At 51.2% G+C, this 142,152-nt stretch overlaps 1 protein-coding gene, 1 long non-coding RNA gene and 1 other non-coding gene across 6 annotated transcripts; 1 reads left to right on the forward strand and 2 right to left on the reverse strand.

Annotated features, from left to right (window-relative positions):
* The first annotated feature begins 26,389 nt into the window (after positions 1-26,389).
* CD82 (CD82 molecule) lies at positions 26,390-80,738 on the forward strand. Of its 4 annotated transcripts, none has more exons than XM_081544841.1 (10): positions 26,390-26,515; positions 26,679-26,865; positions 56,724-56,806; positions 61,778-61,850; positions 66,809-66,933; positions 67,077-67,151; positions 76,040-76,141; positions 78,939-79,145; positions 79,449-79,532; positions 79,829-80,738. In XM_081544841.1, exons 3-10 carry the CDS (start codon positions 56,744-56,746, stop codon positions 79,904-79,906), a joined length of 807 nt encoding a protein of 268 aa, XP_081400967.1. In that variant the 5' UTR covers positions 26,390-26,515; positions 26,679-26,865; positions 56,724-56,743; the 3' UTR covers positions 79,907-80,738. The 4 variants fall into 4 exon arrangements, with proteins under 4 accessions (XP_081400967.1, XP_081400968.1, XP_081400966.1 ...); XM_081544842.1 differs by having other exon boundaries at positions 26,679-26,833; XM_081544840.1 differs by lacking the exon at positions 26,679-26,865.
* On the reverse strand, positions 29,101-29,226 carry LOC145528077 (small nucleolar RNA SNORA61). The gene has a single exon (XR_014070148.1). It is a non-coding gene; the product is annotated as a small nucleolar RNA SNORA61 (small nucleolar RNA).
* Positions 57,746-59,669, reverse strand: LOC145527228 (uncharacterized). The gene is made up of 4 exons (XR_014069582.1): positions 59,400-59,669; positions 59,094-59,254; positions 58,901-59,002; positions 57,746-58,751 (listed from the first exon to the last, which is right to left on the reverse strand). It is a non-coding gene; the product is annotated as an uncharacterized LOC145527228 (long non-coding RNA).
* Positions 80,739-142,152: the final 61,414 nt, after the last annotated feature.

The raw sequence follows: 142,152 nt of genomic DNA on the forward strand, positions 1-142,152 counted from the left end.
CTGGGCACTATCGGAAGAGTTTTACAAAGATGAACTCACTTAACAAGCGTTTGTGTTAAGAATAAACAGTACGCCCTCAGTAAATGCTGCCTGAGCCCTTGTTGATCAGACTGCTTGAAAGGGCTCAGGCTTGCAACGACTCTGGGATTTTCCTGTCTGGGACTCCAAGACCTCCACCCCCCAGCCTGGACTTCCTGGGCCCAGAAAGTGGGGACCCAGGCCCCCAGGCTCTGCTTGGCTGAGAGCAGGGAGGAAAGGCAGAGGATGTGGGCCCTGGAGACCCGAGCCCCACAGAGTCCCTCCATCTCTGCCCGGGGCTCCATGGGGAGCCGGCGCTCCCTTTCTGCGCCTGTCAGTCAAACCCGGCTGCTTGGAAGTTCAAGCGTGGCCAAAAGGAAGCAGATTTCAAAACACACCTCTGCTTGCCCCGCTTCCCTTCCCGCCCCCTCCTGGCTGTGGCTCAAGGCTCCCCAGGGGGCTCCCTTGCCCCTGGCCTGTCCCAGGCAGAGCCGAAACCAGAAGGATCCTGAGGCAGAGGCCGGGGTTGGGCTGTGGGGAGGGAGTAGGGGGCACCAGCCTCTGTCTCACGCCCACATGAAGGGGGAAGGGATCGAAGGAGGATCGGGTTTGGGGGGGGGCGGTTAAAGCTGCCTCTTCTTTAGTAAGGAAAGAGGTGGTAGGCAAGAGGGGGCCAGATGCTGAAATTCAAGAAGGATTGCTGTTTTCCTTTATGACTCTATCCCTACACTAGCACAAGCCTTGGCTTCTAGAAGATTCTCTGCAAGCATCTGTCACATAAATGAACGAATGAGTGGATTCTCACTAACGATAAGTTGGCTCAACTTTGAAGCTGAAGGTAAAGTCGGCTGTCAGGTTGGAGGCACCGCCCACCACCACCACCTCCACTGACCTCCAAGAACCAAAGTCTTCCTCTCAGCAAGGGCGTTTGGGTCCAAGCTCTTGGACATCCTCCTGATTCTGTCACCTTCGAGCTGTGTGACACGGAACAAGCCTCAGTTTCTGCACCTGTAAAATGGGCAGAGATGTCCTCTGCTCTTGAGCATGCTGCATGAAGTCACTTCAGTTGTGTCCGACATTTGCGACCCCGTGGACCATAGCCCACTAGGCTCTTCTGTCCATGGGATTTCCCAGTCAAGAATACTGGAGTGGGTTGCCATTATCTCCGTCAGGGGATCTTCCCGACCCAGGGGTCGAACCCATGTCTCCTGTAGCTCTTGCATTGGCAGGCAGGTGCTTTACCACTAGCGCCACCTGGGAAGCCCCCTGAGCATGCTGGGAGGCCTGAATTGAATGAGTCCCTGAAAATAAATCCTATCGCAGGCCTCTGTGTGCAATAAAAGACTTCACAGACACCAGAGGCCATTGGAAGTTAGAGAATGAGCTTGAATGTCCTCCTGCGAGGGTGACAACAGTGTTAATAGCATGGCCAAGGGCGCTAACATGGAGCCATGGCTTCTTGTAATTTCTTTGCTAGAGCAAACGGAAGTGAAGCGAAGCCATGCCCAATCACGGAGGCCGACTGCGGAATGAGCGCCTTGACGGGATGGTGGGAGTTTGCCTTTCCTGGTTGGTTTGTCAGGTTTTTTTCTCCCCCTCCGCACTCCCTCCCTGCTCAGAGCCCAACCATAAACGCAGCGCCAGCCCGGCCCACACTTCCCTTTATTGCCGTGTTGTTTTCCATTTGGAAGCTCTCTCTCCAGAATGTGCTTGAGATTTTGAAGAAGTGAGTTAATATATCGATGATGTCTTTATTGTCAGGACACTTCCTGAATTAGAAATAAAAGGCTCTGCTGAACTCAGTAAAGTAACATGGGGGAGAAAACGTTCTTTCCCAGCATGAAAGCCCTTCTGCTGCGGCTGCCTCGGGGTTGCGGGAGAGCGTGGGGAGGCCACGTTCGGAAGCTCGGAGCTTCGCGTGAAGATTCTTCTGGTAACTCGGCTTCTCCCAAAGGCAGAGGAGAAATCTCTGCCCTTCCAGGAGTAGCGAGCAGGACCTGTGTGTCTCCGAGGTCTGGGCCCGTCTCTGGCCCTCTTCTGGCCTTCCTGGCCGCCTGACAGCTCCGACCTGACCCTCCCCAGGACCCCCTGTTCCTGTAAGCCATGCAGCAGCTTGGGGCAGATCCTCCCCTCTGCAGAACTGGGAGGAGACAAACCCTGCCCTTGAACTCCCTTCTCTTTTCCAGACCTGGCCAGGCTATGCCCTCTGTCCCAAGACCCCAGTGCCCTGCCCGCACCTTCTTGATCTGTCCAGTCTGAAATCTGTCTATGATTCATTAGGAGAGGCAGACTTGAAAAGCAAAGCCTTGGGTTCCCACGGATCTGGACTTGAGTCTCCTTGGCCTCTTCATTACTGTGTGACCTTGAGCGAGTGATTTGACCACTCTGTGCTTCAGTTTCCCCTGCAGTGATGGAAACACCCAGAACAGGGCCTGGTAACTAAGACTGCTATTTATTCACTTGCCTATAATCTTGTTATCGCTGAGTAAGAAGTACCTGGGGGAGAAGGAGCCTATTATATAGTGTGTTGGCGATAGGAGGGGTGGAGCAGTGGAAGTTTCCTCTCAAAGGCAAACAGAAGAAGAGGGATGACGTTTTTAATGAGCACCTACTATGGGTCCCGCATACAGCAACCCTTATTCTACAAGGTTCAGAGAGGTTAAGTCATTCGTCTAAGGTCACACAGCAAACAAAAGAGACTCAGATTTGCCCCCGGGTCTGTCAGACTTCCAGTTCACGCTTAGCTTACTCTGTCCTTGAGAATACCTCCCCCAAAGCCACGTGTGCCTTCAAGGGTACAATGTGGGGACCCACGAGTGGGTGGAGTAGAGTCCTTGGGGGTAGAATCCTGCTGGGAAGGAGGGAGGGACCGGGCCCGCTGTCACCCTCCCTCTGGCAGCCCTTGCTGTGGGTGATGAGGGTGTCTGCGTTCACCTATGCAGGTCATGTCCTGGGCAGTGCCCCTTTGCCTTGAGAAGACAGCCGGTGGTCCTGGGAGTATTTTATTGACTCAGACACCTGAGTGGGCTCTGTCTCCCAGGGCCCAGCGCCTCTGATTTAATTTCTTGTTTCCTACTGGTGGGTGTGCCCTTCCATCCCAGTGCCTGCCACTTTGAGTCTCTGATGTCTTGCTTCCTGGCTGCCATCCTGGTCTCCATTAGGCCGAGTGTGAGGGGGCTCAGGGCCCAGGACCAGGAAGCTCGGGACAGTGGGCCATCTCCTCTGCACGGGTGGGGCTCCTGTGGTTTGGTACCCCAGCTGGGGAGGAGACAATGGCTGGATGGGTGGGACTCCAAGCACCCCTGGTCTGCCTAATCCTCGGAAGTGAAAGGCGCTCAGTCGTGTCCGACTCTTTGCGACCCCATGGACTATAGAGTCCATGAAATTCTCCAGGCCAGGGTACTGGAGTGGGTAGCCTTTCCCTTCTCCAGGACATCTTCCCAACCCAGGGATCGAACCCAGTTCTCCCGCATTGCAGGTGGATTCTTTACCAGCTGAGCCACTGGGAGAGCCCACCTAATCCTCAGGACCAGCCATGGGTCAGGCTGAGGGACCTCACCCAAGGATGAGGGAATGTTCCGGTCTCAGCGCTCAGCACTGCCTTCTCTCATCCCAGGCACCCTGGGCAGGGATCCAAGACCTCAAGTCCGTGTGCTATGAGTTCCCCCGAAGGTGGGGTCCCTTGAAGGAATGACTGGCCCTCTTGATGCCTTGTCGCCCCATCGATGCCACCTGCCTTGTACACGCCTTTGGGACTGTCGGATCCTCTGCAGCTTCGTGCTCCTAAACTTCAACCTAAACTACAGCTGCATCCCAACTCCTCTCCCCTCCAGCCACCCAGTTTTGTTTTCCAGAAACTTCCAGCTGATCTGAGGATGCCGGCCGATGGCGATGACCCCCCCACACTCCCGCCTTGTTCCCTGGGTTGTTTGGAATATGAACTCAAGCTCCCACGGGCTGAGTCACCCCTCTCCCCGCCCAGGCGTGCCCAGGGCCAACCAAGAGTCCAGAGACCAGCCTTGGCTTTCAGACCAGCTCACCAACTTGCTGTGTGGCCTCGGGGACGTGACCCTACCACATCTCTGTGCCTTGATTTCCCCATCTGAGCAATGAACGTGCCCCACTTCCCCAGTCTTCCCACCTCTCCCATTGTCCAGCTGCTCAAGGAGCCAGTGCCCGGAGGCTGTCAGTGGCTGGAACCTTGAGGGGAACAGCTCAGTGGGCCTGGTCTGGAAGCCCGGGGAAGGCAAGGAGGTGGGGTGAGGCCGCGGGGGCCGAGCTCCCCCCACCGCGGAACGCCCCCCATTCGCACATCTGCAACCCCATCTGGAACAGCCGGGCCCCACCCCCACACAAGGTCGGCAGCCAGACCTCCACCGCCGCCCCCCGCCCCTCACCTTGCCTCCCCGCCTGGCTGCCTTTCCAGCCACCCCCAGATTTGTACCCATAATCTGCATATTTAGCAGTTCACCAAACTGCTACGTTACGGGCCAAACCATAAATCCTTCTCTGGCAGGGCCCTGGGAAAGAGTCCCCATGCTTCCGCAGAGCCCCGAGGCCTGACCTCTGAGACCCTGCTCCTCCGAGTCTTCAGGCCCCGAGGGGCATCTGCTCTGTCCTTAGGTGTCCCCTGGCCTCCAGAGGCTGAGCCAGGCAGCTCGGAAATCAGAATAATCGAAATGATTGGAGGAGGAATCAAAGAGCAAGAAAAACACTTACATTTGACTTTCAGATCACCAAGGGAGATGGACTGGGCAGTACTTTTCTCCCCATCCTGCAGAGAAGTAAACTGAGGCTCGGTTCTGTCCTCAGTCATTCAGGGCCAGCTCAGCGACAATGCCAGGATGACATGCCATTTCTCAAAGGCCTGGCCAGTGCAAGTAAACTTCCATTTCTTAAGTCTGGAAGCTGCTAGGAACTGTGGGTAGAACACAGAGCATGGGACCCATGCACTTGGCCTCTAGTCCCCACTCAGTTATGTAGTCACGGCAATGTTCTTGGGTCCGCTGAGATTCTTTCCATCGCCGATTTAATCCTGAGCTCTCTCCAGCCTCCTGATGCAGCCTCCCCAGACTCTCCAGCCCCAAACTCAAAGGGGCAGTACCTTTTAGGGTCACTGATTCTCCTCAAAGAAATAGGAATGGACGGCTTTGGAAAGCTGTTACCAAGAAATATGCAGAGCAGACCTCGTGGTTCTCCTAACCCATCAATGTACCTGACCTCGCTATCCCCAAGTACCAGGCATTAGCATTTTCTGAGCTCCATCTATGGAACCGATGCTACAGCGAGCACTCTGGGAGGACTTTCTCATTCAATCCTGATGTCAGCCTTTTAGAGAGGGAGGAAGACGATGAAGATGATAAAGAAGACAGTGCTGGTGAGTGGCAAGGGCCATATTCCAGGCCAGAGCTGTCAGACGCAGGGCCTGAGCTTTCACTCCCACGCTAGAGCCCACGGCCACGGACGTCCTCAGGAGGAAGGAATCCACCCAGGCTCTGCGCTCTGCTGCCCTTGCAACCCGGCCTGCCCCACGCAGCCCACATCGTCTCTGGATCCCAAAGGGTGCACCCTCCTCCCCACTGCTCTGCCATGGTAGACTGGGGCATCTCCCATCAGAGATTTCTGCCAGCAGGAGCTCTCCACAGCCTGCCCCTGCCACCCTGGGTCTGGCCCCTCTCCCCGGCAGCACTGGGTGCTCATTAGGGAAGGATTTGGCGTTAAATGTGTTCTCTCTATTCATGCATCTAAAATGTACCTCCTGTCAGACACTGTTCTGGTGATGGAGACAAAGTCATTAAAAATGGTCCTCAGTTCTATTATCTTCAGCACAAGCTATTAATATCCCTGGGCACCCCTTAAGTGTCCACTGATGGATGGAACAAAGAATTTAGATGGGAAATGCAAAAAGCCAGGCCTGAAATTAGAAGACCAGGCTATACGTGTTCACCTTGCTGTTAACTTTCTCTGTGACCTTGAACGAGTAACTCAGGCTCTGGGCCTCAACCTCCCCATCTGTCAAAGGGGAGGCCTGGACTCCAGCATTCCCGCAGCCTCGCTCTCTCCTGTTCCCCCTTCCCAGCTTCTGCCACGTGTGTCTACCACCTGTAACTCTGTTAACTGAATATTATTCTTGAGATCAATGTACATTTTCTAATTCAGCAAATTTATTTTAAAAGGGAATTTTAAATCACTTCTATAAATGGAAAATTGCAGTATCGTTTGCCATAAGAAATAAAAGGTAACCAGAAAAATAAATACAATGAAGATAAAATAGTGTTGTTAGTTTCACTGGAACCTGTCTCCTGCCCAAGGCTGCGGTCCCATCGTCCTCCACTCTCTTCTGCCTATTCAGCTGGCAACTGTCCTGGGAGTTCCTTCCACATGCCAGCCACTGTTCTGGTGCTAGAATAAAGCAATTAGAATGAAATAGCAGATGAAGGAAGGGGTGCTACATTATTGAGTATTGGGAGTTGTGGTGGGAGGGTCTTGATGTGAATTTGAGCAAAGCTTTGAAGGGAATGACGACAGAGCCACGCGGGTCATTTTCTTTTATTTTTTAAAGAAAAGAGCATTCAGGTTAGAGAGAACAGCAAGTGCAAAGGCCGGGAGGCAGAGTGTTTTTGTGTGAGTCCTCGAGTGAGCTGGGGGAGGGGCCAGAGAGGTATGAATAGCAGGGAGGCTGCAGTTAGCAGGGGAGGTTGGGAATGTCCAAGGGGAGTTAAAGGTAGAGGAGCAGCAAACTGAGACCTCCTCCTGGGCTTAATCAGGAGGGAAAGTGTAAAGGGATGAACAGCGCTCTGGTCCTGTGACTCAATGCTGCGCACTGCTGGGCCTTTGTAGGCTTTTAAAGTCATCTTCTGGAACTACAGGGGCACACATCCTAACTGCCTGCCCATGGAACTTACCTCAGGGCAATTGGGATTCTTTACTCCTCACCTGGTCCATGATTTCTTGTGCTTCCAGGCTGGATACCAAGCTCAGGAGGTCATCTGAAGTGGCCTACAGACGCCCAGCAGTCTTCCCTTCCACCTGGTATTTCTGTGTTTGCACATCATATGTCCTCCCTTCCCGGTAAACCCTGAATATTCATTGGAAGGACTGATGCTGAAGCTGAAGCTGCAATACTTAGGCCACCTGATGCAAAGAGCATTAGAAAAGACCCTGATGCTGGGAAAGATTGAAGGCAAAAAGAGGGGGTGGCAGAGGATAAGATGGTTAGATAGCTTCACCAAACTCAATGGACATGGATTTGAGCAAACTCCAGGAGGTGGTGGAGGACAGGGAAGCCTTGAATGCTGCAGTCCATGGGGTCGCAAAGAACTGGACACAACTGAGCGGCTGAACAACAACAACCTTCCTAGACAGTCTAAATGCATGAGGCATGCATTCATTCATCCAATTAAGCCATACACATCCTTTCAGTGGTTAGAACTGCTCTAGATTCAGATCAGTGCAAGAAGGCAGACACAGTTCTGCCTCAGGGACATACATGTGGAAGGGGAGGTGAGAAACAGGGCAAAATGATTTTAGCTGGTAAGAGCTGTGAGGAAAAGACAGTGGAATGAGCCTTGGGGAGGGGCAGGGCCACCTTAGGGTCCTTAAAGGTGCCTCTTTGAGAAGCGACATTTGAGCTGAGCCCTGGATGATGTAGTTCTCTGGAGGAAGGGGAGTCCAGACAAGGGGAACAGCCAGTGCAAATGTCCTGGGGCAAGTGCAAATCTCTTACTAGAGAGAAGACTGGTGCAGCTGGAACTTGGTGAGTTGTGGGGGAAGGAGTAGTTGGCAGGGGGTGAGAAGAACAGGGCCCAGGGTGTGCAGGCTGAGGCTGGGTAAGGAGTTCGGCAGGCTGGAGCCGGATGGCATCTTCAGCTTCAACAGATGGCTCCGGATGCTGGCTTAGAACGGACTGGAGGAGAGCTAGAGGAAGCAGGCTGGCAACCACGGTTGTGTGGGTGAGATGGCCTGGTGTCTGGGCTGGAGGTAGAGGCAGATGGCACGGAGGCTCTCGTCAGGTATCTGTTTGGAGGGAGGGCTGACAGAAGTTTTGAGCAGACCTGCCTCTGTGCTCTGCGGGTAGATGACCTGAGGAGCAACTCGAGGGCATCCCTGCAAGGGGCCAGGTCTAGTGAGTGCGGTGAGCAACCAGCCTGTGAGCCCAGCAGGGCCTGGGTAATTCCTCGAATGTCCTCAAGGTGGCAGAGGGTGGCGAAAGAAAGCAGCAGGAGAAGCAAGGGCTGGATGGGGCTGGGCAGTGACCTTCGCAGGCTTGGAGGCAGGGCTCATCCCAGCTTCGGGAAGTCGGGAGCTGGCTGGAGTGAGGTCCCAGCTCGAGAGCATCCTGGGAGCTACGGCGAGCTGGGCCTGGAGCTGATTAGCCACCGGGAGGGGACTGTGAAGGTGGTGACCTTCGGAGACCGGCTGGCGTCCCACTGGCCCCCACACCAAGCGCAGCACCTACGGACATTCAGCCCCCTCTCCAGCAGCCTGGAAAAGGCTCTAGGGTGAGGGACAGAGGTGGGGTGCAGTTTGGTGGGCAGGACCCAGCGCAGGCCGGAAAGTCCGTGGACCTGGCTTCCAGCCCCAGCTCAGCCACCCCCCAGGCTCTGGAGACCTTGGACTAGTCCCTGATCGCCTCTTCATCACTTTCCCATCTACAGAAAGTGATGGATGAAGCTGGTGGCCCCTGCCAGGGGCTCCCTTCCAAGCCTCACATTCCCTGGGCCTGAGACTGCGAGGAAAGGCCAGAGGATGGGAAGTCCCAGGGGTGGGTGAGGACAGCGACATGACTGGGAGAGGAGGACCTGCAGAGTCATCGAACTGCACTTGGAGGGGCCCTTGGGGGATGCTCAGGGTCACTGCAGGGGAGGGGCGGTCAGAAGGCTCATAGCTCCTCTCCTGGCCCCTCCAGACCCTGGCAGTGTTGCTTTATCTGCTTCCACATATGACTCCACAGGGGATGTGGCTCAATGCAGTATCTACTGCTAAACATCAGCTTGTGAACTCCTGACCTTCGCCCATCCCATTTCAGGAGAGAACTTCCCAGAGAGGAGAAGGGATTTGCTTGAGTCACACAGCCAAAGAGGCTGAGGGGACAGAGGTGAGAGAGGACCATCCACTCCATACCCTTATCCCCTTAGCCCTAGCATGGTTGCCTCTCAAGAAAGATCTTCATTCTATCCAAGTGGGCTCAAACGAGTCACCCAAAAGTGTGTCCAGTGTGTCTGCAAATGCCCCCATCATCCCTCCAAATATAGGGGAAAGTTCAACTTAAAGAAAGACAAACGAGGAAACTAGAAAGCAGATCAAATCCTTTTCCACTATCCAAAAGGGCCTGCCAACCTACCTATGTCCAGTGGTAGCATTACTGCCCCCACTTGCCAGATGAGGAAAACTGAGGCTTAAAGGGGTGAAGAGACAGACTCTCCTGGTGTTCCCTGCAAGGACCAGAACCCAGGCCTGAGGACTCCACAGTGCATGAGGCTTGCTATGGTGAGATTTTTCATGCTTCTCCCAGTGCTTTCCCCTGGATATTGAAACACTCTCCTCCTGCCCATCCACTGAGCAAGCAGCATCTTCCCGTGTCCCTTCCTGTGCCCTTGCCTGAGCCTGGACCAGTGCACAAGGCCACGAAGTACCCCATTTCAGAGACAATGGCGACACCTGGTGGCAGCTCATAAGTATGACATACTGCTAAATGCTCTGAGCTGCTGCTACTGCTGCTAAGTCGCTTCAGTCGTGTCCGACTCTGTGCGACCCCATAGAGGGCAGCCCACCAGGCTCCCCCGTCCCTGGGATTCTCCAGGTAAGAACACTGGAGTGGGTTGCTATTTCCTTCTCCAATGCATGAACGTGAAAAATAAAAGTGAAGTTGCTCAGTCGTGTCCGACTCTTCGCGACCCCATGGACTGCAGCCTACCAGGCTCCTCCGTCCATGGGATTCTCCAGGACAGAGTACTGGAGTGGGTTGCCATTGCCTTCTCCAGCTCTGGGCATAGCCCTGGAAAATAACCAGGGCAGTTTCTCTCCTCTCCACCCTCCCCCAGTATGCATTTATGAAAGGCCTATTCTTTGCCAAGCACAGTTCAATGTGTCAGGGACACAAAGCTAAATGTGATCTTTGCCCTCAAAACACCTCCAGCATAAGAGAGAGAAGCTTCCCTCAAGAAACGTCAAGCATATAATATTCTTATATAAGAATGATTGCAATGTAAAATATGAAAACCAAATTTTCACAGCTTTTCCTTTTAGTCAGGGCAGACTAATCCAATACGGAAGTGCAATTTACAGTAATATCCGACACTTCCTGAACACTTACTACAGGCCAGACACTGTCTTTACGTGAAGAAACTCACTGAAGCTTCCCAACAGCCATAGGAGACAGACACTGTCATTAGCTCCATTTTCAGATAGTAAGAATATTACTAGCAACATGTGATATCATGTACATGCTGTCACTCTGTTGTGTCCGACTCTTTGCAACCCCATGGACCGTAGCCAGCCCGCCAGGCTCCTCTGTCCATGGGACTCTCCAGGCTAGAATACTGGAGTGGGTTGTCATTTTCTCCTCCAGGGGGTCTTATCAAACCCACATCTTCTGCATTGGCAGGCAGATTCTTCACCATCTGGGAAGACCCTGTGATATCAGGTACATGGTAAGAATATTAGCTTCATTTGCAAAATGAGTGATCAGAGAAGTCGAGCAACCTGGCCAAGGTCACACAGCTTGAGAGATGCAGAGTCAGAATTTGAACTCAGGACTTCCTTAGTGGCTCAGAGGTAAAGAATTTGCCTGAAATGCAAGAGACACAGGAGACACAAGTTCGGTCCCAAGGTTGGGAAGATCACCTGGAGAAGGAAAATGTAACCCACTCCAGTATTCTTGCTGGGAAAATCCCATGGACAGAGGAGCCTGGCAGGCTACAGTCCATAGGGTCACGCAGAGTCTACAGAGACAGACACGACTGAGCAGTCACGTACATACACAGGTTGGCTTTATAAGCCTTGCCCTTCATCTCAGTGTCACACTGCCTGTGGGGACAGCTTACACAAGTGAGGCTTCTCTGGCTGACAAGAAGGGGATCATCTTAGGAGTCATGCTTGTTCAGCCCATCCTACACCGCCTCTGGATACCCAAGGAGTCATCAACAGATGTTGACCTCAGTGTGGAAATCAGTGAACACCCGACATGGAGATGTTGACAGATTTTAAACAGAAGAGGAAAATTAAATTTGCACGTTGCAATGATTACTCCAAGGTGGGCTGTGGACAAAAAAGTACTACCTGCCATTCCATGAAACGACAAATCTTGCCTGCCATCAAGCCATCAGCCACTGCAGCTGCATCCAATGGCGCACCCTCAGGGGAATTCAGAGTGAAGAAAAACAGGATACTGGTCCTTGATAGTTAAGATGTATAACTAAGGAATAATTTCAATGAACTCAGACTCTTGCATTTTCCCATACATAGAAAATCACTAAGATTATTAACTTGAGATATCTTTTTATGATTAATGATTAGTAATCTTTTAATGTTTGATTACATTTTTTTTTTTTTCAGCAAAAACTCCTACATATACTGGATCCTCCCTTACCTCTTCAGAGCAGTTCCTCAAAGCTACCTGAGAGGCTGTCTCCCAGGTTGTAGTTCTCAGTAAGGTCCCTGATGAAACATAACCTGCAACTTAGGTTGTGCATTTTTCTTCAGCTGATGGGACCCAGGGGCTCAAGACTAGAGGCTGTGATCCGAGTGAAGGGGCTGAACTGGGCTGGTAGAGGACAGGAGGGCAGAGGGGGAAAAGTGACCGGCCTTCACCATGAAGATCATACGGCCACAAGCCTAGCCTGTAATTTACTTGGAGGTTGGGGATGAGGTATGATTCTAATTTGCCTCGGGAGCCAATCAATTCAGTGAAAAGTCTTTATTAATAACTGCTATGTGTCAGCCGTTGTTCTAGGTGCCGAGGCTATAGTGGGAAACCAGAATGCACTGTTAGCTTTTCATTTGCTTTCTAAGATTTGTGTGGATAATTTTTGCGTCTATGTTCATGAGAGATACTGGTCTGTAGTCTTCTTTTCTCATAATGCCATTGTCTGGTTTTGGTGTTAAGGTAATCCTAGCCTCCTAGACTGAGTTAGGAATTAGTCCCTCTACTTTTATCTTCTTTTATTTATGATGAAATAAAGGACGAAACAAGTGTACATGAGCATGTGTCTACTACAAAGACAAGGTTAAAATCAAACGTCCAATAACACTTTTATAAATATCTTTACTGTCTCATATATGAAAAAAAGTATGTTCAGTGGGTGGAGGCCTGCGTGTGGGCACATGAAGTCTCATCTCCTCCCTTACTGAGCTTTTCTACTAGTAGATTAGATATTTCAGGCCTCTGGACTCACCTTCTTTCTTCCCAGGCTTTTTTCCTTTCATAGAAAGGAAATTAGTACATTTAATGATGTGTATTATTATTATTAATAAGATGACAGTGGTGGCTCGTGGTCCATCACACGGTGTAGACACTGGATGTAGCTCTCTAGGGAGAATCACTGAGATGATGCTCCTGCTCACATGGTCTTTGCCCTGTATCCACCGGCAGTGCAAACATTCTCATGCCATCATCCACAGAATCAGGACACGGGGTTGGTTCATTAGAGAGTGAAGTTTGGGTAAATATGTTTTTCAGGTCATTTTAAGCGTGTGTGTGTGTGTGTGGCCCTTCTGAAGAAATCTTAATCTGATATATATGAAAAGTTGAGCACAGAGCTGCCGGAGGCAGCGAGTGTGGGGCCCAAACTCGTGGCACCACCCTAGGGGAACCCAGGGACGTCCGCAAAGCTATGAAGATGCTCATCACCGTAGAGCTTGCTTTGAAGAGCCTTGACCCGGATTATTTCCATGTTTCCAGCATTGCAGCAGCTCTGGTTTGGGCTCACTTGTTGGCGCTTTTCTCAACTGGGCTTTCTACAGGCGTACGTTCCCTTTCTCTATAGGACCTCCATCTTTTTGCATTGGTGATGTTTTCTGGGTTCCTCTCATTGTGACTGCCGGCTGCTCTTGGGGATGTATCTAAGCTGATGAATGTGCTTCTGAATGCTCGCGGGGCCACCTTGGTCCCAGGTCATCTCCCACCTGGATTATTGCAGGAGTGCCCTCCCCTCTTCTAGCCTTGCCTCCCCAAGGTCTGTTGTCAATCCAGCAGCCCGAGGGATCCCATTAAAACAGGAGTCAGATCATGCCGTTTTCCCTGCTCTGAGTAAAAGCCTAAGCCTGGAAGACCACCCAGCATCTGGCTCGGCCACCTCTCTGGCCTCGTTTTCTATTACTTGCCCAGCACGCATCCTATTCCAACCTAGCCTCAGCCCCAGGGCCTTGGCACGTGCACCTGCTCTGTCTGGGATGCTCTTCCTCCCTCACTTCATTCAGGGCTCTGCTCACATGTTACCTCCTCACGTGGGCTTCCTTGACCTGTTATATGAAATATCTTCCTTCATCCCGAAACTCCCTACCCTTTCCCCTGCTTCAGGAGTGTCCAATCGATACACACACACACACGTGTGTGTGTATGTGTGTGTGCTAAATCATTTCAGTTGTGTCTGATTATTTGTGATCCTACAGACTGTAGCCCACCAGGCTCCTCTGTCCATGGGATTCTATAGGCAAGAATACTGGAGTGGGTTGCCATACCTGCCTCCACATTGGAGGAGGACATGGCAACCCACTCCATACCCAACACCTGCCGTGTTATATATATTATTGTCTATCCATCAATGGATGGTAAGACGCTCCAAGAAGCTGTTGGAGCTTCTTTGACTGTCTTCTCAGTGCTAGAATATTGCCCACCCATAGTCTACACTCAAACATGTATGGAATGAAAGAATGAATGATCATTAAATGTGAATTAGTGTTAGGTGTGATTTTTGGCATTTGGTTGCTTTGCAACTGGTTCATATGTTAACTCTGCTACCCAGAATGCAGCTCTCAGTGCTAGGAGAGTTGGTGGTAGAGGGTACTTTTGTTCCCAATTATCCTTATTGAAAAATTCAGACTTAAATTGAAGAAAGTAGGGAAAACCACTAGGCCATTCAGGTAAGACCTAAATCATATCCCTTACGATTATACAGTGGAAGTGACAAATAGATTCAAGGGTTTAGATGTGATAGACAGTGTGCCTGAAAAACTATGGATGGAGGTTGGTGACATTGTACAGGAGACAGGGATCAAAACCATTCCTCAAAAAAAGAAATGGAAAAAGGAAAAATGGCTGTCTGAGGAGGCCTTACAAATAGCTGAGAAAAGAAGAAAAGTGAAAGGCAAAGGAGAAAAGGAAAGATATATCCATCTGAATGCAGAGTTTCAAAGAATAGCAGAAGAGAGATGAAAGCCTTCCTCAGTGATCAATGCAAAGAAATAGAGGAAAACGATAGAATGGGAAAGACTAGAGATGTCTTCAAGAAAATTAGAGATACCAAGGGAACATTTCATGCGAAGATGGGCTCAATAAAGGACAGAATGGTAGAGACCTAACAGAAGCAGAAGATATTAAGAAGAGGTGGCAAGAATACACAGAAGAACTGTACAAAAAAGATCTTCATGACCCAGATAACCAAGATGGTGTGATCACTCACCTAGAGCCAGACATCCTGCAGTGAGAAGTCAAGCGGGCCTTAGGAAGCATCACTACGAACAAAGTTAGTGTAGGTGATGGAATTCCAGTTAAGCAGTTTCAGATCGTAAGATGATTCTGTGAAAGTGCTGCACTTAATATGCCAGCAAATTTGGAAAACACAGCAGTGGCCACAGAACTGGAAAAGATCAGTTTTCATTCTAATCCCAAAGAAAGGCAATGCCAAAGAATGCTCAAACTACCACACAATTGCACTCATCTCACAAGCCAGTAAAGTAATGCTCAAAATTCTCCAAGCCAGGCTTTAGCAGTACGTGAACCAAGAACTTCCAGATGTTCAAGCTGGATTTAGAAAAGGCAGAGGAACCAGAGATTAAATTGCTGATATCCATTGGATCATAGAAAAAGTTAGAGAATTCCAGAAAAACATCTACTTCTGCTTCAGTGACTGTGCTAAAGCCTTTGACTGTGTGGATCACAACACACTGTGGAAAATTCTTCAAGAGATGAGAATATCAGACCACCTGACCTGCCTCCTGAGAAATCTGTATGCAGGTCAAGAAGCAACAGTTAGAACTGGACATTAAACAATGGGCTGGTTCAAAACTGGGAAAGGAGTACATCAAGGCTGTACATTGTCACTCTGTTTATTTAACTTATGCAGATATTGTAAAGTAATTAGCCCCCAACTAAAATAAATAAATTTATTAAAAAAAAAAAAAACTTATGCAGAGTACATCATGAGAGACACTGGACTGGATGAAGCACAAGCTAGAATCAAGATGGCCAGGAGAAATGTCAATAACCTCAGATATGCAGATGACGCTATCCTTATGGTAGAAAGCAAAGAGGAACTAAAGAGCCTCTTGATGAAGGTGAAAGAGGAGAGTGAAAAAACTGGCTTAAAATTCAACATTCAAAAAACTGAGATCATGGCATCTGGTCTCGTCACTTCACGGCTAATAGATGGGGAAACAATGGAAACAGTGACAAACTTTATTTTCTTGGGCTCCAAAATCACTGAAGATGGTGACTACAGACTAGACAGTGTATTAAAAAGCAGAGACATTACTTTGTAGGCAAAGATCCATACAGTCAAAGCTATGGTTTTACCAGCAGTCATGTTTGGATGTGAGAGTTGGACTATAAGGAAGGCTGAGTGTTGGGGAACTGATGCTTTTGAACTGTGGTGTTGGAGAAGACTCTTGAGAGTCCCTTGGACTGCAAGGAGATCCAGCCAGTCCATCCTAAAGGAGATCAGTCCTGAATATTCATTGGAAGGACTGATGCTGAAGCTGAAATTCCAATACTTTGGCCACCTGATGCGAAGAACTGACTCACTGGAAAAGACCCTGATGCTGGGCAAGATTGAAGGTGGGAGGAGAAGGGGATGACAGAGGATGAGATGGTTGGATGGCATCACTGACTCAACAATGTGAGTTTGAGCAAGCTCTGAGAGTTGGTGACGGACAGGGAAGCCTGGTGTGCTGCAGCCTATCGGGTCGCAAAGGGTCAGACAGGACTGAGCGACTCAACTGAGCTGAACTGATCTTGACTTGTTCCTGGCTTTGCCACTCCCCAGCTGCAAGATCTTATTCACTATATTTAATTAAACACATGAGACTTAGTTTCCATCTCCACAAAACAGGGGTGGTAATTGTCTCTACCTCCGAGGGTGAGTGTGAGGATAAGATGAGATAATGTCCGGAGCCTGGTGTGTGGTACACCCTTCATCAGCAGGAGCTGCAGAGGATGCTTGTCATATTCACAGCTACCCTGCATCTTTTGGATAATCTTTCTATACAGGAAGAAATTCCCACAAGTTCTGCCTCCCAGAGCGAGCATCAGAACTCTTAATTCCCAGCCTTCCTGGAAGCGTCCTCTGCAGCTCCTGCTGATGACTGTTTTTGCTGACTGTATAGAACTTCTCCATCTTTGGCTGCAAAGAATATAATCAATCTGGTTTTGGTAGTGACCATCTGGTGATGTCCATGTGTAGAGTCTTCTCTTGTGTTGTTGGAAGAGGGTGTTTGCTATGACCAGTCTGTTCTCTTGGCAAAACTTTATTAGCCTTTGCCCTGTTTCATTCTGCACTCCAAGGCTAAATTTGCCTGTTACTCCAGGTATTTCTTGACTTCCTACTTTTGCATTCCAGTCCCCTATGATGTAAAGGACAGCTTTTTTGGGTGTTAGTTCTAGAATGTGTTGTAGGTCTTCACAGAACCATTCAACTTCAGCTTCTTCAGCATTACTGGTCAGGGCATAGACTTGGATTACTGTGATATTGAATGGCTTGCCTTGGAAACAAACAGAGATCATTCTGAGGTTTTTGAGATTGCATCCAAGTACTGCATTTTGGACTCTTTTGTTGACCATGATGGCTGCTCCATTTCTTCTAAGGGATTCTTGCCCACAGTAGTAGATATAATGGTCATCTGAGTTAAATTCACCCATTCCAGTCCATTTTAGTTCGCTGATTCCTAAAATGTCAATGTTCACTCTTGCCATCTCCTGTTTGACCACTTCCAGTTTGCCGTAATTCATGGACCTAACATTCCAGGTTCCTATGAAATATTGCTCTTTACAGGATCGGACTTTACTTCCATCACCAGCCACATCCACAGCTGTTGTTTTTGCTTTGGCTCCTTCTCTTCACTCTTTTTGGAGTTATTTCTCCACTGATCTCAGTAGCACATTGGGCACCTACCGACCTGGGGGGTTCATCTTTCAGTGTCCTATCTTTTTGCCTTTCATACTGTTCATGGGGATCTCAAGGCAAGAATACTGAAGTGGTTTGCCATTCCCTTCTCCAGTGGACCACATTTTGTCAGAACTCTCCACCACAACCTGTCTGTCTTGGGTGGCCCTACACGGCATGGCTTATAGTTTCATTGAGTTAAACAAGGCTGTGGTCTATGTGATCAGATTGGTTAGTTTTCTGTGATTGTGGTTTTTAGTCTGTCTGCCCTCTGATGGAGAAGGGTAAGAGCCTTATGGAAGCTTCCTGATGGGCGAGACCGACTGAGCGGGAAACTGGGTCTTGTTCTGATGGGCGGGGCCGTGCTCAGTAAATCTTTAATCCAATTTTCTGTTGATGGGCGGGGCTGTGTTCCCTCCCTGTTTTTTGACCTGAGGCCAAACTATGGTGGAGGTAGTGAAGATAATGGCGACCTCCTTCAAAAGGTCCCATGCACACACTGCTACACTCAGTCCCCCCAACCCTGCAGCAGGCCACCGACGACCCACGCCTCCGCCAGGGACTCCTATACACTCCCAGGCAAATCTGGGTCAGTCTCTTGTGGGGTCGCTGCTCCTTTTTCCTGGGTCCTGGTGCCCAAGGTTCTGTTTGTGACCTCCCAGACTCTGTTTCCCCAGGCCTGTGTAGATTCTGGCAGCTCTGTGGTGGGGTTAATGATGAACTCCTCCAAGAGGGCTTATGCCATACCCAAGTCTGCTGCACCAGCGCCCCTGCCCCTGCGGCAGACCACCGCTGACCCGTACCTCCGCAGGAGACACTCAAATACAGTTCTGTTTCAGTCTCTGTGGGATCCCTGGGTCCTGGTGCGCACAAGGTTTGTTTGAGCCTCTGAGCATCTCTGGTGAGTATGAGGTTTGATTCTAGATGCAATTTCACCCCTCCTACTGTCTTGCTGGGGCTTCTCTGCCCTTGGACGTGGGGTATCTCCTCACGTCCTCATACAGTGTAATATTATTTCATTGCCTACTTAACATCATTTCAATGCCTACTAAATATTTTTTCATCACCATTATTAAACAAAAGTCACTGATCTCCAAGGCCTTCAGACACCCAAAGGTACTGCAGGCCAACTAACACTGGCTCCCACATCCCACGCCAAGTTTCTGTGTCGGGGCTGGGTGAGGGATCTGCAGTTGGAACCTCCTAAGGAGACCCAATTCCACATCCGCCCTTGCCTGGCCCTCATGTTGGGCCCCCACTCTGCTCCTGGGAGCCTGAACTGACTGGAGGCCCAGGGTGGATGCTGGGGACCCTTGCCTCTCCCCCCAGCCTTTTTTCTCCAAGCTTCTCTTGATTGGTTGCACTGAGAGCTATGGCCACCAGAGGGCGCTAAATGCTCATTTCAGAGGGAAGCCTGTGAAAAGTTTTTTTAATGTTTTGTTTTCGTTTTAATTTCTACATGTCTGCTAGTGAAAGCAATGACTTGGAGACAACTAACTAGTCCATCTTAACGCCCTAGTGTAGCAAATGTTGCATGTATGTCGTCTGCAGCTTACAGATGAGGGAACAGACCCAGACAAGGGAAGATGTAAGCTTAAGGTCATCTGGCCAGAAAGTTATCAGGACAGGGACTTGAGCTTGAACCATCTCTCACAGAGGAGAACTGTGCTAACACTGCAGCTTTCTTAGGGAGGGTCGCGGAGAGAAGGGAAGAAAGTCCGCGCTGTCTTCTGGCAGAGGTCTGTGAGGCAGTGCTGCTCCTCAGAGAGCTCTCGGTATGAGCGCCAACTCCACCAGCCTGTGTTCAGCCTAGGACTTGCAAGCTCAGCTGCCCACAGCAACCAGGCAGGTCCCACAGAAATGAGGAGAGCCAGTCAGGTAGGCAATAGGGAGAGGTGGGGACTGTGGTCAGCTGGGGGGGGTCTGTCATACTCAGGTCCACTAGCTATTGCCCTATCAGGGTGTTCCGGACTGTTCTGTTTCCTTCATCAGAAGTTGTACATCTAAGTATTGTGAAATCCCCAATGATGAAATATTCATGACAAACGCAGTATTTTCTTTCTCAACTCTCTGAGCTTTGGCATCCTCAACTTTACAATGGAGGAGACTCTCTACACCCTTGGCTCTTGGGGTCACGGGAGTGTTCTTCTTGGCCTTGCACTTACTTCAGGGAAGGATCGCACGCTGCTCCTGTGCAGCTCCACCCAGTGGCAGGTGTGAGAACTGCCATTTCTGGTCCCCTTTCGGTGGTAGTTCCCCATCCATCTCAGGGATGTAGGTGTATTTAAAGACACTGAAATAGGGTTGCCCAGAGGGGCCTTCTCTGTTTTCTGCTTTTCTGCTCTTCCCTGTGGGCACAGAGGCCGTGAGAGATGGTCTCCAACAGGATCTACTGTGGTTCCAGGAGAAAATAATAGGGTTGCCTATTTGTTGATTTTTATGTTTATGTATCTTGAATATTTTAAATGATTTTTTATCTTGTTTTTTAACATTTTGATTTTGCATACAGTTCAAAATATGCCAAATGGTAGCAAGGTGCTACCATCTATTTACTTAGAATATTTATAATCGAGACACCTACATCTTGATTTTTATTTATAACAGAAATGCTACCATTTATTTATAATATATATAATCAGGAAGCATACATCTCAATATTTACTTATTTATAATGAAGATGCATATATCACAATTATAACATACATTGGCATGTGGGTTCATGACTATTTGGGGTGCCCAACTCCTGCCATGGGGTTGACCTGATGCCCGAAATTGGAAAACAACAGATGTAACAGGGAATTGTGGATAGGGAAACGTCCTTTAACAGTTTCAAATAGTTGCCCAAGTGCCACAGGTGTTTTTAAAAAAGCTTCATAATATGTAAAGCAGTACACAAATGCTAGTTATCAAATTAGTTATATATACTTATAGTCATTTTTAAGTTGTCTGGTGCATGGTAAGAGCTCACTTTAAAAATGGAGGCTCTGTTGTTAATGTCATCTTCATTCTTGGTGCTGTCACGCTGTGGGGCACCCCTGCCCTGGATTCTGGGTCAGCTTCCCAAATGTACTGAAAGCCCCATGAGGCCAGGGCTGTATGGGATTAACCCTCAGACCTTCAAATGTAGTAGCGGGCAGGGTGGGATCCAAGCAGGGGTCTAAATGATCTTTGTTAAATGGCTGAGACAGAAAATTAAAAAAAGAAAAGAAAGCAACCAATGGCTCAGTCCATATGGTGGGAACTTGGGGCTTCCCTTGTGGCTCAGCTGGTAAAGAATCTGCCTGCAATGCAGGAGACCTGGGTTCGATCCCTGTGTTGGGACAATCCCCTGGTGAAGGGAAAGGCTACCCACTCCAGTATTCTGGCCTGGAGAATTCCATGGACTGTATAGGCCATGGGGTTGCAAAGAGTTGGATACGACTGAGTGACTTTCACTTTCACTTTGGGTCCTGTCCCAGCTCCAACCCAGCTATAAGGAGCTTAGAGTTTAGATCTTCATCCAGTCCTTCGGAGAAGAAAGTAAAGACCTTGGCCCTGCTGAGCCCATTCAAATGCAGGCATTACCTGCATATGCTCAACCATAGACTCAGGCTTGAGAATTGCTATTGATCACTTCCTGGCCCGAGACTGGAAAGAGGACATAGTAAGGAGCAGGTGTGTGTCAAACAAGGGTGGAGCCCAGCTCCCTGGAGACCAGCATTTTTTCTGCTTCTCAGGGAGGAAGGTGGGTGTTTTCAAGGCCCTGGGGGGAGCTCTTTGATTCAGTGTGAGCCTTCAGAGATAGACCTGGTGGTGCGGTGCTGGTGGTCACCATCTGGGTGTCTGTGTCCTGCCCAACCTGGGCCTTTCCCATTGGAGTCAGTTTCTTGCAACTGAAAACTGGGTTGGCTATAAACTCTCACTTCTCTTTCCTCTGTTACTTACTAATTATATGACCCTAAGCTGGTTACTTACCTTCTCAGTGCCTCTATTCCCCTATCTTAGAAATGGACATCATAATAGTATGTACCTCCCAGGATTGTTGTCACGAGGATCCAATGGTTGCTATTTGAGTTTAGAACTTTAAAGACGTGGTACAGGTCAAAATGAGTGAGGTGTTAACTCTGTTCTGAGCACTCTGAAGAAGGACAATCCTAAACAACCCAAACATTCAAGACCAAGTGTCCGTGGCCAGAGTTCTGATTCATTTGTTCATGAATGGTTGTGTGAGCAAATATTGGGCACCTTTTTCTTTAAATCAGCTTAATTAATTCGGACTCTCAGTTCCCACCAGAGGACTTTCTACTACAGTTATTCTGAGGTCCCGCTCGAAACAGATTGTATTTTTCAGATTGATTCTCCCGCCAATAGGAATATCTGCAACAGTATTTTCTGTCCTGCAAGCGCTTCTAGGTCATTGCAACCCCTCATAGAGAAAAGAAGACTATGTCCCCTTTCTTGAACCAAGTGGAACTTTGTGATTGCCTCTACTAATAGGAGGGCTTCCCAGGTGGCAGTAGCGGTAAAGAACTTGCCTGCCAATGCAGGAGACGCAAGAGACGGGGGTTCAATTCATGGATTGGGAAGATCCCCTGGAGGTGGGCATGGGCAACCCACTCTGGTATTCTTGCCTGGAGAATCCCATGGACAGAGGAGCGCGGCGGGCTACAGTCCATAGGGTCCAAAGAATTGGACCCGACTGAAGCAACCTAGCATGCACACACCACTAATAGAATACAAAGGAAGTGATGTGACATGATTTCTGAGGCTAGGTCGTTAAACACCATGAAATATATGCTTCTCCCTTGATCTCTGTTAGCTCTTGAAACCCAGCCATCTTGCTGTGAGGAGGCCCCAGCCGCCTGCCGGGCCTCATGGGGAGGAACAGGTCCCAAGCTCTAGCTGAGCTCCCAGCTGACAGCTAGTGCCAACTTGCTAGCCAGCTGGGTGAGTGTGCCATCTTGAAAATGGATCCTTAACTTCCAGTTGAATAGGTTGATATCGCCTAGAGCAGCGAGAAGCCTTCCCTATGGAACCAACCCCAAACGGCTGATTCGTGGGCTGAATAAATGATTGGTGGTTTGTTACACAACAATCAAAAACAGATGCACCTCTCGCCCTCCATTTCCCCCCCCAGAGCTGTAAAATGTCTTGGCCACTTACCTTGGCCCAGGCATCAGTGAGACCCTGACACCCATGCTCTTGTACCACACAAGGACCTTCAGATCTCCTGCCCTGCAGCTCCGGAGCCACCTCTGGAGTGGAGAATCTTTTAAGAGGCTGAAAACCCCACAACCACACCCTTTGGAGGTCTTGCCATAACCACCATCTCCCCTACCTCCAAGTTGTTCATCTGCAGGCTTGCCTCAAGTCTTTCTAGAGTAGTTCTTGCTGCTTTTCATGCCTCCAGAATGCCCAGCTTCACCTCTGAAATGGATTGGAGAATTTCCCAAAAGATTTCTATCTGTAATCTCTCACTACAGGTGGCTCAGCTCTCTGCCAGGAAAAATGCCCAAGGCAAGTTATGACAAAGGCTGACTCTGGCTGGAAGGGAGGCAATGCTGGAAAACCAACCTAACTTGCTATTTCATTAAATAACTGAGACACGCATATACTCAGTGACTGTCTCTTAAGCTTCCAGTGTGTGCCTGGCATTACGCTAGGTGCTGGGAAGACCAGGCTGAATGGCAGTACCACTCATCACCCTGGACAGGAGGCCACCAGTGTCTACCCAGAGCCTGCACCCCAACCCCTCCTCTACCATGCTTCAGGTATCTAAAAACCTAGATATCGCTGCCTAAATGGCCCAAGCATAGTACTAGGACTTACATGAGCAACTTCTCCCAGTCCATCCAGGGGGACAACACGCCCCCAGGCACCCCTAGAGGTGTGACTAGTGGTAGCTGTAGGCAAGTGGTGTAGACAAGAGTTTGGGCCTGGGGGCTGGGGTGTTCACAGGCCGGCATCCTAGGCTTCTTGTGACACAGGGCAGAGATGGCGCCAGGAAGAGAACTGAGGTGGGTGGCACCGAGGGCTGGGGTCAGAGCTGACTTACTCCACACCACCATGTTCCCGCATAGAATTCCACAGAGTACAAGAATTCTAAATTTCAACATGGCCTTCTTGGTCATTGTAAAGAATATTTCTCAAGGCAGAAGAACAGACATGTTTTATTTTCACCTCAGTTCAGTAGCTCAGTCATGTCTGACTCTTTGCGACCCCATGGACTGCAGCACGCCAGGCCTCCCTGTCCATCACCAACTCCTGAAGTTTGCTCAAACTCACGTCCATTGAGTCGGTGATGCCATCCAACCACCTCATCCTCTGTCATCCCCTTCTCCTCCTGCCTTCAATCTTTCCCAGCATCAGGGTCTTTTCAAATGAGTCAGCGCTTCGCATCAGGTGGCAAAGTATTGGAGTTTCAGGTTCAACATCAGTCCTTCCAATGAACATTCAGGATTGATTTCCTTTAGGATGGACTGGTTGGATCTCCTTGCAGTCCAAGGGACTCTTGAGAGTCTTCTCCAACACTACAGTCTGTTAAATGTTTAGATATAAGGTATATGGGCCTCGATTTTCACTATCAACATGTCAGGGTAGGTCTGTGGAATAGGACCAGTGCCCCTGGCCAGAGCTCCTATAGGAGCCCCTCTTCCATGGGCTGCAGAAGATGGTGAGGGGAGTCTGGGCAGAGATTCCAGAAGTTGCCTGCAGATTGGCCTCGATGTTGCCACCGCTGTCTCCATCTCTAATCTGGAGTGACAGAGACAGGAAGGGGTAGCAGATGGGACAAATGTGATCTCATGCCTGCCTGGAGGAAGGGGGTAGGGTGGGATGACGGAATCCAGCTGTTTAGCCACCTGCTAATCACCATCACCAACACCCCCAGCTTGAGGGATGGAGATCTGGAGCAGGGTAGGAAAGGAAGGTAGTTTATGCCCATTTTGCACTGATTGGTGAGGGTGGGGAGTGGGAATCCAGCCCAAGGCAGAATAGCACCATGGTTCTCAAAGTGCGGTCTGTGGACCATCAGCATCAATATCACCCAGGGCTTTTTAGGCTCTTGGCCCCCTGCAGGAAAGATGGTGTCCTTCTGTAGGAAGGACAACACTATGGGACATTTCTAGGCTTAGAGGACTCCCCAACCCCTCTCCTCCAGCTTGATGTCGAGATTCTATGAAGGAGACTTTTTACTAGAAAGAGAACAGTTATTTATCAAGCAGGCAGGGTATCTAAGAGTGGATAAACACTTCATGGGCATTACCACATTTAATCCTCAACAGCCACCCTCAAGATGGTTCCCATGATTTTCCCTTTCAAGGGCTCGGTCTAGAGAGGTTAATTAAGCAGCTTCCTTGCTTTGCCTTGGGTCACAAGGTTCCCAGGAGCCTCCCTGGTCTGTGTGATTCTCACATCACACTAACTTCACCTTTATGCTGAACAGTGGTTCTCAAGTGTGACTTAGAATCTCCCTGAAGCCTTGTTAAAGCAAACTTGCTAGGCTCACATCTCAGAGTTTCTTATTCAGTAGATCTGAGACGGGGCCCCCAAACACACGTTCCTAACAAGTTCCCAGATGCTACCGCTGCTGCTGCTGCTGGTCTAAGGATCGTGCTTCGGGAACCACCTTGCCGGGCAGGGATCCAGCTCCCCAGCCTACTCCACCCATGCAACACCAGCATAATCATACCCTCCCCACAATGGCGTCCTTGTGAGATGTCAGTGAGATAATGAGAGAGAAAGAGCTTTGTCAGCGGGACAGGTCAATGCCTCTAGTCATTACACAGGGACCCAAGGCTGGTGATGGGATGCAAGTGGGGGTACCATAGCCATCTGGAGATCTGCTGCTGCCCATCTCAACTCTGAGCCACTTCTCAAGAGAGAGAAAGCCACCTTATTTCTCTCTGCCCCTTCCTGCCACCCAGCTCATTAACCCACGCCTCCTCCCCTTACCTCCGGCAGCCTGCTAGAACTGTCTCAGTAGCTGGCTGGTCTGGGCTACTTCTCCAGGGGCCAGTCCAGACAAGCTGGTGCAGCATCAAGCCTTATGATTCACGGCCCTGGGGCTGGGTCCTGCGCACCACCCGTGTGAGACTCAGGAGGCCCGTGACTTCCCTTCTCTAAGCCTCAGGTTGCTCATCGGTAAAATGGGCGCAACATCTGGACAGAGTCCTGTGAATTCAACCGCCAGTCCTTGTAAAGTACTCTTCTAAGTCAGAGTTTGGCATAGAGCCTGGCCTATGGCGAGAGTTCTATCCTTGGTGGCTGTTAGAATTTTCAAATAGTGCCCGGGTGCAAGCTTCGTCCTGATAGAGGCCCGGACTTGGAACGCAAACCGCTCCCACGCCGCCGTTCCCCTGTTGCACCCGGATACACCCGCCCTGGAATGCCAAGTGTGGAGGGGCCCCCCCGGAGGCCTGCCTGTCCAGGGTAGGGTTGCCAAGGCAGGGCAGGATTAGAGAGGCGGTGAAGCGAGGGAAGGGGCGTTCCTGGGGAGTGGCCTCACCCTAGGAGGGCTGGTGGCAGGGGATATAGGCCCGGAGCCGAGGGAGTCAGAGGCAGGGATGCTGGGAGGACCTTCCAGCGGCCTGGGAGGAGCCTGGGAAGGTTGAGGAAGGCTGAGGAGGGGGCGGGACCCTTAGGTAGCGCTGAGACTGGGGGCTTCCCACCCAGCCCGGGCTGGAGCTCGGGGTCTGGGCCAGGGAGAGCTTTATCCAGGCAGGGCCCCGGGGGCTAGAAGTAGGGTGGGGTAGGCCTAGGGAGGGCCCCAGCCCCAGGGTGACCGTGGGGGCGGGGCCGACCGGGAGTGTTTTTGTGGGGAGCCGTAAGCGAGGCGAAGCAAGGGGCACAGCTCCACCCGCCACAGGGCCCGAGGCGGGGGGAAGGCCGAGGCGAGCGGAGCCGGGTCGGGATGCGAGCCCAGTCAAGTTCCTGCAGAGCCTGGGGGCGGGGGCTGGGGGCGGGGCTGGGGCGGGGCTGGGCCCCGTCCGGCGCCTGAGGGGCGTGTCCGGGGCGTGTCCTCCGAAGGGGCGGGGCCAGGCCGAGGCCGTTGAGTTCCCCGAAGACCGCCCGGAGGGGGACGGAAGATCGAGCTACTGAACCCGGCGCTGCGCAGTCGGACGCGGAGGACTGGGGCGCTAGCGGGCGACTCTTGGGCTTGCAGCGCCGAGCAAAAAAAAAAAAGAAACCAGAGGCGGCAGGTGAGAAGTGGGTGGGGGAGGCCCTCCGGCAAACCGCGAGCACGGTTAGTCTTCGCCCCCAACTTCAGAGCCCGCTCGGGGCAGCTTTCTCGGAACAAGTGACAGGTCGGGCGCGAAGGCAAGCTGGTTGTTCCCAAGTCCTGACCGCCACCCCCCCTCCCAGTTCTCCGGCTCCGCCGCTCACCAGCTGTGTGACCCCAGGCGCGTACCCCCCGCGATTAACCTGCTTTGGACCTCTCGGGTTCCACTACAAGGAGGGGCTGGACCCAAGTGGACTCCATGCTCCCACTGCCCTTTCTCGCTGGGAACCCTCGGAAGGTGAGGCCGGCAGCGAGAGCGGACTGCAACAGGTATTCAGATCGCGTCACCCAGACTACAGTCTGCTTCCCTGCAGAGTAGCACTGAGCAAAGCGAACTCTCGGCGAGCTAGAAGCGCATTGCTTTAAGGGTTACACTCGTTCCTCCGATGGGACTTGAACTCACAGGCCTGGGAAAGCTCGGGGGCAGAGGAGGCGTGGTGACCCAAGTCAGGGAGGTCTCAGCCTCCCCTTCCCCCAACTCTGAGAGCCCAGTAAGACGTGGGGTGGGAAACTCAGCGGGACTTTGCCCATCTCCTACCCGCCCTCAGGGCTTTTCCAGGTGAGCTGGCTTGGGAGGCCCCTGGCGGAAGCTAGGGGACAAATTCTTATCTGGGTGATTGGGGAAGACAAGGAAAAACCCCATCAAACATTGGGCCCAAAGTCAAGCCCAGAGCCTGGGGCTCTTGCTACATGCCAAGTTCCTTCTTGGGCTGGAGGCTTGGGTCCCTGGTGGCGTGGGTGTTGTTTTGGGCCATAGTAGCTAGTTCAGTGTCAAGGACTTGGGACCACATTGATTTGGGTTCCAGTCACTTTTCATGCGTCAGTTTCCTCATTTGTAAAATGGGCACAGTGATGATAATCAACAGTAGCGGTGGTTGTTGTTTAGCCGCTAAGTCGTGTTCGACTCTTTTGTGGACTGTAGCCCGCCAGGCTCCTCTGTCCACGGGATTTCCCAGGCAAGAATACTGGAATGGGTTGCCATTTCCTTCTCCAGGGGATCTTCCCGACGACCCAGGAATCGAACTAGCAACTCCTGCATTGGCAGGCGGATTCTTTACCACTGAGCCACCTGGTAGTGAGGACTTAATAGAATAATGTGTATACAGTACTTAGCAAGGCGCCAGGCACCCAGTGAGCCCTCCCTGTATGACAGCTGCTCTGATGTGGATGGGCAGGTGATAGACTGGCTTCCTGCCTGGGAATGAGACTGTTTTTGGAGGGCTGGCTGAAGCTCCTCCTGACCTTATGAGAGCCAAAACTCGCCACCTGCCACCAGCAACACTTTGTCCATTTTGGGGTTGGGGGGAGGTGTCATCTAGACCAAAGACTAGCTGAGTTTTGGGTAATACTCTCGCAGTCGTTAGGTATCTGGTTAAATAAACCCCCAAATGTTTACTTAACGTTATATATCAGATGGAGCTAGGTGATGTGATGTAGAAATGAACTAGCCTTTGGGTTCTGCACTCATTTTGAGTTGCTCCCAGTGAGGTCCCCATCCCCACCATGCCTCTGCTGGAGAAGATAACTGACACCCAGAGCTCAAGGCCAGATGAGATGTCATGGATATGGACTGCTCTGGTGGCCAGAATCCAGCTCTTCCATTGCATGCTGGGCTTGGGGTGGAGGTGAGGGGCAGTGTGTGCACCTTTTATCTGTTTGATCAGGGCTGGGCACTGAAGGTGACTGACTCCTCGCATCTCCTGGCAAGATGAGCCCTATACTTTGGAACCAGCTGGAAAGCACTACTGGAGAAGGAAATGGCAACCCACTCCAGTATTCCAGCCTGGAGAATCCCAGGGACAGAAGAGCCTCACAGGCTACAATCCGTGAGGTCACAAGAGTTGGACACAACTTAAACCACCGTGGGACAGAGTTTGATTGAGGGCTGTATTATTAATATGTGAAGGGGACAGCATGTGTGGGCATGGGAGGGGTGGTGCCCAAGAGAGGTGAGACACTAGAGAAATCAGGGCAGGGGGAGAAGGGGCTTCCTGGAGTTGCTGAGACTTGAACAGGACTTTCTGCCTGTGATCCCAAGTCCTGCTTGGGCTTAGATCAACTTGGGGCCCCAGACTCCCTCTCTAAGCTTTTGAGTGGCATAATATTAAGAGTTTGGCATGGTGGGGAGGAAGAGGGGTCAGTAGGTGTTGCCTGTGGGCGGGCGGCAGGGAAGAGATGTTCCTTTCCAACAGCGCTTAGTAAACATCTAGTGGAAAGTCCTCCCACCACCCCTCCGCCCCATGTGCTGAATGACGGATGATGACACACTGACCCCATCCTTAGTTGCTTACAATCTGGTAAGGAACTTGGACAAGGGGACTCTGATAGGAGATAGACGAAGAGTCAAAGGGATCTTCAGGGAAGTTTCTGGAGCAGGTGGAGTCTTGGGTGGGCCTTAACGATTTCGAAGGTTTCAGCTCCTACAGCTAAGGTAGTGTTTTGGGTAGAGGGGGATACCGAGAGGAAGGTAAGAGGGTCAGCGTGTTCAGGGGAAATTTTTTTCAACCTTGTTTGGAAGTAGCCCACATGCTATACAGCAGATGCTATAAGCACAGCTTCAGTACCACTATTCCTCCTTTTATGACCACCAAGACCAGGGTTCAGATTTGATGGAAAAGTGAACCAGAGGGTTCAGGGGATTTCAAAGAAACTGCTCGATTGATCAGTCTGGCTGAAGAATTGAGACTAGGCAGGAATGGGAAGGGGGAATGGTAGATTGCATCGACTCGTGGAGGACTTTGAATGCTAAGATGAGATGTTTGGATTTACTTTATAGACCTTGAGGGCTGCTAAAGGTTTTTGAGCAGGGGAGTGACCTCGTCAGAGTGGCACTTTAGGATGGACAGTCTGCCAGATGTGCTGGGGTTCAGGACCCAGCGGTCAAGGGAGAATGAGCCGATGGCAGTAGTGATGGGGAAGGAGGGGCCACAGGGGCTTTGGGGAGGTCTGGGGATGGGGCGGGGGGGGGCACAGTCGGAGGGGAGGCAGAAGCGAGTGTCCCAGGGTGTGCCCTGCGTTTCTTTCTATCCCCCACCCAGCCTAGACCGAAGAGCATGGCCAACACTCAGGAAGGTGGCTGGGTTGGATGGGTAGGGACGCTGGGGAGGGTGATGAGTGGTACAGAGTGATAGAGAGGGAGTCGCCCAAGAAGGCTCTGTGTTTGCCCATGCAGGACAGGCATCTGGGTGAGTGGAGGGAACGTGGGCCAGTTTTCAGGGGGCGGGGGCTGGAAAGCTGGGTGGCTGGAAAGAAGTGCCTGCAGCCCCTCCCCTCCTCGTCCAGCCCAGGGAGGGCCGAGGTGAAAGGTTAGCCAGTGGGAGCACACATTTCTCACGTGGTGGGGGGATTTTTTTGGTTCCACCAGGGCTCCTATGAAGTTTTGGCAGTGTGGGGCAGTCCCCTCTCTCTTGAGGCCTCAGAATTTTGAACCACTGCCTGGAAGCTCCTCCCCACTTGCTCACCCCCCAACCCTGGGGACCTAGCCCCTGTTTCCCTCTGAGATCCAGACAGCCCCTCCCAGCACAGAGGGGAGCAACCCCAAGCCCCAAGCATTCCTTTTGAGTTGTAGCATCTGGGGCCAGCTGGCACCCCGTGGTTTTGGCTTGGCCTTGACCCCTCGCTACAAATCTTTAAACCCACTTCTTCCCCCCCGCACGGGAAACTCAGGGGGCGGTTATGATCTCACCTAGAGCATCAAATGGTCAGGAGTTGGCTCTGTGAGAGGCAAGCAGGAGGGAAGAGCCTGGGCCCCTCCCTAGGACAGGCCAGGGCCAGGGGTGGGGGACTGGTTTAATCTCAGCAGGAACTGCCCTGCCCACCGGCTTCCCCTCCCATAAGCCTGGGTCTGAGGAGCCAGGAGGGAAGCCCAGAGGTAAACATGGGCTGAGTGTCCTGCTACGCTGGCTTCCCTCTTCCCCTTACCCCCTGATGCTGCCTGTGAGGAGGCGAACCACAGGCCCAGGGCCTCTGTGATGGGCCCACTGGGTGTCTGAGGGCTGCCTGGTTCCTGACTCATCCCCAGGGTTCCCCCAACACTGTGGTTTTCCTGTGAGCAGCAGATTCACTCTGGGCTGACATGGAGAGGCAGCTGAGGGGAGGCAAGAGGCCTGCAGTCTGGGTCTTAGACTTTGTCCTGGTTCCTCTGTGTGACTTCTCTGAAGTTCCTTCTCCTTTCTGGGCTATCCTTCCCTGCTCTGCTAATGACTTATTCTTTACTTGGCTCTCAGGAAGTTCTGTAACACCGGACACTTGTAAAGTAGGGTACATGTGAGTGTGTGCATGCACACACACACACACACACACACACACACACACACACACAACTCAGGGTCTGTACAGAGTGGAACTGGGTGACTTCTCTCAAACACACGGTAATCGATCCCACTTCCTAGCCATGCCTACCTCTTACCTGAAGCACCCTTGCTTCTTTCTGCCTGTCCACAGATTAGGAATATAGACCAGCGTGGCAGTGAAGAATTGGAGCCGAAGTTTTGGCCCTGCCCGTCCCTAGCTACGTGACCCTTTCTGAGCTTCAGTTTCTGAATCTGTACATTGGGGATAATAATGATTACTACTTCATAGGGTGATGTGAGGATAAAACAAAAAAACTGCACGTGAAGCGCTTAGCGATTTTCTGCCTGCACATGGTAAATGCTCCCTCAGCGAGAGCTGCCACTGTCCTTTTTTTCTACATCTGGCCAGTCTTTCAAGGCTGTACCAGGCTGCTTCTCAGGCCCCCGGAAACATTCCCCAGAGCCCCAGCCTTCCATACAGGCCCTCTGTGCCTCTCCAGCGTTCATGTGTGCGTGCCCCAAGACACCAGTCATTTCTGCCTGCGTGGTGTCCTTCCTGGGAGTTTCTGGGTTTCCCCAAGGTGACTCTAAGCTTCCTGAGGGGAAGTGGGTCTGAACATCAGTGGCAGATTTCCTTCGAAACCCTTCCTTTCCCTTCCCTTCTTCCCTCTGTGCTTGTCTACACGGAACCCTTGCCTCTCTGCTGCTGTTTGGCGGCACACGGAGTGTCCCTGGGAACCCTCCCAGTCACGGACTGCCCCGTCCATCTCTGTGTCCCGACTGCAGGCCCAAAGCCTGGCCCACAGCGGGCACTTGGGAAATGGCGGTTGAACAAGTGAGTGATTCTCCTCAGGGTGGCCCAGTGGGACCCAGTTTGAGCCAGATCCTCGGTGACTCCTGGGCAAGGGTGGGGCTGGGATGCGGGGTCTCACGCCCCTGAATTGCCCTTCACAACTGCCCACCCTGGGCCTGGAACTGGGGTCCAGGCAGGTGGGAACAGGGTGGCTGGATTGCTTCAGCCTGGGCTTCAGCTTCCCTTGTGAGGCCTGGCCTTTCCCCTCCTGAGAGGGGAAGAGCCCAACTTCCTCCAGCCCCAGCCTGGTGGGGGCATCTCCGGCCTTTAGTGAACCCTGACTCAGCCAGAAAAGCCACCTTCAAGTCAGCAGTTATTTGTGGCAGGTGCTCCTGTCCCGTGAGGCGCAGGCTCAGGGCTGGGGGTTGGGAAGATGCCCTCCCAGGCCCCCACTCCCCCCAACATTATCCCTGGAGACCACCCGGTGGGGAGCTCTGGGAGGCCTGTCCGCTCTCCCTTCTGGCTTCTTTCCTGGCTTCTTTCTTTGCCTTTCTCTGGGCCCACCCCTGACTTTCCCTGCTGTGTTGAGGGGTAATCCAGGATGGGAGTTGCTGAGGATTCCAGACCTGGGCTCGTAGGACCCGTGCAGAAAAGTGGATGAAGTGCTGGAAATGGGGCGTTAGGAAGCCTGGGTTTGGTTGCTGGCTCCGCTGTGAAGTGGCAGCGTGAGCTGGTCCAGGGGGCTGGTCCCCTAGGCCAGTTCTCTTGCTTCTCAGGCAGTAAATGCTCCAGAAGCCTGCCGGAGGTCCAGCTGGCCTCGGCCCAGGACAGTGGAGAAGGAACCATAGGCAACGTCGTGGACTCTGGAATCGGACTATCATTTGTGCTTCTGCTATTTACCTGCTGGGTGTGACCTTAGACATACCCTAAGGGTCTTAACCCCTCTGCCCATCCATTTCAGCATCTAAAATGCAGACAGTTATAGTATTTATCTCATAGGGTTGTTTCAGAGTGATACGAATCAATGTATATGAAGCCTGTGTGATACGTACCTGGCACACAGTGAGTGCTTTATGTTAATAGGTGTCAGCTGTTTGGGGTAGTATTGCTATTATTAATGTGCTTCCGCTCAGTCGCTTCAGTCGTGTCTGACTCTTTGTGACCCCAGGGACTGTAGCCCGCTAGGCTCCTCTGTCCATGGAGTTTTCCAGGCAAGAATACTGGAGTGAGTTGCCATGTCCTACTCTGGGGAATCTTCCTGACCCAGGAACTGAACCTGCGTCTCTTGCGTCTTCTGCCTAGGCAAGTGGATCCTTTACGACTGTGCCACCTGGTAAGCCCATAGGGAGCAGGATTTAAGTCTTTGGGGGCAGTCTTTGGTGAATGGCTTGAGTCTGGGAATCTGGAGACCTGGTTTCTGATCCCAGCTCATCCTTTACTTGCCATGTGATCTTGGGGAAGAGATAGCCCTTCTCTGGCTGCAAAACTCTTGTTATCGTACATCTGGCTGCACTTGGCTTTTGTAAGAGAAGCCCATGCGATATCACAGTGGGGAGTTGCAGGGTTTTATTCAGGGAAAGGACTTCTGGGTGCCCACCCTGCTCTCCTGCCCTGAGACAGTCACTGGAGGTGGCAGGTCCCCACAGTGTCATAGAGACACTGCAGAAACAGTGACTGGGTGCTCCCCCCATGACCGCATTCAACAAGGCTAGAAAGCGGATGAATACATTTATATACAACATAATAATGGGATTATCTAGATCAAATTACAGACTTTTTTTTTTAACTTTTCCCCATTTTCTGAATCTTCTGCAATAAACCCGCATTATTTTTATGCTCAAGAAAGAAAGAACACACTTACACGATAAAGCTATCAAAAAGCGTACTATACATATTTAAACAGAAATGCATTATGTGAACTTGGGATCACATTGAGGGTTTTGTTGCTGTTAATAAATCATATTTATTTCAAAAGGGGGTGGGGTGTTGGTTTGAAATGAATGTCAATTTGTCAAGCCTCAAAAGACTGAGGGAGTGTCTGTGGACGAAGCCAAGAGTCAGACATGTATGGGAGCCCACTCCAGCCTGCATCGTGGTGGATACGCCCCGAGTGCTGCCTGGTGTTGAGAAAGCATTTCCACAGTCCTTCACTCCAGACGGCTGACTTTCCTCACTTGTCAAATAGGGATGATAATACTAAACAGTTCAGAGGGATGCTGTGAAGGTTACAGGGGCTTCACTTTTAAAGGTTAAGTTTAGAGGGAAGCCCTCTCCTTCTGAATTTGGAACCAAGTGAAAAGTGCAGTTGACAAAGATGGAGCTGCAAAGGAAGGCAGGAAAACGTGCCTTTAGATCTGGTGCCCAGAGGGCTGGCTAACTCTCTTCCCTGGAACTGGCAGAGTTACGCATCCGGTCACAGGCAGCTCTGAACAGGAGCCAGCCTCTCCCCAAGAGCTGGTAGTACGCAAGGGAATTGCCCAGATGGAATACTCCCAGCAGGCAACCTGGTTCACTGAGAAGGGGAGACCCCCCACTGAGCGTATGGAGTGCATCTCCCAGACGAACCAATCAGACAAGCTGCTGCTGGGGGGTCCTGGCATGAAGTGAAGAAGTGGGTGGAGCCAGGCCTCGGGTGTTCGGCCAGCACAGGTGTTCAGGGAAACAAGTGGAGAGAAGAATATGTGTTCCGCCTCATACCGACAGGACGCTTCTAATGATACCTGGTAGGCAAACATTGATTAATGTTCATTTGACGTTGCTGACAATAATGTTAGCAATGAGTAATTCTACTACTGAGGCTGGAAAATCACTCTCCCACTCACTGTCTTAGGAGATGGAATATGAGAATGCTGTTGCAATGGGACACGATGAGACGTCCTTATATATAAAGGAAATAGAAACTCAGTGGGGGTGGATATGATGGCTTTGTCTGAGATCTCGCCGCAAGTGAGTGGGTAGCCAGGCCCTGGGTCACTGTTGGGCACGTAGGCAGAGAGGCCTCCGTGGCCTAACCCCTGGCCTCTCTGAACTCACAGCCGCAGGAGGCCATGTCAGAGGCTCTCCGATGCCCCTCTGATCCCTTCTCTCACGACTTTTGGTGAGGGTTAAATGAGATCATGGTTCTGGGTGGGCCCAGCACAGAGTGCACCCTCTATTCAAGCCAGAGGATGATGAAGGTGATAGTGATGAATGAAGGCTGCCCCTGCCACCCCTTTGGGGAAATAACAGAGTCCTCCTTCCCCAAGGACAGAGGTCCCTGACCTGGAGCGAAGGAGGTTCCTGGGTCTATTTGGAAATCTGGGGTCTGGAGGGCCTTAGGCCTCTGTGGGCTCAGTCTTCCATGAGACTGTCCTTGGAAATCTGGGGTCCGGAGGGCCTTAGGCCTCTGTGGGCTCAGTCTTCCGTGAGACTGTCCTTGGAAATCTGCGGTCCGGAGGGCCTTAGGCCTCTGTGGGCTCAGTCTTTCATGAGACTGTCCGAGCCCAGCCTCCACCTGCGTGTGCTTTTGGCTGAGAGTGAGGGCAAAGCTGGGGGCTTGTGACTAAATTCACAAGATCATATAATGCTGTTTTGTGAGCAGCATTATAGTTCCCTGAGTCAACCTATCTGCCCCATCTGATCCCTTGGACAACATTCAGCCTTTGCTTGCACACCTCAAGGCTTGGAGAGGTCACTGCCTTTCATCTCTGGATGGATCAGACTCTTAAAAAGTATCGTGTAGAATTTGAACAAACCTATCCCCCCTTCCATCTGTTGGTCCTGATCGTGGTCGTGGGGACCACTTGGGGACCATGTAGAGTATGAATACTCCCTGAGTGTGTGGGGGAGTGGTAACCAAGCCTCCCTTATAGCACTCTCCCCGTCTGCCCTCAGGTCAGTGATTCTGATGTAGGAAAGAGACATTACTGTCAACTTTTTTGTTGTTGTTTATTTTCACTAATTTTTGTTGGAGTGTTGTTGATTTACAATGTTAATTTCTGATGTACAGCAAAGTGAATCAGTTGTATATATAATCAAATATCCATTCTTCTTAGATTATTTTCCCATATAGGTCATTGCAGAGTATTGAGTAGAGTTCCCTGTGCTACACAGTAGGTTCTTATTAGTTATCTTTGTATATAGTAGTGTGTGTATGTCAATCCCAACCCATTTCTGTCAATTTTTTTTAAAAAAAACCCTTCATCTCTGCCTGAACTAATGGGCCCTTTAAAAAAAAAAACCACTTTCTGATTATTGAAAAAATAGTTTTGTGGAAACAGTTTGAGGGTGAATAACAAATGCAGAGGAGGAAATAACTGCTCAGAGATAAGTCCTGAGAAGGGTTTGGTGTTCACACATGCACACGCGCGTGCACACACACACACAAGATTGGAATCTCACATATGAACCACTTCCTGTGCTGTTGCTTTTAGGTTAACACTGTAGAAGGAGGATTTTTCCATGTTATTCAATATTCTTCCACAGCGTGTTTCCCAGCTCCATAGCATCACACCACATGGATCTGCTGGGACCCAGTAAAACAGTCCCCTGCTGTTGCACATTTAGGCACTTTTGAATTATTCATTCGTGCCCACATTGCCATAGTGAACACCTTGTTCATGTCTGTTTTGTTCTCAACTTGAGTGATCTTCACAGACTGAATTTTTCAAAGTGGCTTTCCTGTCAGCTGATTTTTAAACTCAAGGTCTGAGGAACAGATTCTCAGGGAAAACCCTCTCTGTGATATGTACCAGAGTGCATATCCCCCCACATTTAGCTCCAGGTCTCCTGAGGAGAGGCTTCCCTCGTAGCTCAGTCAGTAAAGAATCTGCCTGCAATGCAGGAGACCAGGGTTCGATCCCTGGGTCGGGAAGATCCCCTGGAGAAGGAAATGGCAACCTACTCCAGTATTCCTGCCTGGAGAATCCCATGGACAGAGGAGCCTGGCAGGCTTCAATCCATGGGGTCGCAGGAGTTGGCCACGACTTAGCGACTAAACCACCACCTCCTGAGGGGAGAGGCCCTGTCTGTCCCTTGGTGCTGAGCAGGCTCACAGAGGGGAGCAGGCAGGCTCTTGGGGCATGTATGTGGGACAGTCAGTCAGAGACAAAGAGAAAGACAGATATGAGGGAGCTTTTCCTCTTCAACTGTAGTCTGACTTTTGACCCTCCTGTTGGGGAGCCTGGCGTGTCATTAACTAATTATGGGATCTTTACTATTTAATGACCTCTCTCCATGGTGACTCCTTCCCAACAGCCTGCTGGGAGCCAGGGAATGGGAGATGAGTCTGTGGGAGGAAGTTTCTCTGGAATAGGAGGCAGGTCACGGGGTGTTGCAATGGTTCTCAAACCCTGACATACATCAGAGTCTCTTGGAGGGTTTGTTAAAACGCAGATCGTACAGTTTCTGGTTCCGTCGGTCTGGGGTGCAGCCTAGGAATGTGTGTCGCTAACGTGTTCCCGGGACGTGCCACTGCTCTTGGTGTGAGATCACAGTCTGAGAACAATGGAGTAGTGGGTTAGGGCAGAGAAGGCTCTGCAGTGAATTTCAGCTCCTGGGGTTGCTGCTGGTAGACACCTTGGCTTCTTTAACAAAGGCTCGTGTGAGATCTGAACTCAGCTTTCCCCTGCCCCCAGCTCATCACCCTTCTCCAGAATGCACTATTATATAACCGTGTGCAAGAGGAGAAAATAATCACCACCATTCCCACTTTATGGAAAGGAAAACTGAGGCTCTGACAGGTGACCTGATAGGTCCAAGGAGAGCCACCAGGAGCTCTAACATAGGACCCCAGACTTTGTCACCTTTCCATGCTCCTCCTGAATACCCACCCCCACCCCAAATGCTCATGCTGTCTCTGGGCTTCCCCCGCACAGGGGTCATGCAGGAGCAGAGATGCAGTCCTTGAGCCCTGTGCCTGCCCTGGGGGACTGACTCCACGTGAGGGGATGGGAAGCCAGGTTCCCCCTCATCATCTCTGAGCCAGCGTCTTGCTCCAGTTTTTACCCCCACTGACCATCCAGTAATGTGATCTCCTGCCGAGATCTTGTGTCCTCCAGCCAGTTTATGTTCCCAGTTATGGTTCTGGGCCGCTTTTCTGGCAGGCTGGAAACTTTTCTCTGGTTGAGCCCAGGCGCTGTCTGGCAGGCACAGCAGAGGAAGGGGAGAGAGCCCCATCTGTTGTGTGCCAAGCCTGGCCCTGGGCACTTTGCAGCTGTGATGTCAGGTTATCTTCCCACCAGCCCCCTCCCCCCAGTAGAGGTTATCATCACACACACACACACCCATTTACAGATGAGGAAACTGAAGCTCCCATGGCTGGAACGACTTGTCCAAGGTCACAGCTGGAGGCGGCAGAGCTGGGCTTTCATTTCCAAACCCCAAGGCTGGGCACCCTGGTCTGCAGCGGTAGTAGGTCCTGGAAGGAGCTGGGATGTGGGGGTCACAGCCTGTGCCCCACCCACCACCTGTGCAAAGAAGGTCAGCCCAAGCGACAGGGCTCCCTGGAGACTCGGGGTCTTGCAGTGAGAGGACTCGGGCCCAGCCACCAGGAGCCGCAGTTCAAATCGTGCTCAGTTGCCACCTGGTTGTATGACCGTGGCAAGTCACCCTCTGCCTTGGGGCACCCAAGTCTTCATTTCTCATAATGATACCTTATGCTTTATAGCGTTTAGCAGTGGATGTTTTCTCATGTGCTTACTCCTGCAAGCCTCCCAGCCCCTTATGAAATGGGCAGGGGGTGGTGATTACTGGGCCCATTTCACAGATCATGACAGAGGCTGTAAGTGAGATGCCCAGGATCCTATGGCTAAGGAGGGGCTCAAGCCAGAACTTGAACCCATGTTGTCTTTGCTTCCCATCTTGAGCCTGTCCAGCACCCTAACTGCCTCCTAAGTAAGAAGGGAGAACTCTGGGCTCCTTCTGTTCTCAGCTCAGGATCGGGGATCCCAAGGCTCTTAGTTGGGCTGGTGGCTCTTGGGTGCCAGGGGCCCAGGACTCCAGGAAAGGCTGGCCAGAGATCCTCGCTCTGGGCTGGGAACCATGGATAAGGAAGATAGGGTGGTCCAGGCTGTCCCTGTTACCAGTTCCTCCCCAGGCCCAGGCATCTGAGGTCCCTGGTGGACAGGGCGTGGTCTGGCCAAGGTCCTCCCACTTCAACCCTTGGTCCCCCTGAGGACTCTACTTGACCTCCAGGTACACAACCCAGAATTTTCCAGATCTCAGGACTCAGATCCCCTGCCCTCTGGTTCTGTCTGAATGCCTTCAGCTCCTCCTCTCCTGATCTGGGTTTTCCTCATTCCCTCCAGACCCAACTCCAACCACCTTCTTCCCTGTGGCCAAGCCAGCTCAGCTGTCTCAGGTTCTGTCCTGCGGGTGAGCTGGCTCACCGGATTAGTTGATGTTCCAAAGTGGCATTGAGGGCAGCAACTGGCTACTATGGGCCCGAGCCCGTGGGGGTCTGTGTGGGCTGGGGACAGCTGAGCCACTGGTGGTCAGCCTCAGACCTGCTTCTATCCTACTTTGCCACCATGAACAAGTCACTTCTCCTCTCTGACCACCGGCTTCTCTCTAAAAATAAGAACACTCTCTTCCTCACCAGTCACTGTGAGGCTGGTGTGAGATGCAATGGATAAAACACTGACCGCTGATGTCCAGTGGGTTTGAGGCTCGCAGGAAATGCTGGCCACTCCCCTTCCCTGCAATCAGCTTGGGTTTTATTCCTCCTCCACCACCCAGACCAGGGGCTGGGTGTCTGGTTAGGCCTTGGTGTCAGGCCTGAACTCCATCTGCTCAGGTTGGGGGGTGTTCTAGGCAGATAACGGGATGATTGGGCAGACAGACAGAATCAGCTCCCAACAGGCTCTGCCAGCCCCATATTGTGATCGTAGGCACGGTACCTCCTGAGCCTCAGTTTCCAGGTCTGCGGAAGGGGCACACGCCTATGACCTGAGTTCCTAGGGTCACACAGGGCCTCCTGGGAGAGCTGGAGGAGTAGGGGGGGTAGTTCAGGTGGCCTGAAGCGCTGTGTTCTCCCTCCCAGGAGCCTGGAGTCCGGCCAGTCACAGGTCATTTCCATGTCCACTTTCCTCCCGCGACACAAACAGTCCCTGTTCCCTCTGGCCCCCATGAGGCTCACTAGGCTGCTGTGTTCCTGGCTTTGGGCCTGGTGTGCGGGGTCGCCAGCCCTCTGGACTCCTTTCCTCCTGTGCAGCCCGGGGAGCCGGCCCAGGCCCGAAGCCCCATCTGACGGAAGGAAGGTCCCTGTGCTGAGAACTCTCGGAACCCCATGCCTGGTCCCTGGGGCTCACGGGGGGCACAGACCCTAGCAGCAAGACCCTTTCCTTTCCACTTCTGTCTGTCTGTCTGTCCGTATACCCTCCTCCTCCCAACTCCATGTGGCCTGGAACCTTCTCACGGTGATAATAATCGCCATACTTCCCTTGATTGTGTGAGAGCATTTTTATTCTCCAAGCCTGTCTCCTCCCTGTAAGGTAGGAGTGAGCCGCAGTTGTCCGAGACGGGGGAGGGGACTTTTCAAAGCCCGCTCTGGGGGCCTCATGGCCTGTCTACCCAGCCCCATTCCCCAGCCCTCAGGGGACATTCGTATCTTGGATGCATTTTGCCGCAGGCGTGCCCCTGCAGTCAGGAGTGGGAAGTGGGTTGCGAGAAGGTGAGTGTGGCAGAGTCGTAGATCTCCAGGGTGGGGGTGGCAGGTTCCCTGCTTTAGAGGCTAGTAGAGGGACTATCCCCATGGCCGAAGCAGGGGCAGTTGAGGTTTATGGAAGAGGAATGAGGGTGTGGAGCTGGCTGGGCTTTCGTCTTTCCTCCCCAGGGCCTGAGTTGGGGAGATTCCAGGGGGTTGTTTGGGGCCTGGGTGCTCATTTTGGTGCCTTAGGTGCTGCTGCATGAGGTCAAGTCCTTCATCTTGCTTCAGCTCCTTTAGGCCTGGGAGTGACTCTAGCACCTATCTGGTGATAAAGACCCAGGCTGCTCAGGAATCAGCATATGTGTGTGTGTGTGCCTGGGTCTCTGTGTCTGTGTGTGTGTGTGTGTACCTGTGTCTCTGTGTGTGTGTTTCTGTGTGTGTGTCTGTGTGTGTGTGTGTATGTGTGTAGGAAGAGGGGGTGTCTGTCCAGGCGCTGCTTGGCAATTCCTGAATCTGGGGGAGGCCGAGGCTGAGAAGAATGGGCTGAGGAGGGAAGGGGCCATCGTTGAAGGCCGGTGGGAGAAGGGTGGTGCAGGCTGGTCCATCCAGGAGGCCAAAGGGGGAGGCAGGGCTCTCGGCTACAGAGGCAGGGGAGGGGAGAGGGGTGGTCTGAGGGGCAGAGCTGAGCTGGCTCCCAGGGTGGCGTCCTGCCTGGACCAGCAAGGCCTGCAGTCTTGGTCAGGGGTCGCCTCAGGGCCCCCTGGGGTCTTCCCGTGGAGACCGAAGGGCCTGAGGTCTGGAACCCTGGCTGCCCTGGAGGCCCTCTCCACCGAAGGTCTGTCTGTCCTTCTCCGCCTATCATTCCCTCTCTCTCTTTCCTTATCCCTGCCTCTCTCCCTCTCCCACCTCTCTTTATACCTCCCCTGCAACCAATGCCCCCATCAGTCTCCTGTGCCTCTGAAGCCAGGGCATCTCTGGAGGGTCTAGCAGGGGCTGAGGGGCCACCCTGGCTGAGCCCAGAGTAGGGGAGCTGTCCTGGCCCTGCCCCTCTGCAGTCCCGGGGGGCCCTGGGTAGGGAGCCCCCGCAGGCTGCGCTGGTCTCCCCTGGGACCCGCTTTCCTGCCCCAAATGCCACGTGTCTGGGCTGGTTACACGCCCACTGCTCTGCCTGGGAACTGGGGGCCCGGGTTCTGCCCATCGTGTGGAGGTGCAGCCTCGGAGGGCCTGGACCCCTGCAGTTGACTGTGGAAATGGGTCCCCTGGGCCGTTCCTCCCTGGAGCCCATGCCCGCCATGGGGAGGACTGTCTGTGCTGGGGTCTGGGACCCGTGTCTGAGGTGAGTGCCCAGGACACTCTGGGTGTTCAGAGACCCTTGGGATGTGAGAAGAGAGACTTGAGATCTGGTCTCAGAAATAGGAAGAGGGGAAGGCTGGAGGAAGCCCCCTACAGACAGACGGACAGATACAGATGGGAAGAGACAGGTGAGGAGGAAGGGCTGCAGGACAGAGTAGGGAGGCCCCAGAGGCCCCCCCGGCCCCTCCTCCCCTGGCTGAGCGGGGTGGAAGACCCCCGCTCCATCCCGCCTTCCTACTCCAAATTCTTAAGAGTCACAGACCTGCCCTTACCCTCTTTCCCCTTCTCCATCTTTTCTGCGTTTCCCCCAGGACTCAGGAGAGAGAGTGCCCCTATGCCTGTGTGTGCAGCTCTTTGCCATTACTGTGTCTCACTCACCTCCCTCTCTGTCTGTGTCTCTCTGTCTATCAGATATCCCCAAGGCCAGAATAACTCTTAGACTGAGGAAGGTGCTGAGAACTACAGCTTGGGAAGTAAGAAGTATTAGTCCATTTTTCAGATGAGGAAACTGAGGCTCAGAAAAGTTAAGTGACACTGAGGAGTGGGCAGAGCCAGGGTTTGAACCCCTATCCACCCGATGCCCACCCCAACTACTCAGGCCGAGATGATCAGGGCTGCCGGATAGTGCCCCGTGTGCATCTGTGTAGGAGAATGTTCTGGAGGGGCTGCTTGGAGGAGGTGGCATCACAGTGGCCCCATCTCTTCCTGAGCCCAGGGTAGGGGGTGTGTGTGCTGTGACTGCTGCCATGTGAGGTCCCTGATTAGAGTTTCCCCTCCTTCTCCCTAATCACCTTGCTGAGGGTCCACACCCAGCTCCCCAGTCTCCATCTCCACAGCCCCGACTCAGAGGTTAACCCCTCTTTAAGCACCTGCCCCCAGCTGCCCAGGCCCCTGGATGGGTAGGGTATGCGAGCTGGGACCTTGTGCCTTGGCAGAATGTCTTCAGTTGGCTGGGTCCAGAGGCTGGGCTGTGAAACCCGATGAATGTAGGTTGGGCCTTGGCGAGGTTACTTTAGTTTTGTATCATGAATCACTTCATTTCTGCAGGCAGTACGGTTATGCTCAGGGCCTCTGGTCAGGCTTTGGGGTTCAACTCCCAGCCCTGTGGTCTGTGTAAACCATGGGCAAGTCCCTTTGCCACCCTGAGTCTCAGTTTCCTCAACTGTAAAATGGGGTTAAAAGCAGTGCTTGCCCCATAGGATTGTTGCAAGGATGTACTGAGCCATGTGAAGGACTGAGCACAACCTCTGGCAGATAGTAACTGAAAGGGCACTAGTTTTTGTGATTCTTGAATCCTGGGGGCTGTCTTCTAAAGAGCCCCACTGAGGGAGAGCTGGAGGCTGGGTGGAATCACCGGGCCAGTTTATGACGATGCTGGTGTCTAATTGCTCACTTTCCTATCTGTCCCCTCTCCAGACTGAGCACTCCCCGAGGGCAGGGTAGGTTTCTTCCATTCATTTCCTGTGTCCAGTCTGGGGCCGGAGTTGGGGGTTCAATGAACTGAATGGACTCAGGACGGAAACCTAGCAGAGATGGCCACTTGGGGGCCCTCTGGGAGGGCAGCCACTCAGGCTTTCTGACCTATGAGCCGCTCTGTTTTCTTCTTGGCTATACTGGGTCTTCATTGCTGCATGTGGGCTCAGGCTTCTCGTAGGGCTGGTTTCTCTTGCTGCAGAGCCCAGGCTCTAAGGCAAGCGGGCTCAGGAGCTGTGTGCATGGACTTAGTTCCCCACAGCCTGGGGAGTCTTCCTGGACCAGGGATCGACCAATGTTCCCTGCATTGTCAGGCGGATTGTTAAACTCTGGACCACGAGGAAGTCCCCATGAGCCATTCTGGAAGTCCCCTCTCATTCTGGGAGGAGGAGGTTTGCTGCCCTTTTTGAGGTCGCCTCTGAGGATTAGCCCTGGGTTTACTCACATCCTGGGGGTTCCACCCGGCCCTCTGCACCCATGGATGCTGCAGTTGCCTGGTGTAGGGTAAGAGTTCCACAATGCCTGTGTGCTTGTCAGACCTGCAGACACCTGGCCCGCCTCCTGGATACTCGGATTCTATGGGCTTTGATATTGGGCTTTTGTGACCCCACATGAGAAGGCTTGGCAGTGGGCAGCAGTGTCACAAAGCAGGTAGGACATTGGACTCCAGAGTTGGAGGGTCTGGGACACAGAGTTCAGCTGGGCCACTGTCCTCTATGTGACTGGAAAGGTGCCACTACCTTCCTGAGCCCCAGACACCCCACTTATAGAACAGAAGCTGTGCTCCGCACATGGCAGGGAGTTGTGGGGTTAAAGGAGATGAGATCAGTGAAGCACAGCTCAAGTAGGGATGCTTTCATAAATGTTCGTTTCATCAGCCATCCCTCTGCCTGGGATCTCTTTCAAGTTCTTGGGTAATAGTAACTTTCCAGGGGCAATTTGTCGGAATCTCTGCACCCCGCATCTCAAGGGACAATCTTTATGCATACCCTCCTCTTGCCATGTAAGGAGGGGATTCTGCCTAACACGACCTCTTCCCAGAGACTTCTACCTCTGTCATGCTTGCTTCCTAGGGTTTGGCAAGTTGATTCCACCATCTTCCTGAACAAACTTTGATATCCCCATTTTATAGACAAGGACACTGAGGTTCAGGGTGGGTGGGCAGGTTGCCAAAGGTTACATGTTGCTGTGAAATGGGATTGGAATTTAAGTCTCTCTCAATTCAGAGTTCATACTGTGAATGGATTTATTATTCTGCCTCCACACCTGGGGCTGGGTAAGGGTCCTCTGAAGCTGGTTGACTCCCTGAGAACCCACTTGGGAATCTGGGTCTTCTTGTTAGGGCCCCTAGACTCTGGGGCTCCTGGGCATCCTCTCACATAGTCTTAAAGATGGTTGGATGGCATCACTGGCTCGATGGACATGAGTCTGTGCAAGTTCCGGGAGTTGGTGATGGACAGGGAAGCCTGGCGTGCTGCAGTCCATGGGGTTGCAAAGAATTGGACACGACTGAGCGACTGGACTGAACTGATCCCTTTAACTTAGCATTTCCCAAGTGAGGTTCCCGAATGGCTGGTTATCTCCTCAGCTCCTGGGAACAGAGCCCTGGGACGGTCACCTCAGACCAGGCTCAGCCCTGTCTGTCCACCTCAGGGTGCTGAACAAATATGTGTACTTCTTCACATGTATCATGATGTGAAACAGGTTGGGAAGTACTGATGGCTGTAACCAATCCCCCTCCTGCTCTGTACACATATACTCCCCAGAAGAGTGGGGGTTCATGGTCCTCTTTGTGTCTCAGTCTCTTCCTTGTAGAAATGAAGACTGAAGTAGGTAACGTCAAAGGCCTTCCTAGCACTGTGAATCTGAGTGTGTTAGGAGGGAGCAGGGTTTGCATGGGGCCCAAGCAGCCTGCAAAAAACATAGGAAAGGGGGTCACGGAGAGGGAGAGGTCAGAGGCTATGGTTCAGCCTCAGCTTGAGTCTTTGGCTGCATTGGGCCTGGTGGGGAGGTTGCAAGTTTCAAAGGGTCTGCTCTTCGCCAAGCTGCACCCTCTGTCAGAGTGGCCCCTTCTTCATGCTGAAGGCCCTCTGGTCTCACTGCTTGGGCTTCAGAGAAAAGCAAGGAAGGGCCACATCTGTTGGCCTCATCAGCCCTTGAAGGAACAGCATGGCCAGGATTGGTGGGGCTGATCTTTTCCTTCCTGACAGGAAGCCAGGAGTCAGGTTTTGGAGCTGGGGTGGGATGAGGGGTCAGGCAAGCAGTACGGAAGGGTGGGATCGGCAGGCTTCACCATCGACCTCCTTCGCTTTGGCAGCAGGTGAAGAGAAAGGAGCTCCGGTCTCAAGTCAGACCTGGAGTTCAGTCAGGGCTTAGCCACTGACTTGTGTGGCCCGAGGCAAGTCACTGAACCTGAGGCTCAGTCTCTTTATCTGTTAAATAGGGATGATGATATCTCAAGGGGTTGTTACAGATTAAATGAGGGATGGTGGGTATGGGTTGATGCGAAGACACAGTGCTGTCCCTCTGCTACTGCAGTCTGGCCGGGTAAGACAAGCAGAAGGCTTTGAGCTCTGGTTTGGGCTCTAGGAGATCAAACCAGTCCATCCTAAAGAAAATCAGTCCTGAATATTCATTGGAAGGACTGATACTGAAGCTTCAGTACTTTGGCCACCTGATGTGAAGAACTGACTCCTTGGGAAAGACCCTGATGCTGGGAAAGATTGAAGGCAGAAGAAGAAGGGGACAACAGAGGATGAGATGGTTGGATGGCATCACCGACTCAATGGACATGAGTTTGAGCAAACTCTGGGAGTTGGTGATGGACAGGGAAGCCTGGTGTGCTACAGTTCATGGAATTGCAAAGAGTTGGACACGACTGAGCAACTGAACTGAACTTGGGCTCTAAAATCCTGGGATTCCTGGGAAGGTCTGATCTGGACCTGTTTCTTCCACCCCATGGTGGCGGTTGTGGGGTTTGCTCACTTGCGCTGTGAGCAGCTGATAGTGTCCCCAAGGCTCTTTACACACCTCATCTCATTCCTCCAGCAACCCTATGAGATGGGAGGCCCTGCTAGTATCCTCGTGTTAGAGCTGAGACGTTGGGCTCAGAGAGGTTGAGTAACTTCCTTGCTGGCAGTCACACAGTAGGAAGCAGAGCTGGGATTCACACCGAAGTCCTGAAGGAAGCTGAGATCCTAATCATGCTGTTGTTTAGTTGCTCAGTCATGTCCAACTCTTCATGACCCCATGGACTATAGCCCACCAGGCTCCTCTGTCCATGGAATTCCCAGGCCAGAATACTCGAGTGGGTTGCCATTTCCCCTGGAGAAGGAAATGGCAACCCACTCCGAGGGCCTCCTAATTTTCCAGTTGCCCAGGGTAATGGCTTTTCATTTTTCTGTTCTAACAGCAAGGGTAAAGGTAAGACCTGAGGTTGAAAAGGAGGATATAGGGAGGCCAAGAAGCCAGTCCCCTCCAGGGAGTCAGCATGGGTTTCAGGAAACACATCACCTGTCACAGATGAAAACAAACACAGCCACCTGTGACCCGTCTCTCTTCTCGGGCAATCGGGACAAAGTCCAGAGAACTGCAGAGCCGGGTGGCCGAGAACCAACTTGCAGGTGGTGTTATCTGTTGACAGGCGGGCTTCCAGAGCTGAGCAGCCAGGCCAGGTTTGCTCTCTCCTCTTTCTGTCCAAGCTGCCTGGGCTCCCACAGGATCAGTTGTCCAACTCACCCAACTGGCTGGACACCCAGGTCTCAGGCAGGCCGCTGAGACACTGCCCAGAGGCTCAGAGACAGAGGCCCTGCCCCCATGGAGGGCAGAGGCCTCCTTCCTCAGGTAGCCCAGCCCCGCCCTGCTTCACCCTGCCCCCCTGGCCTGAGAGCAGGGTAGTCACTCTCTGGCACTCCCCTGCACGTATCTAGAGGCTGGCTTGAGGCCCTGCAGAGGGCTTTGGACTGTTGGTCAGAAAATCAACAACTTCTGGATGATGATGATCATAATCATAATTGGTGGCATTTATGAGACACTTACTAGGTGCCAGGCACGTTACAGATACTAAATCATGTAAGCCTCACCGGAGTCCATTATTAAGTCCATTTTACAGGTGGGAAAGTTGAGGCACAGGGCTGAGGTGATTGTCCAAGGCCACACAGTTGGTAAGTATGGCAGATTTGGCATCTTTGGGCAGGGAGAGTGGGAGGAGGGGGCCAGGGGACCTGCATGGATTGAGCCCTACTATGCGGAGCCTGAGTCCAGTTCACCTTCACACCTGTAAGTGGTGAGTGGGTTTTGTCTCGCCGTTCACTGATAAGGAGGCAGCTCTGCAGATTGCGTGGCCCGGAGGTAGCAGATGCAGGGGTGAGAACCAAGGATGACTGTGTGACCCAGAGTCAGTTCTCCTTAAATCTCTATGAGGAAGGCCTGGGGAGCTGGGGCAGGGCAGCAGGTGGAAAGAGAAAAGCTCTGGACTGGGAATCTCCAAGTCCTCCGTGGTGTGCTCAGCCCTGAGTTTGCTATGGGATCTGTAGTCTCCTGCGTTCTCCGGCCCCTCTGAGAAAAGCAGTGATCTCAAAAGTCTCCTCCTGCACAGCAGATATTGCTCTGGGGTGAATCACCCCAGGAATGTGCCTCCAGGAAGTGGAGGACAGAGCAGAGGTCAGGAAGCTTCACGTGAGATTCTCCCGGGCCAGGACCTGCTGCCCCAGGATTCTCAGGCCCAAGGCATCCCCACTTAGAGCAGAGGGACCAGGCCATGCTGGGTCTCGATGCATGAGAATCCCTTGGGAAGCTTAAAAAAAATAAAACCCTAGTATCCAGGCGGAGAAGGCAATGGCACCCCACTCCAGTACTCTTGCTTGGAAAATCCCATGGACGGAGGAGTCTGGTGGGCTGCAGTCCATGGGGTCACTAAGAGTCGGACAGGACTGAGCGGCTTCACTTTCACTTTTCACTTTCATGCATTGGAGAAGGAAATGGCAACCCACTCCAGTATTCTTGCCTGGAGAATCCCAGCAACGGGGGCGCCTGATGGGCTGCCGTCTATGGGGTCGCACAGAGTCGGACACGACTGAAGTGACTTAGTAGCATCCAGGAGGAGAAGAGGCAGACGGGATGAGATGGTTGGATAGCATTGCTGACTTGATGGACTTGAGTTTGAGCAAGCTCCGGGAATTGATGATGGACAGGGAAGCCTGGCGTGCTGCAGTCCATGGGGTCGCAAAGAGTTGGACACAACTGAGCGACTGAACTGAACTGAGTGCCCAGGCTGCACCCCAGACCAATTAAATCAGGATTTCAGGGGCTTGGGGGCGGGGTTAGCAGGGCAGGCACCAGCAAGGTTTAGAGCTAATTCTAAGGTTTGGTCAAGATTGGGGGCCACTGCTTTAGCAATTGGGAGATGGGGGAAGTAAGACCCTGGCTTTCCAGGGTTAGTGACCCCCTAAAACCAGATGAAAGCGTGCGCCTGCCTGTCTTTGTGCATCTTTCTAGAGAGAGGGTTCATGGCTTCCGTCAGCCTTTTCTGACCCAGCAGAGATTAAAATTCAATCTCTGGGGAAGGGAAGTAACCCCCTCCCCACAAGCCAATGATGTTATTTTTAAGCACCAGAGACTTGCCTTTTCATACCGTTCATTCCAGTAGTCACGTCTTGATGTGAGAGTTGGACCAAAAAGAAGGCTGAGTGCTGCAGAATTGGTGTTTTTGAACTGTGGTGCTGGAGAAGACTCTTGAGAGTCCCTTGGACAGCAAGGAGATCAAACCAGTCAATTCTAAAGGAAATCAACCCTGAATATTCATTGGAAGGACTGATACTGAGGCTCCAATACTTTAGCCACCTGACGTGCTCAGTTGCTCAGTCGTGTCCATCTCTTTGCGACCCCAAGATCTTTGTAGCTCACCAGGCTCCTGTGTCCAGGGCGATTCTCCAGGCAAGAATACTGGAGTGGGTTGCCACCCCCTCCTCCAGGGGATCTTCCCAACCCAGAAAAGGAACCTAGGTCTCCTGCACTGCAGGCAGATTCTTTACCGTCTGAGCCACCAGGGAAGCCCTAGCCAGTTGATGCAAAGAGACAACTGACTGGAAAAGACCCTGATGCTGGGGAAGACTGAGGGCAGGAGGAGAAGGGAGCGACAGAGAATGAGATTGTTGGATGGCATCATTAATTGGATGGAAATGAGTTTGAGCAAGCTCCGGGAGTTGGTGATGGACAGGGAGGCCTGGCGTGCTGCAGTCCATGGGGTCGCAAAGAGTCGGACACAACTGAGTGATGGAACAACAGCAAGAGACCCGCAGTTGCAGGATCAAAGTTATCCCCTCTAAGGAACTGTTCCTGACTTCCCCAGACCTTCCTTTCCTTTCCTTCTTCCTGCAGATACACATGGAAGACTTACGGTGTTCCAGGCACTGTCCTGGACTCTGGGTTACCGGGTAAATGAGACGGATGCAGCCCCTCCCCTGAAGGAACCATATTCTATTAGAAGCATAGAACTAACAGAACCATATTCTATTCTAATGGGGCCTCCAGTCACGGTAGTGGAGCAGTAAGGTGACTGCAGTGAGCAGAGCCATGTGACAGGCTCAGGTGGCCAAGCTGCACCAGGGGACTCCCCGACCCCACACCCAAGAGTCCAGTGACCTGACTGGGGCAGGGACCAGGGGCTGCGTATTAGCATATTTTGATTCCCACCCGCACCTGGAGTTGTGGCCAGTCGGCCACCCAGCCATGTAGATCAGGTGTTCAGGGAAGGCCTCTGGAGGGAATACTTCGGCCTGCCTAGGCCTCCCAGGAGGGAGCCAGCCCGGGTCTTTGTGGGCAGAGTCCTCCTGGCAGAGGAACGGCAAGGGCAAAGGCGTTCAGGTGGGCAGGGGCCTGGCGTAGAGAACAACAGGAAGGAGCGGCCTTAGGAAGGAACGTGTGAAGGGGAGGACGGAGGAGGGGCGGGGCCAAGCAGGCGGGGATAAGAGTCTGGGTTTTAAAGCGAACGCCTGGGCTCCGTCACCATTGGAGGGTTGCAGGCCAGGGAGTGACAAGATCTAGTTTGGATTTTCCCAGAGCCCTCCCTGCAGTGGGGATGACGGCCTGACAAGGGCAGGAAGGGATCCCGTGAGCAGCCAGGGAGCTGCAGTGGTCCGGGTCGGAGGTGGGCGGGGGGCTGGGAGGGTCGAGGGTTGGAGGAGACCCATTCCGGCTGTGGGATGAAGCAATGAGCAGGAGACCCGAGCGGGGCTCTCGGGGGTCGTGTCTGAGCTAGCTGGCGGGCCGAAGGGCCGTTCATCTCCCCATCTCTGAATCCTGCAGCACTTAACAGGAGCCGCAGCCCCACGGGACCCTCAAGAGCCTTCGGCTTGGTGTTTCCTAAGATGTATTCCATGCGATGTTAGGCTGCTGAGTGATAGATGGTTTTCGGTCAGCGGTGTTTACTGCCCGGTGTCTTGGAGACGCTAATAGCCTAATGTGACCCTCGGGAAGAACCGACGCTCCGTAGACTTGGTGACAGGGGAGTCTCTAGTTCTGGATGGTGTGTCTTCTAGGGCTTGTATTCCGAAGAACTACCCTGGAAAGTGCCTCTGCTCTGGTCCCAGCCTGTCCCTTGACAGTTGAAGAGGCAGGTCCGGGGTGGGGGTGGGAAGGATAGTCACCTGTGCTGGGTCTCAAACAGAGTGTCCCTTCAGAGCAGGCACTGGGCTTGAACCCCCAGACTTGGGGCCTGGAGGGGCCATAGCACCCACCCCAACACTTGGTTTCCGCAGGGCTGTTCAGGGACATCCAGATTCCAGGGTCAGGCCGGGGGGGCTCCTCCTTCATCAGGTGAAGGATGAACCAACCTCCCACTCTACTGGGGTGCACTCACAGGGGCCTGGCACAGACGAGGGGTTCTCTTAAAGAAGGGGTTATTCCCCATGGGCTTCCCCCCCACCCTCGCCAGGGAAGGAGAGGAAGCCGTGACTGTGGGTCTTGGCCTGCAGAGCTGGCCCTGAGTGCCGCCCCTACACATCCCCAACCCCACCCCTTGCGACAAGACAGAAGAAGTCTGAAAAGGGAGTCTCAGCTGACTTGGGGCAATGGATCTTAGGCCCCCTTTGGGTGACTACGCATCTGAAAAGTCCTGGTTTTCTGTGTGGAAGTTCCTTCTCCTCCCCTTCACCTCTCTGTCCATCTCTCTATCCATCCGCCCGCCACCTCTCCACTCACCCCTCCCTCCACCCACTCATCTGTCCATCACCCACCTATGCCTTCATCCATGTACTCATCCCTCCCTGCATCCATCTAGTCTCTCATTCAACAAGTTTTGGATGAGCCTACATTAAACTCAAAGAATACATCACCTTTCCCCTCAAGATATCACAGTCCATAGGGGAGACGGACAAGTAAGTAGAAAATTACTGTACAGCTTCATGGTTATAATAGTAACCTCCATTTATTGAAAGCCTCCTTCGTGCCAGGCATTTTACCCACATTATCTAGTTTAAGCTCTAGGCAAATCTGCCAAACGGGTTATAGTTTTCTTCTTCTCACAGATGAGCAAGGTGAGGTTCAGAGAGGTTAAGTCACTTGTCCGAGGTCACACAGCCAGGAGGTGATAGAACAACGTTCAGACCCAGGTGGTCTGATGCCAGAGCCTGCTGTGGGAACCGCTCTAGTACCCCGTGCTGCTGGAAGGAAGCAGAGGGGGAGGGCTCCTAACCAGCCTGTGTTAGTGGGGAGCGGGTGGCAGTGACGGTGGTGACAAGGATGGCCAGAGCGGGTTTCCTGGAGGAGGTGGATGTCTGAAGTGAGTATTGAAGGATGAGCCAGAGTTAGTAAAAATACCAGTAGTATAATAATTTCATTGTACAAACTGATTTGGCATAGAATTTATCTATTTGTTCAATTTAAATTGAAGTTGCTTACAAATGGTCTGTTTACCTGCTCTAAAGTATTCCATGAAATCAGCAGCTCCTTCCTGCTGCTCACAGAGCTGTCAGTGACTGTTCCAGAATTTTCCAAAAGAGATGGGCTTGCATCTCCTTCCCTTGTTTAGTAACTGTCAAGACGTCCTCGCAGGAAAGCATGGGCAGACCATCTGGTGTTTACAGAAAGCGTATACAGGAAAGCCCGACATCGGGAGACTCTCTCTTTGTTTAATTTCACGTGCAGGTGAAATGCTCACCCTTCGCTTCTCGAGCAAGTGCTGATGAAGACGCTTCCCCAGCTCCGGCTCATCCAGCCCTTACTGTGCCAGGCGCTGACCTCATTTTTCTTTATAACACGGGCTTCCGTTGGGCAACGAGGCCCCGGAAGTCCCTTCTCTGGCCGTGCCTTGGCAGAAAGAGGATTTGAACCCTTATCTAGGGATCCTGCATCTTTTCCTTCCTGATTATTCAATTTCTGCCACCCAGCTTGCTCTCCTCCAAGATCCCAAGCTCTCAGCAGTCCTGATCCTTGCCATCTCTTCCAGACACTTGTGTGTGTACCATCTGCTCCCCTGCACCAGGAGCCTGCAGACTTCTTCCATAAAAGGCCAGGCAGGGAATGTTTCAGGCTTTGCAGGCCAGTGGTCTCTGTCACAACCAGTCCACTTTGCCATTGCTTGTGATAGCTACCATGGGCAAATACATAAAAGGGTGGGCCTGGCTGGGTGCCAGGACAGCTTTATTTATTTGAATTTCGTGTGTCACAAGATATTCTTTTTATTTTTTCCCACCTACTTAAAATGGTTCCCGGTTAGGGAAGGTATGATTTGGGGCTTCCCTTGTGGCTCAGCTGCTAAGGAATCCCCCTGCAACGTGGGAGACCTGGGTTTGATCCCTGGGTTGGGAAGATCCTCTGGAGAAGGGAAAGGCTACCCACTCCAGTATTCTGGCTTAGAGAATTCCAGGGGTCACAAAGAGTCAGACACGACTGAAAGACTTTTCTACTTTTCTAACTACTTAAAAATATAAAATTTGTTCTTAGCTTGTGAGCCGTACAGCATCTAGAGGGTGTGTTGGACTTGATCTACAGGCCCTAACTGGCCAATCCCTGCCTTACGCCAACCCTTATTCTCACATGAAGAGACTGAGGTTCAGGCCACTAGAGTGTGACCCCCGACCCTCGGATCCCGACTTTGGGGTCTCCTCAGGGCTTGGTGGTCGTTGTGACCTCACTGAGGTTGCTGTCACCCTGCATCAGGGGCGACCTGGGCGTGTCCCTAGCCTGAGCTGACTTCCTGCCCTTTGTGGGACCGCCCATCTTCTGCCCAGTATGGACGACGTGTTCATCTCCTGCTGCCTGTTTCTGTAAGGGGCAGTGTCAGCACTAGCATGGCAGAAACACTCTGTATCCTGGATCTCAGCCAACAGGTCCAGGAATCACCCATCACCCCAGACTCTAATTCTCAGCCCCTTCTCGTCCCTCAGATGAGTCTCAGGTAGTCTCTGGGCTTTCCCTGGTTGGCCAACCTACCTGTCAATCACGGGGCTGCCTGTCTCAGCATCTGAATCCACCCAGCTGTCTCCTGGAGAGGAGGAGGTGGCCTCAGGGGCCAGGAGGCCTGGGTTCTGTCCTTGCTGGTCCATGTACCCATGACCTTGGGCAAGCTCCCTCACCCTCCTGAGCTCCAGTTTGCTCATAGGATGCTGAAGGGCTTCCTTTTCTGAACTCCTAGTATAATTTGAGTGCGTGAAGAGAGATCACCAAGGTTTCCTGTAGTATCAGGGAATCCCAGCTGAGCAGCCTCTGCCTCCTTCTTGCCTGCAAACCAGAGCTTCTTTGGACAGTGGCCTTGGTGCTCACCACCTACTTAATGGAACCCCAGCCATTCCCAGAGACCCCTTTCTGCAGTCAGGGCCACTCCTGGAAGGCGGCACTTCACAGTCCTTGGGTCTGGAGCTATCGTGTGTGCTAAGTCGCTTCAGTTGTGTCCGACTCTGCAACCCCATGGACCATAGCCCACCAGGCTCCTCTGTCCATGGGATTCTCCAGGCAAGAATACTGGAGTGGGTTGCTGTGCCCTCCTCCAGGGGATCTTCCCGACTCAGGATTGAACCTGCATCTCTTACATCTCCGGCATTGGCAGGCGGGTTCTTTACCACTAGTGTTAGTTGCTCAGTCGTGTCCGACCCCATGGACTGTAGCCCACCAGTCTCCTCTGTCCATGGGATTCTCTAGGCAAGAATACTGGAGTGGGTTGCCATTTCCTTCTCCAGAGGATCTTCCCGACCCAGGGGTTGAAACTGGGTCTCCTGAATTGCAGGTAAACTCTTTACCATTTAAGCTACAAGGAAGATCAAAAGTGAAAGTGAAAGTTGCTCAGTCTGTCTGACTCTTTGTGACCCCAGGGACTATACAGTCCATGGAATTCTCCAGGCCAGAATACTGGAGTGGGTAGCCTTTCCCTTCTCCAGGGAATCTTCCCAATCCAGGGATTAAACCCAGGTCTCCCGCATTGCAGGCGGATTCTTTACCAGCTGAGCCCCCAGGGAAGCCCAAGAATACTGGAGTGGGTAGCCTAATCCTTCTCCAGTGGATCTTCCCAACCGAGGAATTGAACCAGGGTCTCCTGCGTTGCAGGCAGATTCTTTACCAACTGAGCTATCAGGGAAGCCCTTCTTTACCACTAGTGCCACTTTATAAAAATCAATAAAAAGCAATACCATGCTCATCAGATAGAGTGGAATATGGTAGTTCTATGGCTCAAATACCATACCACTGCTTAAGAATCTATGTGACTCGGACGAGTTACTTCCCTTACTTCCCCCTGCCCCCGACCCCCGCCGGAGAGGAAGACCCTACACACCTCTGGGCAGGTTGTGAGGACTAAAGGGATGACACACACTGACAGCTGCCCGGAGTCGGTACTGTACGTGGGGGAGGCCAGGTGTTTGTTTTTGTTTAGTCGCTCAGTCATGTCTGACTATTTGGTGACCCTATGGACTGCCCATGGAATTTCCGGGGCAAGAATACTGGCGTAGATTGCCCTTTCCTTCTCCAAAGGGATCTTCCCAACCCAGGGATCGAACCCGAGTCTCCTGCATTGGCAGTTGGATTCTTTAATGCTGAGCCACTGGGGAAGCCCCGGCCAGGTGGTTACTCTTGTCTAAAAATCACCCCTTTCTGAACACCTGCAACCCTGCAAGGCTGCCCTGGAGACCCAGCCTGAACGGAGGATGTGAAGCCGGAAAGGGTAGAAACTCCTTTCCCTGTGCAACAGCGCCGGCCGGCATTGATTGCCAAAGGACCGACCGTTTCCACACTTCTCCAGTTTCACAAGAATGCAGCCAGCATCCCCTCTCCCCTCCCCGAAGTGGTGGGGTTCTTGTCGGGAAGGGATGACTTAGCCATAGGCGGCTTGAGGCTGAGCCTGGGGCAGCCCCTCTGCCTTCACGGGGAGGAGACTCAAGCAGGAACGTGGTTGGCAAGAAAAGCATGCCTCCTTCGGCGAGAGGCTCTTTCTTCTCTTGCTGTTTTGTTCTGTGCCAGTTTACCAAGTGCCCGTGGTTGTCAGGCGCTGCACTGGGAGGGGAGAGAGAAGACAATAGCTCTCCTTCATGGGGAACACCCCCAGCAGGCCTTCCTGGGGCCAGGCCTGTGTTCAGGATCTCAGATCTCTGGATCTCTTGACACACGGGGAACCCTTGTTTTCTCCCTCTCTGGGCCTGGGGGAGGCCCCAGGTGGAGTTACCAAGGCTGGACTTCTTGGCTCTGAGTCACTGCTGTTCCCACATTTCTCAGACCCAGGCCTTGACCCTGGTAGCCTGGAGGAGTGCTCAGTCTAATCTTCCCCTGTAGCACTTGAATTCCCATAAGCTTTTATTCAGCTGTTGCTTGCATGCCGCTTGGGATAGGGCACTCACTACCACCCAGGTCATCTTTTCCTTCCTCGGATGGCTTTGTTTCATGTTGTGCCCTTATCTCCCCCTTAACTCCCCTACCCCGGTCCCTGGAGGTGTAGAAAATTGAAGCTGAGCTCCCATTTGGCAAAAATGATGGATGAGACCAGGGTGAGGGGGCCTCCATGTGGACGGGGGCAGTCACAAGGCTCAGGACGGCCTTTCACCCTTGCAGGAGGAAGAAGGCATGAAGTGCATGCCTTGGGCCCTCTGTTCCCTCTGCTCCGTGGCCTGCTTCTCCCCACCCTCCACGGGTGGTGGGAACAGGGTCTGGTGCCTACTTCCCCACCCCCAGGCCAGCTCGGCCCCTGCAGCTGTCCCAGGCCAGCTGTCTCATTCCCAGCTGCCTTTGCTGGCTCCCTTGGCCCTGTGGGGCCTGAAGACTGGCTGTTAGTCATTCCTGGTTGTGTCTGACCTCAGGGAGCCTGAGGGTATCGTCCATAACTTTCCTGTAGGCCCGAGCCCTGGTGGAGTGGCTGAGCCAGACCCTAAGTGCCTCCCACACCCTCACCCCACTGCAGCGTGGCTTTGGGTCAGTCATCTAAACTCTTGGCCTCAGGGTCCCCTGTAATAGGACCTGACGTCGTTAGCACCTACCTTGTGAGGTTGTGGCGAGAGTGTGGGGTGATTGAGGGTCAGTGGGTCTGGAGTGTCCCTCAGCATCGGTTCCCTCTCCTCCCCCCGGCCCAGGTCCTGTGCAGCACTGACCTCCCTGCCTTCTCTCTTCTCCCCAGGGAGCTCCAGGACCGACAGGATGGGGTCAGCCTGCATCAAAGTCACCAAGTACTTCCTCTTCCTCTTCAATTTGCTCTTCTTTGTAAGTATGACCTGTGCCACCCGAATGCCTAGGAAAGAGATTCTCTTCCTGGGGGCATCCCAGTCCAAGACCTTCCAGCCTGGGGCTGGCGGTGGGCTAGGGCCTTAGGCGGACTGTTGGAAATGAAAGCAGGTGGGGGTGGAAGGAGATTCCCAGCGTTCCCAGCTGGCGCGAAGGCAGAACACTGGGCCCTGCCCCAGCCGTTCCCTCTCCCAGAGCTCCGCCAAGGCCACGGGGGCAGCCCGGGCTGGAGGTGGGCATGGGGAGGGTGGCATCTTCCTTGTCCGGTCCCGACTCCCCATCCTCCTCCACCTGCTCTGAAGAATCTACCTGTGGCAGGTCTGGGTCTCAGCTGCCCCCACCACACCCCCACCCACACAGTGAGGGGCATCCCCCCAGCCCGGAGCTCCCAGACGATGGGCAAGAGGAGGCGGGGCTCTGGGCCAGAGTGAGGATGCCGACGCCCCTCCCCAGACCCACCCTGCAGGCCTCTGGGCCACGAGCCGCCCAGATGTTTGCTCCATGCACATCTGGAGCTGCTTTTCCCGGGGCCTTGATTTTCCTCTCTGGTCTGGCACAGGAGGACTCCTCCTGCCTCGGAGTTGCCAGGATGATGGAATGAGTGTGTGTATGTGTGTGTGTGTGTGTGTGTGTGTGTGCATGTGTGCACACGCTTATGGGTGAGTATATATATGTGTGAGTGTATGTGAGATTATGTGTGAGTGTTTGGGGGTATGTGAGCGTGTATATGTTTGTGGGTGTGTATGTGTGGGTATGTGGGTGTGTGTGTGAGTGTATGAGTAATGTGTGAGAGTGTGAGTGTGTGATGGCGGTCGGGATGGGTGGAGAGTGGACTAGAGAGACCGTTAAAGGAGTGGTGCTGGGGGCTGTGGCCTCTCATGCTATTGGTTCACCTGATACTATTAAAAAAAATCAAAATTTTTATAGGATGTTTATTATGACTCAATTTTATTTTTAAAAAGATATATATACATGAATATTTTTGAGAGGAACAGAAAATATCTCTGAATGTTCATGTTGGGATTCCTGAGATTTTTGGTTTCATTATTTTTGCTTCTCTGCATTTTTCAAATTTTCTACAATGAATTCCTTGTGGGAAAAAAAGGTTTTTTACATTACAAGTATAGAAAGTTTGGAAAATAAAGCATCATTCTAAACTCCCTCTCATAACTTTAACCCAACACATAGATGTTTACAGGTGCGTTCCTGGCACACATGCATGTACACACAGGTACCCACACATGCATGCACACACTTGCATGGACATGGACAGCCCTGGTGCTGCCTGCCCTGCAGCGGGTCCACCCTGGCTCCGGCCCACCTTCTCCCCCCAAGGATGGTGCTGAGGCCGCACTGCCACTCTGGCCCTCCACGGATGACCGCAGGGCCTGGGTACCTGAGTTTCCCAGCTTGGCCGTCAGGGCCTTCCTGGTGGGGCCAGGCTTCTGGAAATCAGCTGCCCACACAGCCAGAACCACGCCTTCCCTGGCAGGCACTGTGCTCCCGGGCTGCGGCCCAGCTTTAAGGGCCAGCCAGCCAGGGTGGAGGGGTGGAGTGTGGGAGCCAATGGTTCTGTCCCTGGGGCTCTTGGGGCCCGAGTGGGAGGTCTGGGCTACAGCCTAGGAGGTGGCAGGGCCTGGGGACACAGGGACACAGACATCCCCTCTCCCCTCACGCAGCGGGAGGGAGGGAGGTAGAGACTTCATGGAGGAAGGGAGAGGGGTTGAGGGTTTGGGGCCAAGGTGTCCCTTCCACTCCCAGGCTTCCCACGGAACCAGAGCCTAGGCGAGCTTCCCTCGGGCCGCGCTCTGAGGGTTGGTCTCGCTTCGTCTCCTCCCAGCGGCTCCAGGACACTGGCAGGAAGCAGGTGTTCCATCCCCGGGTGCTGCGGCCCAGGAGGGCTCATCAGGATATGGAGGGGGGGCTGTAGTGGGAGAGAGGGGGAGCTTTTTATCTCAGGAGGGTGAGAGAGAAACGAGAGAATGAAAGGAGACTGTGTGTGTGTTTGTCCATTTACCCACCACTCATCCCTCACCCACCAAAGGTACACTTGACAGCCCTGTGTATTCAGACCTCATCCTGGGTGCCAGGTAGACGTTCACTTGGTGGAAGAGCCATGGCTTCTGCACTTGCGCAGGGCTCGCGGTCCGAGGGGCGATGGGCTCCCATCAAATACTGGCTCAAGGGGACAGTAATACTGCAGTTGTGGGAGGTGCTGGGAATGAAGGACATGATCCCTAAGAGAGCAGATAACAAGGCAACTGACCTTGTCGGGGCAGTCTGCAAGAGCGCCCTGCAGTCATGCGTTCAGCTGGGGCGCTCGGTCCCGCAGCAGGACCGGAAGTCCAGCACCGGGGGAGTGGGTCCCAGCGAGCCTCTCTCAGCTGGGCGAGCAGCTCTTCCAGGAAGGATCCGGGTCTTTGTTTCCTGCACAGCGGGAAGCGGTTACGTGATTGAACTTGTGGTTTGGCAAAATCCCTCTGGCTGCCGTGTGTTCTCACGTATGCACACGAGTCCACATGTACACCCTTGCCTACCCTCCCTCATGACCCCAAACTCCCCAGAAAATTACCCCATCATCAGCTTTTCTCAGATCTAAAGAAACTTTGAGGCCGCGGGTGCCGTGGCCTTTCTGCAGGTAGGATGCTGGCTGTGAGGCACCTGGCTCCTGTCAGGAGGCTCTGGTGGGTCTGGGGAGGGGTGTTCATGTGGGGTGTGCCCCGTGGCCCCAGCCTGGATTCACAGAGAAACGGGGTGTCCTCGGCCCCCTGACCTGGCCTCGCTCCTGGCTGCCGGGTGGCCTGGTGCGGATCCAGCCACACCTGGTGGGCGGTCCCCAGACCTGCAGAGGAACCGAAAAGATCATGCCAGACGCTTCACTCCCTGGGCTCCTGGAGGCGAGCTGAGGAGCCCAGCTGGGCAGTCTGGGATTTTACTCTATTGAGGGTAAAATATTTGCCCGGAGGGAATTTTCCGCCCTGTCTTGCATTCTCTATTGGAGAGGGCAGTTCTTCCTGCAGCCCTGCCCCATGAGCGCAGGTGAGCAGACGGAGGCTCCTTCACGTGGGTGTGAGGTGGACAGGGCAGACCACGGGCCAGCCATGCTGAGGTGCTTGGTTGGGGTGGGGAGGGGTTCAGGAGTCTTTGGAAACCTAACTGCCAGGCCCTGTCAAGCCCACCTTCCTCCCAGCAAGCTGTGTGGTCTGAGGTGCCCCCCATTTACTGATGGACCCTCGCCCCCCCCACCCCACCCCCAGGGTCCCAGTAGTTTTCCTGTCTTCAGGGGCTGGCTTTCTGGGCCACGGCCCAGGACAGACCCCCAGAATCCCTAACCCTGGTTTGCCGCCACGTGAGTGACCAAACTATACAATCAGACGTGATGTTGAGCCCCTGATGGGTGAATTGGGTGACCTCGGGCAAAGTCAGGACCCCAGTTTCCCTGTCTGTAAAATGAGGACAATAACAGGGCCCATCTGACAGGGAGAGAGGAGGCAACAAGTGATGCTGGGGACAAATGTCAGGAGGTCATTGTTCTTTCCACTTCCTGGCCGCAGCTGCTGTTGTCTTTAAGGGATGTTGTCTTTAAGGGTGAGGCAAGCAAGGAACTTGCTTTGGGGTCAGAAAGAGCCCACCACATTGGGGCCCTGCACCTTTCCAAAAGGCAAAAGCAGTTAACACCAAGCCTGTCTTTATTTAAAAGATTGATATTTTGGTCATCATGAATTTTTTTCCCAATTAGGTTTTGTTTCTTAAAAATGATTGCTATAAACTCATTTATCTTGGTTACTGAGTGGTTTTGGTGTCCCCTGAGTTTTTACATGTGAAGCAAATGCCCTGTTCACTTTACCCAGGGCCCCGGCTCTGGTTTTTAATAACTGTAGAGCAAGACTGACGAAGGCCCTGGGGCCAAGGGGCCCATCCCAGGCTGAGGGCTTTAACAGTAGCTGCTGGCCTAGCCCCTGGGATTATGGGCTCTCTGCCGGAGCCCAGGGCTGGTGGTAAAGGGGCATGGTGACATGCTGGGACTCTGAAGGTGGGTTATCCCCAAGGTGGACTCAGGCCAGACCCCAGGGGAAAGCCAGTCTTATAGGGTGATGCAGGCCTCCCCACCTCCATCCCCATAAGGGAATCTGTGCTTTGGCCCAGACTGTGGGCCCTTCCTCACGCTTAGCTGGCTTGATGGGAGGGTGGATCTTGGTGGGGGTTCCACCTGGGGAGGTAGGCTCAGGTTGTGGGTCTGCCCGCTGGTGGAGGGAAGGGAGGCAGGAAATCCCCGGGTCTGGGCCTACACGACCACCCCCCACCACACACCCCATTCCTTTCCTTTTCTAATCTTGTATGTACACAGTGTGGTTCATGAACTTGGTCCCCTGCTGGGTCCTCCACACCTGGTACAGTAGGTGCCCAGGTCCACAGGCTGCATGCAACCCTCAGGGAGCTCACAGTCCAGCCAGAGAGACATGCAGCAGAGTTAAACCCAGTGGATTTAGCGGGTTTAAGAAGTGTCCAATGGTGGTTGCCCCACAGTTGAGGCCCCTTAGTTGGCTAGGGGTCAGGAATTGTCCCGTGACAATTGGTGGTCTCGGAGCCAAGAGATCTGAGGACAGGTTAGGCTTCGATGATCAAGTCCATGGAGAGTTCCAAGTGCCCCGGAGCCTGGCTTATCTGGGAAGCTCCCAGCCGCCAAGCTGGGAAAGGGCCAAGAGAGATGTAGGAGGGTCCCCCTGGCAGGAGGCAGCACCCCCAGAACTGGCACCCTTGGTTTGACCGCACACAACGAGGAGGGACTTCCCACTCATGGCCTGCTCTCTGGATTGCTGGAGTTGGTTGCAGTTGGGGTTCGGGGCCTGAGGCCATCCTGACATCCTGGGCTGGACAAAGATGGATGTGGCCCCCCCACCCCGGGGCAGCTGGGAGGGGACCCCATGAACTGCCCCTTTCTTCTTCCAGGTCCTGGGCGCGGTGATCCTGGGCTTCGGGATATGGATCCTGGTCGACAAGAACAGTTTCATCTCCATCTTACGTAAGGGCCCCTCTGCTCCGCCCTGGCCCAGCTGCCTCTGAACGAGGGGCGGGGCAGCAGGCACGGCTGCTTCCACAAGTCCTGGACCCTCAAAGCCCGTCCCTCCCTTTTTCAGCTGCCCTCGGGGCCTGCCTTGCCCAGGTCCCGCTGCTGACCACTCTGCCCCCGGGCCTCTCCACAGGGGTTTTCAGAAGGAATTTTCTCTCCCTCTCCAAACAAAGCTGCTGTTGTCTAGAGAACACTGGGGGATGAGAGAGACTTGTTCTCCATCCTGGCCCCTTCCCTCTGCCCTGACCTTGAGAAGGCCTCTTACCTCCTCCGTGCCTCCATTTGCCTGCTCAGCAACACATGGGCAGTAGTGCCTCCCCTTCCCAGTTCAGAAGAAAAGCCAGGAGTGGTAGATCTTCACATGTGCACGAAGAACCTACTATGAGCCTGGCCCCGGCCAGGCAGGCCAGGCAAGTGCAGTGATGAGGAGGCTCCAGGCCAGCACCTACCGTTTGTGGTCACAGTGTGCCAGGCATGGAGCCAAGCGTTTGGCATAGATAAACTGCCTTAACCTCACAGCAGCCTCGGGCAGTAGGAATTTCCTGCCTTTCAAATGAAGAAGGGAGGCTCAGAGAAGTAACATCCCCAGCTGAAGTTCACTCAACCTCGGAGTGATGGGTGTGGGACTCGAACCCCCAGAGCTTTGGTCCAGATGGTAGGGGAAGCCTCTTGTCTCCCTCTTGAAGCTGGAGGGGAAGAAGCCCAAGGCTCCCCTGCCAGGACGATAGGAGGCCTTTCTGGTCGTCTCACTGCCTCCTCCAGGAAGCCTGCCAGGCTTGCTGAGCTAGCCTCCAGTGGACGTCCTGGGGTGGGACGGAGGCAGACAGTGGAGTCCAGTGATGCCACGCCTCTCAGATAGTGAGTCCTTGGCTCACTTCCTCTCCCAGCAGCTGCCCAAGGCAGCAGGTTTGGACTCAGGCCCATGACAGCTGCTTGATTTGAATGAAATGGAACCAGGCTAGGATGGGTGATGGAGGGGGCCCTGGGAGCTGGGCCTCCCCTCAGACGTGAAGGGAAGGGAAGTAAGGGTGATTCCCCCCTCCACCATATCCGCTGCTCTCTGGGGCTGTCAGTCCTGACTTCTGCTGGGGGCAGGGCGCCGACTGCTCCCCATCCTGGGGCTAAGGTTTGGGTTTCTTGCCGCAGCCGGGTGCCCACACTCCCCACGCCCTCCCCGCAAGGAGGATGGGACACATTATCCCTGGCCCCGCTCCCTTGGTCCAGACTGCCCGCTTCCTGGGCCGTGGTGCACACCCAGCAGGCACTGCACCTCGGGGCAAAGTCTCAGGGCCCAGACCGCCCACCACATTTCTGCCCTCTGCACCCCACCCGTCCGGCGTTCCCGGGATCCTCCCTGTTCAGGGCTGAGAATCTCAAACCGGCCAGGCTTTGGAGGCCCCCTGGATGCACCTGAGTGATTTTACAGATACCAAGGCCTGACCCCACTCCCAAGGGATCTGACTCCAGGGGTGTGGGTGGAGCCCCAGAGCACTAGGTTTTTAAAAATCTTCCCAGGGGGTTCCCCGGGCAGCCAGAGTTCAGAAACACTAATTTGTTAGCCCAGTCACTATACCCTTGAGTAAACTGAGGCTCAGTGAAGGGGAGAAAAAGACTTGCTAAGAGCCTTGCAGCAAGTGAGAGTCAGAACCGGGAGCCGAGGGCCTCCTGTGTGCCAGGCCTGCGTGACACAGCTCTCCCCTTACCTCATCGAATCCTCACTGGGAGTCCCTGGGGCTGGGCATTACTAGCCCCATTTTACAATGGAGGAAATTGAGGGGAAAGGTAGTAACTTGTCCAAGGGCACAGCTAGAGGGTGGGGGAACAGGGATGGGAACCAGGGGGCATGGCTCCAGAGCCCCCACCCTCCAGCCCCCTACCACTGGGCCCTGCGGCCCGCCCCTCACTGACACCATCAGGAACAGAAGCCAGCACGGCAGTTCAGGACCCAGAGCCCTGAGCCCGATCCCAGGGTTCCAGTCCTAGCTCCGCTATCTACCACTTGTGCGATCCCGGGCAAGCTACTCCACCCTCTGTACCTCCTCATCTGCAATATGCAATATGAAGATAACAACAGACCATGCCATAAAGTCCATCATGAGAAATTAGGCAAGTTAATGTCTGAACGAGTTTAGAAGGGTTTCTAGTAAATCGTAAACCCTGCATAAATGATTGTTAAATCAGTTTATAATACCATCGGATCCTTAGAACATCTTTAAGAAGCCGGAATTACTAGTTTTATTTCACAGAGGGAAAAAAAAACAGAAGCCCAGAAAATGGCCTGCCCACACCCCACAGGAGTCAAAGCCTATTAGCAGCAAAGTTGGGATTAAGTAGCAACTGACTTTGCGTGGTCCTTGGTCACTTTGGGAGGTTTGGGCTACTTCCTGCCCACTTTGCTGGTACCTCTGAGACCCAACAAGACCGAGAGGATGCCCGTCTTGGTGCACAGGACCTGGGCTATACGTGTGCCCCCTTCCTAAGTCAGGTTGCTCAGATCAGGAGCAGCCTGAGACCCTGGAGGAGGACAGGGTCTGGGAAACAGAGACCTTGCACCTTGGCTGGCCTCCCAGGAGAAGGCCCCGAGTGGTGGTGGTGGCGGGGTCTCAGCCCCCAGCCTTGCCCCTTGGGCCCCGTCTGCAGCCTCCTAGCTGCTCCGGGCCCTGATGGACGGATCAGGGTGTGGAGCCACCTTCGCTGGGCCGTGGCAGAAATTCAGCAGGCTGGTTTGGATAAAGGGCCTTCTTTGGGACTGGCACACTGTGGATTCCCAGGCAGTGCCAGTTGATGTGGGGGAAGGAGGATTCACTGGGAGGGCTTGCTGAAACCCAAACCCAGGAAGCTTAAGAAAAAGCAAAATTTAACCGCCTTCCTCTGCTCTTGTTGGTGGCTGAGAGCCTGGGCGGTGAGGGCCTGGAGTAAGAGGGAAGTCTCCTCACTCACCCCCGGGGCCTCTGCCCGGCTTCTCTGGGGCTCCTTTAAGGAGCTGGGGGTGGTGGCCACCCTGCCCTGATGCCTGAGAGTGAGGTGGGCTGGCCAGGGCTTTTCCTCAGCTCCAGAGCCTTCTGTTTGTGCCCAAGAAGTGGAGCTGGATCACCCCCTCCTACCCACCCACGCGCCAGCTTTGTCGTCATTCCTTAAGGGCCCTCACGCCCCTTCCGTGGCCGAAGTGGGGATCTCAGCCCCTCTGAGGGCCCCCCACCCCGCCTCTGGAGTCGCGGTCAGTCAGCCTGTTGGCAGCCCTGGCTGTGCCCGAGTCATCGGGAAAGCACAACGAACAGGCAGATGCCGGGTCGTCTCCTCCCAAGTCTGCTCGGGTGCGGTGGACCCAGGAATCTGCATCCCTGAGGGCTGTCCTCCTGATCCGCTGAGGCTCTCGGGGTTGTTCTGTGGCCGTCTGGAAGCACCCCCCCTCCACCTGCCACGCCCTGAGAGTGCTTCACCAGCTTCCCTGGAGCTCCCAGAGCTGTCAGAGGAGAGCGCCCGCAGCCCCTGCCCACGGGAGGCACGTCCTCCCCGGGCCCTCCTGGCACGTCACAGCCTCGGGGGTTGGAGAGGACTCCCCACACCCTGTACCTGGGAGCTGGAGGAGGATGTGAGCGCTTCCCTGCGTGATCTGCTGGGATTCTTGGGAAATGCTGGTCGAGATTTCCGACCTCCATCTGCCTGGGGGGAGGCTCCGTCATTGCCATTAGGCACCCCCCCCCCCCGCATGTCCCCTGTCAGACTCTCTCCTTCACGCCAGTCCAGTCTCTCTCACCTTCTTTTCCGTCTTCCCGTGCCCCAAGCTTCCTCCCGCCTCAGGCATCTGCCGTGCTCACTTGACCTTAGCCAGCCTCAGTGTCTTCATGGCCTTTCACACCCCTCACCCCACCACATGTCACCTTTGTGGGGTGGGGACCTCAGCAGGTTGACTGACCGCTGCATGCCTAGCAGTTGGCATAGCCCCTGGCATGCAGTGGTTCCTGGTAAATCTCTGTGGGCCGAACAGATGAAGGAGCGACAGACACACCTGCATTAGTACGTATGCCCCGTGCAGAAGTGGAAAGAGCCTGGCGTTGGGAGTCTGTTGTTCAGTTGCTCAGTTGTCTCCAACTCTTTGCGACCCACGGACTGCAGCACACCAGGCTTCCCTCTCCTTCACTCTCTCCTGAAGGTTGCTCAAACTCATGTCCATTGGGTCAGTGATGCCATCCGACCATCTCATCCTCTGTCGCCCTCTTCTCCTTTCGCCTTCAATCTTTCCCAGTATCAGAGTCTTTTCCAGTGAGTCTCTCTTTGCATCAGGTGGACAAAGTATTGGGTCTGCCTGTTTGCAAATCCCAGCTCTGGCCCTTGCTGATGTGCCTTTCTGAGCCTCAGTTTCCTCATCTGTGAGATGAGCGTGCTGGTGTCTGCTGGGCAGAGTTCTGGCAGATGTGTGAAGCCCTGAGGCATAGTGAGTGGGCAAGAGGGGCCGCGTTTGTTGTTTACGGACATGGAGGAAGGTGGGCCTCAGCGTCCGTAGCCCCAGAAGAATCTGCCAGTTTGTTTTGCTAATTCAGCAGTGACTCATACAGCACTTTGCTGAGCCGGACACTGTCCCGGGGGCGGGGGCTCAGCAGGGACTGGTCCCGGCCCTCCTGCAGCTTACAGGCTTCTAGGAGTCGCAGACGATGAGCAAGAGGAGTCAGTAAAACTAGAGTCTTTTCAGTCCCATAAGTGCTAAGGAGAAAAAGTAAAGCAGGGATGGGGTGGGGCACACATCCAAGGGAGGCCACCTCCAAAGCGGGGGAGCGAGCAGGTGCCTGGCTGGACGGCTGACCCCAGTGTTCCGACCCCACGGCAGGGATGTGGCTGCAGCCCTGCCCCGATTTTGCACTCAGCAAGGGCAAGACAGGCAGGCAGAATCCAATGTCCTTCTCCCCTGGCAGAGACCTCTTCCACCTCGTTCAAGGTGGCGGCCTACGTCTTCATCAGCGTGGGGTCCCTCACCATGCTCATGGGCTTCCTGGGCTGCCTGGGTGCTGTCAAAGAGGTCCGCTGCCTGCTGGGGATGGTGAGTACGGTCCCCCAGCACTGCCCACCCAGCGCCCCCACCTCATCCTGCCCAGGGAGCCCTGGCCCAGGATGGGTGGGGACATCCGAGGTGAGGGGGACGTGGCGGGAACCCTGCTGACTCTGTGTGCTCTGCGTCCCCAGTACTTTGCCTTCCTCCTGCTGATCCTCATCGCCCAGGTGACCGCAGGGGTCTTCTTCTACTTCAACATGGGCCAGGTGAGCACCCCCCGAACCCGTCCCCACCCCTAACCTGGGCTGGACTAGCCACGTGGGTAAGGGGTGGCGGTGGGGTTGGCCTGGGGGTGGGGGATAGACAAGAGGCCTTGTGGTTGTCACAGAGAAACCCAAAGGTGGGGAATTTCCTGGCAGTTCGGTGGTTAGGACTCCATGCTTTCACGGCCAAGGGTGTGGGTTCAATCCCTGGTTGGGGAACTAGGATCCCCCAAGCCATGCATCGCAGGAAAAAGGGAAAAAAAGAAACTCGTAGGTGCCAGGTCAGCCTCCCGGGCCTCCGGTTCCCTGTGGTCACATGGCAGAATGCTAGAGTGGGGTGGAGACAATACAGGTGGGTGGAGTAGCTGCTGGGCCCAATATTGACTGGACCCCACCACTTCCTAGCTATGTGGCCACTGGCAAGCTGCTTGCCTCTCTGTTCTTGTTTTACCATCTGAAAATGGGCGTCATTAATAATTTAACTCTCAGAGTTGCTGGAATGATTCAGTGAGATTATCTTAGCAGAACACTTAGCATAATTCTCAGCATCTTGTCCGCAGATGAGGCCCTGGGAGGAGACGGTCCATGAAAACCCATGACATGAATTCCCACGTCAGAGGGAAGACCCTCAGTGTTAAGGAATAGAAAACCAGACATACTGGGGCTTAAACACTAAGGACGTATGTTGTTGATTTAACCAGAAGTCAGGTTTGGAAGTTCAAAAGGGCCTGGTTCTGGCTGTCTGTTCAGCATCCTCATCAAGACATCTTTCCTCCATCGTGCCACTTTCTCATGGTCACAAGATGGCTGCCACAGCACCAAGCCTGACATCTGGGCTGCTCTGGCCAGAAGAAAGGGAGTGGGGCAATGCCAGCCACAGCCATCCCTGGGCAGTGCCAGCCACGGCCATCCCTTTTATCTGAAAAGCAAGCCCCCGACCAGTCTCCTCCAGACTTAGTTTTAAAGGCACTCCTAGCTTCAAGGGAGGCTGAGAAAGTGAGTATTCAGCTTTCAGACTCTAAAGACAGAGACGCAAGAGAGAAGGGGGCTGTCTGTTGGCCACTGGGTGTGCCAGCTGATTGTGTCTGTCACAGTTAGCATTACGGAGCACCTACTCTGTGCACTTGGTATTTTCTAGAAGCTTTATGCACATTATCTCATCTCATCCTCCAGCAGCTCTGCTGTGTAAGTCTTACACTGATGGGCTGGGAAGCAGATGCTCAGAGAGATGATTAACAATGATAGCATTAATAATAGTAACAATAGCCCCTTATCCCTAATCCCTCTTGAGCATACCCCAGATACTGTGCTCAGTGTCAGCCACTTTCCATTCCTTCTTTTCCTGAGCCTCACCTCCTCATGCTCCAGGTGAGGGCTGAGGGCATACAGTGGCAGTAGCCAGGCCAGGTGAGAACCCAGGCTCCACGAGGCCAGTTGGAGTTCACCCTAGGCCCAGTTGAGGCTGGGTCCTGCCTTTCCTCCAGGACTACAATTCTCATCTACCCACAGGGCTGGCAGAGCCAGTGGCCATGTGGACTCCTACATTTTACCACTTGAAGGTCAAGTTGCCACAGATCCTTCTTGGAAGGAAGTTGAGAAAACATTACAGCAACATCATCAAGTAATACTTCATAGAATTTAGAACAAGCCTGGTACTAAATGCTTTGTATACACTGCATTTATTTGTTCCTCATAACAAGCCTGTGAGGTCATGGGTATGAGTACCCTCATTTTGAGATGTAGAACCCAAGGCACAGAGAGGTTAAGTCACTAGACCAAAGGTCACACAGCTAGTAAGTGGCAGAGCCAGGGTTTGAACCCAGGCAACCTGGCTTCCCGGTTCATGCTGGTGAAATTTTCATTATGGTGGTTCCTACCTGAACCAGCTTTGCTTATTTATAATCTACCCAGCTTGTTTCCTAGGAGAACTGAAGCTAGCTTCCAACATAGGCATAGAGCAGCTAAAATCAATATGTGAAAGATCAGAAGACACACCGAGAGAGAAGAAAAATGTTATTCCTGAGCTGGGGGACAAGATACTCATGGGAGCTTAGAGCTAACTTGAACACTGAGCTTCCTGACAGCGAAGGTGAAAGAGAAAACAGCAGTTTAGTAGATGAAAGGAAGTTGGCTTGGTTACCAGACAGAAAGCCAGTGTTTAGGGCAGGGAAGCTACTCTCCCAGTGCAAGGATGGCAGGATTAGGTCTTCATTTGCACCGTGTGGCACTTGGGGCTTCTCTGGGCGCCTCAGTGAGGGGCACATTACCAAGAGAATGGGTGAGAACGGGGCCCCAGTGAGCAGGTCCAGTGACTCAGAAGCTAGTCATACGGTGTAGGGCAGTCCGCCTCTTCACCCATCTCACAGGAATAAAGACAGTGTCCGTCTGTGAGCACCGATCACGTCCCAGGGCTGAGCTAGTAGCTTGACACTCGTTTTAGTTTTACCGGCATTTTCAAGTTTAAGAAACTGAGGCCCAGGAAGGCAGTGACTTTTGGCCTTGGTCACATGCAGTTCAGATGAGACAGGGCGGAGATTCCCATCCAGTCTGACCCGTGGCCTGTGCCTCCCTCTACTTCCACGCTGCCCCCCCTCTAGCAGGCATAATCTGCTTGGCTGCCAACCAGAAGCCATGCCCCAGAGGCGATGCCCAGCCCCAGAGCGGGGCTGGTTTGGAGAGTCAGCTCTCCTGACTCTAGTCCAGCCTGTGTGTGTCATGGTACCCCACTGTCCCCTTCTCTGCCTTCCTCCAAGCCCCCAGACTCCACGCTTCACGCCCCCCAGCCCCCAGCTCCAGCCCACCTCCCCCTGGCCCACCTCCTTCTCTGGAAAGCAGGGGGAAATCTCCTGGCTTCACTGGGGAAGTTCTGGCGCCACGCGATCGCCCGAGTTGGAATGAATGATTTATTTTTTCTTTCCCAGCACATTGTAAATCCCAGTGGAAGACTAAACATGCCCTTGGTGGTGTTTATTCCTGCAGATGAGGCCCAGCTGGGGAGGTGGGACTTGGGTGAGCCTGAAGGAAAAAGGCTTTTTTGGAAGGCGACGGCCCGTCTTCCCCCTCTCTCCAGGCCTCCTGGGCAGGTGGGAAGGACTGAGCCCCTGGGGTCTCCCTGAAGTGGTCTGCAGTGTCCTTCCTCCCAGCAGCCACTGTTCCCAGGGCAGCCGCAGGGGAAACTGGGCGCCTCAGGCAAAGCACGGGCCTTCCAAGCCGTGGGGTCTGCTTCTGTCAACGGAGGAGAACAGACTTGGTTGGCTTCCCCCCAGTCTCAGGGTTGCTGGGAGCCCAGACTTCAGGGCTTGTAGAAAACACAGATGTGTTGGCCCAGGGCCTGGACCCCAGAACCAAGCTGCCCATGTTGCAGCCCTGCTCTGAGACCCTCAGCAAGTTACTCAGCCTCTCTGTGCCTCAGTTTCCTCCTTGGCCAAATGGCAGCAACCCCACAGGTCCCTCTCCCGTATCCATAATTCCAAAGTCCAAAAAACACTCCGGAAACCCAGTGTACCGCTTGCAACTCCTTTGGTGGCAAAATCAAACCTGGATGGAAATGAGCTTGTTGATGGCCTTGGCTTACCCCACTTTGCTGTCTCCTGGGAAGTACAGAGTGGAAGGGGTTGTGGGGGGTGACACGCAGCCCTCCAGCCCTGCCTAAAATCTGACCGTTTCTCAGTCCCGGAGCACACTGGCCCCAAAGGCCACCTTATCAGCGGGCCACCAAGGGTGGAGAGCGTGGACAGATGGGAAGGGCCTAGTGTCTGCCTGGCCCAGAGCAGATGTGTGCTGGCATCATTGCAAGAGTTTGCTATTATTGTCACCGTTGCTGACTTCAGTAATGCCTGGTAAGGGCTCAGTAAATGGGCAGCTGTTCCTATTGTCAGTATTAATGTTCATATTAGCCAGGGCTGTGGGAACCGGGATTTAGGTGTGGAGTTAAGATTCCTCTGGATGTTTCCTTGTCTGATCATTACCCAGCTCCCATTTAGTGGGAAAATCTCAGGTCTGGGATTCAGGGGCCCCTGTGTTCTAGGGTGGGTTCTGCTGCTGCCTGCTATGTGGCCTTGGACATGTTACTCAGCCTCGCTGAGCCTCTGATGACCTCTTGGGCCATTTCCAGCTCTGTCACCCTGGGATGTTGGTTTGTTCTTTCCGGATGGTGGAGGGTGGGCAGGAGTCAGTGCAGAAGTGGGTGAACTGGTTCCCAGAATGTGCTGGGTGCTGGGTTGGGTGCACTCACACAGGCTGTACCACTGACCTGCACGTGTGAGGCCACTGAGGCTCTGAGAGTTTGTATTGGGGGGCTTCCCTGGGTGGCTCTGATGGTAAAGAATCTGCCTGCAGTGCAGTGACCCAGGTTCGGTCTCTAGGTCGGGAAGGCCCTCTGGGGAAGGGAATGGCAACCCACCCCGGTATTCCTGCCTGAAGAGTTCCCTGGACAGAGAAGCCTGGCAGGCCGTAGTCCATACGGTCGCAAAGAGTCGGACACAGCTGAGCGACTGATACTTTCACTTTCAACCTGAGCAGAAGGCCTGAGGGCTGAGCGCATGAGGGGAGGGGCCCGCGTGGTCTGGGTGGTCGCCGGGCGGAGGCAGGGGGTGGCGGTGGTGACAGGGGCTCAGCTGGACTGTTGTGTGCTCCACAGAGAGGGTGGCCGGCAGGAAAACCATTCTTCCTTTCCTCCTCCTTCCCTCTCCCATGCAAGAGGCCCACAGTAGCCAACTAGCCAGTGCCCACAGGAGCGAACACGCAGGTGATTAAACGAGCTCCTTGAGGACAGCGTGTTCTGTGAGACAGCTCTCCCTGCCATGGAAACTTCCTGATTCACTAGCTTGGGTTTCCACTGCCGCAGGGAGGTGGCTGGAGCCAGGACGGGGGGTGGAGCGGGGTGATGGGGACCTTTCTCTTCCCTTTCGGGAAAGGGGAAGAAGGCACCCAGACTGTCCTTCTGGAAAGGGATTCTGGAGACAGGTGGGCAGAGACTCTTAAGCGCCTGCTTGTCTGGCTCCAGCACCTGACTCAGGCCCCGCCCTCAGGGAGCCTATCATGGGGATGGGACAGAGGTACATGGCGTGGTCCCCTGCTGAATTCTTCTTCGGTAGCTGGTTATGTAGATTGCAGCCAGACCTAGGTGGTCACTAAGAGTGAAAATGCTACCCCCTCCACATCTTCCAGGGCAAAGGGTCCTTATTTCTTACCAGGTTCCCAGGATGAAGCCTCAAAGCGCTTGGCAACACCTTCTGTGGGTACAGAGGAAGGGGGCAAGAAGGTGTGGGTCCCTTTCATTGCATGGGGACACCTCAATTTGGAGAGGCAATTTGGCACATAAGAGCCTGGAGAGAGGGCTGAACACCATCCCAAAGAGCCTGCAAAGGAGCCTGGAGATTTACCCTGGGGAGGAAGGGGTAAAGGGAGATGAGGTTGGGTCTCAAACATCTGAATGACGTTTGTCCTGGGAGAGAACGATTCGATTTGTTCTGTGTGGTCCCAGCTGGGACTTGGGAGGGAGAGGGAGGATGGAAACCAATGGATAGAAGTCATTTGGGCTCAACTTAAAATGAACTGATTGTACCAAGAGCCTCCCTGCAATGTGCTATTTTGTGTGGTACTGAGTTCCCCATCACAGGGAGCATTTAAGCAGACCCTGGAAAAATACAAAAAGGATTCTTACTTTTGAATGAAATGCTGGACTCAAATATGTCTTCTGATTGTACCTCTCTCAGAAAAGTCACACTACAAAGTGACATAAAAGCATTGCATGGGGTGGGAGCAGGGGAGGAGAGTTATTCCAGAGGGTGGCAGGATCGGGGTCAGGTGGAGATGGTGGGTGGCTTGCTGTGACAGGATCTCAGGGTTCTGGAGATGCACGTAGCAGGTGATGGTTATATCTCCACAGCTTGCCAGCTGTCTGATCTTGTGAAGTTGTTCTCACTGTCTGAGCCTTGGTTTTCTCTTTGGGGAAATGGGGAGGATGGCAGTGAGGGGGCAGGACTCCTCAGCCGCATGGTGGGTTTGAGGGGTGCTTACTGCGAAGGAAGGGAATTGCTGTTTCAAGAAGGGAGGGTGGACCTGCTGCAGGCAGAAACCACAGAGAGGCCCCTACAGGGATGAAGTGAGAGGGTGAGCTGCTTCTCCCTGCTTCTCCCTGCTCCTCCCTGTCTCAGGAACAGCCTGGTTGCCAGGGAAACTTCCCTGGGCTCCTGACACTGCCTCCTGGGCATTGGGGTCCCAAGGCATCAACTCCGAGCTGAATCATCCCCTGCTGCCGTGGCCCCCGTGGCCCAGTTGTGTCCCTCAGCCCCATTCGGGGCTGGAGAACGGATATGGTGTTTCCACGGAAACCACCCAGCCTCAGTGGAAACCACCCAGCTTCCATCGCCTTCTCATTTCTGGGGGCTGAAACAGGGAAGTCTGGGCTGTCGGTGGCAACCATGCCGGGTATAAATAGAGGCTAGGTTGGTGGGGGAGGGCCGGTGGGAGGATGTAGGGGGGGCAGCTCTCTGTGCAAGCGTCCCTGGGAACCCCCTTCTTTCCACGCCTCAGGGGTCATCTGCTCACTGAGGCGCAGAGGTGGAGTGGAGAGGGTAGAGGCAAAGAGACTCAGATTCTGCAGGCAGACGGCCCTCGCTGTGTGACGTGGGCAAACCACCGAGCTGCTCTGGTGTAAAACTGCTCTTTGCAGTGATCTCAGGGGGTTTCATTCCAAACAGGAGAATTGAGATAGCTTAAAATGATACCTAGGCAGGTTTTAATTATTCGTTAAGAGAATTTTAAAGTAAGTGGTCCTTGTTAGCACCGGAGAAAAGACTATGTTCACATCTGTGAGTTAACCTAATGTCTAACTTTAAATTTTACATTCTCCGTATGGTGCTGTTATAATACATCATGCATTGTGTTACACAGCTATATGGTCTGTAAATTTTTGTAGACTTCCATAGATTTTGACCAAATTAAACCTATTAAAGATTAAATGCTAAAAAAAAAAAAAAAAAGAACCTGGTCTGACCAATTTCAAATGATGGTCATGTGGTTTAAGTGGTGATAGAGCTCAATGGGTAAAAACTTGGGTTGTGAAATCGGTTAGACCTGGGTCCAAACCCCAGCGCTTCACATGTTGGCTGTGAGACCTTGGGCAAGTTAATTAACCTCTCTGGGCCTTGTTTTCTGCCTCTCCATAATACCTAGGCCATCGATCTGCCTGGAGGGACAGTCAAATCATGCGTTAAAAGTCCTTTGCACGGTACTGGTAATAACAAGCTTGATCAAAGTTGGCTGCTACTGTTGTGATTAGTTACTGACAGGCTAGCTTTGCAAGTTGTAGATCTCTGCCGGTAAAACCAGAGAAATATTTGACTAAGAAATTTATGGTAAGAGAGAGGGACAGAGAGCGATCCTGGGGTGGGCCGGGGGGTGGGGATGCCTGGGAGGGGGCTGGTTTCCCAGGGCGGGTGAACCGAGGGGGGCCAGGCCCGGGGGCCATCTGGAGGATGTGGGTTCTTTGAGCGCCGCATTCGTGGGGAGCTGGAAGAAGTCCCCACTCACGGAGTTCTGAGTCGGCTCGCTCTGAAAGCCCCCATCTGGAGATCCCTGTCCCACCTCCCCGATTCCTCTTTCTCAGGAACCGAGGGGCAGGCGTGGGGCCGTCGCCTGGGTGTTCCTGCTCCTCTCAGGCCCCTTGCCCCGAGGTTCTCTGGGGACAAGAGGCGACCGTGAGCAGCTAGCTGGGGCGCCTGGGGAGGCGCCGAGGGAAACTGTCCTTGGCCCTCACCTCCTGCTGCACCTGAAAAGCTGCCATAGTGAGATCCTCTGTTCAAACCCCAGGAAGGGGCCTTGGGGGCCGAAGCCTTTTGATCCCTGCACTTCACATCCACCTTCTTTATAAACGAGTGTTTCCTCTGTGGGGTGAGCGAAAAGCAGGTGCTTCCCTCTCCTGCCACAGGGGCCCTGCATTCCGAGCCAGCCCAGGCAGATGTGAACTTTGGGGGGCCCTGGAGCTGGGCAGGTGGCGGGGTCCCTTGTGCGTTCATTCTCCATGCCGCACACTTGCCCTGGCCAGGCTGGCTCCGACTCAGCCCCTGCCCCGCCACGGAGCTGATGTTCTAGTGGGAGAGAGAGACCGTAAATCCTGGCAGCAGATGAGCACGCTATGACGAGGCTACAAGGACTCCTGCAGCATGCCTCCCCTCGTAGGATAAGGGGGGCCTGGGAGGGGTAGGGAAGGGCTGAGATTTTCCTGAGTGGTTCAGGACGGCCGTTCTCAGGAGCAGCCATTTGAGGAGAGCTCTAAAGAGAGTGGAAGAATGAGCCACGTTCATATTTGAGGGAAGAAGATTTTAGGCAGAGGGGACAGCAAGTGCAGAGGCCCCAGGCAGGAGTGCGCCTTGTCCAAAGACCCGCCTAACTGGAAAGGAAGGCGGAAGAGCAGAGGAAAACGGGGTCTGGAAGCAGCAGGGCCAATTCTGTAAAGCAATTATCCTTCAATTTAAAAAATTAATTAATTAAAAACAAAGAAACAAAAAGAGCGGGGCCGAAAAGTGTAGGGCCTTGTGGGCTGTTGAGAAGACGGCAGTGTTTCTCCCGAGCTTGGTGAGATGCCCGCCGCTGGACAGTTTTCAGCAATGACGTGAAAAGATTCTCATCTACAGGCTCACGTGCTGTTGAGTGCTGAGGAGACGGTCAGGCGGGGGTGGCTGACCCTGACTGCACTGGGATCGGGGGTGCTGGTGCCCAGGGAGTACCAGGGAAGTGGTTGGAATGGGTGACAACATGCTTCTGAGCGGTGAGCAGAGCCCCTGCGTTTAGGGGAACGGCAGCGAGGCAGCTTAAGCACGTGTGACCAGGGATGGGGTCGCGGGTTTCAAGCATTCTGACCGTGGTCCGTGCTCTCTCCTCCGCAGCTGAAGCAGGAGATGGGCAGCATCGTGGCTAAGCTCATTCACAACTACACGGACGCCTCCGGGGACAACCTGCAGGAGGCCTGGGACTACGTGCAGGCTCAGGTGAGGGGACATGCGGGACAGGGCTCTGGGTATCTGTGGGCCTGGGTGTGCCTGACAGACAGAAGTTAGTGGTTCGAGTGTGAATGTGTGTCTCTTGGGGTCAGGGGCTCCTGAACAGCCCCTCTTCCTGCCCGACCCCCAGCCACCCCCACAACTCTTTGCCCAGGGGCCGTGGGCCCGGAGGCTGATCTAGGATTCACAGCACTCTCCCCACCCATGGCCAGAGAGATGGGGGCAGTCCTCCACCCTCTCCTCTCAAGCCAGGTTGGGCACTCCCCCTGGACATTATGAAACTGCGTGTCCAAGCTGAGAGGCTACACAGGGTGAGGCCCACCTCTGGGGAGGTGGCATGGGAACCTTCAGGGGCGAAAGGAATGTTCTATTCAAATTTTGATCCAGGTGACAGTTATGTCGACATGGGTAGAAAAGTTCATCAAGACGCATTTGTTCACTTCAGTGTGAAGTGAAGTTGCTCAGTCATGTCCGACTCTTTGCAATCCCATGGTCTGCATGGGATTGCACCATGGTCTGCACCAGGCTCCTCCGTCCATGGAATTCTCCAGGCAAGAGTACTGGAGTGGGTTGCTATTTCCTTCTCCAGGGGATCTTCCCAGCCCAGGGATCGAACCCAGGTGTCCCGCATTGAGGAAAGACGCTTTACCGTCTGAGCCACCAGGGAAGTCCCTATACACTTTAGCGTATTTCACCTCAGTTAAAGTGGAAGCGAGAGATGGGCTGATTGACTGAATGGGTTCCCAGCCCGCCTTGATGTCGAACCCGTCACCAGACACAGCAAACACCCTCGGTGATAAGGTCCCAGACGTCCCACTTGGGTGGTCCTGGACGTTGTGCGCCCTTGGCCGAGACCCGCCCTCCCCAGGCGGTAGCCTCCCCCTCCGACCGCGGCCTTCAGGGAGGCCTGCGGGTGTGAGGGGCAGGGAAGGGATGGCACAAGGATGCCTGACGCCAGGAGACCATGGAGACCATGGGTCTCTGTCCTGGCTGCGTGGGCACATCTGTTCTCCGAGCAGTGAAGAGAGGAGGGAGACACTTCCTGGCCTACATGCGTCACCGAGTTTTGGTGACACGGGGGGCCCGTGTCACCTAAGAGGCTCCAGGCGCACGGGAAGACATTTTCATCCCAGCTTTGGTTTGATCCACAACTGCTGAGAACCTTTGCTGAGATCAGAGGGAGCGGGGGGTCCCAGGATAAACGAATGTCAGGGGAGGAGGTGGACTGACTGGGGGAATTCCTGAAGCAGGCAGGACCTCTGGGTGACTTGCTGTCTGTCAGATGCTGCTTGGGATGGTGGTAAGAAAACAGGCGGCGAGTCAGGCTCCCAGGGGCTGAAATACAAAACTCAGCTACTTCCTGGCCAGGCCTTCTCTGACTCAGTCTCCTCATCTCTAAAATGGGACTATTGATCCGCGCTCACATGCGATGAGTTTATAAAGCCTGAGGTACTTACCATGTGGCCTGTGAGTGGTGATGTTTGGTTATGATGCACAGGCGTTGAGACACAGGGGTGTCCTTGCAGGGGGCCCTGGTGAGCAGGACTCTGCCTGGTGCAGTTGAACGACCAAGAGAAGCTGCCTCACTTTGCTTGGGTGTGGGAGGGGCTGTGGGTGCCCCTTAGAGGTGCCAGCCTTTCTTGCTGGAGAGCAGGCAGCCAGGAAGAAAGGAGCAAGGTAGAAGATAAATCCTCAACTAGAAACTGACCCGAGCGGATGAACGCCTGAGTGTGCCTGGCACGCCCCCTGCTGGCCACGGTGCTGCTGTGCAGGAACTCATCACCAGACGGGAAGGAGGCCGGTGGGGAAGGGACCGTGTGCTGGACATGGTGGCAAGCAGCTCACCCGTACTAGCCCTTCAGCCCTAGCAGAGTGGCTGTCATCACCCCATTCTCCAGATGAGGAAACTGGGCCTCAAAGAAGTGCAGCAACTTGCCTGTGCACAGGGCAGGGCCAACATATGAAAGGGCCCACCCCCGAACCCGCTGTGCCTTCAGGGGCATTTTCTGGACACAGGCCTAGCCCCTGAGATCCTAGTCCCATTGGAAAGTCAGGAATTCAAGCCTGCCGGTGATCTGAAGCCTCTCGGGGTCCCCTTCATGAGCTTTCTTTACCTCAGGATCATCTTGAGCATTTTCTCTTCTAAAAAGGCAGACGTGCATCTCCCTTTTCACTCTGGCAACCAGGAAGCTCAGAGCCAAACCTCAGCTCCAGCATGTGCTCAGAGCCTGCAGGTGGAACTGGCCTCTCCTGGGAGACTGCTCTGCCCTCCTGACCCGGGTTGGACACTTTGCCTGCCTTGTCCCAGTTCATCCTCATAACAGATCAAGTTAGGGAGTTAGTTTCCCTCGTTTTCCAGAGGGGAAAGCTGAGGTCAGCGCTTTGACCAGAGTTGAGTAGCTAGTAGGTGGCAGTACTGAATTTGACCCTGGGAGCCTGACTCCAGGCCCCACACCCCCAGTCGTATGCCATCTGCCCTCCTCATGTCCTGCACACCCGTGTCCTTTCAACTTAAACTGTCCCTTCTATTGTTTCATATTTTTGCTGCTTCTGATTTTGTTTCCTGCTGTTTTCATAGTTTATGGTGTATCCTAAGAGCCCCTTTCAACTCCTCGTGGCTCACAAAGGCCAAAGTGAAACCTAAACTCTAATCCTGGGAGTTTGGCTGAGAAGGAGGGGTGGGAGTTGGGGGCAGACCTGGACGGGGCAGATCTGAGCTCCTGTCCAGGAAGACCCCAGTTGAGTGGGCGGTGGGCTCGAGCTCCTTGTCCCTTGCCCCACCCAGGTGAAGTGCTGCGGCTGGGTCAGCTTCCTCAACTGGACAGAAAATGCCGAGCTCATGAGTCGCGCCAGCATCACCTTCCCCTGTTCCTGCAAGAAGAGCGATGAGAACGACACCATCACGGTGCCGCAGAAGGGCTTCTGCGAGGCCCCCTTTGGCAACGGGACCCAGAGCGGCAACAACCCCGAGGACTGGCCGGTGTACAAGGAGGTGCGTGGATGGTTGTCGGGCGGGGCTCAGGGCACGGTGGGTTCAGACCCTCAGGCCCCCAGCCTCACCTGGGCTATTGCTCCATCAACCTTTCTAAATTGAGCCGTTCCTGCCTTCCTTTGATTCATCCTGCTTGTCATTTGCACCTTCATCTTGGTGTTCATCAATGTATCCATTCAAGGAACACCCAGAGCCCTCTCTGCTGAACCTCCAGGCTGGGGGTGGCCCCCGCTCCCAGTGATCCTGCACGTCGGGTTGAAGCGGCCCATCGTGGGGTGATGTGGCTGTGTTCTCTGCTCGTAGGGTTGCATGGAGAAGGTGCAGGGCTGGCTGCAGGAGAACCTGGGCGTCATCCTCGGCGTGTGTGTGGGCGTCGCTGTCATCGAGGTCTGGGTCTCCTCCCTTCCAACCCCCACCCCGGGCTGCCCCCCAGATTGGCCCTGCTCTGCAGACGTCAGGGGTGGAGGGAGGGGTGGGCTGAGGCCCATCGGCTTCTGGAGGCCCCGTGGCAAACCTGGCCTGACCACTGCCCCTCGCAGGGCCCTCTGCCACTTGAGTCACAGGTTGGCCCTGAGGCTGTAGCTGAGGATCGACTTCATCCAGGTCAGGTCCTGTGTGCTGGCCCCGACTGTGGGATGCTCCTCTGGGGTCCCACCTCTGACTGTCGCCCTCTCCCTCACCAGCTCCTGGGGATGTTCCTGTCCATGTTCTTATGCCGGCGTGTCCATTCTGAAGACTACAGCAAGGTCCCCAAGTACTGAGGCGGCTGCTGTCCCCACCTCCCTGCCTGTCCCCCCAACCTCAGGGCTCCTAGGGGTCTCTCCTAGGCTCCCCCGCTCCAGGCCCGCCTCCCACCTCACTGCCAAGATCCCTTGTCCGTCCTTTGCTGGCTGGGAGTGGGGGACTTCCTGGGCACTGGAACCCCTCTCCTTTGCTTTTCTGCCGTCAGCCTTAAGCCCCAGCTATTCTGTGGCTCCTCCACGCACTCCCTGTCTGCCAGGGTTGTCTTAGCAACCCAAAGAAAATGCTCCCTGCACAGGTGGGCTGGGTTTCTACCTGCCTTGGGGCTGTATATATTGTATGGGAGAAAGTGTGTTAAAAACTTGGGCGGGGGTGGATAAGGCACCCTGGGTTGTCACTGCCCACTGCGTGGGTCAGCTTTGTTTCCACTCTGATGCTTCTGTCCTTGGTTTGTCCATTATCCTCGAGGTAGTGGGAGAGGGTGGGCTTGACCTGACATACGAAACGGCACCCCTTCTCCAGCCTGACCCAGCCCCACCCAAGCAGCTCAGGCCCGTCTGGGCCACGCTGTGTGGGCAGGGCCTGGGTGAGCTGGGCTGAAGGGGGGCAGCCTGGGCATGAAGGTCTGGACTGGCCCTGGGCTGCTTAGGGAAGCAGGGTGTGGCACAGAGCTGGCCCTGCATTCACCAGGTCCCTGAGCGGCCCAGGGAAGTGAGGATGCTTTCTCCTGTCCTCTGTCCCCCAGAAAATGGGCGGGTAAGGTTGTGCCTTGAAAGGGAGTAGGGAGGGGCCCAGGGCACAGTTCTGTAAAACACACAAGACTGATTATTAAAGAGGATTTGTAACAATCCAGCCTACCATGGTGGAGATGCTGCTTCCGAGGGCAGAGGGGGAGGAACAAAGGGGCGAGCTGATGTGGTCGGGGTGGCCGGGCCTGCGGGAAAGAGTGGTGAGCACCTCCCTGCTGTCCCCAGGACAGGGGGTCCTTTAGGGGCATCTCTGGCCCCCCGTTCAAGCTGGCGCACGAGAAGTGTGACACCTGGCTCTGACCCAATTGCCTGGCTCCCGGGGTGGCTGGGGTTTGATTTGTGTGTTCAAACAGGTGTAGATGGTACCCCTAGGGTACAGGTGCCCCCAGAAAGTGTACCAAAGTGGGCTGACTGCAGAGGTGGGTCAGTAAAGCCACAGAATGAAGTCTGCCTCTTTCTAGAGCATCTATATTTAAAAAAAAAAAAAGAAGGAAATATTTCATATTGAAGAAATGTGATGGAGTAAGATGTGCAGAATTCAGGAGGTTTTGAAAGATGCAAGAAGCATCGTTAAAGGAAGCTCTTACTTGTACTTACTCAAGTAAGGAAGTTGAGCCCCAGCACACCCCCTGCCCAGCGTCAGGAAGCTCAAGGGGGCTGTGCAGGGGCTCTGACCTGGCTGCTGCCTTAGGAATGTGAACGGGAGGATGTCCCCTGGGGTGGAGGTGTGGTGGGTCTGGAAGACTGGGGGAAAGGCCCATCTAGGAAGTCACTCTCTCCACAATCTCCTCCTCTCTGCCTTCTCTGAGGCCCTGGAGGCAGAGGAGGGGGTGGCTGGGTGGGGGGACTCACCTCCCTAAAGGGGAGCGGGAAGAGCGGTGGGTGAGGGGGTGTTTCAGCAGGAGCCACCAGGTGGCGCTGCTGCCCCCATCCTAGGAGCCTGGTGGCCCCCAGCGTGCTTCCCAGGCCTGTGGGTCTCTCCTTGGGGTGCAGCTGGTGAAACTGCAGGTTCCAGGGCTCAGCAGATCAGAGGCAGCAGATCTGGGCTGGGGAGAATGAACGAGCATCTTGAGCAGCCCTCCAAGGTAATTCCTGAATCAAGTTGCTTTCCTTTCTCAGGCCCTGACAAGAGGCAGACAGTGCTCTGCTATCCAGGAAGGAGGGGGTGCACACGTTAGGAGCAGCTTAACGCTTGATCTGAACCTAATTAAATTCTTGCCAGAGGCTTTCTGTGGCTAAAACCCTAGGCAAACCCAAGGTGGGGCCGGAGGGAGGTATCGGACCCAGCCCTGGGCTGAGGTACCCTTAGACTCCATGGTGCTGTTTACCATAATCTGGGATTCCCCTGGAACTCTTACCCAGTTCAGAGGGCTGAGGGCTCCCAGCGAAGCCATTCCAGCTGATTTCATTTTGTTTTTTATAATGTGCCTCATTCCACAAAGGGAGTACATATAATAAAATATAAAACAGTAGAGAAAATAATAAATTTATGAAGAAGCTCCAATGCTTTGGCCAACTGATGTGAAGAGCCAACTCATTAGAAAGACCCTGATGCTGGGAAAGATTGAGGGGAGGAGGAGAAGGGAGAGACAGGATGGCACGGTGGGATGGCATCATTGACTCAAAGGACATGAAGTCTGAGCAAATTCTAGGAGATAGTGAAGGACAGGGAAGCCTGGCGTGCTGCAGTCCATGGGGTTGCAGAGTCAAACATGACTGAGTAACTGAACAACAGCCACCACAGTGAAGAAGTATAGACTTGAATGAAATAGACACAGTTTGAGTTGCCCAACCTGGTGATGGCAAATGTATGGTATGCACAGACTGTGTTCCCTATGGCTGCACTCACAGCAGACATCACTAATTGATACTGTTCTCATTTTCTTAGCCCAGATGTACTCGGGCTATGCTTCCAGCTTGTATCCCTCATTGCAGCCTCTGAATCCTGCTCAGCTCAGCACAGTTGATCAGTCTAGCTGGAATGCAGAGTGAAAACAGTTGCCGACCTTGAGCTCTAGTTGTTTAGTTGAGCCATGTGTAATTTTACCTCTGAGCTTCCTGGTGGTCAAAGCAACAAAGGGAAAATTTTCACTTACATAGCTTTAATTTCTCAAGGTTCCCTTAGCTTAGCCACTAGGAAGATTGCAACTGGCCAGGATCTAGAATTCAAGATGGCTCAGTTCAGTCAGTTCAGTCGCTTAGTCGTGTCCAACTCTTTGTGACCCCATGGACTGCAGCACACCAGGCCTCCCTGTCTATTGCCAACTCCTAGAGTTTACTCAAACTCATGTCCATTGAGTTGGTGATGCCATCCAACCATCTCCTCCTCTGTCGTCCCCTTCTTCTCCTGCCTTCAATCTTTCCCAGCATCAGGGTCTTTTCAAATGAGTCAGTTCTTCACATCAGGTGGCCAAAATATTGGAGTTTCAAGTTCAGCATCAGTCCTTCCAATGAATATTAAGAACCGATTTTAGAATGGACTGGTTGGATCTCCTTGCGGTCCAAGAGACTCTTAAGAGTCTTCTCCAACACCACAGTTCAAAAGCATCAAGTCTTTGGCTCTCAGCTTTCTTTATAGTCCAACTCTCACATCCATACATAAATACTGCAACCTCCTGCATTGCAGGCAGATTCTTTACCAACTGAGCTATCAGGGAAGCCCCCAAGATGGCTCTCAGACCCACAAACTTTGATATCTCTTCATGGCAGGAGCAGTAAGTATATATGGACCTGCTGAGCCTGACCTGAAGCTGGTTATTGGCAATGGGGACAGCAGCTGTGCTGTCAAGGAGGACCCAGGAAGGTTTAGTGAAGGTGACAGTTCTGCATAGCTGGTGCTTGGCCAGCCCTGACTCTGTCCTAGTCCCACTGACATGTTCACTCATTTGCTCACTACAATCCAGTGAGGTGCATGGTCATGATTACCCCCGTTTTACAGACAAGGACAATGAAGAACAAGAGCTTAACTAGTTCCCTCAACATTCTGCTATTGCTAAGAGGAGCGGGAGGGACTTCCCTGGTGGCCCAGTGGTTAAGATCCTGCCTTCCAACACAGGAGACGTGGGTTCCGTCCCCAGTCAGGAAACTAAGATCCCACATGCCTTGGGACAGCTAAGTCCGCCAGATGCAACTGCAGAAAGCCTGTGCGCTGCCACGAAGACCCAGCACAGTCAAAATAAAAAAGTAGTTTTAAAAATAAAAGAAGTGGGAACCAGATCCTGACCATTGGGTTGCACCATCTGCAGGTGAGGGTATGGTTCTACTGCCAAGGCAGCTGGGAGCTGACCCACACTGAGAAGGCAATGGCAACCCACTCCAGTCTTCTTGCCTGGGAAATCCCATGGACAGAGGAGCCTGGTGGGCTGCAGTCCATGGGGTCGCAGAGGAGTCAGACACAACTTAGCGACTAAACAAACCACCACCATCACTCTGCTCTGCAAAGGGGTAGCATGAGCTACCCCTGCCCCGTGGCGGGCTTACAGAGGGGACAGAGGCTAAGAAAAGAGACAAGGCTTGGTGTTTGGCTGTGGGCTGCGGTTCCTGGCCAGATAAGGAAAATCTTGTACTTCAGCTGGACTCAGAGCTATGTGGGGGCAGGGATGGGGTCTGGTTCAGCTCAGCTGGCCCTCTGCGCCCAGGCAGCAATTCCACCACACAAGGCTGGGAGTGGGGAAGGGCTGAGAAGGGCTCAGTGGTGGGTCAGGCAGATTTGGCTTCAAACAGGAAGCTCAGGTGCTCAGGAGCCACGTGAGCCCTGGCAGACCTCTTCACCTCTTGGTGTCTCACTTTCTTATCTGAATGTTGGGAGGATGACAGGGTCATGCCAGGCTCAGGTCACATGAAGGATGTGGAACGTGTAACCACCTGGGCCCCCAGGGACCCCAGCGAACCGGAGAACAACCGTCTCCCTGGGCTTTGCCCATCTCCTAGTGCCACCAGCTGAGCAGACATCCGTCCTGTCTGTCTGAGACCAGAGCGGCAGAGGGTGTGGGGCTCATGTGGAGGGTGAGGGGCTGCAGGAGGTGGGGCCAGAGGAGCCTGGACCCCTGTGAGGCAGGTGGTCATAGGGCAGAACTTCCCTGCCCTGCAGTAATGCTGTGAGTGTGAGGAGAGGGCCCAGCGGGATGCCTGGGACAAGTAGGCAGGGGGGTGTCAGACCCTGGGGATCTCTGCCTGGGGTCTGGTTCAGGACCCCCAGGCCCCTGGAGATGGGGATGACACCAAGGTGGGACCAGCAGTCAGGTGAGCACTAGGAAACCTCCAACTCCTTTCTTCCCCACGCACCTCTCTCCTCCTCAATCCCCCTGGGCTTGGGGGGAAGAAGAGGAGAGCCAGGATGGTCCAGAAAGCCCAGAGCGCCCCCCCCCCCCCCCCAGAGAACAGCAGCAGAACAGCGTTATCTGGCTGAGAACACGATGTGAAATCTGGGTGGGTCGGGCTCTGATGCCCGGGGCTCTGGGGCTCAGGCTGGGAGTCTCGAGAAGCTGGTGTGGGGGTGCCAGGAAGCCCTGAGGTAGCTCCTGTGCCCGAGCCACTTGCTGACCATCGGCCTCAATGGGACCTCGGCCATCTCCCAAGGCGGGTGAAGGGGACAGGTGGCAGAATGTTGAAGGTTCTACCTGGCCCATCCTCACGGGCCCTGTGCCATAGGGAGTGGGGGCGGGCTCAAAACCACATCTGCAAAAACTTTAGAGAAGACAGAGACGATGGCAGAGTGATATGGGTTGGGCCTCTTCCCATGGCATGCCCACCTCGTGAGGCACGTGCCAGGCCTGGCAGCTGGAGGGTGCCAGAGCCAGGCCTGGACCAGCAGGGAGCTGACTTGGAGGACATCCCCCTGCCTCCACAGCCGCTCTCCACCCACGGATTTCCCGGGACGACCCCAGGGTGGTGTTGCAAAACCTGGTCACCATGGCACCAAGCCTCGCTCCTGCCTCCTGGCAGGACCCAGTTTCTCTACCTCCTCCTCCACCCCCGCCCCCAGGCCCATGGAGTTCCATGAGGAAGGACCCTAAACTGGCTTCTCTAATTCCCAGATGGCCCCGAGAGCCGGTCATATGTCCGCAGGGACCTTGGGCCCTGGCCTCCTGCCTCCCTCCCCAGGAGCTGGGCCAGGGCCACCCCCAGGCTGCCATCTCCCCCATTGATGCCCAGGCCGGGGGGGTATGCTGTGCAGAGGACTGGCCACAAAGGGCCCCCACAATGCCTGGGTGCTGAGCCCCTGGGCAGTGCCTGCTCACGGCTCCCAGGGGCCAAGTAGGAGGCCTAGGTGGGCACCAGTTTGCTCTCTGGGTTTTGGGGGAACCAATGGTGGTGCCCAGGAAGTGTCCAGGAGGCTGGACTTTGCGGGGGAGCTGTGTGACATGGGCACTGACCATCACTTGGGTCAGAATAGGGCCCTTCTGTGTGGATTGGCAGGCGGTGCAGGGTCTCCTGGGAGCAGGCCAGGGGGGATTGTCCTCCACCGGTAGAGAAATATTTCAGTGTTTTAGTAACTAGCATGGCTGTGTAGGTGAATACCTCTGAATGTCAGCCCTGTGCGCACACACGCACACACACGGGCCCTGAAACCTCCTGAGCTCAGTCCATTCCCGGATCTCAGGACCTCCAGCTCTCCTCTCAGCTGCAGGTGGCCAGTGGTAGCAGGAAAGGCTGAACGCTGCCAGCCTGGAATGTTCCAGGCCTGTGTGGCAGAGCCTCCCACCACTGACCCAATCATGCCTGTTGCAGGGCAGAGACTCCTCCAGCCCCTGCTCTGGGGTCTTCCAGGCGAGCAAGTTCTCCAGGCCGAGGAGCAGCCAGCGAAGGGGGGTCACTGTGATGCCGGCGTGGCCAGTCACCAGCACATCTCCTGGGCCAGGACTGCCACCACCTCTGCCTCTTGCAGAGGGACAGAGACCTAAGTTGTCACACTGCCTCCGGGTGAAGACCCGCTGCTCCCTGGAACCTGTGGGCTCATTCATTCATTCATTCATCCTATGAACATTTAATGGGCAGCTGCTATGAGCCAAGCCCTGTTCTAGACCCTTGAGAACACGGCTGCAAAGACACCTCCACGGCACTTGTATTCTGCTGAATGTAGGGGAGTCTGGCACATTCATCTGTACACACCTACACACACATGCACACAACCGCCAGCTGCTGACAGCACGGCCCATGCTGAGTGTTGCTGGGGACCCCTGGGGCCCACCCAAGGCCTCTGGCATCCTGTGGAAGGAAGTAGCATAATGAACAGCCAGTGGAACAAACAGGAAAGAGGGTGGGAGGCTCATTAGTCAGCCCCCGTCCCTCTAGCCACACTCCGCAAGACTCAGTCCTCTCCCCTGGCACCCCTCTTCCTGGCCAAAACCAAACACATTCAGAACACCTGCTGGTCCTGGGGGCCGGGGGGCAGCAGGCCCAGTGACTTCACCTCTGTTAGTCTCATCTGTGAAATGGGGACTACAGTTCCTGACTCCCAGGGTTATTGTGGGAATCAAACGACCTAAAGCACTTCCTAAGCTACTTCCTGTTAGCGGATTCCCAGGGCGGTCCTCAGCCCCAGTGGGACTCCCCATCCCCTTGGGGTGGGCCTCCCTGGACCTGAAAGTGCAGGTTGGAGAACTCTGGTGCCTCCAGACCAGGAACTGCTGGTTGGTCTATGAGGCTGCGGCTGGGAAGGAAGGAATCTGTGTCCAGCCCCCTGCCCCACTGGGCTTCTGAGGGAAGGTGCAGAGGGGTAGGAGGGGCCGCTAGAAGGCAGAGAGCCGTGCATGCCCCCCGTAATCCCCCAGCCGCCCCCTCTGAAGTCATTTCCCCAGCACCTGCCTTCTGGGCCGGGGGAATGTCAGGCCCAGAGCCAAGCTCCCCCCTCACGCCCTAACGTTAGCGCAGATGCCTCCAGCAGCGCCTCTGGGAACAGGATTGGGCTTCCTGCAGGATGCTGGGGGTGTGGGGGCACCGGCAGGAAGACCCGGAAGTATGGGGGGGTTGGGGGGGGATGGAAGGTGGGAGCCGGAGAGGCCCAGCAGCCTCGGGGTGGGGGGCAGTGCGGGCAGGAAGGCGCTGATGGCGGCTGACTGGTGTGGAGGGGTCTGCCTTCTGCCCTGCATCACACACCTGGGAGAGCCCACTTTGGGGCTTTCAGGGGGACCCCCGCTTCCTGCCGGTTCACGGAGGACTCAGGGAGGGTCTCGGGGGACTGGAAGGGTCCCAGTCCTGGGTCTGGTAGGATGAGGGGAAAGAGGCTCACCCACCAAGCTGCAGAGAGGAGGGAGGAAGGGCAAGTGTGGGAAGGAGGCTCTGAACAGGACCCCGGCTGGAGGAGGAGCTGGGCATAAGGGCTGGGCCAGCTCTGCAGGGCGAGGCATGACTCCCCTGTGCTGGGCGGTAAGAAGAGCGAGGGTGGGCAGCCAGCTGTCACGCAGGCTGGGTGCGTCTCCCTGGAACCCGCCTCCTTCCCTGTCATCATCCCCATTGGTCATCACCACCGCAGCGGCTGCCGGGCACCTAGCATCAGCCTTTACCATCATACCCCAGCACCTTAGATGCCCCCTATGCTTGTGGAAACTGAGACTTGGAAAAGCTAAAGCACTTGCTGTGACTGCCCCACTACACTAACCCAGGAGGAGTCATTCACACTGTAGTCTAAAGAAAGGACTACCCCTGCAGGTGGCAGTGGACAACCTGTACCACTGCACATGACCACCTCCTGTGACGGTCACACAGTAAGTAGAGAAGCTGGGATTGGCCCCCAGGCCAGTGGCTCTGTGCTCGGGGCCCTTTCTACTAGACCTCAAAGCCAAGGGGCTTCCCTGACAGCTCTGTTGGTAAAGAATCCTCCTGCAATGCAGGAGATCCTGGTTCGATTCCTGGTCCGGAAGATCTGCTGGAGAAGAGATAGGCTACCCACTCCATTATTCTTGGGCTTCTCTTGTGGCTCAGCTGGTAAAGAATCTGTCTGCAATGCGGGAGACTTGGGTTCGATACCTGGGTTGGGAAGATCCCCTGGAGAAGGGAAAGACTACCCACTTCAGTATTCTGGCCTGGAGAATTCCATGGACTATATAATCCATGGCGTTGCAATGAGTCAAACATGATTGAGCCACATTCACTTTCAACGCCAATAGGAATAAAGACTCCTGGTTCAGAAAATGATAGAGGAAGTAAGCCCTTTGTGAGGAGGCTCTACACAATCAAATCCAACTTTTCATCCATCCATCTGTGCAGTAGCTATTGGGCACCCAGTATGTGCCAGGCTCTGTGGAAGGAACTGGAGTTCGCCATGGTCCCTGACATCATGGAGCTCACAGTCTGTGGTGGGACACGGGCCATAAACAGAAACAGAAACTGGAAAATGTGCCCCGTGTTGGGGACATATGATCAAGACCCTGTCTCTACCGGCCAGTAAAGGCACGAAGGACAGGAGAAGCCTGTCCCCAGACTGGTCATTGTCACCTGATGTCCTCATTGCCTGGAGCCCTGCAGGGCTTGCCCCCCACCAAGAGGCTGGTGACCCGAGAAGATGCACAGGAACCAGTCAAAACGTGAACACAAATGAGAACCAGGCACCCCTACCAAGAGGAACTGACACGGCCTCCTGTTCACTGGATGTGGGCAGCAGAAGCTATCGATGGCTCGTGATGGTCTAAAATAGCCCCTCAGGGAGAGCTCAGTGAGCTTATTTAGTGGACAGCAGGGGCGATCCTGTGGGGAGGGGCGCAGGACCCCCGCATGTCCAGGTGTGCGGTGTGTATTTCCTTCCTCTGAGGACTGAGGGGGCGGGGACTCCGTGGGGCTTCCTTGGTGGATGCAGGTCACCCGGTTCCTATGGTTCTGTGAATGGGATCCATGCAGCTGGCCTGCGTGGGGTCTGGTCTCCATCTCCTAAGGGTACAGGGATTTGAAGAGGGCAACCCAGCTCTGACCGGGGTTGCAGCAGGGAGCGGTGAAGCCATCTGAGAAAGCCACAGGCTCTGCTGATGCCCACAGGGCAGAGCGGGCAGCTGAGGGAGGGTCTCTGCACCGTGAATCGAGAGATCTGGTTCCTCTCCCAGACATCCCTTGACTGGGCCGCACTGTGGCCACAAGAGAGCCAAAGGATCATCTCGCTGAGCCCAGCCTGAATTGTCAACTTGCTAAATAGAATCATGAGCTAAATAAACGGCGATTGTTTTAGGTCCCTAAATTTAGGGATAGGTATTACACGGCAACAGCTAACTGATACAGTGATGAACTTACGTAATAATAATGATGGTTACCATTTGCTGAGCCTACTGGACCAGTGCTAGTCCCAAGCCCTCAGCATAGATCCCCTCATTTAATCCTCCCAGCAGCTCTGAACATTGGTGTCTGGATCTTTACTTTCAGACAAGAAAACTGAGGTTGGGGGAAGGCGCAGGCCTTGTCTAAACTTCCCTGAGTGGCTGGCGGCAGAAGCAGGATGGGAACCTAAAATCTATCTCCGTGGACTCAGTTCTGAATCTCCTTCCCAGATAAGACTCAATGTCAGAGCAAGCCAGCAGCACTTGAGATCATAATGTATTCTGCACACGGGAGCTGACGTCATTAAGAATGTTCTCAGCCTCCCGTTCCCCAAGAATTATGCCGTATCTCACCCTGCTCCTCTCTCACCCCATCCAATGCCTCTAATTCCCGTGTGCTTTTAAGATGACAAAAGTACAGATGTCGGGATTATTTATTTCCTTTTTATTCAATCTCCTATTTAATCAGAAAATATTTGTTGAGGGTCTGTCGTGTGCCTATTCCCACAGCATTCTTTCTTTGCTGACATTTCCCGGACCCTGACTGAGCGGCAGGCCCTCACTCAGCATGTGTAACCCTGACGACAACACTGGGGGAGCGAAGGTCATCCCCACTTTACAGATGGGAAGACTGAGGTTCCAGAGAAGTGGCGTGGCCACCCTGAGGCCACCTCACAAGTGAGTGGCTGGGACATGATTTTATTCCAGGTTTGACTGAATTCAGGTCAAGCCTCTTACTCTATCACCATAGCTGTGGCTTTAAAAAAAAAAAAAAAAAAGACTTTTTTTTTGAAATTTCCCCTGGGCTTTGAGTATGGCAGACAGGATACTGGGAGGTTGAGAATAGAAAGAAAGTGTAGTGGGGTGTTGGAAAATGTTTCCCAATTCCAAGAACTGTCGGGCTCTCTGCCGTAATGCTCAGGCCCAGGTGATGCTGTGAGCCGCAGCAGGTGAAGGAGGAGGGTGCGTGTGCTGGAGGGGTGGAAAGAGAAGTATGGCTCCACCCTGCTCCCAGCATCCAGAGCTGACAAGTCCGGCCCATCCTTCATCCCCACCCGCCGGCCCCGCCCCTCCGCTTAGCCACTGGACTGCAGCCATCTTCCAGCACCAGACACCAGGCACAGAGCCCTGCCCCTCCTGGCTGAACTGTTTACAAACAGAGACTCAGGGACCTTCCGGCTGTCTCCTCCTCCCAGGGTGATTATATTTCTAGGCTGGGGATTTAGCCACAGGCCTTCGAAGGTTCCCAGAGTCCCGTTCCCTCCAAGGCTGCCTCCTCTAGGCTGGCATCAGGCCCCACCCAGGTGTCCTGGCAGATCAGAGTCTAACTGCAAGAAGCCTTCCTGTGGCCCAGGAGTGCCAGGGGGTGTGTCTGGGGGAGTGGGGAGAGTAAGGAGGTACTAGGCTAGGAGGCCCGAGGGTCTTGGCAATGCGGGAATTTCATATCCCATAACCACACTTGACTCTCTTCCCCTGGGGGAACTTGGGTGCTGGGAAGACCCCTGCACTGGGCACCCTCACTGACCTTTGACTAGTTACTCTAAGTCTCTGGACCTCCGTCTCTTCATCTTTAAACTGGACAGAAAATGCTCAGAGACACATATGCATAGATACTAAAGAACAGCGCTTAGTAAGTGCTCAGAACTTCATACACATTCTCTCAGTTATTTTTCCAACCAACCCAAAGACTTAAGAATTTTTAGCATTGACCCATTTACAGGTAGGAATACCGAGGGGGCTTGGTGAGGTTAAGTGGCTTGCCCAGAGTCACGCAGATGGTAGGTGGATGGTGGCCACAGGTCATTTGAACCGAGCCACCCCGACTCCCAGCCCGGGGGCTTGGCCTCTCTTCTGGGGGAGGTACCGTTTGCACATGTGTTGACACGCTGCCAGATTCACCAGCTGCTGGGCAGGTGGACCTCCCACACTCGCCTGCCTGGGGTTCTGGACTAAGCAGCCGGCCCTGCACCCCAGGAGCGCCCTGAGCGCTTCTGCTGTGCTAGGGCACTTAGAAACGTCCTCTGCTTGGGTCTGGAAGCATCTCCCTCTGGTCTCCTGTCTAACCCCGCTCCTCCTTCAGATCAGCTGTCAGGGAGCTTCCCTGACCTCACCTCCAAGTGATGCTGGTGGCCTTGCTGTGCTCTCCCATGGCCCTCTCCCCACAAGGCAAGATAGCACTGACTCCTCTCTGCCCACATATGGGCCACGGGTTCAAATCCAGACTCTGCCCTCCCAAGCTGTATGACCTTCAGCAAATGGGTTAACCTTCTAGTTCCTCCTCTGAAAAAAGGGCGTAATCATCATCCCACCTGGTAGGGTTGATGGAAGGACTGAATGAGTTAGTGCTTGTGTAAAACTGTTGACAGATGCAGAGCGGGCTCTCAATGCCTGATACCGGGCGCTGTTTCCCCACTGGGGCTCTGGTGACAGTAATTGTAATTGTTGGTTAAGGTTTGTATCTTCTGTTGAACTCCAGGTTCCTTGAAGGCAGGGAGGGCTTCTAACTTATTTTTTGTCACATCTCCTGCTTGGAACACAATGCCTGGCACATACTGGCATTTGATACATACTTGTTGAATGAATGGGCTTCCCAAGTGGTGCTAATGGTAAAGAACTCGCTTGTCAGTATAGGAGACAGAGACGTAAGAGATGTGAGTTCAATCCCCGGGTTGAAAAGGTCCCCTGGAGCAGTGCATGGCTACCCATGCCAGCATTCTTGGGCTTCCCTGGTGGCTTAGACAGTAAAGAATCCGCTTATATTGCAGAAGACCCCGCTTTGATCCCTGGGTCAGGAAGATCCCCTGGAGAAGGGAATGGCTACCCACCCCCATATTCTTGTCTGGAAAATCCCATGGACAGAGGAGTCTGGCAGGTTACAGTCCGTGGGTTGCAAAGAGTTGGAGACGGCTGAGCGGTGAACACTTTCACTTTCTTTCTTTGCTAAATGAATGAATGTGATTTCCATGCCAGAAAGAAATAAGGTAGTGCAGAAAAGAAGTCAGGCAACAGTCCTTTGAGCATTGCCCCACGCTTGCCTAATATAACAGTCACTTGAGCCTCTCCTTAGCAGTGGAAATTCCCAGGTTCCATAGGCTGGGGCAGAAGGTACAGAGCTGGTAAGAGAGGAGAGAGGAGAGGTGAGTGAAGAGCAAGTGAGTGAGGATTTGGGGGGGGCGGTGTCAGAGGAGGGGGACATAATCACGTTGGCATCTTGAAGAATAACCCTGGTTGCTGTGTGGAGAGCAGCTTGGAAGGGCTTGAACTGGGGCAGGGAGACTAGTTGTCTGAACAAGAGGTGCCGGCAGCCTGGATCATTTGGAGCAGGGGAGACAGAGAAGGGTGACAAGCCATCCTGGTCTGCCTGGGCTGAGGGAATCTCTGGGATGTGGGATCGTCAAGGCTAAAGACAAATGGGATGGGTTGGTCACTCCAGGATGGGTGAAGCCTCAGAGCAAGGGGGTTGATTTGGGTTAGAGAGGAAGGGTCAAAGAAAGTTCCCAGGTTCCAACATGGACAACTGAGTATGACGAAGGGCCATTTGCAAGCTCGGGAGCCTGGAGGAGGAACATGACTGGGAACCAATAAGGGGTTGTAGTGGGGCAGGACCCATCGTGGAAGCTTGGGCAGAAAACAGGTTCACAATATGCCATACTGAGGGTGCAAATGGGTCAGGTGCCTAGAGAGGAGAGAGATGTTGTCGGAAGGACTTCTCTGGAGGGAGATCTAGGGGTGCTTGGATTCTGGCCCCTGTGAAGCGGGGGAGGTGGGACTACCCACCCCTCCTTTGAGCTTGGTGAGAAGCTTTGCAGAAAGCTTGGTCACATGTGTGTCTAGTGGGTCAGGCACACAGTGGCCCAGATGCAGTTGGCTCCCACCAGGGAGACCTGAAAGGTCCAGAAGAGGGCTGAGCCGAAGGAGGGGTGTCTGGGGTGGAACGGGCCGGGACCCCAAGAGCATGTACAGGACACACATATGTTTTCTGTGGTCCAGACAAGGGCCTGGTCTGCTGAGGTGTTTTACAAGACACAGAACATCAACACCATCATCGCCATCATCATCACCATCTTGTGGTCTAGTAAATTCGAGAAACAGTAAACAGAGTCTGTGTGGCCCTGGAGAACCTGAGGTTGACTGGGGAGCAGCCACGTGGAGAAGACACATGCCCACATCGTGGGAGGTGGGAAGGGGTCCTGAGGACCCCTGGAGTCAGTCCTATCCTCTGCAGGGCCCCGGGAGCAGAAGCCAGCTCAGGAAGGAACGAGTGAAATAGAACCTTTCCTTCCCTGGACTTCGGCTTCTTCTTCTCTCGGCTCTGGCAGCCTCTGAAACTCAAATATTCAATACAAGATGAGGGAAGAGGGCGGGGGAGCAAGGGCGCGTGCGGGGTGAAGGAAGGTCTGGCCTTCTCCAGCTCACAGCCTGTGGGGGACAGGAGTAACTCTAAACCAGGTTCAAAGGTGTGATTCTTACCGGGGACCAGACGCTTTGAGTTACTAGCTTGACTCCATGCTTGCCACTTAAAGTGACCTAAGAACTTTTGTCTCCTCGCAGAAGACAGAAAACTAGTGGAACCACCTGAGTTTTCATCCAGAATCGGGGGATGAACTGTCTCCCACAAATGGCTCGTAAAGAGACATCAGAAGACACGAATAAAGAGGCTTTCCACTCCACTCCATGAGTGGGGCTTATCCAAAGCGCCGGCTGGGGTCTGTCTTCAAGGCTATAAATTGATCTCCCCTCCCAAAATGCAAGCCCTTATGGACAGGTCCTTGTCAGATTCAGCTCTGGCACCTGGCCACCCTTGGATGTGAATTTCCTCCCTTCCTTCCACCTGACCCTGGGTGCTCAGAAAGGGTGACACGTGGCCCCTGAGAGAGGCTAGCCCCAGGCTTCATAGAAGTGGATGGAGGTTCAGCCCATCCTTTCCGCCATCTCCAAGGACCAGTCATGTAAGTCAGACAGGCCATCCCGCACTGTGGAGGATGAACGCTCAGGCCGTCAGAGAGTAGAGCATCGATCAGCAGACGTCTGGCTGCCAGCTGTGCCAGACAGACAGACCAATGCTCCACACTCCCTCTGGTGTGCATACTCCTTCCAGAGTCCCCTCCCAGGACTCTGGGGATGCATCTCCTTTCCCGGAGACCCCCTGCCCAAGAGCCCTGGTCCCGGGTGCTCCTGGCAGGGTGCCCATTCCTGATCACTGACTTGGCAGCCTCCTCGCTGCTGGCTCCAGGGCTGCCCCTCCTCCCCCCTCTCCCTCCCAAGGTGGGAGCTTCGGGCTCTGCCAAAGCATTACTAAGAGGGAGGTGACGTCACCCTCCCGAGTCCCACCCTGCCCCCGGCCAGCTTACCCTTTACCCTTGGCTGCCCCTGAGAATATGACACATCCTGGGTGGGGGAGGGAGCCGTCCCCTGGGGTCCTCAGCCCCAATAAAGCTCAGTGGGCTCAGGCTGCCCTGTTCTCCACCCCTGCCCACCGCCCCAGGCTGGGGGCTGCTCTGTTTTGTTGGAGCAGTCATGGTCCTGGAGGCCGTGCCATGGGCTCCAAATACACCCCAGGGTTCTCCATCCACCAGCGGGTGGCCCTGGACGAGTAACTTTAGCCTCTTAAGCCTCATCTCTAAAACAAGGATAGTAACCAGATTTGCCTCACAGGGTGAGTGTGAGGCTTACATGAGATCATGTTCCTTCGGGCCCTGCCCTGGGGAAGGGGAACGTCAGGCCATCTTGCTGGCCAGTGGGATGCTCATGACTAAGTCCTCAAGGTCCATTTCAAAGTTAGATGTCTGGTCCTTTGCCATTGTGGCCATCTGGGGGACAAGGACCTCCCAACCATGCTCTCAGCACCCACCTCCCGGCACCACTGCAGCCATCCCCAGCGTGAAGCCCTGCCATGGTGCACATTCCCAGCTCAGGTCCTGCTCTGATTGCACTAACTCCCGCTCCTCCGTCAGAGCCAAGGCTGCAGCCCCAGTGCCCAGCACTAGATCTCCATCCTTCCTGTCAAGGGCCTTGTGCCTCCCAAGCAAATACCCAGATGGAGGTTCTATTCAGGAACCACCTCACGCGATGAGGCTGTTAATCCCCACCTCCTGCCACCTGGGACCCAGAATCTGAATATAGAAGGCAGCTATCTTGGTGTTGGGAGATGCGAGAGCCTCGCAGGCCCTCCACCTGGGAGATTGCTCTCCCCGCATCCTCTGTCTGGAAAAGACTCTTGAGAGTCCCTTGGACAGCAAGGAGATCAAACCAGTCCCTCCTAAAGGAAGTCAACTCTGAATATTCATTGGAAGGACTGATGCCGCAGCTGAAGCTCCAATGCTTTGGCCACTTGATGCGAAGAGCCAACTCATTGGAAAAGACCCTGATGCTGAGAAAGAGTGAGGGCAAGAGGAGAAGGGGGTGACAGAGGATGAGATGGTTGGATGGCATCGTCAACTCAATGGACATGAGTTTGAGCAAACTCCGGGAGGTAGTGAAGGACAGGGAAGCCTGGTGTGCTGCAGTCCATGGGGTCAAAGTCGGACACAGCTGAGCCGCTGAACCACAGCAACAACAGCATCATCTGTCTGCCCCTGAAGTCCACAGGGAAGAGGTCCCCGAGGCTGCCCCAGCAGGCGCCACCCAGCCAGCACCTCCCGGCTGTGTCCCCCAGGCTGCCCGTTCTGCAGGGGCCTTCATCAGAGACCACCTACACATACCGCTGCCACCACCAGTAAAATAAGAGTAGTATGGTTGAGTCAGTTTAGGAAGCAGTGCAAAAAAAACCCTCCTCACCTACCTCCCACCTACGAAACCTCATCTTAGCTTTTGGTGAGCCCTTCACATTTCTGTTATAAAAATAACACACGGTTACAGTCAAAAGGTCACAACGTGGAAACAAATAGAAACTGAAGATAAAATTCCTCCACTCTTTCGGGGTTCAGCTCACGCTCCCTCTTCTGATGCCTTCCCTGGCTGCCCTGATTAGATCTCCCCCACCCGCACGTGATACTCTGCTCACCTCACCCAGCCCTATTGCCCTTCACAGCACAAAGCACCATCCAACACCGTGCTATGGACTGTTTAGCATAAAGGTTTGTCCTCGGTGCTTCCTAGACTGGCAGCTCCAGGAGGGCAAGGATTTCCATCTGCTTTGCTCAGTGCCTAAAATGGTATTAAAAATGGCACAACATTCTAAATCAATTGTACTTGGATTTTTATTTCTAAAATGGGCTTACCTTTTTTTCATTCTACTCTGGTGTTTGTCAAACTTCTCTGACATCCATAATACTAATCTTGTAGAAGGGGGGACTTTCAGAGTATACTCTGGGGACCGGTGCACACTCAAACCCCACATCCAGCTCCCCTCCCCAGACGCAAACGTCCAGAGCCTTGGCTTTCCTAGCGAGGAGGTGATATGCAGGTAGTGGCGGTTACGTACATTACCAGCTGGCACTCTGGTTTATGCATCATCCTTTGGAAGTTTGTAAGTGTGAATCACCTTCCATGAACCTGATCAAATCTGGGTCATTGAGAAGTTGGATTGCGGATTGCGCATATTATCAAAGAAAACGCCACCCGATGGCAGCCAGTGTGGGTGACCTTCACTATGACTCAAATCGTTTCCATTGGATCCTTTTCATCTGGAGGCTGCTGCTGGCTTCATCTTCCGCTGCACTTAGAGGCAGCTGGCCCATAGTGGCTGAGTGCGTGGTTCTGGAGTCAGAGTTCCTGGGCTACAATCTCCATTTCAGCACCACTGCCCATGTAGTGCTGAAATGACTCAGTTTCTCTCCACCTCAGTTTTCTTTCTTGTAAGTGGGGGAAATAATAGTACCTATATATAGGGCTGTTAAGAATATTAAGTGAGTCTGTACACGTAAAATGCTTAGATTCTTTAAGTCATATGATGACTGAGCTGCTCTGACTTTCCCTCCTAAATATATTAACTAAAACAAGCCAGATAAAATATTAAAAGACAAAAACTTGCAGAGGCCAAAAATGATTTTCAATTCAGAATATCTGGGATGTAAATCAATACAATGCCAGCTTTCACCTGCTGGACCCAAGTGAAAAAAATCAAGAAGACCTAAGTAAATGGGAAGAGATATCCTGTTCATGGATTTGGAGATTTAATATTGTTGAGACGGCGATACACTGCAAATTGATTTATAAATTCAATGGAACCTCTTTCAAAATCTCAGCTGGCTATTTCCCTCCCCACCCCCGCCAAAATGACAAGCAGATTCTAAAATTCATATGGAAATTCAAGAGACCGAGAATAGCTAAAACTTGGAAAAGAACAAAGGTGGAGGACTCATACTTACTAATTTTAAAACTTATAATACTGTAGTAATCAAGACAGGGTGGTACTGGCATAAGTATAGACTTAAAATCAATGGAACAAAACTGAGAATACAGAAATAAGCTAGTGCATTTATGGAATGGGTGCCAAGACAATTCAATGGGGAAAGAATAGTCTTTTCAACAAATGTGCCAGGACAACTAGATATCCACATACAAAAGAATGAAGTTGGAGCCTTCCTTCCATCACACATGAAAATTAACTTAAAATGGATCATAAATCAAAATGCAAGTGCTTAAACTGTAAACTCTTAGAAGGAAACATTTGTGTAAATATTAGTTACTTTGGTATAAATCTTAGGTCCTTTTTGGATACAACACCAAAAGCACAAGCAAGAAGAGAAAAAATAGATACATTAGGCTTCATCAAAATGGAAAACTTTCATGCTTCAAAGAATACCACCAAGGAAATGAAAAGACAGCCGTAAAATGGGAGAATATATTTGCAAATCGTGTATTTGATAAAGAGCTATCTGTAATATATAAAGAACTCTTACAACTCAATAGTAAAAAGACCAATTACTCAGTTGAAAATAGGCACAAGATTTAAACATCTCTCCAAAGAATACATGCAAATGGACAATAACTGCATGGAAACAGAAGTACAGGCTGAACATTATTAGTCATCCCAGACATGCAAGTCAAAGCTACAATGAGATATCAGTTTATACTCACAAGAAAATATCAAGCACTGGTGAGGACGTGGGGAAATTAGAACCCTCATATGTTGCCGATGAAAATGTAAAATAATGCAGTCATTTTGAAAAACAGTTTGGCAATTCCTCAAATTATTAAACAGAGTTACCATAGGAGTCAGAAATTTCACTCCTAGATATATACCTAGGGGAAATGAAAACATACATCCATACAAAAACAGTCACACACAAATGTTCAAAGCAGCGTTATTGGAAACAACTCAATAAAAAAGCAGAAACAACCCCAATATCCTTTGGCTGATGAGTGGATAAAGAAACTGTGATATATTCATGCAGTGGAACATTATTTGGCAATGAAGAAGAATGAAGTACTAATGCATGCTACAATTTGATAAATTTTGAAAGCGCTATGCTAAGTGAAAGAAGCCAATCACAAAAAACCATATATTGCATGGTTCCATTTATGTGAAATGTCCAGAATAAGCAAATCTACAACTGATTGGTTCAAAACTGGGAAAGCAGTGCAACAAGGCTGTATACTGTCACCCTCATTATTTAACTTATTTAACAGAATACATCATGTGAAATGCCAGGTTGGATGAATCACAAGCTGGAATCAAGATTGTTGGGAGAAATATCAACATCCTGAGATATGTAGATGATACCACTCTAATGGCAGAAAGTGAAGAGCTACAGAGCCTCTTGATGAGAGTGAAAGGGGAGAGTGAAAAAGCTGGCTTGAAACTTAATATTCAAAACACTAACAGCATGGCATCTGGTCCCCTCACTTCATGGCAAATAGATGAGGGAAAAGTGGAAACAGTGACAGACTTTATTTTTATGGGCTCCAGAATCACTGAGGATGGTGACTGTAGCCATGAAATTAAAAGTCACTTGCTCCTTGGAAGGAAAGCTGTGACAAACCTAGACAGCACTTTAGAAAGCAGAGATGTCACTTCACCGACAAAGGTCCATATAGTCAGAGCTATGGTTTTTCCAGTAGTTACATACGGATGTGAGAGTTGAACCATAATGAAGGCTGAATGCCGAAGAATTGATACTTTTGAATTACAGTGCTGGAGAAGAAGACTCTTGAGAATCCCTTGGACTGGCAGGAGATCAAACAAGTCAATTCTAAAGGAAATCAACCCTGAATATTCACTGGAAGGACTGATGCTGAAGCTAAAGCTCCAATACTTTGGTCACGTGAAGGGCTGACTCACTGGGAAAGACTCTGATGCTGGCAAAGATTGAAGGCAAAAAGAGAAGGAGGTGGCGAAGGATGAGATGGTTAGATGGCATCACCATTCAATGGACATGAATTTTAGCAAACATCAAGAGACACTGGAGGAAAGAGGAGCCTGGCATGCTACAGTCCATGGGGTTGCAAAGAGTCAGACATGACTTAGTGACTGAACATCAACACCAGAGACAGAAAATAGTTCAATGGTTTCCTAGAGCTGTGGGATTTGCAGGGGAAGGGTGGACTGACTGTAACTGTTACTGTTATGGAGAACCATACTGGGTGGTGAAAATGTTCAAAAGTTGACGGTGGTGGTGGTTGAACAATTGTGACTATATTAAAAATCATTGGATGGTACTAAATGGACAAATTGTATGGTATGTGAATTGTAGCTCAATGAAGGTTTTTTTTTTTTAATGTACTCTAGGCAGAAAAGAAAATATCTCAGAGTTGATAGGACTAAGGTGCAAGAAAGAATGGTGATGATGGTAAACATGTGGTTAAATTCTAAACACAATGTCTGTATCATACAAAGCAAATAATGCCTAACTGGGGGGAATCTAACATAACAAAGTAGACCTGAGCTTTGTTTTGCTGAGTAAGAATGTGAAAATACTAAAGGTGACAACTAAAAGAATAGATAGAAGATAAAATTGCCTAACTAGTTGGGGGAATGGAATTCAATATGCATGAAAATCTGGACCTCGTCTTATTACTGGGTATATAAGCAGATCACAGAGCAGCTGGCCCTGTGGGCAGAATGCCATAGAGAAGCTAAAGCTCACTCAAAATAGACTGACCTTTCTAGGGGCTGGATCTGGGGGCATTGGCAGATAACATTACTTTCTGTCACTCCTGTTAGTTTTTCTCCCGTTAATGAGTTCTTCAGTGAGGACTAAATCTGTTTAATTCAAAGTGAGGCATAAAATAAAAGAAACAGAAAAAGCTGTACAAATAAAAAGCACAAAATAAGACGGTGGGAATAAGCCCAATATACAAGTAATCACAATCAATACAAATGAACTAAATGTTCTCATTAAAAGACAAAATTTTCAGACTCAATTAAAAGTTAAATTCTAGCTCTAAGCTAGTTATTTTTCAATCTGAGCCAATGTTTGCTTGTATGTTTCTGTCTTTCTTCTTTTAAATAGCAGCTTTATTAAGATATAATTCATATGCCACACAATTCACCAATTTAAAATGCGAAATTTAATGGTTTTTAGTATGTTCACAGGGTTGTGCAACCATCCATCTTAGAATATTTTCATCACACCAGAAAGATACGCCATGCCCATTAGCAGTCATTCCCCACTTCTCTCAAAGTCCCCAGCCCTAAGTTGCCACTGTGTTCTACTCCTGGTCTCTTCTGGTCTCTAGATTTGTCTGTTCTGGACTTTTCAGATGTCAGATGTGTGATGAATGGAATCACACACTATGTGGTAGTTTGTGACTAGGTTCTTTCACTTAGCATAACCCTTCTAAGGTTTACCCGTTGTAGCATGTCTCAGTATTGGATTGGCCAAAAAGTCCATTTGGATTTTTGTAACATCTTACAGAAAGCCCAAACAAACTTTTTGGTCAACCCAATACTTTATGCCTTTTTATTTCCAAATAATATTCCATTGTCTGATAGCCATTTTATCTATCCATTCATTAGCCAAAGGACTTTTGAGTTGTTTTTACTTTTTGTCTAGTATGAATGAAGCTGCTATGAACATTTGTGTACAAGTTTTTGTGCAGACATTTGTTTACTAGGACTGGAATTGCTGGGTCATATAGTAACTCTCCTCTTTCTCAAGACGGCGGAGTAGAAGGAGATGTGCTCATCTTCTCCCGCGAGAACTCTAAAATTATAACTCGCTGCTGAACAACCAATGCAGGAGAATGTTGGATCCCACCAAAAATACACACCCCACGTCCAAGGGCATAGGAGAAGCCCCTACAAGACAGTAGAAGCAGAGAAATCACATTTAGAAACAAACCCCATATCTGCCAGAGATGCTCAGAGGGCTCAAACAAAAACTTGGGCACACCGGGACCCAGACACTCCACAGAGACTGAGTCAGACCTGCCTTTGAGTGTTTACCTCCTGCAGAGGCACAGGTCAGCAGTGGCCTTCCATGGGGACAGGGCTCTGGCTGCAGCAGACCTGGGAGGTGCAGCATGTGGCATAAATCCATAGAGCCACCAAGCAGATGACCCACAGACTGGACAACAATTATATCAAAGAAGTTCTCACATGGTTGCAAAAGTTCTAGGGCCCACAACAAATTCCCCAACCTGGGAATCTGGCAAAGGGACTGATTTACAAAAGGCAGAGGAACCAGAGATCAAATTGCCATCATCCTTTGGACCAAAGAAAAAGCAAGAGAATTCCAGAAAAACACCTACCTCTGCTTCATGGTCTATGCTAAAGTCTTTGTGTGGATCGCAACAAACTGTGGAAAATTCTTCAAGAGATGGGAATACCAGACCACCTTATCTGCCTCCTGAGAAATCTGTATGCAGGTCAAGAAGCAACAGAACTGGACATGGAACAACGGACTGGTTCCAAATTGGGAAAGGAGTACGTCAAGGCTGTATATTGTCACCCTGCTTATTTAACTTATATGCAGAGTATATCATGTGAAATGCCAGGCTAGATGAAGCATTTGCTGGAATCAAGATTGCCGGGAGAAATATCAATAACCTCAGATATGCAGAAGACACCACCCTTATGGCAGAAAGCGAAGAGGAACTAAAGAGTCTCTGATGAAAGTGAGAGAGGAGAGTGAAAAAGTTGGCTTAAAGCTCAACATTCAGAAAACTAAGATCATGGCATCCACTTCCATCACTTTACGGCAAATAGATGGGGAAACAATGGAAACAGTGACAGACTTTATTTTCTTGGGCTCCAGAATCACTTCAGATGGTGACTGTAGCCATGAAATTAAAAGACGCTTGCACCTTAGAAGGAAAGCTATGACCAACCTAGACAACATTTATTACAAAATAGAGACATTACTTTACCAACGAATGTCCATATAGTCAAAGCTACGGTTTTTCCAGTAGTCATGTATGGATGTGAGAGTTGGACTATAAAGAAAGTTGAGCACCAAAGAATTGATGCTTTTGAACTGTGGTGTTGGAGAGGACTCTTGAGAGTCCCTTGGACTGCATGGCTATCAAACCAGTCCATCCTAAAGGAAATCAGTCCTGAATATTCATTGGAAGGGCTGATGCTGAAACTGAAACTCCAATACTTTGATCATCTAATGCAAAAAACTGACTCATTAGAAAAGACCCTGATGCTGGGAAAGGTTGAAGGCAGGAGGAGAAGGGGACAACAGAGGATAAGATGGCTGGATGGCATCACTGACTCAATGGACATGAGTTTGAGTAAACTGCGGGAGTTGATGATGGACAGGGGGGCCTGTTGTGCTGTCATCCATGGGGTCGCAAAGAGTCAGACATGACTGAGCAACTGAACTGAACTGAACTGACAGTAACTCTATATTTGGGCTTTCCTGGTGGCTGAGATTGTAAAGAATCTACTTGCAGTATGAGAGACCTAGGTTTGATCCTATATTTAACCTTTTGAGGAATTGACAGATTTTTTTCCAAAATGGCTGCCCCACTTTTATATTTCTATTAGCAAAGTGTCAGAATTCTAATTTTCCCACATCTTCTCCAATATTTGTTATTATCTGACTTTTTAATGGTATACTTTAAAATGATAGTGCATCACAATCAAGTGTGGGTTTTACTACAAAAACACCACACCACACCAAGGTTGGCTTAATATTCAAAAATTAATCAATGTAGGCACTTCCCTAGAGATGCAATGTTAAGACTGTGTGCTTCCAATGCAGGGTGTGTGGATTCAGTTCCTGGTCAGGGAACTAAGATCCTCCATGCTGCACAGTGTGGCCAATAAAAACAACCCCCAAACAAACAAACAAACAAAACCAACCAATAAAAACCATCATGTTAAGAAACTAAAAGCAGAGAAGCCATATGATCATCTGAATGATCAAAGCACTAAAAGCATTTGTCAGATCTAATATCCATCCCTTATAAAAGCTCTCGTCAATAAAATAAAACAGAAGGGAACTTCCTCATCATAAAAAATGGTAACTATAAAAAACCTACATCTAACATTGTACTTAATGATGAAAGATTGAATATTTTCCCCCTAAGGATCAGGAAGAAAGCAAGGATGTCTACTGTCACCACTTTGATTCAACATTGCACTAAAGATTCTGGCCAGTGTGTTTGGGCAAGAAAAAGAAATAAAAGTCATTCTGATTAGAAAGGAAGAGGTAAAATTTTCTTTCTTTTGCAAATAACACAATGATCTATGCAACAAATCCTTTGGAATCCACAAAAATCCTGCAATAACTAATAAATGAGTTGATAAAGATGAAGTAATATAAGACCAATATACAATAATTAATTGTATTTCAATGTACTAGTCACAAAGAAAACTGAAGAAAAAACATTTTTTTACAATCATATCAAAAATAAGAAAAACTTAGGAATAAATCTGAGAAAAGATGTGAAAAATCTGTACACTGAAAACAACAAAACATCATTGGGAGAGGTTAAAGAAGGCTAAAGAAACAGTGAGTATACTGTGTTCACGGGCTGAAGGCTCAGTGTTGTTAAGATGTCAGTTTTCCCCAGATCAATCCACAGATTCAGCTCATTCCCAATCAAAATCTTGGCAAGCTATTTTGTAGAAATTGACAGACCTGCTTTACAATTCATTCAGCCATTTGAAGGGCCTAGAATTAGATAAAACAATCTTGAAAAAGAACAGAGTTGGAAGATTTATACCATCTCACTTCAAGACTTGGTATAAAGCTATAGCAATCAAAACCATGTAGTACTAGCACCAAAAATAGACAAATAATGTCATGGAACGAATTAATAATCTGTAACTAACCCATGTAAAAGCATATGTTTCATTTAAAAATTTGAACACCTCTGTTCAAGGCAAGTTTTAAAATTAGAAATGACTGAAATGTCCACCAAAAGGGGAGAAGATAAACAAATTGTGGCTTCCATGCAATGGAGTATTCCTGAGTAATAACAATGAATGAACTATTGATACAAATAGCAATTTAGAGGAACCTCAAGATAATTACACTGAGTGGAAAGAAGAAGTCAGACAAAATAGAGTATGCATTGTATAATTAAATTTTACAAAATTCTAAGAAATTTAAACAAACACATAGTGACATAAAGCAGATCACTAGTTACTTGGAGGGGACGTGGGGAAAACAAAGGAATTACCAAGGGGCATGAGCAAATTTGGGAGGACAAGAGATATGTTCACTATTTTGAAAGCAGTGATGGTTTCACAAGTGTATACTTCTGTCAAAACTCATCAAATTGTATGCTTTGTATGTGTAAAGTTAATGGAGGTGATAACTCAATTAAGTTGCCCAAATAAGATATTATGAACTTTCTTCAAATACATTTTCAAAATTATGTGACATGAATGAATTCTTAGAAAAATAAAACTTAAACAATTGGAACCAGAAGAAATGCAAGGTAAACTGATATCTCGAAAATTGTAAACATGGGATCCCCACCCCCTCCCCCTATCTGAATTGTTTCAGAACCACAGAAGACATAGAATCTGAAGTTTCAGACTTTCCAAATGGGAAACACCAGGCTAAGGCAACTTTATAGGCAAGTTCTACCAAACAATCAAGTTTCAGATAATTCTAATTTCACACAAAATATTCCAGAGGACAGGAAAAAAGAAGATAATCTCCAGTTTGTTTTTATAAGGCAAGTTAAATCATGATACCCAGGCCAGACACAGCACTGTGGAAAAGGCAACTACTTCATTTGTGAACACAGAGAATCCTGGACCAAATGTTAGCAAACTGAATCTTCTAAAGAATAAGAATGACAACACATCATGACATGTTCAATTTATCCCAGGAATGCAAAGCTGGTTTGACTTTGGAAAATAGATTAATGTAATTTGCCACATCAGACAAGTCAAAGGACAGATGCTATATAATAATCTCAACAGATGCAGAAAAAGCGCAATAAATATCGATTCATGACAAAAACCCTTAGAAACCTGGACAGAGAAGAAATACTTCTTTAGTCTAATAAGCAGTGTCTCAGAAACTCTAGTGCAGACTTCATAAAATATGAGAAGTGATGGAAAACATTCCCTTTAAAATTGAGTATAAGACAAACATACCTGCTAATGCCACTTCTAGGGCTTCCCTGATGGCTCAGCAGGTAAGGAATCTGCCTGCAATGCAGGAGACACAGGAAATGTGGGTTCAAGCCCTGGGTCGGGAGATCCCCTGGAGGAGGAAATGGCCACTCCAGTATTCCTGCCTGAAAAATCCCATGGACGTAGGAGCCTGGTGGACTATAGTCCAAAGGGTTGCAAAGAATTGGATACAACTTAACAACTATGCACATAATGCCACTTCTAGTCAGTATTGTATTGGAAGTTCCACTCATCCCAGTAAGACAGAGAGGAACTAAAAAGCCTCTTGATGAAAGTGAAAGAGGAAAGTGAAAAAGTTGGCTTAAAGCTCAACATTCAGAAAACTAAGATCATGGCATCTGGTCCCATCACTTCATGGGAAATAGATGGGGAAACAGTGTCAGACTTTATTTTTGGGGGCTCCAAAATCACTGCAGATGGTGATTGCAGCCATGAAATTAAAAGACGCTTACTCCTTGGAAGAAAGGTTATGGCCAACCTCGATAGCATGTTTAAAAGCAGAGACATTACTTTGCCAACAAAGGTCCGTCTAGTCAAGGCTATGGTTTTTCCAGTGGTCATGTATGGATGTGAGAGTTTGATGGTGAAGAAAGCTGAGCGCCGCAGAATTGATGCTTTTCAACTGTGGTGTTGGAGAAGACTCTTGAGAGTCCCTTGGACTGCAAGGAGATCCAGCCAGTCCATCCTAAAGGAGATCAGTCCTGGGTGTTCATTGGAAGGACTGATGTTGAAGCTGAAGCTCTAATACTTTGGGCACCTCATGCGAAGAGTTGACTCAGTGGAAAAGACCCTGATGCTGGGAAGGATTGGTGGCAGGAGGAGAAGGGGACGGCAGAGGATGAGATGGCTGGATGGCATTACCGACTCGCTGGACATGGGTTTGGGTAGACTCCAGGAGTTGGTGATGGACAGAGAGGCCTGGCGTGCTGCGATTCATGGGGTCGAAAGAGTCGGACACGACTGAGCGACTGAACTGAACTGAACTGAAGCTTTTCAAAGATTAAAGGATATAAATATTAGAAAGAAAAAATAATAACTCCTTGCAAACGATGTGATTATTTCATGGACAACCCAAAAGAATGCATGGATATAGTATTAGGCTTAACAAGAGAACTTAGCAAGGCTGCCAGATGCAAAATCAACACAGAAAAGAATCTATCCTGCTGTGTGTCCCAGTACATTGGAAAATGTAAATAATAAAAAGATAGTTTTTGCAATAGTTGCCACATCTGTAAAATGTGGACAGTAGTGTCCACCTCACCATGTTTGTGTGGGAATTATTGAGAAAAGTAAGAAGTACCAGCAAGTGAAAATTTACTAAGTTAATAAATGTCAGCTCCTCCTGTTCATCTCCAAGGCAGTGGATTAGGCAGCCTTTGGGGACTCCATGGCAGGGCTCAGCTCACATATGGTCTCAAGAGTTGCAGGAAGACAGGGATGACCTTCACCCAAATATCTATCAGATATGACAGAGAATGACCAGAGCCACAGAGGCAAGGCACTATGGGGTCAGAGGATGGAGAGAGGTGCTTTCTACCTGGAAGCACTTTATTGGGGGACTTGAAAGTAGACAGAATTTAGATACTCAGAGAGGAGCCCGAGGGAGAGGACAGTGTGGTCAATAGCTAGAGGTGGGAACACGGGGAGAGACCCAGGGGTCAGTGTGGGCTGCAGCAAAAGGTGGGTGGAGAGGAGTTCTGTGCACTGAGATGGACCCATCACTAATGGTGGAACCTGTGGCATCATGTGAATGTCACGTGGGTGAACAGGCAAGAGGCAAGAACACCTGGATGCCGCCGACCCTCAGGGTCGCTCACCTCCTTCCCCGCCCTTTCCTGCACCCACTGCTGAGCTCAGCATGGCCCTCTGTCTCATTCCCAGGGTAGCTGCTCAGAGCTGGTGGCCTTCTGGCCCCAGGAGGAAATCTCTGCCAGATGTTTACTGCAGGGACCCAGGGTGACCGTGAGTCAGGCCGAGTGCTGACCAGGGACTCTGGAAGGAAGAGGGAAGGGGGTTTGGATGTTTGAACAGCTGGGGCGGATCAGGGCCTGCCACCCACTGGCCCCCTTCTCCCTCCTCCCCCTGGTTTCCAGGCTCAGGCCCCTTCCTACCTGGGGTCTGGTTGGCACAGCCTGCTAACAGAGCTTTGTGGCTGGAAGGTGCTCTCTGCCCTCAAAGAGACAGACTACTGGGGAACAGGAGTTTGTGCTTGGGTAGTGGATAGGTAGTAGGACTCACAAACATACTGGTAGAATTGTTCGTGGGGTTCCACAGAACTTGGATTGGAGACCCAATCAAAAGCAATCACCCAGATATGTAAATTCGTCAGGGGTTACAGCAAACCTGGGCTCCATGGACGATACCTCTCAGCAAAGTATACGGGAGATATTAGGCCCCCTATCTCTCCAGTTCCTCATGGAGACGAACCTGAAAGGGTGGTGATGGGGCTGGAGCTTGTGGGGAGCCCTGGAGAGAGATTCCCCAGCCCTGATCTCCTATCATACTTCCTCCCCAAAGCCAGCATGAATCCCTTGTACAGCTGCAAAGACAGACTTTTACCAGGCAGATCTCTGGACTCTGACATCCACAGCCTGGCACTTTTCATCTTGCATGTCCTTCGAGGGGTGTATCTCGGGACTGGGCATTCCCACAGATGGTCGCTCTGCAGCCACCAGTCAGCGACCACAGGCCCTGAGTTCTCTCCCATGTGACCAAGCCTGGGAGGGCTGACCTATGAAGTTCTGTTCAGCCCATGGGTGCTGAATCCCCTGCAGTGACCAGTCACTCGGAGTGAGAGCCTTCCAGGAGCTGAGATGGAATTCTCCAGGTAACCTCAGAGAGGGTCCAGCAGATCCACTCAGGCCTCCCCTGGACAAAGAGCTTGCCTCCGAGATGGCTCAGAACAAGTGGCAGGATCACTTAGAAGGTTGGGACAGGGGCTACCCTGGTGGCTCACTGGTGAAGAATCTGCCTGCCAATGCAGGAGACACAGGGTCGATCCCTGGTCCAGGAAGATCCCACATGCTGTGAAGCAAGTAAGCCCTAAGCCCAGGCACCACAACTCATGAGCCCATGTTCTGCAACAAGAGAAGCCACTGAGACGGGTACCCTGCCCCCCCGTAACTAGAGAGTAGCACCCTCTTGCTGCCGCTAGAGAAAGCCCGTGAGCAGCAGCAAAGGCCCAGAGTGGCCAAAAATAAAATAATTTTTAAAAAATTATTTAAAAATTGAGTCATTCAAAAAGAAAGTAGTGACAGAGAAAACCTTGCAACCACCCCGGGCTGGGTGGGCAGACTCGGAAGGAATACAAGTTTAAGCTCAGATCCCAACCACAGTTCTCCCCAGCTGCAAGCTCTCAGAAACTCTGTGCTTCCATCTGTAAAGCAGGATGGTGGTGTGTGTGGGGGGTGCGGGTAGCGACTCCCACCCACGAGGTTGCTGTGACAATCACAGGAGACGAAAGGGTCCCACTGAATGATCAGTTCCCTTTCGCCCCTGTCCCTCCCACCCCACTACTCCCACGCCCCGCACAGCTTTCAGTGAAGAAGCAGCTTTGGAGTTTCCAAAGCTTGGTCCTGGCCCAGGAGCTGCGTTTTACTGCCTCCCAGCCAATGGCATCCTTGCCACTATTTTTCCAGGGCTTTCCAGCTTGGTAACTGCCCTGGGGCGTGGGGAGGGGAAGGGTGGCTGGGGGCCCAGGCGGGTGAGTAGGGGGGTGGGGGTGGATTTCGCTGACTTTGCCTTTCTCCTCCAGCCAGGACAGGATCAAAGTGGGAGGAGACTCCAGAGGAAGGAAAAGGGCCTCGTTCCCAGCCGGTCTAGCTTCCTGTCTCTTCACCTGCCAGAGGCTGTGAGATCCCAGGGACAGAACACAGCTCAGAGGTGGAGGCCGTGAAACCGGAGATATAGGAGCAGGCGGGTGGCACCCCTCCCACCCAGATCAGGTTTCTGGGCCCCCAAAGAAGAAGCTTACAAAAGCTGGGCTCTGAATTATTTTTCTCTGTGGCTGCTTCCGGTCCCAGCCCCCTGTCCCCCTTCGCTGCCCTCTTCCCCATTCACTCTGCAGAGGGGCACCACTCTGTGCAGGCCCCGGGCACATGATGCTGGTGAAGCTGGGGGTCCCCAACTCCCTTCTGCCCTCCCCCTGAAGGCGCCACTGAAATGGGTGTCACTCTCATCAGGTGACTTGGGACCCAAAGCTGGAGAGAGACTCCCACTTGGAACCCTGGATAAGGAGGTCCCAGGGCAGGGGCTCCCGTGAAGCCACAGTCTCTCCTGGAGGCCTTTGAGGCCCAGGAGGTGGTGGTCCTCATCTCTACGGAAGCCCTCTGTTTCTCCCCCACTCTGTCTGACCCAGCACGGCCCTCCTGGCCAGCGCCCTGGGGCCCAGACCTTGTCCTATGACCGTCAAGCTGTGCCTGCGGATGCCAGGCACTGTCACTCATGCAAGAGCCTGAGAGGGGCAGCGAGGGGAGCCGCACGGCTGGGGCTGGGCCTTGGCTTGACCACTGCCCCCGGTGTACCATCTGGGACAAAGCGGTTAGCATCTCTGGGCCTCAGTTGTCTCATCTGTCAAATGGCCCTGAAAATAGCTTGTGAAATGAGAGCTAAGGTATTTGTGCAGTGAGCCTCACAGCATGGCACCGAGGAAGCAGCCCTATTGTCACGGTCTCAGCCCTCATCCTGGATGTCCCAGGCACTGCGGTCTGAGAAAGCACTGCCATCCCCCAGGGAGAGCACCCCAGGCTGGCCCGGCTATGGTTGGCCTGGCTGCTGCTTATACATGGCCCATCTTTTGGCCAACGAGGGATCTGCAGTATGCTTAGCAAGACACCTGCGCTGATGGGCCATGTGAGCTAAAGAGGGGACCTCGCAGTGGCAGAAGCCCACCCACACTCTCACCTGGCTCCGTGCCCAGCCTGGTTACCCAGGTACAGGGCAGGGGCCAGAGGAAAGAGGAGACTAAGGTGATTGCCTGCAACAGACCAGGCAAGTGCCTGTCACGTCCTCCCAATCAGCCTGCGATGTAAATATTATGGCACCTATTTTATGGATAGACGCTAAGAGTTCAGTGATGCCTCCTCGGTCCCACAGATTGCCTTGCCATGCTGGTGGCAAAACTGGGCTTGCATCAGAGCTGGCACAGGAGGCCCTGCCAGCACACAGGAGCCTCTGTTCCAGATGGTCCTTGCAGGCTCAGCTCCCACAAATGAGACAACCGGGGGCGAATGGCACAGGCCTGGTGATCCAGCTCCAACCTTCTTCTTGTCCAAAAGGGCCCCACCTGCCACCTACACCCAGGCTCCCTCTTGGCCCACTCCACACCAGGGTAGGGGAGCGGGTCATTTGGATGGCTCTGAGCCCTGGGTGTCCCACTGCTTGAATTCTTCCCCTGGCCCTGTGCTTACTAGCTGAGAAGTCTTGAGGGAAGTCATCTCATCTTCTTGATATTTATTTATTTGTTTGGCTGCATCGGGTCTTAGTTGCGTCACATGAGAGCTTCATTACATCATGAATGGTCTTTCACTGGGGTGCGTGGATGCTCTAGTTGTGGCCTGCAGGTTCAGCAGTTGGCAACAGGCAGGCTTAGTTGCTGTGCAACTTGTGGGATCTTAGTTCCCCAACCAGGGATTGAACTCATGTCCTCTGCATCACAACGCAGGTTCTTAACCACTGGAGCACCAGAGAAGTCTCTCATCTCATCTTCTTGAGCTTCACTTTTCCGTCTGCAAAATGAGGATAAGCACAGTGTGCCCCTGAGAGAGTGGTGTGAGTTAAATGAGATGCCGCACGTCAAGTTTCAGCCCCCAGAGCATGTTACATGTTCGCTCTGATTACCTGATTCCCAGATTCTCCTCCTCCCTCCCCAGATGCCCTGTGGCCTGGGCGGGGCTGGTCTAGGGCAGGGAAAGCAAAAGAAGGAGGCATCCAGTGTGGCCTCCTTGGACCTGGGCTCCCCAAACTCACAGCTGGGGTCCTCCAGCCTTCCCAGAGGCAGACCACCTCTCGGCCTCTCTCCTGTTCTGAAGTAGAGATCAGGCCAGGGGGGGCTGAGCGAAAGCTTGAAGCTCTTTGGAAATGATAGACAAGGACGATGCCCTGTTGGTTCTCGGCTTTCTGACAGTTCAGGGTCCACACTCCGGTGGCTGGCAAATATTCTTCGTATCAGCCCTGGTAATAAATCTGGTCCAGCTACATATATTGCTTTCCCATTGTGTGTGTTCTGTTGTTAGGTTATGTGTGGGGATACAGGGCGGGGGGAACGACCAAGGTAACTCAGATAGCAGGCCCCTCACCCCACTTAAGGAGCCTAGAGGAAGACGATGGACAGACAGACCTGCCACCCTCTCCCTTAACACGTCTTCAGACAAGGCAGAGTATGTGATGTTTGTAAATGTGAGTAAACACAGTTCTGTGGGAACAAAGGAAATGATTTCCTCTTGCTGAGGTTGGTGGAGGTGGAGACAATCTTGGAAGCCCTCCAGAGGGAGGCATTCATGGAGATCAGTATTGGCAAGTAGGTAGGATTTCTTCTGGTGGAGAAGAAGATGGGGGTATTCCAGACTGAGGGAACAAACAGGAGTAAGTAAATCAGTCTTGAGGTGGAGGCTGTGTTTGGTGGGATGCTGGATGTGCTGGAGGAGGAATTTACAGGAAAACCAGAAAAGGAACCAACATCTGATCCCCAGAGTGGAGCTAACGGCAGGGCAGAGACTCATTTCCTTCCCATGCCAGGGCCTCTGGCCCAGTTCCTCACTCATGCATAAAATGGGGGTAAATCACATCTTCCTCAGAGCACTGCCGCTAGGAGCTAAAAAGAGAGAGAATAAGTAAGGCTCCTGGCTCACCGTAGGTACTCAGGAAAGCTGAATGCTTCCAAGGTTTCTCTTTTGTCCACCTGCTCTGCAAGCACAGACTTAGTCTTGACCACCGACTTAGGAGAATCAGAGTTAGTTATGGAGTTCATTCTCAGGCTAGGGTAAGCTCCAGAAGGCAGGAGCACTGTTAGGTCCTGTCAACAAACACTGAGAGAGTGTCAGATCCTAACCTAGACCACCAGGGAACAAACATTTCTTGAAAGATTACAGTGTGCAGCATGCTGGCCCCCTGAGGGAATACAGTGGTAATGCCTGGTTCATGGAGAGCTCTGCAAAGCTGGAGAGATGGATGGAGAAATGGACAAATGGTAGGAGAGGTGGAGGAGGGCTGGAGAGGAAGGAGGGGGATGGAGAGAGGGCTGATGGCTAGAAAAAGGGTCAAGGGGGCAGGGATGGATAGAGGGAGGAGGGAAGAATGGAAGGAGGAGGTAAAGGGGTGAGTGGGGGACTGGAGGAAGCAATGAAGGGATGGAAGGGTGGGAAGTGTATGGAAGAACAGAGGGATGGAGAGGTCGATGGATGGATGGGTGACTCGATGGGTGGGTGGGTGGTTGCTTGGATGGAGGGATGGTTGATAGGATGGAGAGAGAGAGAGGGAAAGATGACTGATTGGCTGGAAGAAGGGATGAAAGTTTGTGTGGAGGAATCTGGGAGGGGTGTAGAGAAGGATGCAGAAAGAGAGAAATTGATAGATGGAGAGATAGAATGGTAGAAAGGGACTGAGGAAGGAATCGAGAGGTAGAGAGAAAAATGAATGGAGGGAAGGATGGAGAAAGGGAGGGAGGGAATGAACGGAGAAATGGAGAGATGGATGTGTGGGTGGACAATGGCGTGGAGAATGGATGGAGAGATGGAGGGCTGGTCATCCCCTAAGGAGCTCACCTTTACCTGTCTCTGCAGACCCTGGCATTAGGTAGGCACCTTTACCTGTCTCTGTAGATCCTGGCACTAGCTAGGCACCTGTTTGATTCCAGGCTCTGTAGATTTAACTGAAACCAATGCAGCTGACTATGCTTTGGAAAGTACGCAGACCCTGTAAACACTGAAACTTCCCATTTAGTCTCCTCCTTAGTCAGCAGTGGGAGGTCCTTTGAGGAAGCAAAAGGGAAGAGAGGCAGGGAGGTCTGCTGGGGGGAGAAGGAGGAGGAGAGGGCAGCTCAGCTGTTCAGTGGAAACGACCCATCCTGGTGGCATATGGGGAACATGTGGCCCCCCCTCCCTCCTGGCACCGGAGATGCATCATACCAGGAGAGCTGGCAGCCAAGGGCACGGAGCGTTCCCAGAGGGAACTGCTGGCAGCCGGGCAGGAAGCAAAACTTGAAGCTACAGCCTGGAGCGGGCTCTGGAGTGGGCCCCTGGGGACCATGGGAGGTTGGGAGGGGTGGGCTCCGGACTGCCTGTCCCCCGGGGCTCTGAGGACAGTCATCCTGCTGGGTCTCCAGCGGGGAGCAGACCCCCAGCCCTGCAGGCCGTCAGAGCCCACGCTGCTCCCAGGAACCTGTGCAGTGAAAAAGCCCTGCACTCAGGGTCTGCTCACCCCTCACTCACCACGGGATCCCAAACACATCCTTCTTTCTGGCCCTCGGCATCCAAGTTGTTCCAAACACCATCCTGCTCACAGCAGCGAGTCAGTGAGGAGGTTTTTATCCCCAAGGAAGAAATAAAAACACTGCATATTGAGATTTCCAAGAAGCCCAGTGTTCTCTACATGAAGGACCATCCATCATCTTGAAATCACACCCACCCTTCCTCCTACATTTTGGAGGTTAAGTGTACCATTTCTGTTATAAAATAAGGACTAGTAATGATAAATTTTGTCAGACAACTCTCGTTTATTTTTGTAATTTTTAACAGGGTACACAAAAATCCCAGATTGTGAACCACTGGACAAGATCATTCCTAAAAGGCCTTCCAGAGCGGAGTCGATTCTGTCTCCGATGTACCTTCTCCCCACACCCTCCACCTCCTGCTTCCTTCTCCCACCAGGGCCTGAGTTTGGAACCTCAATGCCTACAGTTTCCTTCCTGAACCTTCCACCTGCTCCTGGGGGCAACAGTGCCCTCTGATGTAGGAAAGGGATGCTCTCTGGGGCCAGAACAGGGCCTCGCCTTCAACAAGCCAGCTCAGCTCCATTGGATGCTCAGTTCACTGGCCACCCCTACCCCCTACCCTATACCAGACACCCAGCTCAATTGGGACCACTTCATTCCTCCAGTGATCCTGAGGGCAGACGCTCTAGAGGCACCCCAGGACAACTCCAGACAGAACACATGTGGGCTAACCAAGGCTCCCTGTGAACCGCACTGCATCTGGAGACAGTCAAGTTCAAGTTCAGTAGGGGAGCAGCCAGTTAGGCCGGGTGGACCAGACCACAGAAGACATACTTGAAGGCTCGTGAGCCTCAGCACATGTGGACTGGCTGGTCCGCACCCTCCGTGATCGCGGGCCCTGCCAGACGTGGGGGTGGGGATCCATCAGTGGCTGTGGGAGTGCGAGATTCAGAGACATTCTCAGGCCTGGCCAGAGCCTTGCTTCCAGAAGCTCTTCCTAGGACACAGTGCCCCTTTCATATTCTCTTCCTCCTGAGGTGCCCCCCACTGGTGCCAGCTCTCCCAGTCTCAAAAATTACGAAAGAAGCGTTCAGGCCAGCCTCCGTGGGACAGGCCAGCTCAGCAGTTTCTTCTTCTGAGCAGACTGCGGGCAGCTTGGAAGCCAGCGGAGCTGCAGACAGGCAGGGCCCAGCCGGCTCTCCGGTTTCCTGGATCTGAGAGCTTGTGCTCATTTATTATTTAGCCAATATGTCTTAATCACTGACTAAGGGATGGGTAAAGCACCCCAGAGGGTGCTGGTCGTATGTGTGTCTGCGTGTATATCAGTGTGTGTCTGCATGTCTGTCTGTGTGGCAGAATGTCAGGGTAGGGCGTGGGTGGAGAGGGGTTTCCCAGATGAATCAACTGGGCCTCAGGGCCCAGGGGTCCGACTCCAGCAGGTGTGCCCTGGGGTTTCCCAGATGAATCAACTGGGCCTCAGGGCCCAGGGGTCCGACTCCAGCAGGTGTGCCCCTGGGGAGGGCTGCACACCCACATTTGCAGGGACGAGTGCAGAGGGTGTTGGTAGAAGCTCCTGTTGCAACAGGTCCTGAGATGTCGCGTCACCAGCCAGGTGGCCCCAAGGTCAAGTCCAGAGGCTGTACTTTCCTAAACAGACTCCGGCTCCTGGAAGAGGAGGAAATGTATTGCTAGAAAGGCTTACAGTTAAAGTTGGGTTTTTTGTTGTTGTTGTTGTTGTTCTTTTAATTGGTAATACACGTACCAATCTCATTTTGAAAATTGAGATACTTTGAAAGGATGTTGAATTAGCCTCCCACCCTCCCCAGCTGCCAGAGTCACGGGTTCCCCCTGAATCAGCAGGAGAGGCTGTCCCATGCCTGTCCCGGTGTGGTCCATGCAGGAGCATTCCGTCCAGAGGAAACTGAGCTGTGGGCCCTGCAGAGCCTCGGGGGTCATCTCAACCCAACTCCTTGCTTCCACTGACAAGGAGAGAGGCAGAGAGAGTGGGAAAGGCACCTCAAATTCGCAAGGCAGGTGAGGCCAGGGCAGGGCTGGAATCCTTTTACTTCCATCCAGCACTCTTTTTCTGACCCTGCTGCTTCCCCAGCTGTGACCAGTGGCGGCTGGGGGCCCAGGAGGACTGACCACACGAGCCACACGCTTAGCAAGGCCTCTGATCCCTGAAGGCCTCTGGAGTCTGAGCCAAAGCAGGAGCTGATGGCTGGGGCCCCCAGTCAGTCCTCCTTGAGGGTGGAGACTGAGGCGTGGCCCCATTTCGACTGGCTTGTCAACCCTCGCCAGTGTGGCGCCCTCGCTGGGGGCCTCCGTGTGGTCACCTCCAACATTGGGATAATCGCAGACCTGACTCTCAGGCCTGGAGCTGGGCCCAGGTGCTCTGCTCAGCATTAAAAGGAGGACGAACAGCATGACCCCTACAGTAGTTGCCACACCTGCACCCAGGCCTTGTTTTCTCCACAGCACCCTCGGAATCTGACAGTCGGTGTAGATTAATCACTTCTTCATCATCTCCATTTACCAGATGTGCCACGAGGACAGAGATTTTTAGTTGTTTTTGTTCACTGCAAATTCCAGCACCCAGGGGTTGCCTGGCACAGAGGAGATGCCCCATAGAAATTTGTGGAGTGAATGAAAGAATGAATGAATGAGCCAAGGAATGAAGTCTTTTGGTTTAGAACTTGAACACTCCATACAGTGAAGAATTGTGAAGGGACTCCCCTGGTGGTCCAGAGGCTGAGACTCCCCACCCACAGTGCGGGGGGCCTGGGTTCGATCCCCAGTGAGGGAACTAGATCCCAAATGCTGCAGCTAAGGGTTTGCCCGCCTCAACTAAAAATCCTATACGCCGCAACTGAAAACAAAGAGCTGTGCACGGAATGAGGGGGTGAGCAGGAGGGATGGAAGTGAGCTACCCCTGAGACCCTGAGAAGGTCAGGGTCCAACCGCCCATCAGGAAGGTCTCTGGCACCATCAAGGAGCTGGGGGAGGGGCTCGTGGTGTCCAGTTAGGTGTCCAAGCACTGAGAAGGTGGCAGACCCCAGGTCACTGCCAGGAGGTGAGGACAAGCCCCGGTGTACCCCTTTGGCAGGACCCTGGCTCCCAAGTGGTGAAACAATCCTGGGAAGGCTTTGGGCCCTGTGTCCCCTGGGCCTCCTCATGCTCCCAAACCCTCTGCGCTTCTCGCTGCCTCAACGGTTGTGCCACCAAGATCACTGCAGAGCGCCTAGCTCCAGGCTCCCCCATTATCTGAGGGCAGGGTCCAGGGATGACTGGCTCTTATTTTTCCAGTCCTTAGCATGGAGTTGGGCTTCCCTGGTGGCTCAAATGGTAAAGAGGCTGCCTGCAATGTGGTAGACCCGAGTTCGATTCCTGGGTCAAGAAGATCCCCTGGAGAAGGAAATGGCAACCCACTCCAGTATACCTGCCCGGAGAGACACATGGACAAGGGGTGCCTGGTGGGCTGCAGTCCATGGGGTTGCAAAGAGTTGGACACGACTGACTAACACACACACAGCATGGAGTCAAGGTGTCATCAGTACCCAAGGGATATTGAAGGTGTGAATGAAGGCGGGTAGGAATAAGTCCCACCCCACCCCCACACTTCCGTCCCCCACCCGTCACCCCAACCCAGATGGCTGCCTCCACACCAGTGCCATGCCGTCTGCCTCTAGTATCTCAGCCACTTACTCACTTGATGCACAGCCTTCAGGAAGCTCAAATAGACCCACGTGTGAGCACAGACCCTGCATCTTCTCCCCTCCCTCCCTCCTCTGCACACTTCAGGGTTGGTCTCAGCCTTCCTCTCATTTAAGCCATGTTATTTCTGGCCTCCTTTCTCTGGAGCTCCCTGCCTTATAGGTAGCTAGTTCAGTTCAGTCGCTCAGTTGTGTCCGACTCTTAGCGACCCCGTGAACCGCAGCACGCCAGGCCTCCCTGTCCATCACCAACTCCCGGAGTTTACCCAAACTCATGTCCATCGAGTTGGTGATGCCATTGAGCCATCTCATCCTCTGTCGTCCCCTTCTCCTCCTGCCCCCAATCCTTCCCAGCATCAGGGTCTTTTCCAGTGAGTCAACACTTCGCATGAGGTGGCCAAATTATTGGAGTTTCAGCTTCAACATCAGTCCTTCCAATGAACACCCAGGACTGAACACCCTTCAGCTCCATTAAAATAAACATCCATTTGACGGGACTTCCTTAGGGCACCTCCTCCTCCCAGGGAAGCCTCAATCCTGGGCTTGGAAAGCTGGCTTCCCCGCTTGGGTTTCCTTATAATTGCCCTTTCCCCTTTACTTGCTGAGGGCTGTTGAGGGTGGAGATACAGCTGGGCCATTCCAGCTGTTTCCCCAGCAGCTTGAAATGAGGTGACAGCCAGCCCGCCCCCACCCCCCCACCCCCTGCAGGCAGGCAGGGATTAGGTTAACAGGCTGCCAAATGTTCTGGGGCAGCCACCCCTGGCCCCTGGGCTGGGGTGCTTCCTGCAGCCAGCTGGTGAAGGGAGGGAGATGTGAGGGGGGCGCCGTCTCCCCCAGTCCAGAGAAGTGCTGAAACTCCGCAGAGCAGGGATTTGGGGGCTTCCTTCCAGCTGTTTCCCACCACCAACTCGCCCTTGATCTTGTTTCTGCTGCAGCTTCAACCGCCCCGGGGCTGTTCTGCTGGGTGACCTGAGGAGACCTCTAACCTCTCTGGCTTCCCATTTACCTTCTGGAAGGTGGGGCAGAAATAACGAGATTGAGAGGGTGTTGGACTTCCTCCATTGTCAAAGTCCCTTTGGACTCTGAGGTCCATCCATCAGTCCTGCCTTCAGGCATTGATTCACTTAGCAAACATTTTCTGGGCCTCAGTGTGTGCCAGGCCAGGTCCTGGGGATGCAGGGGTGAATGAAACAGAGCCAGTCTTCAGGGAGGCAGAGGGGAGAAAACAAAGAGAATTCAGGGTGATCAGAGCTCTTGATAAAGGGGAGGCAGAGCCCCATGGGACACAGAGAAGGATATCCCTGGTGCTTAGACCAGGGGAGGCTGACACCTGAAAGACAACTAGCAGTAGCCAGGAGGAGAAAGTCCTTATCAGACTGAAAACTGCCTTGTCCTTTGGCCAGAGCTGCTCCTGCAACTCAGCGGAGGCCCAGGCATCCTGGTCTCCATCTTGCCGATAATGGTTGTACTTCAAACTGGTGGTTGTGACCACCATCTGTCAGCTTCACTGGGGTCTTGAATGCCCTGACTCCTAGTGTTAGTCAGGGTTCTCTGGAGAAACAGAACTAGTAAAAGATAAACAGATAGATAGATGCTAGATTTATTATAAGAAATTAGTTTGTGCGATTATCGGGGCTGAGAAGTCCCACGATATATCATCAGCAGCCTGGAGACCCAAGAAAGTCAATGCTAATTCAGTCCAGGTTTGAGAGCCTGAGAACCAGGAGCACTGAAGTCAGGAAAGGATGGGCGTTCCAACTGAGCAATCAGGCAGGAAAGGCTGAATTAATCCTTCCTTTGCCCTTGTGCTCCATTCAGGCCCTCAGTGAACTGGATGCTGCCACCCACGTTGGGGAGGGCAAACTGCTTTACTGAATCTCCTGATTTAAATGTTCATTCCATCCAGAAACAACCTTACAGACACACTCAGACATAATGTTTAGCCAAATATCTGGGAACCCTGTGATCCAGTCAAAGTGACACATAAAATGAACCATTATACCCTGGTATGTACTTCCTTTCTGCCAACCACCTTCTACCCTCCCTTTCTGCCGTATGCAACTTGGGATCCATGGTGATCTACCATGTCAGTGATCCTCTGGCCAGTTACTGAATCACCCTTTTCCATCTACATTTTGCACCCATCTACAAAACTCCAACCCTAGACAAGTTGATGCTCATCTTTCTCTTTACCCGCACTAGGACAGAAGGAGAAAATTGCCGTCCGCCCCCACCCCCCCGGGGTGGGCTGTTCCCATGAAAATGCAACAGCCTTCTAATACCCACAATGCCCTAGTGCATCCCTGGATCACTCATCTCCCAATCTCTGCAATATCTAGTTCAGTTCCTACTGCTGCATAACAAAACACCCCAAACCTCATTGGTTTAAATCAATAATATTTATTTAACTCACAAGTCTGTGATTTGGGGCAAGGCTTGACTCTCTCCATTTGGCCTCAGATGGAGCAGTTCAGTGGAGATTGGAGAACATACCTCCAAGGCTGCTAAGTCGCTACTGTTCTCAGTTGAGAACTTGGAAAAAATTGTGTGTATGTGTGTTGGGGTCAGGAGGTTGTGGGAGGGAAGTGCGTGCATGCCAAGTCGCTTCAGTTGTGTTCAACTTTTTGCGACCCAGCCTCCTCTGTCTATGGGATTCTCCAGGCAAGAATACTGGAGTAGGTTGCCCTGCCCTCCTCCGGGGGATCTTCCTTACACAGGGATCGAACTGGCTTCTCTTGGGTCTCCTGCATTGGCAGGAGGGTTCTTTACCATTAGCACCACTTGGGAAGCCCAGGTTTGGGTGAAGAGTATATAAATGTTCTTTGTACTATTTTTATTTTTACTTTTTTGTAAATTTAACATTACTTCTAAATAAAAGGTTAAGAAAATAGAAGTGTATTACAAAACTTCTGAACATTAAAAAATTTTGTGGTTATTATCATAATTGATTTCACAATGGTCAAAGACCAGCCTGTACTCTGTATTATTTCAATCTTTGGAAATTTTCTGAAACTTATTTTATGGCCCCAGGAGAATGCTTTTGGCAAATTCCATATCCCTTGAAAATAATTCTGTCATTATTTGATATATTTCTCTGTATACATCAGGCATTGCTTGTTAATTAAGTTATTCATATCATCTATGTACTTGATTTTTTGCCACCTTGTTCTAAAGTTACTGAGGGAGATGTGTTAGAATCTCCCACTAATGTTATTGATTTGTCAATTTCTATTTGTAATTCTCTATGTGCTTTATCTATGACTCAGTTCAGTTCAGTTCAGTCACTCAGTTGTGTCTGACTCTTTGCAGCCCCATAGACTGCAGCATGCCAGGCTTTCCTGTCCATCACCAACTCCCGGAGCTTGCTCAAACTCATGTCCATTGACTTGGTGATGTCATCCAACCATCTCATCCTCTGTCATCCCTTCTCCTCCTGTCTTCAATCTTTCCCAGCATCAGGGTCTTTTCCAGTGAGTCTGTTCTTCGAATCAGGTGGCGTAAGTATTGGAGCTTCAGCTTCAGCTTCAGCATCAGTCCTTCCAATGAATATTCAGGACTGATTTCCTTTAGGATTGACTGGTTTGATCTCCTTGCAGTCCAAGGGACTCTCAGGAGCCTTCTCCAATGCCACAGTTCAAAAGCATCAATTTTTCAGCACTCAGCTTTCTTTATGGTCCAATTCTCACATCCATACATGACTCCTGGAAAAAGCATAGCTTTGACTAGACGGACCTTTGTTGGCAAAGTAATGTCTCTGCTTTTTAATATGCTGTCTAGTTTTGTCATAGCTTTTCTTCCAAGGAGCAAGCATCTTTTAATTTCTTGGTTACTGTCACCATCTGCAGTGATTTTAGAGCCCCCCAAAATAAAGTCTGTCACTGTTTCCATTGTTTCCCCATCTATTTGTCATGAAGAGGTGGGACCAGATGCCATGATATTAGTTTTCTGAATGTTGAGGTTTAAGCCAGATTTTTCACTCTCTTCCTTCACCTTCATCAAGAGTTGCTTTAGTTCCTCTTCACTTTCTTCCATTAGAGTGGTGTCATTTGGATATCTTAGGTTATTGATATTTCTCCTGGAAATCCTAATTCCAGCTTGTGCTTCATCCAGCCCGGCATTTTGCAGGATGTACTCTGCATATAAGTTAATAAGCAGTTAATAAGTTTATCTATGACTAGGTACATGTGAAAAAAAAACACAGATATCAACATCAAAAATATTCCATACAAAGCAACCTCCCACCAGTGCCCTCTCTTGCCTCCCTCACAGCCAATCGTCTCAAAAGATTTGCCTACTTCTCTGCAGCTCAGTGTAGTCTGAAGACCATCCGCATTTGCGTCACCTGGGAGTTTGATGGAGAAGCAAATTCTCTGCTCCAACCAAGACCTGCTGAATCAACCGCCTGAGGGTGGGGCCAAGAAATATGTCTGGACAGGCTCCGGGTGGTTCCCAGGCATGTTACACATCAGGAAGCATTCAGCTTCCTTGTTCCCCTTGTCCACGTGGGGTGAGTGCACACGTGTTCAGTCAAGGGAAGACTACTGGAGTGGGTTGCCATGCTGTCCTCCAGGGTAATCTTCTAGACCCAGGGATCAAACTTGCATCTCCTGCATTGGCAGGTGTGTTCTTTACCTGCTGAGCCACTGGGGAAGCCCCTTGTCCACACCTTCCATTTATTCCTCTACCCATCCAATCTGGCTCCTGCCCCTCATTCTTCCAAAGTGATGGCCCCCAAACGGTCTCCTAGCTGCTAAATCCTAAGGATTTTATTCCTCAGCAGTGTTCCATGGGTTAACCATTTCCTCTTTAATTCGATAGAACAACTCCTTGTTTTCTGTAAAAATAATAAAATTCTTATTATAAAAATGAGGTACAGAATATAGACCTTAATAATGTTAAAAATCACCCTAAATCCCATCATCTAGAAGCAACTGTTATTAACATTTAATACAATTCCAGACATTGCTTTATGTGCTTTTATGGAGAGAAAGATGGACACACAGATAATAGAAAAATAGAGAGGTGTATTGCAATCATATGGGATAACAAAAATCCTATTTTAAAATAAAAAGTATTATGTGTAATTTTACTTGACTCTAAAAGTATAAAAGCAAATTTAGTGAGGAAAAGGAGCTGACCTAATTAACTCTGAAAACAGTTTTGCTTTTCTTTTTTACTCTATATTAGAAAGAGGAGACACAGTAAACAAACACTATACTGTCACTAATTTGTTTCCCAAGGAGTCCAGGTTAGTCATTCTCTGTACTAAGGCTATGTACATATATACATATATACATATACTAGATAATGAGAGCCAGGTTTTTCACTGTCAAAAAAAGATATTACAAACAAGCAAGGAGAGACTAGAATGAATTCTGTGATGCTGGATTCTGATCAAGACATCATGCTTACTGTGACATACATATAAGTAAATAAATATAGTTATGTGCGTATACCTGCATTTCCTAGCTCTATCTGCTGAGAGGACCTGGAAGCATAACACTCCCAAAACAGCAAGCACATTTAGCACTCAGATCTTGATTCCTAAATACCATTCTCTAATAAAGGGAACTAGGACTCCCTGAAGAAGTGGCTGATTCTGGGACTGAGTTCTAAAAAAAAAAATACACATATATAAGATGGGCCTGGAGCATTTTGTACTATCAGAAAGAAGTAAGAAAGTGCTTTAGTTCAGTTCAGTTCAGTCACTCAGTTGTGTCTGACTCTTTGCAATCCCATGGACTGCAGCACGCCAGGCTTCCCTGTCCATCACCAGCTCCCAGAGTTTACTCAAACTCATGTCCATTGAGTCGGTGATGCCATCTAACCATCTCATCCTCTGTCGTCCCCTTCTCCTCCCACCTTCAATCTTTCCCAGAATCAGGATCTTTTCAAATGAGTCAGTTCTTCATATCAGGTGGCCAAAGTATTGGAGCTTCAGCTTCTGCATCAGTCCTTCCAATGAATATTCAGGACTGATTTCCTTTAGGATGGACTGGTTGGATCTCCTTGCTTACAAAGTAAAAAAAAGGATGGAGATATAGCAAAGACACAGTAGGATATACAACATCATAAGTCATTAGGGAAATGCAAGTTAAAGCAACATGGAGACACCACTATACATGTGTTAGAAAAGCTAAAATGTGCAACACAAACACCACCAAGTACTAGTGAGGATGTGGAGCAGCAGGAACATTCACACCCTCTAGTGAACATGCAAAATATTAGAACCATTTTGGAAGACAATTTGGCAATTTCTTACAGAGCTAGACATAGTTCATCTAGCAATTGTCCAATTTATTTGAAAGCTGTGTCCACACAAAACTTATACATGAACGTTCATGGCAGCTTTAATGGCAATTGCCAAAACTTGGAAGCAAACAAGATGTTCCTGTAGATGAATAGTTAAGTGGATGGATAAACAAACTGCGGTACATTCATACAATGGAATATTACATAGCAATAAAAAGAGATGAGCTCTCAAGCCGCAAATAGGATGCAGGAATATTAAATGCATATTACTAAATAAGAGAAGCCAAGCTGAAAATGCTATGGACTCTAATTCCAACTACGTGACATTCTGAAAGAGGCAAAACCATGCAGACAATAAAAAGATCAATGGTTAAAAATATCAATTGCCTGGGGTTATTGGGAGGAAGGATGAAGAGATAGTACAGAAAGGATTTTTAGAACAGTGAAACTACTCTGCATGTTACTACACTGGTGGATACATGTCACTATATACTCTTCAAAGCCCATAAAATGTACAAAATAAAGAGTGAAACCTAGGACTTTCCTGGTGATCCAGGGGCTAAACTTTGCACTCCCAGTGCAGGAGGCCTGGGTATGATCTCTGCTCAAGGAAGTAGATCCTGCATGCCACAGCTAAGACCATGCATAGCCAAATAAATAAAAATAAATAAATAGTAAAAAAAAATTTTCAAAAGTGAACCCTATTGTGAACTGTGAACTATGGACTTCAGTTAGTAATGATGTGTCAGTACTGGCTCATCAGTTGTAACAAATTATGCAAGATATTAGTAATGGAGAAAACTGTGTGTGGAGCAGTGAAGAAGGAACTTTCTGTATTTTCCACTCAATTTTTATGTGAACCCCAAACTGCTCCAAAACATGAAGTCTATTCAGTGGAAAAAAAAAAAAGTAGGGGAGGGGAGTACACTGGCACCAGTCTGCTGCAGCTCTCAATGGCCAAAGCTGGAATAATTTAGATAACAAAACAGATAATCATAGTATTGGTTATAACCCAAAGAATAAAATGAATATTCATGAGTCCATACTGCTATAAACAAACGATTAACTAAATAAATAAATGAAAGGGATACATCTTCCTTGGAGAGAATTCCAAATAATAAATGTAGAAGGGATAGGGGCAGCAGAATATCATCATTTGAACACAAGAGCAATAATTACTACAGGCAAGATGCACTGGATAATGTCCTCAAAGTATCTCTCCAAATATGTCTGTTCATTGCTGTGGTGGTTTTAATAAATATTCACAAATTCTTTCATACTCCTCCCTCTAGGAAGTGGGGATTAATTCTTTCCCCCTTGAGTAAGGCTGGACTTACTGACTCACTTCTGTCCGATGGACATGAATTTGAGCAGACTGCGGGAAATAGTGCAAGACCGGGGAGCCTGGCGTGCTGCAGTCCGTGGACCGCAAAGAGTCGGACATGACTTAGCGACTGAACAACAGCAGCAGTCTGTCTAATAGAGTGTGAGAGGGGACAGAGTTTATTTTCACAGAAGAACCTGGAAGACACCACCGTAACCAAGTGAGACCAAGTGATCAGGGTTAATATTATCAGTGATAAGTCATGTTGATTTCATGTACTTCCTGATATGATGTTGAAACTTTGTTTGCTGAATCACGAAAAGGCACAGGGATTCTTGGCCTCCAGAGGAGAAGAATTCAATCCGGGGTCAGAGACAAGGCTTGATCACTCAGAGCTTTTGTGTAATAAAGTTTTATTAAAGTATAAAGGAGACAGAGAAAGCTTCTGACATAGGCATCAGAAGAGGGCAGGAAGAGTACCCCCTTGCTAGTGTTAGCAGTGGAGTTATACACTCTAAGATAACAGGATTAGCCAGAAGATTTAATCCAGAGACTGTCCTTCAGGCAGGATACATTATTGTTATAATCCTTGTAAAGACAGACCTACTCCCATAATTTACATTTTAAGATAACAGAATTAGAATCCAGAGAGTTTAATCCAGAGACTGTCCTCAGGCAGGATATATTATTGTTATATAATCCTTGTAAAGACAGACCTACTCCCATAATTTACATTTTAAGATAACAGAATTAGCCAGAAAGTTTAATCCAGAGACTGTCCTCAGGCAGGATACATTATTGTTATATAATCCTAAGGAATGTAGGGAGAAAAGAAAAAAAAAGTTTGTCCTTTCTTCCTCCTTGAGAATTCCAGACCCCTCTCTCCTTGGGGACCCCTAGACTTCTTATCAACCTGCCTAGGAAATGACTCTCTCAATATGAGAAGGGCATTTTTACTTTTTTGGTATCCTTCTCCAAAAACTAGTCTCTCTATCTAGCCACGAGGAAACATCAGACAAACTCAAACAGAGGCACGTTCTACAAAATGCCCAACCAGGACTTTTCAAAAGTGTCATTTGTGAAAGACAAAGAAAGACTGAGAAACTGTCACGGATGGGAGGAGGTGAAGGAGACAAGACAACTAAATGTAAAATGCAACCCTGGACTGGATCCTGGAACAGAAAATGGATGAAATCCGCGTAAAATCTGTACTTTGGTAAATGACAGTGAAAGTCGCTCAGTCATGTCCGACTCTTTACGACCCTGTGGACCATACAGTCCATGGAATCCTCCAGACCAGAATGCTGGAGTGGGTAGCCTCTCCCTTCTCCAGGGGATCTTCCCAACCAGGGATCAAACCCAGTGAGCCACCAGGGAATCCCAGGAATGGAGTGGGTAGCCTGTGCCTTCTCCAGCAGATCTTCCCTGACCCAGGAATCCAACCGGGGTCTCCAGCTTTGCAGGTGGATTCCTTACCAGCAGAGCTACCAGGGAAGCCTAGTACTGTTTCAACGTCAGTATCTTAGTGTGGACCAATGTGGTGTAATTATACAAGATGTTAGCATTAGGGGAGGTGAGGAAAGAGTGTGTGGGGACACTTAACAACTTTTCAATCTAAAACTATGTCCAAATAAAAGGCCTAGAAGTAGATCAGTAAATTGAAATGGAATAAACTGCTAAATTTCAGGTAAAAAAAATTTTTTTTACCATAAGCAACTTTAGTTCCTTTAAGGCCTTTTAAAATGAATAAAAATAATATGTAAAGTATTAATTATGAAATTAGAAGAATAATGTTATTTTTAAAGTGACATTTTCCAACTTTATTCCAGTTATCTATTGATCCTTGCTACGAAAAAATGAGGAAATTAATGTGTTCACACTTCTTCCCACCTTCTTCCCTCCATCTCCCAATTCTTGTTAATCCTATTGTCCTATGGTTGTTGATATTTACAACATTGTACTGTGTCCTATATTCCAAATTCACAAAGATTTTTCTTTCTTATTGAATTATGGCTGAATTTGTATTTTTATATTTAAATGGGCTCGGTGTTGAAGACCAGTGTGCTTCTCTGGCTTCTCCACTCTGAGCCATTTATTTTGATAAACCCCTTTGTTGACCAGATTTCATTGCGCAGTAGTTTGTGTGTTTCAAGAAGGACTAGGAGGGAATTGTCATTCCCTATGTTCTTGGATGTTTGGGAATGTCTGTCTGAGGGCTTTCTTTGAAGGAAATTTATCTGGGTATAATTCCTTGGGTCACAGTTTCTGTTCTTCAGCCCCTTGTCAATGGTATCCCCTGACCCTGGCACAGAACATCTATAGAGAGGTGTCTGCAGCCAGTCGGACTTCCCCTACTCATATGACTTGAGATTTGTACCTTGATGCCCATAAGATTCTTTAGCCTTGATGTTCAGTAGCTTCATTAGAATATCACACTTGATGCTGATGATCCTGAATCAGTGTTGTATCTCCACATCCATATTTTTATTTCAGGAAAGTTTGGGCCTGTTGTCTGAATATTTCTCATCATTGTTCCATTTCTTCTATTTTTCTTTTCAGGAACCCTAAATGTGCAAATGTTTTATCTCTTGGGTTAGTCCTCCACATCTTTTAGTCTTTCCAATAATTATTTGTTGGGTTTACCAGGTGGCTCAGTGGTAAAGAATCTGCCTGCCAGTGCAGGAGACTTGGATCCAATACCTGGACAAGGAAGATCCCCAGGAGAAGGAGATGGCACCCCACCCCAATATTCTTGCCTGGAAAATCCCATGGACAGAGGAGCCTGGCGGGCTACAGTCCATGGGGTCACTAAAGAGTCGGACACAACTTAGCAACTAAATGACAACAAATAACTATTTGTTATGGGCTGAGTTGTATCCCCTCAAAAAGACATAATGAAGTCCTCGCTGCCAGTACCTCAGAAGGTGATCTTGTTGAGAAATAGAATTATTGATATAATGAATTAAGATGAGGTGAGACTGGATTAGAGTGGGCCCTTTGTCCAGGTGACTCAGATGGTGAAGGATCTGCCTGCAATGCAGAAGAATCGGGTTCGATCCCTGGGTTGGAAAGAGCCCCTGGAGAAGGGAATGGCAACCCACTCCAATATTCTTGCCTGGAGAATCCCAAGGACAGAGTAGCCTAGTGGACTACAATGGGGTCAAAAAGAGTCGGACACCACTGATCAACTAACACTTTCACTTGCACTTTTCGTTCAATAGGACTAGTGTCCTTATAAGAGGAACATGTGGTGATGGAGGCTGAGATGGGAGTGAGCCACAGGCACAAACCAGAGAATGCCAGGATGGCCTGCAGTTCCCAGGAGTGAGGGCACAGCTGTGGCACAGAAAGAGCCAACTCTGCTCACACCTGGATTCCAAACTTCTGGCCTGCAGAACTGTAGTAGTAGTGAGTCCCTCGGTCATGTCCGAGCCTTTGTGACCCCGTGTGGGAGAATACATTTCTCTTAAGACACCCCATTGGTGGTACTTTGATACAGCAGCCCTAGGGAAGTAATATACTCTATCTGTACGCTTGTTTGCTCTTTCCTATTTATTTCTGTGTGCTTTCCTTCAGGTGTGCCTTCTCTCGACTCCAGGCTTCTGTTTATTCTCAGTTGTTTTTCTTCTTTGCAATGTCTTTTTTATTTCTAAACGTTTGTACTTGTTGCTTCCACTTCTTTCCTGAGGGCCGCCAACTCACTCTCTGTCTGCTGCCTTACACTCCCTTTAAAACCTTGATATCTTAGCTCATTCAGAGAGGTCCGACCGCCTGGAGAGCTGGGCCTGAACTCCCACTCTGTTTTCGTTTGTTAAATAATTCCTCTTGTGCTGTAAGCTCTTTTGCTTTTTGCTTACTTCCATTTCCTCTTTTCCACCGCCAGTCCCATGATGTTTCTTTGTGATTATCATTCATCTTGGAACAGGCCTGCCATTTGTTGAAGGATGATGTTGAAAGAAACAGCATAGGTAATCTGGGAGTGATGAGGGTTTGTGTTCTCTGACTTGTTTTTACTAAATCCTTCATTTCCTTGTCTGGGAGCTCACCGCCCTTCAGTCTCAGACCTCAGGACTTGCAGACTCTCAGGAAAAGCCTCCCGGCTGCCAAGCTTCAGAGTTACAATCTGCAGTTTCCGCTGTCTCCCTCCTTCCCCATCTCAGCCTAGCAGTCTCCTCGTGCTGGGAGGCGTTGGGTGCTGGGCAGGGAGAGGTGCTGCTTCCGCAAACTGCCTGCCCACCCCCACACCATCCTGTGATATTGAGCTGGATCTGAACCAGAAGTGTCTGGTGCCTCCATGGTCTGTACTCAGCCCAGACCCTGTCATCCGCTGAGCAGACCTCACAACTGTGCCACCTGGAGAGACAACCACTACCTCCTCAGACCTCTGCCTCCCCTCTTGATTGAGGTCGTCTTTTGTAGCATCAGCAGATGTACTTTCTGCGTTAGTAACAGCAAGAGGTGCACAGAAAAGGAAACCGTCAACAAAATGAAAGGAAACCTACTGAATGAGAGACATTATTTGTTAATTATATATCAAATAAGGGATTAATAATTAGCATTATTAATTATTTTTATGAATTAGTTTGAATTAATGTCCAAAATCTATAAACAAATACCACTCAATAGCAGAAAAAAACAGACCTCCTCGCAAAAAAAATCCAGTTGAAAAATGAGCAGATGATCTGAATAGACATTTTTCCAAAGAAGATGTCTATACAGGTGGCCAATGGACACGTGAAAAGATGCTCAACATCACTAACTATTAGTGTTAATCACTCAGTCATGCCCGACTCTGTGCAACCCCATGGACTGTATCCCACCAAGCTCCTCTGTCCATGAGATTTCCCAGGCAGGAATACTGGAGTGGGATGCCATTTCCTTCTCCAGGCCACTAACTGTTAGGGACATGCAAATTAAAACTACAGTGATTTATCACCTCACACCTGTTAGAATGCGTATTATAAAAAAAATAACAAATAAGTGTTGGCAAGGATACAGAGAAAAGAGAATCCTAGCGTACTGTTGATGGAAATGTAAATTGATTGGTACAGCCACTATGGAAAACAGTATGGAGATTCTTCAAGAAATTTGAAATAGAGCTATCATTTGATCCAGCTATTCCACTTCTGGATACTTATCTGAAGAAAAGGAAAATATCAGTTTGAAGATACACAAGCACCTTTATGTTCATCGCAGCATTATTACAACAGCCAAGATAGGGAAGCTACTTAGGTGTCAATCAATAAATGAATGAATAAAGATGTCTACATATATATGTATATACACACACAATGGAATGCTACTCAGCCATTAAAAAAAAATGGAATCTAGCCATTTTCCACAACACGGATAGGACTTAAAGGTATTATGCTAAGTGAAATAAATCAGAAAGACAAATACTACATGACTTCATTTTTGTGTGGAATCTAAAAAACAAAACAAACAAAAACAGAATGGTGGTTTTCAGAGGGGGAGGGGCTGGGGGGCAGGGGGTGGGTGAAATGGGTTAAGGGAGTTAAGAGGTACAAGCTTCCGATAAATAATCATGGGAATATAAAGTAAAGCATGGTGACTGTAGTCAATAGCATTGTATCACATATGTGAAAGTGGTTAAGAGCAAATCTTAAAAATTCATTTCATAATGTGTACAAATACTAAATCATATCGTATACCTGAAAGTAATATAATATGTCAGTTACATCTCATTTTTTTAATTATTAAAAAAAAAGAGAGGGCTTGCTTTTTTTCCCCCCTCCTCCAAATTAATTGTTGTTTTTAGTGGTTTTGGTTACATGAAACCGTCAATCAGCCTTCAATCTGCCATTTTAAGCTCCTGTATTCTTTGAAAACCCTTCCCTTAGCTTCTAGGACCTGAAATACATGGCTAATATTCCTCTTTTCTTGCAGACCACTCCTTCTTTGTGGGCCTTGCTCCATCCTCTTGTATCCATGCGATGTGGGCAGGATGGAGGTGCCTCTGCAGGCCACACCACTGGTAAGGGGAGGAGCTGGGATTCCAATGTCGGGCACCCCTCCACCACTAAGGGGCAGGGCTTCTTGGGTATGAGCTTATTGCTACTGGGCACAGTCTCCCCTGTAGCTCCTGAGGAACTGCTATGCCATTCTTGCTCCCTTCTCAGGCCAGAGTCCCTGATATAACAACCAGAGGCGCTCACAGGAAGAGGGATTTTTCCTACCGCCTTCCATCAGCCACAGGTCTGGGAGAGGGGTCTGTTGGCCTCCAAGAATCCTGGATGCTGACTCACCTGGAACATTATGGGGATTGCAGTGACAGGAACGCCAGTTTCCAATTATAAACAAGCCCTCAGGAAACTCCCCAGCCACCTGGTACCATGTACTCGGCTAAGAAATAGATAGTAGGTCCTCTCAGCAGTGAGGATGGGGATGAACCCTAGACTCTAAACTGATTGATTTAGGGAGCACCTTGGGAATGGCCACCCTCTTTTACCTCTGAGTCTCCATGTGTCCAATGGGTGGTGTGGTCTGGAGGATCTCTGTGTCTTTGCTGCTGCTGAGGCTCCTGGATTATGGACACCCCTCTCCAAGCCATCTCCCAGGGGCTCGTCTTGCTCCTCATTCCTCCTGCAATTCGGCTTGGGCATCTGTGAGTCAGGCAGTCAGTTCAGCCGCTCAGTCGTGTCCAACTCTCTGTGACCCCATCGACTGCAGCACGCCAGGCTTCCCTGTCCATCACCAACTCCCGGGGTTTTCTCAAACTCATGTCCATTGAGTCGGTGATGCCATCTGAGTGGGGATCCTTCCCTGAGACTTCTCCAGGGTGCGTCTGAGACTAGGGCCAGTGGGGCAGCACTGGGATGCTTGTTTCTGAGGTCCTCAGGGCACCATGATATTCACTCTTTCTTGTCATCGGAAGAGGAGCTCAGGGCTTCTCTTCCCCAAGGAGCAACTTCATGGCTGGTGAACTGGAGGTTCCCGGGGCTGTGAGGGAAACTTTCTGACCAAGGGCAGTTTTCTGGTCCATCCAGCATTTGGCCCTCTGCACTTCCAAAGGAAGTCTCTACTTACTCCAGGGACACGGTCTCAAGTCAGCCTAGAGGCATCCTGGGGGAGGCTACATTAAGGGCAGAGTTGAGAACTGGACTGTGGTCAAAGGTTGGGTGACAAGTGGACTTTGCGTCTGGTCTCCAGTCACGGAGATTTTGATCTTCCTGTCGCTTCCCTTCTTCTAGTCTCAGGTTATGAAAGGAGAGGATAGACCTTCCATCTATCCTTCTATTCATCTATCCACCCAGCGTCCATCTATCCATCCGAAGGCCATCTGTCCATTCTCTGTGCATCATCCATCATTCTCCATCTTCTCATCTTTTCAGTCATTAACCATCCATCCATCATCTATCGATTCAGCCTCTCCTCCCTCACTCTGAAAATCCCTTGTTCAAAAAACCATAGGCTTAATGACAATATCAACAGCAGTATTGCTGTGGACAATAATGATCATTATCTATTGAAACCTGACAATGTGTTAGCTGCTGTGTTCATTGCTTTACTTGAATGATCTCATTTAATCTATGCCTATCCAGTATCCACATTCACTCTACTAATGCATCCAATGTTACACTGAGGAAAATGAGATAAATAATCAGCTAAGTACTCCCTGAGGATACAAGAATGAAGAAGATGCCAGATCTCTAACTTCCAGTTCTCACTGTGGCATGAAGGAGACTGATCTGCGAAAATACACGGTCTCCATAATGTCTAGAAGATTAAAATAAAAATTTATAAAATTATAATTTTAAATTAATAAATTTCATTTTAAAATTAATAAATTTATTATTTATTTAAATCAATAAATTAAATTAGTTAATTTAAACCAATTAATAAATTTTACATTAATAAATTTAAATTAATAAAATTATAAATTTAATAGATAATAATTATATATTTACACATATGTGTGTTTTACATATTGCAGATGTCCTTGACAACCTTACATATTGTAATATATATATATATTAGGGCTTCCATCTGGTGGTCCAGTGGTTAAGGATCTGCCTTACAATGCCAAGAACAGCAGATGGATCCCTGGCCCCAGAAGATTCCACATACCTCGGAGCAGTTAAGCTTGTGTACCACAACTACTGAAGCCCGCGCACCTAGAGCCTGTGCTCTGCAACAAGAGAAGCCACCAAAATGAGAAGCCTGTGCACCACCACGAAAGAGTAGCCCCGGTTCCCTGGTGGCTCAGATGGCAAAGAATCTGCCTGTAATGCAGGAGACCCAGGTTCCATCCCTGGGTCAGGAAGAGCCTCTGGAGAAGGAAATGGCAACCCACTCCTCTATTCCTGCCTGGAGAATTCCATGGACAGAGTAGCCTGGTGGGCTACCATACATGGGGTCACAAAGAGTCAGACACGACTGAGTGATTAACATTTTCACCATCTGGCTTGCCACAATAGACAAAACCTGTGCAAAGCAAATAAAATATATAAATTAAATAAAATATATATTATATACATACATATTATACTATATAATATAGTTATAGCCACTGTACTGTAGAAATGCATCCTATGATAATTTTCAAAAAAATGTTGGCATGCTTTCATTTTGGTGATAAAATCTAAGAAATGAGTTCTTACACATAAAATATTAAGACTTATGTCTGGTAATAATAATTACCAGTAAACCCTCCTTCCAAGGGAGTTATTTTTAAGAAAAAAAATGCTATTGCCTTTTATCAAGGCAATGCCTCTCTTTCTAAATGATAATTTGCAATGGAAAGACATTTTCCTAGGTGGACACTTTGGTTCTTTGGCCAGTATATGTCAAATCAGGGTCTGTGGACCTTACAGTCCCCAAGACACATTTTTTTCCCATCACAGGGCCTACATGCGAGTCGAGTTGGAATGAGAAACACAGATTTCAGGGCGCCGGGGAGCTGGGAATGTGGGCTCAGGGTATCTCTCATCTCTCCTCTCACTGCTTCCTCACAATCTGGATGACTTGCCTTTTCCAGAGGCTGGCGGAGATCTTGGAAACATGCGTACCTTTCCCAGGAAAATGAGTCCCCGGGGAGACTTCCCGGCCCACGGGCGCACTCCAGCACCTGTGTTCTGTAACGTAGCCCTAATTGAAATCACATTAACATTATGATTCCATTACGGGGAACAAGAGGCTGGCTGCAGGAACGTGCCCCGTGGGGCCTAATCAGCTGGACTGGATCATTTATAAAGGGCTGTACATCTGCTTGGAGCTCAGTGTTAAGTAAGACAGACAGGGGCCTATTCATTATTAACAAGGCTTGATGCGTTCGGCCAGGCAGAACTGCAAAGCCAAGAGGCGAGTCTGATGGAGAAGAAGAATTGAGGCACTGACTGCAAGTTCCCCGTCTGCCTTGCCCGTCGGTGGAGTCCAAATGCCTTCAACCAGCCGGTGGTGACTCCGATTCCCAAAGCCTTGGCTGTGGCAACCCCTCCTGCCAATGGGAGAGATGGAGTAACTTGCTTGAGGTCCCAGATCTACAATGTGGTGGGGTCAGAATTTGAACGCAGGCAAGCTGGGTCCAGAGCCTACAGGCTTAGCTAACCTGCCGTACACAGTCCAGGCCTTGGCAGCTCACTCCTATCCTGGATTGAGGCATTGTACACTTGGTGTTCTGGCAGCTCCAAGTCTCTGAGGCTGTGATGTAAAGGAAGGAACCCTGAAAATCAACAAAGGAAAGTGGCAAATTGTGGTCAGAATTTGCTTATTTTATTCATTACTCAAATTTTCTACTTATTTTATTCATTATTTCAGTTTCAGTGCTATGACGGGCACTGTGTTTAGTGCCACCACTGAAAAGATGAATGACCTCTCGTCTTGCTCCAGAGGAGCTGAGAGCAAATTATAGTACAATGTGCAGAAACCATAGCCATAGAGACTCATGAACTCTAAGTATTCCACTATAAGTGTATAAAATTAAACATTAAATTAACTAGATATGATTGGAGGTGATCTGTATCATAGTTAGGAGGACAGTCTCTGGAATCTGACAAACCTCAATTCTAACCCTGGATTGGCAGCTTAACTGCTACGTTGAGCCTGATGGTGCTATTTCAGCTCTCTGGGTTCACCTCTGCCTGTTCCTTCTGCCTTGCCTCGTCCTGGGTGTGGGGGATGAGGTGGAGGGACAAGCAATATTGACATCGTATAGGAATATTGACACAGGAAGAGGTTCACATAGTGTTTACAGCTTTGGAGCTGGGGAAGGAAATTTTGGCCAGTAGAGTGGGGTGGTTGAGGGTACGGGCTCTGAAGGATCTGGAAGGCTCTGAAGAATGGATCTGTTTCCCAATCACGGCTCTGCTCCAATGGCTGTGTGACTCCACAGCAAGTCCTGCATTAGGAATCTCAGTTTCTACACCTGTAAAACGGGCACAACAGTAGCATTTACCTTACCAGCTATTAGGAGGGTTGAATGAGGTGACAGATGTAAAACACAGAGCACCTGATCTGAGGTACAGTATGGATTAAAAAGGAAACAAACACTTTGGTTACTATTTTAGAGGACTACTGAGGTGTGAAGGGAGAATCCTTAGCCTTCCACCAGCTGTGTGACTTAGGCAAGTCCCCTGGTCCACTTGAGCTGGTGAAACAGGGGTGGATATGTTCTGTAGACGGTAATGTGTGTGTGTATTAATCGCTCAGTCATGTCTCTTTGCGACCCCCATGGACTGTAGCCCACCAGGCACCTCTGTCCATGAGATTCTCCAGGCAAGAATACTGGAGTGGGTTGCATTCCCTTCTCCAAGGGATCTTCCCAACCCAGGGATCGAACCCGGGTCTCCTGCATGTCAGGCGGATTCTTTACCATCTGAGCCACCATGGAAGCCCAGATGGTAACATAATGCACAAATGTGTAATTCTCCTTATTGAGCACCCATTGTATACCAGTGTAGAATGCAGACATGGGGGCCAGAGGAAGGGAGACCAAGTCTCCCTGCTCTCCGGGGATACCCAGGTGGTGGTGGGAGGCATCACGACAACTCATATATGTGTGGTGTGTGGTACCCGTATGTGTGATATCAACTGAAAACGCAGGCCCTTGGAAGTGATGCCCCACCTACAGCATTTCTGGGGGCAGTTTGTTCGCTGGGTATGAGCATGACCTCTCCTGTATCTTTTTTCACCCCCACGTTGTACTTTTTTGTGTGTGAGAGCATTTAAGATCTACTCCCTTAGCAAATTTCAATTATTCAGCACAGTGTTATCAACTACAGTCACCATGCTGTACATTAGACCCTCTGACTTTATTCATCTTATAGCTGCAAGTTTAGAGTAGAAAATGGCAACCCACTCCAGTGTTCTTGCCTGGAGAATTCCACGGACAGAGGGTCCTGGCGGGCTACAGTCCATGGGTTGCAAAGAGTCAGACACGACTGAGTGACTAACACACACACTCGTGCCCTCTTCCAACCTCTCCATATTTCCCCCAACCTCCCACCCCAGACCGTAGCGACCACCTTTTTATTCTCGGCTTCTCTGGGTTGAGCTTTTGCTTCCTTTTTCACAGACCACATATAAGTGATACCAGGCAGTATTTGTCTTTCTCTGTCTGGCTTCTTTCAGATAGCCTAATGCCCTCCACGTTTACCCATGTTGTCACACATAACATGATGTCTTTCTTTTTAAAGGCTAAATAATATTCTATTGTGTGCATATGTGTATATATTTTATTATATATCGTATTTTCCTGATTCATTCATCCATGGCAGACACTCAGGTTATTTCTGCATCTTGGCTGTTGTGACTAACGCTGCAGTGAACATGGGAGTACAAATATATTTTGAGATACTAGTTTCATTTCCTTCGGATAAATATCCAGAAGTAGGATTGCCGGGTCATATGGTAGTTCTAGTTTTACTTTCTTGAGGAGCCTCCATGCTGTTTCCCATGGTGGCTGTATCAGTTTACATTCCCACCAACAGTGTATAGGTTTCCCTCCCCACCATCTGTTATCTTTTTGCAATAGCCACCCTAACAGCTATGAGGTGATAACTCATCGGGGTTTGAGGTTGCATTCCCCTGATGATTGGCGATATTGCTTGTGCGTCCCCCTCCACATTCCAGGGAACAGCTAGGTTTCCTTCCCTCCGGGATGCTGCTGCTGCTGCTGCTAAGTCACTTCAGTCGTGTCCGACTCTGTGCGACCCCATGGACTGCAGCCCACCAGGCTCCTCTGCCCACGGGATTTTCCAGGCAAGAGTACTGGAGTGGGGTGCCATTGCCTTCTCCGCCTCCAGGATGCTAAGGACCCTAATGCTGTCCAAGGAATAATTTTTCTGAAAACAATCACCCTCTACTATGAACCGGGCCCTATGTGTTTACATTCAACCGTAACAGCTGTGCTGGGAGGATTCTTACTGGTGAAGAAACTGAGGCTCAGAGAGGGGAAATGATTTGTTCCAGGTTTCACCGTCCACAGGCACAGCCTGTGTGATGCTGGAGCTCCAGCTCTTATTCATGATGCTGAACTGACCAGCACCCCTTCTCTAACCCAAGGACGCACTTTGTGACCACGAGAGGCATCTTTCCACGTCATTTCTTACTCTGATGATGGGAGATGAAGGACCAACTTTGGAAGACCTTCAGCCTACAACAACCCCCTCCCCAGCTATATAGTCTAGACCTCATCCTATAGCAGTGACTTTGGGTTATTTGTTCTTTCATCCCAATCTTCTCATGAAATAACAACAGCAGCAATCATCACAGTAGCTGCCATCTAGCTAGTGCTTACTATTTCCTCTGGCGCCGTCACTCTCCTAATCATCACATTAACCATAGGAGGTGGATGTCTCTCTTACAGATGTGGAAGTTGAAGCTTAGAGAGGCTAAGTGAGCCTGAATAGGAATCCAGGCGGCCTTTCCCCGGGAGTTCACCTCCATTTCCTTTAATGCTCATCAAACACTTCTGCAGGTATCACATGTGTTAAGCTTTGCACACACACACTCCCACTGAACCCTCAATATGTCCCTGCCAGGTGGTATTATTGTTATCCCATTTCACAGATGAGGCATCTGAGGTTCTACAAGATTAAATTAGGCCTTCCCAGCTAGGACTAGTGGTAAAGAACCCACTTGTCAATGCAGGAGACTTAGAAACGCCAGTTCAATCCCTAGGTGGGGAAGATCCCCTGGAGAAGGAAATGGCAACCCACTCCAGTATTCTTGCCTGGAGAATCCCATGGAGAGAGGAGCCTGGCTGGCTGTAGTCCATAGGGTCGCAAAGAGTCGGACACAACTGAAGCGACTTTATGTCGTATGTCAAGATTAAATTAAATATGCAATTTAAATGGCAGAGCTGTAGCTTGAGCCCACTGTTTTTTGAGGTCTCCACCTCCCCTGTTTACTTGGGAAGGGCTTCCGGTGGGTGACCTTTCTCATGCTGGGGCTGCAGTGGAGGACAAGGCAAAGGCAGCCCCACAGGGAAGACCGAGGCAGAGCCTCCTTTCAAAGCCACCCAAAGCAACCAGTTGTCTCCACCCAACTGGCCCTGAATAAAAATAGAGTCTGCCAGCCTGGCTGCCCAGCAGCTGATCCAAGATCAGAAACCATTTCCAGCAAGCTTGGGTCTTTTAAGTTATTTATCTGCCTGCATTTTTCATCATTTGCCATTGATTTGCAAGGGCCCTTCCCGAGAGCCCCTCTGGTGTCTGCCTGGCAGGGCAGCTGGCTCTTTTCCTCCCTCACCCCTGGGGTTCTCCCCATTTCCCATGAAACAGCCCAGCACCAGCTGCCTGCTCAGTGGCCTCTGAGCTTGGCTCCTCTGTAACCAGAACTGTCTGACCGAAGGGTCTTTGTCTCCCCCTTTTCCTCACCTGCACCTCCCGACAACACGAAGCTGGGAAGTTCTAGAGCAAGCAGATCTGACCCTAAGTCCCCCTGCCCTCCCCTCTCGTACCTGCCCCTACCCCCCTCCAGGCTCTGCCCTTCCCTCCCTGCCCCAGGAGGTCAATCTGTAAGGTTTGTATCCCCCAGGCTCCCTTATTTTCTCCGTCACGGTTGGCCTCAGGTACTAGGAGATACTGATGGGAGATCAGAGAGTGGGAAGAGAGAGGGATATTTCCATCGTGGCCTTGGCTGCACCCCTCTAGAGAGGTAGCTCTTGTGGGGGGTGACTCCCAGTTGCAGCCCTTGCAGGTGCTGATGAGTGTGTCAGACTTCCCTCAGCCCTGTACACACCTCTGTAAAGTCCCTTCATTAAATCCTCCTCCAAATCCTCTTTGATGTGATTTCTGTTTCCTTCCAAGATTCCAAGTGATCCACAGAACTCCTGGCTCCATGAAATGGGAATTGTAGACAGAAATAAAAGCTTTCAGGGTAAAGCTTCCAGGGACCCAGGAGAGACTCACATTTACTCCCAGTTAGGGAGCACAAGTCATGCTCCCCCCACCACATATCTTAGGTGGAATGTCTTCACCTCTTTCTCTCTCTTTCTTCTTGATGGATATACAGAGAGGTTCTGTCTTCTCAATGCTCTTTTGATAGTTGCTTCGGCTAGAAAAGTCTGAGGCTGGATTTGCACATCCTAGATGGAAAGGGTAGAACCTCCTGGGAGTAGAGTGGGCTTGGGTCACAAAGCCCCAATGTGCTGTGGCCCTCCACTGTCCCTGGCCAGAGTGTGACTTTAGGCAACTCTACCACAGATCTCTTGGAGTACCTCAACAGGCATTCTTTGCCTGCAAGTGATAGAAAGACCAATGAAAATAGCTTCAATAACAAGAAATGTGTTATCTCACTGAACAAGGTGTCTGGAATGAGTGGCTACAGAGTCGGCAAGTTCAGCAACTCAATGGAAGTAGGACTCTCACTTGGCTTCTCAATTATCTTCTTTGTTTTCCCCTTATGGTTACAATATGGCTGCCACAGCTCCGAACAGCACAACAGGATCTAAAATAAGAAAATCCGGTGTCAGGTAGGTCAGTGCTATTACAAGACCCAAAATAGCAGTGTATTAAACAACATGGAAAAAAGAAAAAGAAAAAAAAATAAAGAAAGAAAGAAAAAAAACAAAAAACAACAACATGGAATTCTATTTTCCTGACTCTTTATGGTCCAACACCAGTTCAGAGTTAACATGGCGACCAGTGGAACTGAGGACTAGATTTCTCTATCTTACTGCCCTTACCTGCAAGGATGAAAAGGGTTCATCATCATGTAAGTATTCTAGTCATCAGGAAAGAAGAGATGAGGGAGGAGAGACCATGTACCTCTTCTGGGCACAACCACAGAAGTCACAGATATCACTTGTACTTATATCAATGGTTAGAACTTGGCTTTGAGGTTGTCGTTCAGTTGCTCAGTCATGTCTGACTCTTTGTGACCCCATAGACTGCAGCATGCCAGGCTCCCCTGTCCTTCACTATCTCCCAGAGCTCAAACTCATGTCCATTGAGTCGGTGATGCCATCCAACCATCTCATCCTCTGTCACCCTCTTCTCTTGCCCTCAGTCTTTCCCAGCATCAGGGTCTTTTCCAGTGAGTCGACTCTTTACATCAGAACTTGGCTACATGGCCACATCCAGCTGCAAGGGAGTCTGGGAAATGCAGTCTTTGGCTGGACAACCATGAGTCAGCTAAAAATTCCTCCTATATGGAAAAGGGATAAAATAGTTGCGTACAACAAACTATCTCTTCACAGGCTCTGTCCCTAGTCCCCTTTGAATAATAAGGAAAATCTTCCCAGGTACCCTCTATCACTGCCATCAAATGCTCCCTCCATCTCATTGGCAGAGGTTCATACTGGATCAATCCCCTGTCTGTAAAGAAGCCTGACCAAGGTACAAATTCTACCAGGATGAAAGAAGGGCAAGAATGGCTGGAAAGCAGCTTCATTCTCGTATTCTTCTCCCCTCCTCTTCCTTCTCCTCCTGCCTCTCCTCCTCCTTTCCCTTTTTCTCCTTCTTTTTCTTCATCTTCGTGGCCAGCAGCAGAAACTGATTCCCCTTAGCTAGGCCAACAAACATAAGTAGGGATGAATAAGCAAACAGTGAGAAGGCTGAGATGTCCCTGGTTCTCAGGGACAGAAAGTAGAAAATCAAACGCC

This window comes from Giraffa tippelskirchi, chromosome 11, assembly GCF_054371585.1.
Source record: "Giraffa tippelskirchi isolate mGirTip1 chromosome 11, T2T-mGirTip1v1.2.pri, whole genome shotgun sequence".
NCBI classification, from domain to species: domain Eukaryota; kingdom Metazoa; phylum Chordata; class Mammalia; order Artiodactyla; family Giraffidae; genus Giraffa; species Giraffa tippelskirchi.

What these genes read in the sequence shown, in the direction of transcription:
- CD82 (XM_081544841.1), top strand. Translation starts at nt 56,744, where the DNA reads ATGGGGTCAGCCTGCATCAAAGTCACCAAGTACTTCCTCTTCCTCTTC. An exon ending in TCTACTTCAACATGGGCCAG is followed by an intron (nt 67,152 to 76,039) that starts GTGAGCACCCCC and finishes TCTCCTCCGCAG; the next exon opens with CTGAAGCAGGAGATGGGCAG. An exon ending in TGGGCGTCGCTGTCATCGAG is followed by an intron (nt 79,533 to 79,828) that starts GTCTGGGTCTCC and finishes CTCCCTCACCAG; the next exon opens with CTCCTGGGGATGTTCCTGTC.